The sequence below is a fragment of the Lepidochelys kempii genome, chromosome 2 (assembly GCF_965140285.1).
Source record: "Lepidochelys kempii isolate rLepKem1 chromosome 2, rLepKem1.hap1, whole genome shotgun sequence".
Taxonomy (NCBI): Eukaryota; Metazoa; Chordata; order Testudines; family Cheloniidae; genus Lepidochelys; species Lepidochelys kempii.
Window position 1 is genome coordinate 210392427 of NC_136381.1, and position 122332 is coordinate 210514758.

The following is a 122332-nucleotide window of genomic DNA, read 5'->3' on the forward strand; positions in this document are numbered from 1 at the left end:
CCAAAGTGCTTACAATCAAAGTATATAGTACTGTCAACATTTAAGACGTGTCTTCCCCAGAAATATGTTGCCAGCATGTTATTAAAGAGGGGAAATTCTGCTATCTCGTAGGTGCTCATAACCCCTACTGGCTACAGTGGGAGCAGTGTACATATATCTGTCTACAAATGGCTCTATTCGACACTATGTTAATACATGCTCTAGAAGATCTCATGAGAATGCATCTGTATGCTAGATAAGTGAGAGGGCTGTGTATTGTAACTGAGTCATTTTGACATCCATAAGATAAAAATGACAAAAAACCTAGCCCTCTCATCAGTTACTCATTACTTCCTCAGCAGCTGCTCAGAACTGAGATTGTTCCAAAGACTTTGTTTGTTTAGCATGTTGTCTGATACAGCTCTCTCTTCAGTTCTTATCACAGAACTCTGTAGAGCTCGAAATTTGTTTCTCTCACCAACAGAAATTGGTTCAACCTTGTCTCTCTCATATCCTGGGTCCACCTAGCTAGAACACCACTGCAAACAACGACTATTAGCAACAAGTGGGAAAGAAGGGAAGCCAAAATAGGGAAAGAATAGGTTAAAGAATATTTAGATTAGTTGGATGTATTCAAGTTGGCAGAACCAGTGAAATTCATCCTAGGATACTTAAGGAACTACGTGAAACAATCTCAGAACCATTAGCGATTATTTTTGAGAACTCATGAAGGATGGGTGAGATCCTAGAGGACTGGAACAGGGCAAACATAATACCAATCTTTAGAAAGGAGAAGAAAGAGGACCCAGAGAATTATAGTCCAGTCAGCCTAACTTTGATACCTGGAAAGATACTGGAACAAATTTGTAAGCAATTGGTTTCTAAGCAGCTAGAGGGTAATGTGTAAACACTAATAGGGTAATAAGTAATTGCCAACATAGATTTGTCTAGAACAAATCCTGCCAAAGAAGGAGGTTGTTTTGGCAGGGTTACTGGCCAAGAGGATAGGGGAAAGCTGAACGTTTGCTATATTGTGATTTTAGTAACGCTTTTGACACAATCCCACATGACATTCTCATAAGCAAATTAGGGAAATGTGGACTAGATTAAATTAATATAGGTAGGTGAATGACTCTTTGAGAAACTGTACTCAGAGACTAGTTATCAATGGTTCACTGTCCAACTGGGGGGACGTATCTAGTAGGCCTCTGCAGGGGTCTGTACTGGGTCCAGTACCATTCAGTCTTTTAATTAAAGATTTGGATAACAGAGTGGAGAGTATGTCTAGGAGCAGGGCCTACAGCAGAGGCAATCTGGAAGCAACATAATGAGCGCAGCTGGTCTGTAATAGGCTGCCTGATAGGCTACCCTGCCTGATTGGTTGAAAGTGTCAGCAGACTGGCTCTTAAGCCCAGCAGCAGTGGCAGTTCAATGCCTAGTTAAAGGCTTCAAATGTTTAGGTGTGATATTTAGCTCACTTGGAAGGATCATATTGAAAAAATTAGAGATAAGTGTAAAGGCAGAATCAACTATTATTTAAAAGTATTTCTAGAACTTCCTGGGGTTTGGGAATACTAACAGAAAGCTAAAAAGACTAATTATGGACTATGGGTGCCAGGCTTTTAGTTTGGCATTGAAAATGAATTTGAGAAGCTTGAATCCAAGCTCAGATGTTGCGAATTGCATGAATGCCTTCATCACAATACCTCTGTGTGTATTGCAGGTAGCTGCAGGTGAAATGCCCATTACTTTAAGAATGAAGCTTTTAAACTTAACCTTTTGGGCTAAAGTCATTGAAAACACTAAATTAATATATGATGAATGCTGGGAATTAAGTGGTTAACATATAGGGCAAAAACTCAAAATGTCTCATATGAGTAGGGTTAAAGCAATTAACAGGATTAATTACTGTTAATACATCCCCCTATTACTGTTACAGTAACAGGATGTTAACATCCTGATTCTTTTTGGTTCATACCCCTTAGCTAAAGGAATAGAATAAATGAGATTGTGAGCACAGAAAGAGGTATATTTTTAATGTGCTTTTTCGGTTTATATTGTATTACATTCATCTAGAAAATCAGCTGTGGTTATCCTTAAATGCTTCCTCACCCTATAACCTAACTGAGGATTACAACTCAAAATCCATCTATGTCCTGGTGATTCCCATTCACTAACTTCAGACTATCAGGATTATTTCTCATGATTAAACATAACCCGTTTTTTAACCTTTTCCTCATATATCAGGTTTTTCTAAAGATCACGTTTTCTAAATCTTTTATCATTTTTATTGCTCTCCTCTGAACTCTCCCATTTGTTCAAATCTTTCCTAAAATGTGGTGCCCAGCGGGGCCTCACTACTGCTGAGTAGCAGGGGACAGTTACCTCCTGTGTCTTACATACAACACTCCTGTTAATACACCTAAGAATTATATTACCCTTTTTAGTAATTATTTATTACTTTATTATTATTATTATTATTTTATTTTTAGTAATTATATTACCCTTTTTAGTAATTATTGACTCATATTTAATTTATGGTCCACTATAACCCTGAGATCTTTTTCAGAAGTACTACTGCCTAGCTAGGTGTTCCCCATTTTGTAACTGTGTATTTTATTTTTCTTTCCTACTGAAGTACTTTGCCCTTGTCTTTATTGAATTTCATCTTGTTGATTTCAGATCAGTTATCCAATTTGTCAAGGTCCTTCTGAATTCTAATCTTGTCTTCCAAAGTGCTTGCAACCCTTCCCAGTGTGGTGTCATCTGCAAATTTTATAAGCATACCATGTCAGCGACTGGTATGTGGGCAATGGTGGCTAGTGGTTAGAGTAGGAGTCAGGAATCAGAGTCAAAGGCCAGGCACCAGAGCCAAGGGTCAGAGCCAAAGTCAGGAATCAGAGCTAAGAATCAGGATTGGGTTACCCAGAGTCAGGCAAGACAGGAGCAGGGCCGGGAACAAGCAGGTAAAGGAGCTATTACAGCTATAGACGAATGCTTTGGGCAGCCACTGAACTTCTTTTTCTTCTTCTTGTGTTTTATGGTGAAGCTGACTCACATGCTGCATCTATGACCGCCAAGCACTGGACACCATTGTCAGGCACTGGACCAGCTGCTGGCCTGCTTCCTGACTAACTCTGCTGCTAGGCAACCAGTGAGGCCAGCTGCACTGGCCCTGATTGGCTGATGGTTTAGCAGCCCTTTTTATAAGCCTGACCCCCATAGCAGATCAGTGGCTGGCTGGAGGCCCTGGCCTGTGGGAGGGAGATGGAGGATTTTCTGGCCCTGAATGAAGTCACTCTGGAAACTGAAAAAGAGTCTATTAGAGAAGGAGAATGGATGGGGGGAGGGGAGAAGAGAGTAGAAGCAGAATCAGATGATGATCATATCAGCAAAAAAAGGAAAGATGAGGAAGGAAATAAACCAAAATGTTATAATTATGAAATCCCTAGCTAAAGAAATAAGATTAGGTGTTAATCCTGTGAGAGTAGCTGACTGGAATAAAAAAGTATAGAGGGAATTGTAAGAGCTGGAGGATTGTGAGATGGTGATCTTTTAGCTGAATGTAAAAACAAAGAGCAAGCTGATAAACTGCGAAAAACTAAAATAGTAGGGAAAGTTAAAATAAGTTGCCAGCTACCCAAGTATTTGACTGAAATGGAGGAGGTAATATACAGAGTGCCATTAGAGCTGGCCAATGATGAGATAACCAAAAGCATAGGAGAAGTTAAAGTGTTAGTAAGTGACTAATTAGTAAATGGGGAGGAGAAAGGAAGCCATCAGCAGCTGTAGTGATTACATTTAAGGGAAAGCTGTACCTGAGAAAGTAACAGTAGGGTTTCAGATATTCAGAACCAAGTTGTAACACCTTGGTGGAGAGGGATATATAAATGCCAACAGGTATGGGCATGTAGCAGCTGTTTGCAAAGGGAAAACAAGATCTGGTAAATGTGGGGGAGAGCATTCCTATGAAAATTGTATAGAAGGGACAGAGGTCAAATGTAGTAACTGTGATGGTAGTCACAGACAGTCTGGCTTATAGGGGTGAATTGCAGTAAGTTGACTTAAAGAGTTACAAAAGACAAACGTTAATATATTTTAGTGGAAGCTGTGAGGACATTCTCAAAGTATCAGGTGGAGAAAGAAGAGACAATCAGCACAGAAAAAGGGGAAGTGTAGACAGCCTCATTCTATAAAGAATATGAAACACTGTGGAAGGAATAGGCAATGATATACTAGTAATGAAAAAATAAAGGTTTATTGAATTTATGATAGAAATGATAAATTGTACATCACAAACTGGTGAAAAATCAGAAAAATGAAAATCATAACAAGGGCAGCAGAAAAATATGTGTATGTTAGCAACTTGTCAATGGACCATATTCATGTAATTTTGAATGAAATTAATGGTGAAATATGATTAGTATGGGGATCTCAATCTTTTGTTGGAATGGACACAGTCCGATAGCACATGGTCAAGAACTAAAAGAAAATATAGTGGAAATGAAAACTAAACTGGATGTCATATGTATCCAGGAAACATGGGGGGTTGAAAAGCTTGCTTTTAGAATTCCAGAGTAGACTGCCTTTAGGCAAGACCGAAAACTAAGTCCTGGTCTACACTTGGGGGGGAGGGGAGGAATTGATCTAAGTTATGCAAAACTTCAGCTACGTGAATAATGTAGCTGAAGTTGACGTACTTAGATCGACTTTCCATGGTGTCTTCACCACAGTGAGTCCACTGCTGCCGCTCCCCATCGACTCTGCCCGCGCCTCTCGCGGTGGTGGAGTACAGGAGTCGATGGGAGAGTGCTCTGGGGTTGATTTATTGCGTCTAGTCTAGATGCGATAAATTGATCCCCACCCGCTGATCCGGTGGGTAGTGTAGACATATCCTAAGAAGAAGAGGAAGCATTTGTATTTTCATAAGAGAAAGATTAAACTACATAGCAGCAGAGAATAAAGAATTAAGATTAAAATATAATGCTGTTGAGATCCCAATGCAGAAGAACAATATTTCTTTAATGATTTACAATATATATAACCCGTATGGGAAATTAGAAAGTTCAAAGTTACAAGAAATGGAGAAGAATGCTAAAAGACCATATATCATATGCGGTGACCTAAACAGTCATCATAATATTTGCTACTAAATTACTTTGGAAAGATCATATAAACTATGTTAAAGATACATGTAGGGCAGCAGTTCTCAATCTTTAGTAACTTGAGGACCCCCATTTTGATTTAAAATTTTGCTGTGGACTGCCAAGCCTCCCCAATCAGCCCCAGGCCCTGCCCCCACTCAACCCCTTTCCCCAAGGCCCCACCCCTGCCCTGCGTCTTCCCCGCCTCTTTGTGCCCCCTCCTCCCTCTCCCTTCCAGCACCTCCTGCATTGGGATGGGAGGAGTTGAGGGAGGGAGGGGAAGGAGTTGATTAGCAGGCCCTGCAGACCCCAGTTTGAGAAACGCTGATGTACAGGAAGGATTAACCTGCTTAAAAGTCTTGCTGGGACTAATTGGAGGGTGGAAAGAAAATACTGATGATGGTATACAGAGCCTTAATCAGACCAGTTATTGACTATGGCTGCCAAGCTTTTGGGTCAGTATCAAAATCAGATCTTAAAAAATTAGTTTTAATACAAGCCCAGGCACTATGAATTGCATGCGATGCATTTAATACAACACCTATAGGCATGCTACAGATAGTGTAAGTGGTATTTCACTAGAAGTTATGAATGAAACTACAGGACTTAACTTTATGGCCAGAGTTAATGGGAATCACAATGATGAAAGTACCAAACAAATATGAGAATTGTTGGGAATTAGATAGGCAAACTATATCACATAATATTAGAATGCCACGTCATTTGAGTTAATGTGTGGATACAGGAGTTGAAAGAGAGGGAAAAGCTGAACAAAGTCAAAACTTTTAGTCATTGGAAAATTAGTTATAGATGGAAAGTCACATATCCAAATGTCAATTTAGATTTATTTTATAAACATAATGGTAAAAAAGAGATTGGGGGTTGATTTGGCGGGTCTTCACTAGACCCACTAAATCGACCCCCCGGTGGATTGATTGCCGCAGCGTTGATCCACTGGTAAATGGAGACGAGCCCCTAATATATAGATGAAAAGTGGAGTTGGTTTTGTCAAATATATACAGATGGATCCAAACAAGAAAAAACAGGAAGAGTAGGAAAGGCATATTGTGTGCCAAAATTGGGAATTAGTACATCTAAAAGAATATCTGATTATGCAGCTGTCATAACAGCTGAACTAGTAGCAATAATGCTAGCATTAAATTGGATCTGGGATGTACGTCCAGCAGCAGCAGTCGTTTTTCCAGATTCAATCTCAGGCCTTATGGCCATCAAAAAGGGTATCTCAGTATGCAGAAGTGATTTATTCAGTGAAATTGTATTTCTAGTAACAGAGTTAGTACATGTAGCATTAGCGTGGATCCCCACACATATTGGGATAACGGAAAATGAAATGATGGACAAACCAGCAAAAGTTGTAAGAAATGAAAGGATTGACATAGAAATAACCTTGAGTAAACAGGAATTAAAAAGCCAAGTACAGAAAAATTTAAAAGGAGAATGCCAAAAGTTTGGATTAATGAAAAAAGAGGAAGAAGATTTTTTTGAATTGTGCCCTAGAGTTGAGGCTTATGATATACTTTATGGCCTGGATAGGACTAATGAAGTACTTTTGTTTTGAGTACTATATGGTCATTGGTTTCAGAGGGGTAGCCATGTTAGTCTGTATCAGCAAGAACAATGAGGAGTCCTTTTGGCACCTTGGAGACTAAGGAGATTTAGTTTGGGCTTTCATGGGCTATAACGGGCAGGCAACTCCTGTCTTTTTATGTGCTGTATGTTTATACCTGCCTACTGTATTTTTCACTCCATGCATCTGATGAAGTGGGTTATAGCCCATGAAAGCTTATGTCCAGATAAATTTGTTAGTCTCTAAGGTGCCACAAGGACTCCTCGTTGCTTTTATATGGTCATTGTGGCTTAAACAAAAATCTTTTTCAAATAAGTAGATACAGTGATGGAATATATGCACTCTGTAAAGTGGAAGAAACAACTGATCACCGTTTATGGGTATGTAAGGGCTTTGATAAAGAAAGGGAAAATGTTTTTGAGAAATTCAAACATTTTAGGATTAAAAAATTATATTGTTATTTAGTAAAAATTAATAAAAAGACACTGTTCCATTACCTGAAAGACAAGGGGCAGAGTGGGAGGGTATAAAGCACTAAATACTGAGGAATTATAGTTGGTAGTGGTTGTAGACTATTCAGTCAAGTCTGTTTTGCCATAAAAAGGAGAAAAAGAAAAGAAAGATGAGTGGCTGCTCAACACATACCATGACAGAAGCTGCGCTTGCCCTTGTTCCAGCCCCTGCTCCCCTCTGGTTTCAATCCCTGGCTCTGCCTCTGGCTTATGACTCTGGTTGACCCTTTTGTGTCTCTGGTACTAATCCCTGCCTCTGCCTCCAGCTGACTGCTCCAGTTTACCCTCCAGTTCTAGCATTTGACTTGTTTCCTGGACTCGGCCTACCCTGGACCCAGCGCTAACTAGTAGGCCAAATCTCCTTTCCACCAAGAAGCCTGACTGTCCATTGCCCAATCGGTTACAAACACAGATAATTCAAGAAAAAATGGTTACTAACCTTTCCCTAACTGTTGTTCTTCAAGATGTGTTGCACATGTCCCTTCTATTGTAGGTGTGTGCATGTCCCAACCACAGTCATCAGAAATTTTTCCCTTAGTGGTGCCTGTCGGGGTGGCTCAGGTGCCCTCTGGTGCCACGCACTTATAGCGCTGGTATAAAGGATTCAGTTGGCGACGCACCCCCTCAGTTCCTTCTTTACCGCCAGTTCTGGTGTTGAGGGGTAGCAGGGCGGCTCGTGGAATGGAGATTTGTAAAACATCTCAAAGAACAACTGTTACGGAGAGGTTAGTAACTATTTTTCTTATTAGAGTGCTTGCACACGTGCCTTCCACTGTAGGTTACTCCCAAACAGTTGAATAGGAGGTGGGATCAGAGTTTATGGGCATGCTGACTGTAAGACAGCTCGACCAAATCTTGCATTGTCCCTAGACTGCTGAGTGATGGCATAGTGAGAAGAGAACGCATGCACTGATGACCAAGTTGATCCTCTTCAAATATCCTGAATAGAGATCTGTGCTAGAAATGCTGCTGCTGATGCTTATGCTCTCGTGGAGTGAGCAGTCAGGATAGCTGGAAGTGGAGCACCTGCCTGTTGTAACATTTGTGGATACATGATGTGATCCAGCTAAATTGCATGAATGCTCCCTGAATCATACAGAGAGAGGCACCAGCCAATCAACCCAGTGTTGCACCCTAGAAATATACCATCTTACACTGTTGAAAATTCTCTTGGACAGCTTAAACTCCTTAATTAGTTCATCACTCCAACAAAAGGGCAATGGATATGCAACAGCCCTTGTTAACCCAACCTGAGATTCCCCAAGCACTTCAACCAAAACCACAATTTTTTAGGTAAAATATAAAACAGATTTATTAACTACAGAAAGATAGATTTTAAGTGATAAGTAGCAGGCATAGAGATCAAAACTGGTTACCTAAGAAATAAAAATAGATATGCAGGCAAAATCTAACTTTCATAGACTAAGCAAGATTTGAATCAAACAATCTCTCACCTTAATAGATGTTACAGGTAGCTCACAGTTCCTAATACACAGACTGAACTCCCATCCAGCCTGGACCAATCTTCCTAGTTTGGGGGTGGGCAAACTTTTTGGCTCGAGGGCCACATCTGGGTATGGAAATTGTATGATGGGCCATGAATGCTCATTAAATTGGGGGTTGGGGTGTGGGAGTGGGGAAGGACTCCAGCTGGGGGTGTGGACTCTGGGGTGATGCTGCGGATGAGGGGTTGGGGGTGCAGTAGGGTGCTGTGGGCTGGGACCAAGGGGTTCGGAGGGCGGGAGGGGGATCAGGGCTGGGGCAGGGGGTTGGAGTGTCAGAGGGGGTCAGGGGTGCAGGCTCCAGGTGGTGCTTACCTCAAGCAGCTCCCAGAAGCAGCAGCATGTCCCCACTGCGGCTCCTACATGGAGGTGCGGCCAGGCAGCTCTGTGTGCTGCCCCATCCGCAGGTGCCACCCCTGGAGCTCCCATTGGCCTTGGTTCCCAGCCAATGAGAGCTGCGGGGCCAGTGCTTGGGGTGGGGCAACAACCGCATAGCAGCAACAACTGCATAGGCAAGACTCCACAATAGGAAGCCCAGATGGAGAACCGCTTCCATTCTGAGAACCGCTTCCATTCCAAGTAGCCCTGGTGGAGGGCTTTCTTCTACCTAATAGGACTAGACAGACCTGCTCTGAGCAGCCCAGTTCTGTGGGGTTTAACCATGGAGCTTCCAGACTGTCAGGTGGAGGGAGCTGAGGTTCAGGTGGAGTAGCTGATCATGATCCTGAGAAATCAGGTCTGGGTATAGAAAGAGCAGGATCAGAGCCACTACAGAGAGGCCTAGCAGAGTGGCAAACCAGTGATGATGGGGCCAAGTTGGGGCTATTTGAATGACTTGCGCCCGGTCCCACTTGATCTTTAGCAGAACCTGGAGCATGAGTGGGATATGCAGGAAACTGTAGTACAGGTGACCTGCCCCCGAGAGCAGGAAGGCAGCCAAGGGTGATCCCAGACTGTGACCTCACAAGGAACAGAACTGGTAACACTTTCTGTCGTACTGGGTTGCAAACAGATCTACCCGGGGAGCCCTCCACTGCTGAAAAATGACCCTCATGATGTCTGGACGAAGGGATCATTCATGGTGACTGCAGAAAGACCTACTGAGGGCTGCCAGCTTGTTCTCTGCTCCCTGCAGATGGAAAGCCTCGAGGTAAATTGAGTGGCTCATGCAGAACTTCCATAGTTGAATTGCCTCTTGACGCTGGAGGGAAGAGCAAGCCTCTTGCTGCCTGTTAAGATAGAACATGGCTGCCATGTTGTCTGTAAGAACCAACATGCTCTTGCCCATAACATGAGGCAGGGACCTCTGACAAGCCAGGCAAACTGTCTGAGCTTTCTGATGTTGATGTGCAGAGAGCTTTTCTGGAGACCAAAGGCCTTGAGTCCTGAAGGGCCCCAGGTGAACTCTCCAGCCTAGCGCCAATGCATCTGAGACCAGAGATATTGATGGGGGCTGGAGCTGTGAAAATGGAACACCCATACAAACAGCAAGTGGATCCATCCACCAGTTGAGGGAGGGAAGAACTGGGGGAGGTACTGAGAGAACCAAGTCCAGATGGTGGAGGTTTGGGAAATACATTGAGGCCAGCCATGCCTGGAGGGGTCTGAGGTGTATGCACTATGGTTGCTGAACTATGTATGTACATGAGACCATGTGACCCAAAAGCCTCAGATAATTCCAGGCTGATGTAATTGAATGGCCCTTGAGGTGTACTATCAGGGATGTGATCACCTGAAACCAGTCTTTTGGGATGAAGGCTCTGGCCTGAGTAAAGTCAAGCACCACTCCAAAAAACTCTATCCCCTGCACCACAGTGCAGGTGGACTTCTGTACATTTATTATCAGGCATAAGGCCTTGAATGGTGACTGGATGAGGTGGATACTGGACTCCACCTCGGCCCTGGACTCACCCTTGACTAGCCAGTCATCCAGATACAGGTAGGCTTGTATCCCTGTCTCCTCAGGAAGGCCACCACTCCCACCATGCATTTTGTAAACACCTGCAGGTCTGCCGACAGGCTGAATGGGAAAACTGTGAATTGGTAGTGTGTGTGGTTCACAATGAACCTGAGGAACCTTTGTGGCCCTGAAGAATCGATATATGAAAGTAGATGTCTCTCAAATCAAGGGTGCTGTACCAGTCTCCAGGATCCATGGAAGGAATAATGGAAGCCTGGGAGACCATGCGGAACTTCAGTTTCTTGAGGTAGCTGTTGAGCTGGCGCAGGTCTGAGACCACCCTTGGCTTTCAGGATTAGGAAACAACAGGAGTACAACTCCTTGCCCCTTAGATTATGTGTAATCTCTTTCACAGCTCCCACCCAAAGGAGAAATTGAAACTTCTGGGCCAGAAGTTGCTCATGAGAGGGGTCCCTGAAGAGGGACAGCAAGGGAGGGTGGTAAGGAAAGGTAAAAATGAACTGGCACCAGCTTCTAATTTCCCACAAAGGTGCTCAACGCCTGCTCAGCTCCACCCCCACTCCACTCCTGCCCCCAAGGCCCCACCTCCGCCCTGCCTCTTCCTGGCCCCACTTCACCCCTACCCCGCCTCTTCCCTGCCTCTTTCCTCCCCTGAGTGTGCCCCGTCCTCACTCCTCCCCCTCTCTCCTGTGCAGGAGGCACAGGGGCTGCCGGTGGCTGGGAGTGGGAGGGAGAGAGGGGAGCTTGGCTGCTGGTGTGTGCTAAGCGCCCGCTAATTTTTCTCCATGGGTGCTCCAGGATTGGAGCACCCATGGAATCGGCACCTATGCCTACTTCCACCATGTACAGCACCCAATGGTCTGTAGTGATATGGGACCATGCATGGACGAAATGGGACAGGAGGTCTGCAATTAAAGGGGAAACAGGGTCCTGAAACCTGGGAACTGGTACGTCCTCGAGTGCCCCATCAAAAGGCCTGGTTGGAGCTTCTCAGGTGTCTGGGTGTGGCAGTCATTGATGCTGAGGTAGAAGGGGGAAGTGGTCTACACCTAAAGCTCCTGCTCCTTTTCTTCTGCATGTCTTGACAGGCCAGTGGGATGGAGTACCAGGAGGACTGCTGAGATCTGTAGTGCTTCCTTAAAGTCGCTGAAGTATACAATCCCAGGGACTTAAAGGTCACCCAGCAGTCCTTCAGTATATGAAGTTTCACATGAGTCTGATCCAAAAAGAGCAAAGCTCCCTCAAAGGGAAGGTCCTGGAGAGTTTGCTGGACTTCCTGGGGGAGGCCAGAGGACTGTAGACATGAACTCCTACACGTGGCTACTGCGGAAGCCATGGACCTGGCTGCTGAATCTGCTACATTCAGGGCAGCTTGCAGGAAAGCCCTCACTATGGATTTCCCCTCATCCACCAGCAAGGAAAACTCCAGCCTGGCCTCTTTAGGCAGCAAGTCTTTGAACTTCAACATGGGGTCCCATATGTTGAAGTCATATCTGCCCAGCAACACCTGCTGGTTAGCAATCCTGAGCTGCAAACCCCTGGTAGAGTAGACCTTTCTTCTAAACAAATCCAAGTTTTTGGAGTCCTTTGCTTTTGGTGTCGCACCTTGCAGACCCTTCCTTTCCCTTTTTTTGGCAACAGAGACCACCAGGGATCCCAGGGTGGGGGGAGGGATAGCTCAGTGGTTTGAGCATTGGTCTGCTAAACCCAGGGTTGTGAGTTCAATCCTTGAGGGGGCCATTTAGGGATCTGGGGCAAAAATTGGGGATGGGTCCTGCTTTGAGCAGGGGGTTGGACTAGATGACCTCCTGAGGTCCCTTCCAGGTATTCTATGAAGACTTAATGCAGGGTGGGGTGGAGGCGGGGGAGATGCAGGGGTGAGTGTACAAGAACTCATAACACTGGGCAGGAACAAAGTATTTTGTCTCAGCTCTCTTTGATGTGAGGGGAAGGGAAGCCGGGGGTGAGTGGGGATGTGCCACAAGGCCTTCACAGGGTCCATGATTGCCACATTTAGAGGCAGGGCTACTTTCAATGGGACCGCCATGGCCACAATGTGAACCAGACTATGGGAGGACTCTTTTACTACCTCCACCTGTATGTCCAAATATTGGGCCACCCTCTTCAGCAATTCCTGATGAGCCTTATAGTCATCTAGGGGAGGCGACATGCCCACTCCTGATACAGCATCATCAGGAGAGGAGGAGGCCAGCACCAGCTGAGGGCACTCCTTTCTTTCTGTGCCAACTGGATCCTGCAGAGCCGGTTCCTGGAACTCGGTACAGAGCGTGGTACCAGAGTCCAGAGTGGGTGCTGCCCAATGGGGTGGCAGGGCCCTTCTCTCGGAGGCCACCAAATAGGAACACTTCGAATGGGCCCCAGGATAGAGGGAAAAGGGCCATTGCATCAGCATAGGCCTCAGCTACCACTAGGCCAAGCACTCGAGGGCACTCCTGTTTCCGGATGCAGGGTAGGGATGACTGGAGAGGTGGTGGGGTCAACTCCTCGAACAAGACCCAACCCAGAGGCGGTTATGGTTTTGTGGGGCCTTAGACCAGAGCAAACCCCGGCACCCCGACCCCCCATCCCCTCCATCTCCTCCCTGCAGTGCTCCTGCTGGGGAAATGGAGTCGGGGTGCAGTGGCTTGCCCCGCTCCACCCGTGCACCTGGTGCTCCAGCCGGGGAGTGGGGTTGGGGCATGGGGCTTTGCCCATTTTTCCAGGGCCCCCAATTGGCTGGGGCCCCTGGGCACGAGCCTTGTTGGCTAAGTGGCTAATCTGCCACTGACCCAACCTCTGATTCCGAAGATGAGGTGTGTACGTCTGGTGACCATGGAGGAGTGGTTCCCACAGGTGCTGGAGACCAGTGCTGGGGCAGAGAAGGCTGTGTCGGGGTCAGCATGGTTGGTTTCCCCTTAGACTGTACCGAATGGTAACTAATGGCCATATACTGTCTCCTGCCCACTGGCATCAATGCCACTGACTCATGAGTGGCATGTGAGTCCCCCCTTTGGGGAGGATAGCCATGTGGCCCCACCCCTACTCCACATCCGCTGGGGCCCCGAGCACCCGCCCCCCTGTGCACAAGGAGCCCTGAGTCCACCGCACCCCCACCAGCCAGAGGAGTATGGGCCAAAGCGCCATGGGTCCCTGGCTGGCACCAGGGTGCTGGCCGGCCTCAATGCCAGAAGGGACCAGAAGTTATTGCATATTGGGTCATAATAATTTTCTGTATGACTGTATTGATCTAACTTATACTGGGGGCTGTGAGAAGAACAAACCAGGAAACAATTCAATAGCTTCCCAGCTAATGCTCAAGCATGTAGTAGAAATACAACAGGTAAAGCTATCAGCTTCAAGGACCTTACTCCAGCCTCCAAGGAAGACGCAAGCTTGATTTGCCTGGCTGGCAACTTGGAGAGCTAAAGGATATTAAACAGTTAAAAACCCTCTGAAAAAAAGGGGTGGGGGGTGCCACTTGTCAGAAGCTGTCAGACAGGGTGACCCAGGGAGAGAGACTCTGCAGAGGACATTTAAAGACATTGGATCCTTCCAGATGCACAGAATGGTAAGCCTTAGGGAAAAGCAAGATATGTATGCTCTGTTTTATTGTTTTTAAGATGTGCTTTCTCTGAAATGCTTTTGTTCTAAATAAATAATGCTTTGTTTTAAGTGTAATCCCTTGGGGTTTGGTTTAGAGAGCATGGCCCCTTTAAATCTTTTTTTTTTTTTTAAACTGAAAGTCACTCAGGGGTTTCTTTGCTCTGTGAAGGAGAGCCCAGGGTGTGCAGCGTAGGTGTGTGTACTTGTGTGTACTGCAAAGGCCCCATACAGGCCACCAAGTGTAACTTTAGTGCCCTCGTGGCCAAGATGGAGTTTGCTCTGCAGGCAGCTCTGGCCAAGAGATGTTGCGTGCAGGAATGCAGCAGGAAAAATTCCTTCCACCCCAGGGGCACCTGTTCCAAACCCCACTGAGTGAACACACACCCACCCACAGGAAAAGTACAATGGATATAACAAAGGAAGATATTTATTTACAGAGGGATGAGAGGAGAAAAACAACAAGGGGAAATGTAGGGGGAGCAGTAGAACAGGGGGTTGCATCCAAATCAAGGCTCCACAGGCCCAGTGGTAGCACAGTCTGAAAGGGCAGACACTGAGCAATGTGTCTGCACACAGAGTTCAGGAGGCCTGAGCAGAGTTCCAGTTCAACGGTGAGTCTTGGGTGCTTCTGGTCGTCTTCGGCGCCAGTGAACTTTGCCAACAAACCCCTGTGGTGCCCTCTTCTGCCACTCTCTGCAAAGCCACACAGAGTGACAACCTCTCCACTTAACTAACTAGCAGCCTCCCTCCTTATTCCCAATGCAGAGTCACAAGCCCCAGTACTCTCAGCCCCATGCAGCTCTGGGCAGCAGTGATACTGGGTCCAGCTCCGGCCCTTCTAGGGCGATTTCTCCCTGGCACAGTGCTCCTCCTGGCTCCTGTGCTGGGGTGTCCCCGATCAGCCGCCCTGTCCTTCCCAGGCTTCAGGGAGGTTCTCTATCCTTCACTTTGTCCAGGGCTTCCTGGCTGCAGCCCTTCTCTCCCTGGGCTCCAGAGCCACACCCGCAAGTTTCCCCCCTTTCTCTCACTGCTCCCCCTCCCCAATAGGAAAAAGATTTAAAGGGGCCATGCTCTCTAAACCCCAAGGGGTTACATAAGAAAGCCATCTGGTTGTTATTACCATGGCCATTGCTCCTGGAGGGAACAGAACTGCAGGGTGTGAGCCGAAGGCCTGATCTACACTATGAGTTTAGGTCGAATATAGCATCGTTATCTCCATTTAACCCTGCACCCATCCACACGATGAAGCCCTTTTTTTCGACTTAAAGGGATCTTAAAATTGATTTCTTTACTCCACCCCCGACGAGGGGATTAGTGCTGAAATCGGCCTTGCCGGGTTGAATTTGGGGTACTGTGGACGCAATTTGACGGTATTGGCCTCCAGGAGCTATCCCAGAGTGCTCAGTTGTGACTGCTCTGGACAGTGCTCTCAATTCAGATGCACTGGCCAGGTAGACAGGAAACTTTTGAATCTCATTTCCTGTTTGGCCAGTGTGGCGAGCTCACCTGCACAGGTCACCATGCAGAGCTCATCATCACAGGAGACCATGCAGTCCCAGAATCACCGAAGAGCTCCAGCATGGACCGAACGGGAGGTATGGGATCTGATCGCTGTATGGGGAGACGAATCCATGCTGGCAGAACTCTGTTCGAAAAGATGAAATGCCAAAATATTTTTAAAAATCTCCAATGGCATGAAGGACAGAGCCTATAACAGGGACCCGCAGCAGTGCTGCCTGAAAATTAAGAAGCTCAGGCAAGCCTACCAGAAAACCAGAGAGGCAAATGGCCGCTCCAGTTCAGAGCTCCAGACATGTTGCTTCTATGATGAGTTGCATGCCATTCTAGGGGGTGCAGCCACCACTACCCCAACCCTGTGCTTTGACTCCGTCCAAGGAGTGGGAGGCAACACAGAAGCAGGTTTTGGGGGCAAGGAAGATGATGATGATGAGGAGGTTATAGATAGCTCACAGCAAGGAAGTGGAAAAACCGGTTTCCCCAACAACCAGGATCTGATTATCACCCTGGACCTGGACCAAGTACCTCCCGAACCCACCCAAGGCGGGCTCCCGGACCCTGAAGGCGGAGAAGGGACCTCTGGTGAGTGTACCTTTGTAAGTATTATACATGGTTTAAAAGCAAGCGTGTTTAATGATTAATTTGCCCTGGCATTCACGGCTAGTACAGCTACTGGAAAAGTCTGTTAATGTGTCTGGGGATGGAGCGGAAATCCTCCAGGGACATCTCCATAAAGCTCTCCTGGATGTACTCCCAAAGCCTTTGCAAAAGGTTTCTGGGGAGGGCAGCCTTATTCCATCCTCCATGGTAGGACGCTTTACCACCCCAGGCCAGTAGCACGTAGTTGGGAATCATTGCAGAACAAAGCATTGAACTGTATGGTCCCAGTGTTTGCTAGCATTCAAACAACATCCGTTCTTTATCTCTCTGTGTTAACCTCAGGAGAGTGATATCATTCATGGTCACCTGGTAGTTTTAGTAAGCGGACATTCAGAGGTGCCCTTTCCTGCTGGGCTGGTTGCCTGTGGCTGAACAGAAATCTTCCCCGCTGTTAGCCACACAGTGTGGGGAGGAGTGAAGCCATCATCCCAGAGAATTGGGTGTGTGTGTGTGTATGGGGGTTAGTTGGGTTTCTGCTGCATGTGAACCTGGAAACCGCAGCCCCTCTTTTTAAATTGCCAACCCATTTTTAATGGCCAACCTAACGGCTACTTCATATGGGAAATGAAGGCGCTGCTGTTTGAAACCATTCCCACATGTTATGAAGGTTAAAGAAGCCAAAAGACTGTGGCTTACCATGGCTGCCTGCAAGCCGAATTCTGTTGCCCAGCCCTGCGTGAGTGATCCCTCACACCAAACCGGCATACCCTCAATAAGAGGAGAAAATGCGATCTTGTAATGAAAGCACATGTGCTATGTAATGTTAACAGCAAGGTTTACCATGAAAGAGTGTACCCATTGTTCTATAAAATGTGTCTTTTTAACTACCACTCTCCTTTTTTTTTTCCAACAGCTGCATATGTTTCTCCTTCCCAGAGGCTAGCAAAGATTAGAAGGCGAAAGAAATGCACTCGCGATGAAATGTTCTCTGACCTCATGCTGTCCTCCCACACTGACAGAGCACAGCAAAATACTTGGAGGCAGACAATCTCAGAGTGTAGGAAAACACAATATGACCGTGAGGAGAGGTGGTGGGCTGAAGATGGTAGGTGGCGTCAGCTTGTTGAAAGAAGGCAGGAGTCAATGCTCAGGCTGCTGGAGGATCAAACTCATATGTGCCAGCATGTGGTTGAGCTGCAGGAAAGGCAGCAGGAGCACAGACCACCGCTCCAGCCCCTGTGTAACCAATCGTCCTCCTCCCCAAGTTCCATAGCCTCCTCACCCAGACGCCCAAGAACGCGGTTGTGGGGGCCTCCGGCCACCCAGCCACTCCACCCCAGAGGATTGCCCAAGTAACAGAAGGCTGGCACTCAATAAGTTTTAGAGTTTTAGTTTTAAAGTTCTGTGTGGCCTTGTCCTTCCCTTCTCCATGACCCCACCCGGTGCTTCCCTCCTCCACCACCCCTCCTGGGCTACTTTGGCAGTTATCTCCCTATTTATATGATGAATAAATAAAGAATGCATGAATTTGAAGCAACAATGACTTTACTGCCTCTGTAAGCGGTGATCAAAGGGGGGGAGGGGAGGGTGCTTAGCTTACAGGAAAGTAGAGTGAATCTGGGGGCGCGGGGGATTTCCATCAAGGAGAAACAAACAGAACTTTCACACCGTAGCCTGGCCATTCCTGAAACTGGTTTTCAAAGCTTCTCTGATGTGCATCGCACCCTCCTGTACTCTTCTAACCGCCCTGGTGTCTGGCTGCGCGTAATCAGTGGCCAGGCGATTTGCCTCAACCTCCCACCCTGCCATAAACGTCTTCCCCCTTACTCTCACAGATATTGTGGAGCGCACAGCAAGCAGTAATAACAATGGGAATATTGGTTTCGCTGAGGTTTAACCGAGTCAGTAAACTGCGCCAGCGCTCTTTTAAATGCCCAAATGCACATTCTACCACCATTCTGCACTTGCTCAGCCTATAGTTGAACAGCTCCTGACTACTGTCCAGGGTGCCTGTGTATGGCTTCATGAGCCATGGCATTAAGGGGTAGGCTGGGTCCCCAAGGATAACTATAGGCATTTCAACATCGCTAATGGTTATTTTCTGGTCTGGAAAGTAAGTCCCTTTCTGCAGCTGTTCAGACAGACCAGAGTTCCTGAAGATGCGAGCGTCATGTACCTTTCCCGGCCATCCCACATTGCAGCACCATTGAAAAGTACCCCTTTCGGTTTATGTACTCCCTGCCTTGGTGCTCCAGTGCCAAGATAGGGATATGGGTTCCATCTGTCACCCCACCACAGTTAGGGAATCCCATTGCAGCAAAGCTATCCACTATGACCTGCACATTTCCCAGAGTCACTACCCTTGATATCAGCAGTTCAGTGATTGTGTTGGCTACTTGAATCACAGCAGCCCGCACAGTAGATTTGTCCACTCCAAATTTATTACCGACTGACTGGTAGCTGTCTGGAGTTGCAAGCTTCCATAGGGCTATTGCCACTCGCTTCTCAACTGTGAGGGCTGCTCTGATCTTGGTATTCTAGTGCTTCAGGGAGGGGAAAGCAAGTCACAAAGTTCCATGAAAGTGCCCTTACGCATGCAAAAGTTTTGCAGCCACTGGGAATCGTCCCAGACCTGCAACACTATGTGGTCCCACCAGTCTGTGCTTGTTTCCCCAGGCCCAGAATCGGCATTCCACACTATGAACCTGCCCAATTGACACCATGATGTGCACATTGCAGGGGCCCATACTTTGTGAGAAGTCTGTGTCCATGTCCTCATCACTCTCGTCACCGCGCTGCAGTTGCCTCCTCCTTGCCTGGTTTCGCTTTTCTTGCAGGTTATGGTTCTGCATATCCTGCTGGATAATGCATGCAGTGTTTATAGTGCTCATAATTGCTGTGGTGATCTGAGCGGGCTCCATGTTCTCAGTGCTATGGCGTCTGCGCTGAAAAAATGTGCGAAATGATTGTCTGCTGTTGCTCTGACGGAGGGAGGGGCGACTGACAATATGTCTTACAAGGTTGACTTACAGGGAATTAAAATCAACAAAGGGGGTGGCTTTGCATCAAGGAGAAACAGAATGGCCCCCTCAAGGATAGAACTCAAAACCCTGGGTTTAGCGGGCCGTTGATTTCACCGAGGGAGGGAGGGAGGAAGGGGGGAGAAAATGAATACAAAACAAATCTGGTCTATTTCTTGTTTTGATCCACTTCATCTATCTTTATACATCTTGCTGGCAGGAGACGGTGCAGTGTGACTGCTAGCCATCGTCATCTCCTCGGTGCTTGGCAGAAGACGGTGCAGTATGACTGCTGGCCATCGTTGTCTCCTGGCTGCTCATTAGAAGATGGTGCAGTACAACTGCCTGCAGGACTGAATCACCATGAGACGAAACTTAAAAAGGAAATGACCTGGCTGAGTCACTCCCATGTTTGCCCGGGTGCCCCTGACCAACCTCACCAAGGTCGGCTAAAAGAGCACCCTGGAGTACGGTGATGATGGCTACCAGTCATACTGCACTGTCTGTTGCCAAAAGGCAATGAGCTGCTGCTGTGTAGCAATGCAGTACTGCGTCTGCCAGCACCCAGGAGACATACGGTGACAGTGAGCTGAGTGGGCTCCATGCTTGCTGTGGTATGGCGTCTGTAACCCAGGAAAAAAGGCACGAAATGATTGTCTGCCGTTGCTTTCACGGAGGGAGGGAGGGAAGGGGGGGGCTGAAAATATGTACCCAGAACCACACACGACAATGTTTTTGTCCCATCAGGCATTGGGATTTCTACCCAGAATTCAAATGGGCGGTGGAGACCGCGGGAACTGTGGGATAGCTACCCACAGTGCAATGCTCCGGAAGTCGACGGGTTGCCTTGGTACTGTGGACACACTCCGCCGACTAAATGCACTTAGAGCATTTGTGAGGGGACACACACAATCGACTATATAAAAACGCTTTCTACAAAACCGACTTCTATAAATTCTACAAAACCGACTTCTAATTTCGTAGACCTGCTGAAGTACATCACAGTTGATACACAGTAGACTACATCCAAGGCCTAGTCTCAAAAGTGGGAGAATCATGTGATTCCACCTTGAGAGACAGGTGATGGCTAGAGGTCTGAGAGAGCGGTGGCTTGGAGAGACCAGGAGGGTTAGAGGTGCTGTTAGCCCAGTAACTATGACTGTACCAACCAGCAATTTTCCCCTGCTCCTGTAAAATAGTCACCTTTTTCCTTTATTCTCTTTCTCCTCACACCCCCTTACTTTTATGTGCATATATGATCCTCTCCAGTGTAGGATTTTCCATGTTACATAGGGATGCACAGTGACATGCTAGAAGTTCTTGCATTGCTGCTCCAGTTAGTTTGGTACGTCTTTCTCAGAAATAGTGCTAGTCTTTACTAAGGGCTAGTCTACACTGGAATCGCTACCCAGCGCAGCCGTACCGAATTTGCTGTGCTGCTGTAGCACTGCTGGTGCAGACAGTCTATGCTGACAGAAGAGCGCTTTCCTGTCAGTATAATTAGGGCTCCATGTCTGTCACAGAGGTGACGGAAGTCATGGATGCAGTGTGGTCAGCTGCTCAGGCAGCACCGGGGACAGCCACACTGGCCGCTGCTGGAACAGCTCCGCACCAGCTGCTGCTTGGGTGGCCCCACAGCCAGCCGCACTGGCTGCTGCTGGAGCTGCCCTGGGGCCAGGTGGCCCTGGGCAACTGGCCCCGGCAACCACCCGAGCAGCGGCTGGTGTGGCTGGCCCCAAGGACTGCCTGAGCAGCAGTCCCGGGGGCGGCGGGAACAGCCGGAGCAGCAGCGGGGGGGTGGCCCTGGGGGTGGCTGGAGCAGCTGCTGCTTGGCAGCCCCAGGCAGCTGGGGCCATTGGCCCCGCCCCCAGAACAGTGGCCCCAGCCCATCCCAAGCAGTGGCTCCCCGAGGGCCCCCCAGAGCAGTGGCTCCCCCACCCACCCTCAGCATTACTCCCCCAGAGCAATGGCTCCTCCCATAGCAGCGCCCCCCTCCAGCTAAGATTTAATCAGAGGTATTTATAGTACAAGTCATGAACATGTTACAGGCCATGAATTTTTCTTTATTGCCCGTGACCTGTCCAAGACTTTTATTAAAAATATCTATGACTAAATGCATCCGATGAAGTGAGCTGTAGTTAACGAAAGCTTATGCTCAAATAAATTTGTTAGTCTCCAAGGTGCCACAAGTACTCCTTTTCTTTTTATGACTAAATCATAGTCTTAGGCATAATTACTGCAGCTCCCCAAGCGCTGGTTGCTATGTTGGTGGGAGAAGTTCTCCCGCCAACACAGTGTTGTCCACGCCGGTGCTTAGATCAGTGTAAAGTATGTCACTAAGGGGTGGTAGTCTTTTCATACCCCTGAGCGACTTAAATTATACCAAAGTAAGTGCTAGTGTGTACAACCCATAAAAGTGTGACTTACTGAATTTCATTCTTGGAAAAGTGGAGTTGTTTGGTGAATCGTTTTGTAAAATATTTCTGTAATATTTTTATGTTTGTTTTAATAGTGTAGGTGAACAATTCATTCAAAGACCTAGGGTTTCTTTTTGCAGTGGACCACTGCTATTTTCTAAGGTAACATTTCACTGGGTCTGTATTTCATAAAAGTGCTTTGTAGCTTTATCTACCTTTGCTTTCTTTTGGAGGACATCAACGTGTGTCTCATCTATCGGATAACAGGGCACATATTCCTTCTAAGGAGCAACAGTGCTGTCCTATGGATTGGTTATACCCACAATCATCTTTCAACCAAAACTATAGGGTCATCTTTGATTCCTTCTCTTTCTTGCACATTTAGGCTGTCACCAAGTCCTATCTCTTTTTCCTCCATAAAATATAACCATGTAATCTTTCCCTTCTGTCCAGACACTCCTTGTCCAGGTCATCTCCTGCCATGATTATTATAGCCTTCTGCTGTCTAACCTCCCTGCCATACACATTGTTTCCCTCTCATTTGTCCAGAATTACCTTCCTATTTTGTCAACCAGTAGCTTCTCTCTTTGAATCCTCATTGGGTCCCCTTTGTCTTCTCTATCAACTTTTAAACTTCATGGCTTTTCCTGCACGGCCCTGCACAACTCCACTCCGGCCTACATCATTACTGCCTTCATGTTCTCCTACTCTCAGATCTGTGCTTTCTTTCAATGGGTTTCCTATACATGGAATAACTTCCCTGTCCTTGTAACTAAGCCCTACCCTCTTCTCAATGTAACTTCCCCAAAGGATTCACCTGAGGTCACTGAACCAATTCACACTCACCTGTTACTCGTTCTATTCCAATATTATAGAAAAAGGAGATTATAGGAAACAATCAAATAATTATTCTAAGTTCAAGCCTTCATCTGGGTTTCTGAATGAGTCTTCTGAATGAGTCTGGATGGTGAGCTTCTTGTACAGCGTCTGACTTTTACTTTTGTGCTTTGTACAGCAGCAGAATCTGGCCCACTGTGTCCACTACTTTTCCCCCAAAAAGGTGAATGCATAAGCTGACTTTCTGTACCAATAACTAAGATTGAGATGGTCCCTTCCTCTGTCCCCAGATCCAGGTGCTGAGAGTTCCCTCTGCATACACATTCCCCCTTCCCACTATAAGCCAGTTGTTTCCCTGGCACTACTCCCTTCCTCTTCTCCTCCTTTGGACTTCACAAGGCCCTTCCATGGGTGGGTGTGTATAGAGGGAGAGGAAGGAGAATAAGTGGATCTGGGCATAAATCCTCCCTCCACTGATCAGTGGACCCATCCATGCCTAGGGCTGTAATATCTTCTCTATGGAGCATTCATGTACAACTCTGTATTCTATAAATGAAAAGGGACATTCTATTAAAACTGCTGCCAAGATACATCCAAGATACTGCAAGAGCAAAAGAGTTAAAAGGAAAATTTATAAAACAATAGAACAATTCTTCTCTTTGGAACTTTATTTCCAGAGAGCTGGTAAGCAAACGCTTTCCAGTTATGCTCAGAATAGACAGACATATGGTTGGATCCCCCAGTTTTACTCAGAACAAACTCCAGACACTAATCTCTAAAACCCACAAAAACAGTAGGATCCTGAGTAAATACCTGAGCGAACAAATACATTCTAAGCTTCTGTTAAGAACAAACATGAAGATACATATGCATTTGCCTTCCAAAAACATGATTTTTATACCTGCAACATTTTTTCCATACAAATGTATAATATTTTAATTGCAAATAAAAGGAAAACATCCTCACTGAAATATGAAACAAATAAAATACCCCCCAAAAGCCTCCATTTATTTTCATTCATATTAGGCTTTGTACAACCGATTTCTAAAATTTCATTTATTTTGACAAAACCACAGTTTTGGACCTATACAACTTTACAGTACCACAATAATAGATAATTCTTTTGTAAAGTCAGTTTTCAGTTTTATTTTATTTTTAGACATAGTAGAAGTTTATTTCTTTATCAGCTAATAATTTTAAAAGGCCTTACTGGATGTTTGATATTTTGACTTGATACATGGAATATGGATCAATTTTTTTACACTCATTTTATCTAGTAGCTTTTGAAGGGTTTGCTGTATTTTATAGCTCCTATAGTATCTTTGAACAATGATATCCTCTTGCTTACTATAAATTTTATCACTCTCTAGTGATATTGTTATTAAGCAAGTCTGCAAAAAACATATTGATGGAAAATTGTAAAGGTGTTACTGTGTGGACAAAGAATTCTCCAGGTGTTTAAACCTGTCCCCACCAGTAGATGTCATCGTGACAATGGAAAATACAACAGGGGCTACAGATTCTAGAAATATCATTTGCCTAGCAAACAAAAAAGAATGTTCTTTCTCACAATATGCACGGCTTTTATTCAAGCAAGGTAGTTATAACAATGCTTAGCATTTATATAGAGCTTTCTATTTTCACAACACTTTAAAAACATTAACTAATTAAGGTGAATATTAAGAGGTTACAATAGACACTAGCAATGGAATTTTTGCATTATGTGAGTGCGTCTCTATAAATATGTATAATACTATTGTTATATATGTATGTGTGTGCATATAAATGCATGTGTATGTTTCCTTTGTAACCTTCTTACCTTCTCAGTTGTGCACCTTCATTCATGTGGCCTCCTATACTTTGTTTGGAACAGTCTTATGCTTTCTGTCTATAAAACACCTTCTCTCTCCTTCAAATTCGTCTTTAAAATTAATTTCAGGAAATCCTCTGACTTTTTTTTCATCACAACCCCTCTGCATCCTCCATCACTTGAACTGTTGTCATATATCTTGTTAATCTTAGAATATAAACTGTTAAAAATAAGGAAAGTGTCTTCCTCTGGTTATTAAATTCTTTGTAAATTCACAGCCCTATAAAAATGTGTAGTAATAACCTTAATGTATCAAGTGGAGAGCAATTCCTGAGCAAGTGAGAATCCCAAACTTTTTCCCCCCACTTCCAAAACTTCTGATTCGATACTTGATACTGTTATTAATAGTTAGTCTGGGGATTATCTCCTTTAATTTTCATCCAATGCCACATATATGTTCTTCATGACAGAATGAATCAAGGCAGCATACAATCAGATGGAATGTAACCTAAAGTAAGCTGTGTAAGGCAAGTAAGCTGCTGAGCTCCATGTAAGTGGCTTTTTGTAAAATCAACAGGATGTCCACTGCTATCAAATAATAAATCCATAATTTGAATGTTTTCTATTTTGTAGATTACAGCCCTGTGAATAATAAGGCTCTCTTCTTTAAAATGTCAGGCTTTGGGGGAAGGGAAAGCAGAGAAGGCAGCTGTCTTGATTAATTTAAGAATCTTCTTCTCCTTCCCATGGTGTTGGAGGCTGAAACTAATCCCTATGCTCAAAGAGATGAACTGTGTGGAAGATGGCCAAGTGATTATATCAGCTCCATGGCCTTCCTCACCAAGAGGAAAACTTAAAGGCAACTCTTTTATAAAGTATAAACAATTAAAAAATTGTTGGCTCAGGGTTTGTCCTTGACTAAATGGAAAAGAGATTCTTCTGGACTGAAAACAAGTATTTAATCAAAACAAAGCAGCCAGTGTTCCTGATAGAGGAGGAAGAGACACCTGACTATCAGAGTGCTCTGGATCAGTTAATCCATCTCAGAGCTGGACGGATTTATTCTTCTACTATAGCCACATAAGCATCTATTTAATTATATGGAGATGGAGATATGAATGGGGGTGGGTGGAAGACACTCACTTGTTACTTAGTTGAATTCTCTCAAAGTATCCAAGACCTACATAACAAGAAAAAGTGCTTCTGCATCCATGGCAATTTTAAGATGGATTACAACAGTTAATAATTTCAAGAAAATAAGACATAATGTAGTACATATCATAGGTGCGGACTCCATGGGTGCTCAGGGGCTGGAGCACCCAGGAGGAAAAATTAGTGGGTGCTCTGCACCCACCAGCAGCCAAGCTCCCCCCTCCTCACCACCTTCTCCCTGCCCCCCCAGCGCGCCGCATCCCCGCTCCTCACCTTCCCTCCCAGTGCTTCCTGCTGCCCCACCGCCTAACAGCTGTTTGGCGGTGGTTAGGACTTTCCAGGAGGGAGGGAGAGGAGCAGGGATGCTGTGCGCTCAGAGGAAGAGGCGGAGAAGAGGTGGGGCAGGGGCGGGGACTTGGGGGAAGGGGGTGGAATGGGGGCAGGAACTCTGGGAAAGGTTTGGAATCAGGGTGGGGTGAGGGCGGTGCAGGAGCAGGGCCGGGGGCGGGGGGGGGGGAGAGGGGAAGTCGGCACCTATAGTACATATCATTAGTAACATATTATAAGAGCTGGAAAAACACACTGAGTGTTTTTCAGACATTGAGCATCTTGTTTAGAGAACTGGCCTTTAAAGATACAACTCAAATATTAAAAAGGCAAGTGACATAAACTTGGTAATGATCTGCCAGAAAAGGTAACAAGATTAACTGACTGCCTCAAGTATCAATTTTACGTTTTGTTTCAAGTGTGCATATTTTAATGTTGTGCAACTATTTTCTTATAAGAAACAGCAATCCCATTTCAGAATACCTATAAACCCATTCAGATTGTTTCCATAATTATCCTAAAAGCATTCCATAATACAGTAATTTGATACTGTACGTTTGGTTTCACTTAGTCTTAAAAATATTCAAACCTTAACACATTATATGTGTTGTGAAAAAAGGTTACCATTTATTTTATGATAAAAGAACAAATGTGGCCAATCACTGTCCAGAAAAATCAACCGCTATCCGTCACAAATGACACAAACTTTATTAACAATATGAGTAAGCCCATGGTAAGGACCCCAGTAAGGACTGATGGGAGTTGCACAGAGGAGGGGGCTGTGGACCAGTGCTGGCCCCTGTATGATGGTGTCAGTGCTATTAGTGAGATTCGAGTGGCTCAGGACAGGTGGAAAGGCACCTCTGGGTGCATCTTACTGATGCTCCTTTTTGAAATAGCTTCCACTCTGATTAGAATGTGGAGCTAACTGCAGCATATATCTTAGCCACCTCGGGGCCTAGACATACGCAATTGGAGTCAAGGTGTATTAGAAAGTGCACTAGCTGGTACCTCCTCCTATTTGGAACAAATTAAGACATAGGCACTACAGGTGTCTCTAGTGTCTTGGCTCCTGGAGTCATGTCACTACAATAACTTACTTTTTTTGTGTTTAAATGGTAAGATTTTTCTAACACTTATGATTGCAAATAAAAGCTTGAAAATGTGACCCAAGTGTAACAGATGCAGAGATATCTGTCTGAGTCAGCAGATAGCCTGAAACAATAGCTCTGAGAGGTGTGAATTCCAACACTCACTAGTGTACTCTGTTAACCTTTAAAAAGAAAAGGAGTACTTGTGGCACCTTAGAGACTAACACATTTATTTGAGCATAAGCTTTCATGAGCTACAGCTCACTTCATCTGAGCTGTAGCTCACAAAAGCTTATGCTCAAATAAATGTGTTAGTCTCTAAGGTGCCACAAGTACTCCTTTTCTTTTTGCGGATACAGACAAACATGGCTGCTACTCTGAAATCTGTTAACCTTTGTTCTCCACCAAAGGGGGAGAAGAGTGCACAAGACCTGGTCCACCCATCCAATCACATAAATCCCAGATACATAGATATTAAGGTCAGAAGGGACCATTATGATAATCTAGTCTGACCCTGCACAATGCAGGCCACAGAATTTCACCCACCCACTTCTACAATAAACCTCTCACCTATGTCTGTGCTTATTGAAGTTCTCAAATCATGGTTTAAAGACTTCAAGGAGCAGAGAATCCTCCAGCAAGTGACCCCTGCCCCATGCTACAGAGGAAGGCGAAAAACCTCCAGGGCCTCTTCCAATCTTCCCTGGAGGAAAATTCCTTCCCAACCCCAAATATGGTGATCAGCTGAACCCTGAGCATATGGGCAAGATTCACCAGCCAGATACCCAGGAAAGAATTTTCTGTATTAACTCAGATCCCACCCCATCTAACATCCCATCACAGCCATTGGGCCTATTTACCATGAATATTTAAAGATTAATTAATTGCTAAAATCATGTTATCCCATCATACCATCTCCTCCACAAACATATCAAGTTTAATCTCAGAGCCAGATAGGTCATTTTCCCCCACTGCTTCCCTTGGAAGGCTATTCCAAAACTGATGGTTAGAAACCTTCGTCTAATTTGAAGTCTAAACTTCCCGATGACCAGTTTATATCCATTTGTTCTTGTGTCCACATTGGTACTAAGCTTAAATAATTCCTCTCCCCCTCTGGTATTTATCCCTCTGATATATTTATAGAGAGCAATCATATCTCCCCTCAACCTTCTTTTGGTTAGGCTAAACAAGCCAAGCTCCTTGAGTGTCCTTTCATAAGACAGGTTTTCCATTCCTCAGATCATCCTAGTAGCCCTTCTCTGTACCTGTTCCAGTTTGAATTCATCCTTCTTAAACATGGGAGACCAGAATTGTACACAGTATTCCAGGTGAGGTCACCAGTGCCTTGTATAATGGTACTAAAACCTCCTTATCTCTACTGAAAATACCTCGCCTGATGCATCCCAAGACTGCATTAGCTTTTTTCACATTGGCAGGTCATAGTCATCCTGTGATCAACCAATTCTCCAAGGTCCTTCTCCTCCTCTGTTACTTCTAATTGATGCGTCCCCAGCTTATAACTAAAATTCTTGTTATTAATCCCTAAATGCATGACCTTACACTTCTCACTATTAAATTTCATCCTATTACTATTACTCCAGTTTACAAGGTCATCCAGATCTTCCTGTATGATATCCCTGTCTCTCTCTAAATTGGCAATACCTCCCAGCTTTGTATCATCTGCAAACTTTATTAGTACACTCCCACTTTTTGTGCCGAGGTCAGTAATAAAAAGATTAAATAAGATTGGTCCCAAAACTGATCCCTGAGGAACTCCACTGGTAACCTCCCTCCCTCCAGCCTGACAGTTCACCTTTCAGTATGACCCGCTGTAGTCTCCCTGTTAACCAATTCCTTATTCACCTTTCAATTTACATATTGATCCCCATCTTTTTCAATTTAACTACTAATTCCCCATGTGGCACGGGGAATCAAACGCCTTACTGAAATCTAGGTAAATTAGATCCACTGTGTTTCCTTTGTCTAAAAAATCTGTTACTTTCTCAAAGAAGGAGATCAGTTTGGTTTGGCACGATCTACCTTTTGTAAAACCATGTTGTATTTTGTCCCATTTATCATTGACCTCAATGTCCTTAACTACTTTCTCCTTCAAAATTTTTTCCAAGACCTTGCATACTACAGATGTCAAACTAACAGGCCTGTAGTTACCTGGATCACTTTTTTTCCTTTTCTTAAAAATAGGAACTGTGTTAGCAATTCTCCAATCATATGGTACAACCCCTGAGTTTACAGATTCATTAAACATTTTGCTAATGGACTTGCAATTTCATGTGCCAATTCCCTTAATATTCTTGGATGAAGATTATTTGGGCCCACCGATTTAGTCCCATTAAGTTGTTTGAGTTTTGCTTCTACCTCAGATATGGTAATATCTACCTCCATATTCTCATTCCCATTTGTCATGCTATCATTATCCCCAACATCCTCATTAGCCTTATTAAAGACTGAGGCAAAGTATGCTGGTGTAAGTACTGCAGAGCCACCCCTGAGGAAAAGGGAGCCTCATACTACAGCCCCCACTTCCCTGGGATGGCAAGGTGCTCTCACATAGTTGCCAAGTTTTGTGCAGCTCCATGGATGACATTTAATGAGGTAAGTTGCATATTTGAAATTAATTGGCACATAACCATAAACTTCACCCTAAAAATGTGTGGACATAGGACGAGTGAAGTTGTTATCCTGTTTGTCATCCCTACTAAATGAAGTCCTCTGTTTTTCTACACTCAGCAGAGAGACAAGCTTCATGTAATGGGAGCCCAAGTATCCTTGAGGTTTTGGGACCTGGCACAGCTTCCCTTTTTTTCCTTGCCCCAAATCAGCTTTTTCCATTCTTCAATCATGTCTTCTCTGCTCCCCATCCAGCCCCCACCTCTCTCTGCTTGCTGTTGTTCTGCTGCTGCCACACCCCATAACAATAGAGTCCATCAGGAGGAACTGCAGCCCCTGCTACAGTTTAGCTGGATGCGTGAAATTTCGACTAAGGCAGGCATGACAGGGCTGACAAATGCAGGCGTGTTACACAATGCATGATAGCTCTGCTCTTGGTGCCCCAAATGGTGGGCAGAGCCATAGTGCAGGGAAGGGAATCACAAGGGGCCCTGTGTCATGGTATTCTAGGGCCCCAGATTGCCTTAATCCAGCCTTACTCTGTGGTGCACTTGAGTGCTATACATTCTGTCCCATTGCTGCGTAGACACACTAAATTGGAAGAGATATCTTTATACATTCCTGTCCACCACTTGACCCCCAGTGCATCTGTTCATCACAGGACAAGATTCAGGCCTCTATACATCCAATTGCATGGTAGATGCTACTCACAAACCATTTACTTTGTGGACCTATCCCTGCAAAAGTAAGAATTCATTTTTAACCTCATGGTGGCTCTATTACCCATCCTAACCACAACCCAATGTGTTCTCTAAAAAGTCTGAGAAAGAGGCAGCAAAGGACTTTCTAGCCCTTTTAAGGTAAGAACATATTATTCTTGGTTTGCATTTGTTATGATTTGGTTGCTGCATTTTTTTTTATCTTGTCATACAGTATAATAGGAGTAACATTTGTGGCAGTGGAATTAATAGCTTTCTGATGTTATCAGATACCTTGCAGACACTTCCCTGCAGTATTTAATCAAAATCGGAGTTATTGCTTCCTGTTCTTCAAGGTTATGAACATTATCCGTTAATCATATTTATGTGAGACTCTGGCACTGAGCATCTTGTTTAGAGAACTGGCCTTTAAAGATATACCATCAGCTCAAATTTGACCCTAAATCTGGGTTTTGTGAAAATTAGTATTTGAAAACCTAAGCCCAGCAGAAAAGCTTCCATTATTTTGTTTTAAATTCTATTGGAGTGTTTTTTTTAAATACAGTAAGTACATATTCCTCTGAAGGAATTTGCAACTAAGATATTGCAGCATTATAAAAGCACATGAGACCTGGAAAGAGAAACTGAGTAGAGACAAATGCAAAATAGATTTGTGTATTTCCATTGTCCAAGTCCAGTGCAAGTGAACTGCGCAAAGAAGACAAGAAACATGTGTTAAAAATAAAATTACGTTGTTTGAAAAATTATTTCAGATTTGATAATATAACATATTATCTGTTATAAAGTTAAGGAAATCATTTTTAAAATTGCTGTACCAATATATAATTTTAAAGCTGACCATGTTCCTTTAAGAGGACCATAAGTACAGTCAGTTGATCAATAAAACTTTTGTAACTCTTTTTGTTGTTCTGCTTTTGTAATTTAAAATGTTTTATGAGACTATAAAAAAATAGAACTAATATTCTATGATCTTTGATCTTTGAGTTTGCTAGCCAAGCAACTACTATAAAGATATAGTCTCCATCTTTCTGGCAAAGGTGGTTGAACATTTTCCAGAACAGTATTCAGTCAGAAAATGCTGATTCGGTGACATTGAAATGTTTTGTGGGACTATATTGATTTTATCAAAAAATGTGATGGGAAATGATCAAATAATTTAATTCATTGTTAAAATATTGATATTAATTAATTATATTAATTATATTAAATTTCAAAATGATAAGGCTGAAACAAAATGTTTTGAGCTGATCTAAATGTTTTGTTTTGATAATTTGGTTTCAGTGTTCCCCAAATGAAATATTTAGGAATATTCATTTGGTGGGGAATTTTGACTTTTGGTTCCAATTCAGGACAAAAGGAAATTCTGAAATGTCAGAATTTTCTGTGAAATGGAAATCCTGTTTCCCAACAAGCTCTGCTTTCTGGTGGCTTTTTTCTGACAAGGTCTCAGTTTTTGTTGTTGAGTTTATTCCTTATGAAAGATGTCAGACAGATAGTCCTGAAGACTGAAGTCTTCTATATAGCTACAAGGCAGTACATCATGGGTAGGGGAATTCCAAGCTTTCACACAATCTTCCACTACCACGCCTCACCCTATTCTAGAAGGACAAATTTGAGGGTCAGAGTATAGTTCATTCTGGCATAGCCTGGCAGACTTTTAGGGTCTCAATCCAAAACAAAGTTAATTGAATTCAATGGAAGTCAGGCTATTGACTTCAGTGGTCCTTCAGTCAACTGCTTTGTATGAAAGTAACTTAACACGTGAATAGTTCTATTTAATGGAACTACTTACAGGTTTAAGTGTCTGCATGATTGGGACCTCAGTCTTTGATCTCTTTGAGATTGCTAACCAAGGTTCCAATGAGTGTCCACCTCGAATCTGGTTCTGAGATGTGGATGAGTTTCTGCTGGGAACTGAAGAATGACTACTCCATTCACACAGGCCACCAATGGTCATCAGATGATAATGACTTCCAGCTGCAATTGATCTGACCTAAATTTGAACTGTGACCCAGGAACAAGAAGTCTTAAGAGTCCCAATTTCAGTACCTCTCTCTAAACAGTGTCCTCTATAATGTCTCATATGCTATAGATTTGATATAAGATAATATAACCAGAAGTAACTTCAGATTTTTCATAGCAAAGGCTCAGATTTGTTACTTTAATAATGTGTTACTAGCTGAATTGAGCTCTGGGTACCTAATCATATGACCCCAGATTACAGTTAAGTATTAGTTATCAAGGATTTCTGCTTTTTAAAGAAGCTTACAAATGCATAGTAGTTTGCAATCTAAATATATGAAATTAAAATTAAAACTTTAGTGCAGAATGAACTGCTAAGAAAACAAGTGAAGTTGAGGGTTAGAAATTATTTTCCTGGGGAACAAAAATATTTTCTGAAACCTACAATGAAACAACTTTCTGGAACGCTTATTTTAAAGGCAGCACTGAGTATCACCAATTGTCAGTGGAAGCGCAACTAGGGTGACCAGATGTCCCGATTTTATAGGGACAGTCCTGATATTTGGGCCTTTTTCTTATATAGGCTCCTATAACCCCCCATCCTCTATCCTGATTTTTCACACTTGTATCTGGTTACCTGAAGTGCAACTGAAGTTTTTATTCTTTGTAGTCCTTATCAGCCTGAAAGGAACACTTGATGGGTAATTTGAAATAGCCCTTTGCTAGCGATAAGAGAGCTGCAATGAATAAAAGAAAAAAAGGTCATAAATTTGGGTCATGTGCACACAACAATAAAAATATGATTACTGAAATAAGAATCCACATACTCCTGGGAAAGTATGTGGACCATTAATAACAGTACAAAGCCACTATAGCTAGAAAAGCCATTTAAAATGCTTGAAGCACCAAAATAGTTTAAACAGTATTAAAACCTGTTGAGATAATACAAGGAAAACTAATTTATTTTGATAACATGACCTAAAATCTCAGTATTGTCAGTGTGAGAATATCCTATCACTTTATGGGATTCATAACACCATTACTTGTGTTAACTATTACAATCATAACTCTTCAGTGACAATAAAACTCATAATTGATTAGCTGCATTTAGGATTATGATCATGCTATACCAGTTTTGCAATTAATAGGTGCAATCAGGATGGTTGCTGCTTCTAAGTCACTTTCAAGCTATAGAATTAAAAATAAATCAAAATTCTCTCTCTTACCTCACTGTATGCAGGTGAAGTACCCACCATGCTCCTAGCCCAGTACACATACTGCAGCTGAATCTCCTCTCACTTACATATGTCTAAATTAGAAGACTCAAGCCCTGTTGGAGTTATTCAAATTTATCCTCTTCCTAAGATTAGTCTTTATTTTTAGCTTTACTGAACATAAACAACCACTTGGTTGTTCCAAAAACGATTCTCTCTAACAGTCCCCATTCCTCTTTACCATGGACTGTTGGGGTTGATAAGACCCACCTCTTCCGGCCAGCCTGAGTAAGGAAAATCACTGTATTTTTATCCCATGTCACAAAAACTACCACCCTATTAAATTAAGACTTTTCAGCGGTAACACACTAGGAGTGTGGCAGAGATGAATAACTGAGCAATGGAGGCATACGTAATTATAAATGAACAGGTCTTTAAAAGTAATCATAGATTTGATTGGAAACAAAATAATCTGATATACACATTGGATTATATGCTTCTACATGTATCTATGTCAAAACATCCAAGTATACATCCAGTTCAGCAAGTAAGATATGAATAGGTAAATACAGAGACCTGGCTAAGGCCCCAATTCTGCAACAAGATCCACACATCACACAGACATATGTTGAAGTTAGGGTGACCAGATGTCCCGATTTTTGGGTCTTTTTCTTATATAGGCTCCTATTACTCCCTACCCCCTGTCCTGATTTTTCACACTCGCTGTCTGGTCACCCTAGTTGAAGTCAACAGAGTTTTGTGTGAGCATAGGTATCTACTAGTGCAGGACCATAGGGTGTACTTCACCTCTTAATATTGTCCATATGATATATAAGGGCAGGGCTTTGAAATGAATAATTGTTTGAGAAAACAGTATTATAGAGTAAGTGTCAAAGGGCCCAATCCTGAATTCCAGTGCTGGGTCTGACACTGATTATCATTTAACTTTTGGCAAGTCAAAAATCTCTATGCCTTAGTTTTACCATGTGTAAAATTGCACTAACAACAGTGACTCATTTAATCCTTATAAATCCTTGAAATTACTGTGTAGATATATTTTCATGATTAATACATAATCTTTATAGCACTTTTACAAATGATAAAGTGCCTTCAATTTTATTTTAAATTAATTCTTCATGATCATCCAAATGGTTACTCATAAAAATAAATGACTGAGAAAAAAATTAATTTTGTCTTGTTCCTCACCACCGTAACAGCACTTAATTTTTCCTTTTTAAAAGTGAAGTATCTTTTCTTTTTACAGTGTAGGTTTTGGAATTACAGAGTGTCTGTGATAGAAGAAAGACTTATTTATGATTGATGCAAAGTTGAAATCATCCATCACAGTTGTTTCATTTCCAGGGGGTTGGTAAGAAGACACTACATATGCATATAAAAAAGTTGACAGCGCTGATCAACATTTAACATTTATTCTTTATAAATGGAAGAGATTAAAGGCGAGATGTTCTCATTAAGGCTTCTGAATGCACCACATAAGGGTCTGTCAGCATTTCCATTATAAGCATCTATTTGTCAGGGCTGTATAACTCATACTTCAGATCACTTTAGGTAATAATTTGCTTACATTGTCAACCCTATTATTATTTCTGAACAATTATCAAAATTGGTTGAGATATAGAGAACAGTAAAACAAGTATATGTGGCTGTTCATGCTACCCCACCAATGTGCCTGAACACTGACTTAAAGTTTAAATTGACACATTTCAGGCCTATTGGTCCTTAGTGGGGTTTTTAATTCATGAAAATTTTCCATCCTTTTTGAGCTCCAAATCTGAGACAATTTTTTTTAATCTTGAGTTAAGATTTCGTTTTTGCCAAGTTGTATCCTAAAATGAAAGCATCAGTCCTTAAAGTGGATCAAGCTCTTTCAGTGTACTAATTTCTTCCTAAAATTTCATTACGATAATATTTTGTCTGAGTAAGAAATGTTTCCTGAACCTGTGGTGAATGAAATCAGGGAGCGTAGAGCTAATTGGTTATTATTAATAATTTATGTTACAATTTAAATGTACATGGTTCACATTATTTGGTAGCTAGTGTACTTGCCCTGATTTAAATGCACAACGAAAAGTAAGAGAACTAGGCAAAACAGAACATATAGGAATGGGTGTGTGACCACTACAGTTGCTATACTACATAGATTTCAGAGTAGCAGCCGTGTTTGTCTGTATTTGCAAAAAGAAAAGGAGTACTTGTGGCACCTTAGAGACTAACCAGTTTATTTGAGCATAAGCTTTCGTGAGAAGTGAGCTGTAGCAAGTCCTCCTTCATACTACATAGACTAGCTAGCTTTAAGAAGGGTTATTAAAGGAGGAGCTGGTATGTATTATACAGATAGAGCCTTGTAGTTCAGGGCAGGATCCCCAGTGGTTTGGGCCTATCTCTGTTTAAGAGTGAGGCTAAGGTAATGGATTTGCTTCCATTAGTTTCTCTGTAATCCACCCCATAATGTTGTCACGGCCTCTAATGTTTATGGGCTCCATCGTGTGAAGTGCTGAACCACTGCTGCAAGATGCTGAGCCCCTCCACTCCCTCCTCTGTAACAGCCATCCAGGCTCAGCATCTCACAGGATCACGTTCCCGTGTCACTATCAAGGCACCCGGGCCCCGTGTCCTGAGAGAACAGAGCAGCTGCACCCGCAGGGGGACGGCAAGGACACTCTCACCGCCCCTGACCCCAGAACCCTGGGGGCTGAATGGACCCTCTGCTATCAATCAGATGTCGAAAGAAGTCTGGAAACCACGCCCACAGCCTGTCCCGCCCACACACTCCGCCTCCTCCCTCTTCTCCCCCCACCCGCTCGAACAGGACAGCTCCAACCAGTGGAAAAAGGAGGGAGGAGCCCGTTCTAAATCCCACCCTCTGAGCCATCCCATAGGCTAGCGTGACTGCTCGCCGCCTCAGGATTGGCTGACGCCGCAGCCAGGCAGGGACAGGCTAGGCGGGGTTGGCCCCTTACTTTCCCCCGTCGGCGCCAGGCAGCCCCCGAGGCTAGTAAGTCAGTGAGCGGAGGAGCGGTGGCGTCTCGGGACGAGGGAGCGGCGGACCCCGGAGCCGCTGGGCGGGCGGGAGGGGTGAGTCTGACTAACGGGCGTTCGGGCTGAGGGAACTTTTCTTGGCGGGGCTGGGAGACTTTGGCCGTTGGGACTGTCGGAACCGCCGGGTAACGGCAGCGTGGGGAGCTACCGGCGGCCTCCCGGCTCCCTCCAGTCCCGCGTCCGAGAGCTGTCAGGCGCTCCCTGCAGCGGAGTTCCCCTCTCTTCCCCGCCGCCGCGCCTGGGGCTGAGCTGCCACTGCCCGACGGGCTTCAGGGTGCGGATGCCTGGTGCTGCCGCTGCCCCGGCCTGGCGCCCTGGGCTGGCCGTGCTGGGGCGCCCTGACCCGAGGCGGCGGGGACGGTCCCCCCGGCTCGAAGCCGGTTTGCGGAGCCTGCCGACCCCGCCTGGCCTGGGTCATCACAGCGGCGAGGACTGACCTGATCGCTCGTGCCGGGCTTGGGGCCGCGTGTTCCCGGCGCCCTGGCAGCGGGAAGCGAGAGGGTCTCTGCCCCAAGGCGTTTGCTGGGGCGCGCCCGGGCAGCGCCTGGGGCTGGCGGGGCTGGGAGCGCTGCCCCCGCTATGTGCCCGCACAGCGCCCCGACAGGCAGCTAGGGACCCCTCCCGGACAGATGGGAAAGCGGAGGCACAGGCAGCCTAAGCCACTTGCCCATCGTCTCACAACCGAGGAGTCTGGCGCAGCGGCCTGCGCGTGTTTCGCTTTAGGAGAGGGCTTGTGGAGTGTGTGTGTGTGTGTATGTTGCCTTGTGGCACTTTGATTATCAGCACTGGTGACTCTCTGATCTCTTGTTCACATCTTCACAGGTTGAGAGTCCCCGAGTCTCTTGGTCTCCTTTCACACAGAGATGGGGTCATGGGGAAGAGCTGGAGAGATAAGGGGATGGTCTTGCTGAGACTGCTTATTCATAAATAGCTGTACATATCCATCTTGCTTCACAAAACGTAGAAAAGACAGCTTGTGCCTTGGAGTGCTTGCAGTCTGCTACAGACAAGACAAAGACGGCTGCTGCTATTTATCTCTTCTGTTACACTAGGATGAGTGTTTCAGATGTCACTTGTGATGTGCTGTTACTTGTAGAATTTCTGCTTCTTATGCTCAGTTATTAGTCTCTACTTCCTCTGTCACTTCTGTTTGTGTTTTTGTTTAAGCATCTGTAATTATAACTTTTTATGGAAAGATTTAAAAGCGAATTTAGTGCTGTGCTGGTTACATTAGTGAAAATTAATCTGCTTTCATTAATCTCTCCACTGCTTTTCCTTTTCTGCATTGATTTCAATCCACTCAGGCACGGGATGTGAAGGTAGCAGAAAGAGCTGTAGTTGTTAGGTAGTAGGTGGCTGGGTTTGCCGCTATGCAGATTTCCTTATCCAGTTCTTGCATATTAAATTCAGGTAACTTAAATTTTGTGCTGTGTACTTAACATTTTTTGAAAGGCAGAGATCAAAAAAGTTTTAAAAAAAAGTCTCTAACCCTGGAAACCACTGAACTTATCCCTCTTCTCATCTAATTGTATCTCTGCCTTGAAAAGCCTTTGGAAGGATTTTCCATTCAGAAGTGTCAGATGGCTGATTGCTATATTTTTACATATTTGGAGGGTTTGTGTGACTTCTCTGATTTGATACTAACTTTGGCAATTTAGATTGTTCACAGTGAAATGTTTTGGAAGTTAGTTCTTTGAGAAGAAGGAAATGGATGAGTAAAAGATGCAGGTGTCTGTGTAATGGCTACTTCTGAGTAGTCTTGATGACTGCAAGTTCAGACTTCAAAATAGGAACAAATAAATGATTTATTAAAGAATATTTGTGAAGCAGACTGTGATGTAATATTGGTAGTTATTTTAGTGAGATTTTACAAACATTGCTATTATAAAATAGGATGGTGGAAACTGACCCCTTTTGAAGGTTTTTCTTTTTACAGATTAGTGGTCTATTTTTGGGGTACAAGCTGATTTTAACAAATGAATACATACATTTGGAATATGCTTTAGTCCAGTGGTTCTCAATCTATTTACCATTGTGGGCTGCATATGCAGCTCTTTGTGTTATGTGCGTCACATCCATACAATGTATATACTACCTGTGTGGAGTTGAGGGTGTCACATGGGCCAGAGCTGTGTGCCGACTGGGCTGCCAGTGGGCTGTGGGTTGAGAAGCAGTGCTTTAGTCTGCTCTTCATAGAATATCTTTCCTCTAACATATCAGGTTTAGTTCTCTGTTGTTTTGCAAGTGAAATCTTTCTTCAATTTTGTTGCTTTGGCAATAGGGAATACCACTATAATGCTTTGGTTTAATTTCCAGAGTGTTTTAATTCCTAAGATGAAATTTTATTAAGAGTAAAATACTTTAAGTGTAATTTGAGGGACACAATTTCTTTGTCTTAATTTCTTTGGCATACTTTCCTTCATTGTAAGAAAACACAGCATAAATCTTTCTTCCAAAATGAAGATTTTATTTTTGTGTTGTACCAAATTAAGATTTTATTTTGTGTGTGATACCAAAAATACAAGTCACAAGATAACAAGTTTTTAACAAAGCTTATGGCAATCTTGAACTATAGTGTTTTGTTGGCTGTATTTCTAAGTGTAGTAGTTCTTTTGATTTCAGTATTGAGGTGCATTTTAATAGATAAAACTGTTAAAGGAATATCTTTTTTTCCTGTATTACGCTTTCACTGGTGGTAGTGATATATTTTTGGTCTGCCTGTTGGCTCCCCTCCCCCATTTCATTTTGTTTCTATCAAGAGATTGTGCCACAGGAAGATTGACAAATAAGCAGGAACAGCTGGATACTTACTTCCTTAAGCCCCAATCTTGTAAAGACTTTTAAACAAATGCTTAACTTTACTAACAGTGTATAAAGTTAAGCAGCGCATGTGCTTAAGTTGTTGTAAGATCAGGGACTTATGCCAACGTCTTGTTTGAACTGTGCTTAGCACAATGGGACTGGCCAGAACCCATGACTGGGGTGGCCCCCCATGGTACTGCAATACAAATTATTAATAATAGAACTGTTTTCTTTGTGTACAAAATTGAACGGTATTGTTGTGATATGTGCATGCCTTGGACATGTTCCTTTCAGGCAGGTGGTAACAGATGCTTATGTCTCTGTCTGGTCATTTTTGTGTTGTCTGCCTCACAACGAAAGGTTATTTGGATACTGAGCCAGGTGCCAGTCAAAAGGTTGCAAAATCTGCAAGAGAATCTACAGGAAGAAACAAAACAATAGAGAGGTGGGGAGTGACAGCCTGCTTATGAATGAAGTCAAAGGATGGGATTTGTATATATTGGGAGATAAGCTAACAGCATGCCTGCCTTGTGAAAGGAGAATCACAGCCTAGCATGTCTGTAAAATGCTGCAGGACCTTTGGGTGAGCATTACTCTACTCTACAAGACACCAAAGTATCTAGTTAATTAAGTCTAGGTCCTAGAATGTGTGTTAGGACTTTGTTTTATATGTAAACATTTGTTTTCAATGCTACTACTTGCTATTACTTGAATCTCTATGCTTTGTTAAATAAACTTATACTTGATTTCAATATAAATATATCTAAGTTCAGTGTGTTAAGTGGAGAGAGAATCTGAGGTGGAACTGGTAAATTGGGGCGCCCTGTTTCTTTAGAAGCAGCGAATTGGTTAATGCTGTGGGTATAATAACATAGGTCTTCCCCATGTTCAGTGGAACAGAGGCTGGACACTGAGCCCTTCGAGCATCTCCTTTGAGGGTTGGAGTGTGCATATTGCTAACCTGTAGAGTAACAGTGGAGCTGGTGAGGCCTAGAGAGAAGTGCTTGTGTTGCCTGTGGCCATTGGATTTGGGGATATGACCCACGGAAGGCACAAAGCTTCCTCATGCTAAGGTTATGTGGTAGTGAGGTGCCTCACAATCATGGGTACCCTGGGAAGCATTTTTACAATGTTGGCTAATGGGTTAGGAGAGAGCTTAGTGTTTCCCTTGATCTGCTAGCACATGTTAAAATTTTAGCTGTGTTGTACACACTATTAGAGAGAGGAGATGGGGGCAAAAAACATAACTGGTTTCAAGACTGACCTTGATAAGTTTAAGGGGGGGATCGTATGACTAGACTCCCTACAATAGCATGTAACTGATCTGCAACTGCTAGTAGCAAATATCTCCAGTGGCCAGTGATGGAACAATAAATAGAGAGGGATTTGAGTTACTACAGACAGTTTTCCCCAGGTGTCTGGCTGCTGGGTCTTGCTCATGAGCTCACTGTGTAACTGATCACCGTATTTGGGCTTGGGAAGGCATTTCCCCTGAGTCAGATTACATAGGTAAGAACGGCCATACTGGATCAGACCAAAGGTCTATCTAGCCCAGTACCCTGTCTTCTGACACTGGCCAATGCTAGGCGCCCCAGATGGAATGAACAGAACAAGTAATCATCAAGTGATCCATCCCCTGTTGCCCATTCCCAGCTTCTGGCAAACAGAGGCTAGGGACACCATCACTGCCCATTCTGGCTAATAGCCATTGATGGACCTATCCTCCATGAATTTATCTAGTTCTTTTTGGAACCCTGTTATAGTCTTGTTATAGTTTGGCAGAGACCCTGGGAGTTTTTCACTTTCCTCTGCAGCCAGGGTCACTTGCAGGTTTAAACTAGTGTAACTTGAAGTCTTTAAATCATGATTTGAGGATTTGAATAACTCAGCCAGAAGTTATTGGTCTATTACAGGAGTGGGTGGATGGGATTCTGTGGCCTGCAATGTGCAGGGGCTCGGAGTGGATGATCATGATGGTCTCTTCTGGCCTTAAAGTCCTATGATTCTCACCAACAGAAGTTGGTCCAATAAAAGATGTTACCTCATCCATCTTGTTGTCTCTCTAATATCCTGGGACCGACATGGCTACAACAACATTGTCTGCACAATGATTTTACTTTTTGTACTAGGCCTGATCTACACCTAAAACTTAGGTGAATTCTTCCATCAACCTAGCTACTGCCTCTCAGAGAGATGGATTACCTACGTGAACGGGAAAAACACCATAAATTGTAGGAAGCATCTACATTAGAGTACTGTAGCTATGCAGCTGTAGTATAGACATGGTGGTTAACCCATTAAAAATGCACCTTTTTTCCTAGTTAAGATGAGGCCTAAATGTATAGAATATATTTACTAATTATGCCTCCCATAATAGCAGATGCATAGTTTTGAGGAATTCGCATGAATTATAACAGGGAAAAACAATTTTAAAGCAGAGTTTTTCTTTAAAAGTTAAGGTATTGGGAGCACACTTGATACTTGAGCTTTTAAAATGAAATCTACATTTTTAATTGAAACTTGAATGTTAAAATTGCTGGATGTATTAAGTACACTAGAACTCGGGCACCTATCAGAATTACACTAGACACTCTCGAAAAATATGCTCTTGAAAAGACACTGCTCTTGTTCTGGACAATTTAAATTAATTGATCAGCTGACAATCATTAATGGATTGATCCCAAAGTCTTTATAGAAGGTAACACCCACTGGAGTCAATGTGGAATTTTGTCAATCTCGGGACCACAAGATTGTGCCCAAAATATGTTGTTTATGCAGGTAATGTGTGAATCACTGTGCTCTGGAGGGAGTATAATTCAAAGATTGGCATTAGTTGTCAAGCATTCTATCTTCCAGAAGTAATATGCATAAAGTTTAAACAAGATACTCTCAAATTGTATCGATATGAAGTACCATGATGTAATCATATAATTATACTTTATACTACTTTAAACAAGATGAAGTACAATTATACTACTTTATTTATAATTTTATAAATTTATTTATTTATAAAGTACAATTATACTACTTTAAACAAGATAAAGACAATTATACTTTATACTACTTTAAACAAGATACTCTCAAACTGTATTGATATGAAGTACCATGATATAATCATATAATTATACTTTATACTAATCTTTATACTGTACATGCTGCTTCTAACATTTTATTGGAATCTAGCAGGCAGGGTCCAAATTGTAGTTTCTTCTGTTTTTTCCCCTTAAATTTGGAAAACTGGCTCAACCAATGAGTATAAAGTAATTTACAATGGTGTAAGTGATATTATATAAAAGACTGTTTCCAATGCATGATGAGGATGTGGGTGAAAAGCAGATCTGACTTGATTCTCCTGGTGCTGTGTATTGGAAAATTATTTCTTAGAGATAGTATCAGATTACAATATGCTAACTGCTCAGCTAAATTGTGGGTTTTGACTTAATGCCATTGCACTTATTTATTATTAGTATTATAGAGGTGTCCAGAGGCCATAATTAAAATCAGGGCTCCCTCATGCTCAGTGATGTACAATCATATGTAAAAGACTATGAACTGTTTTAAGCAGGGACTGCCAAAATAATCAAGATGTAACTGGTGACTCTAGACCAGCATTGTAGAAATGACAATAATGGGGTAGTCATCTGTTTTTTAAACCTCATAATCCACTGTTTCTGCCTTAATTTATATAATATCAGAAAGATTCTTTTTAAAGCTTACATCCTTTTTTTCCCTAGGCAAGGATGTGGAGATGTGTAAAGCCATTTTTAAGACTTCAGTAAAGGGTAACAGGTATGCACTGGCTGTTTGTGGGGAAACTAACTTAAATGTTTATCAGTATAATGAATTAGTCTGGACTTCAGTGACATTAAAATTTAAGCTCTGTATTTTACCTGCTTTTTTTTTTGTCTTCCAAGATCTTTGTATGGGATTTTCTTTGAATACAACTTTGTTTTTGTATAGTATGTGTGCATGCGTAGTGTCCTCTTGTACGGATGATTGGAGTCTGTCTTTTCCTTGGTGGCCTGTAAAGGATGTTTCTAAACTGATTTAGTGAAATTGGCACAACTTTTGTGTGTAGACTGTTTTACTTTAAGAAGAAAAGGAGTACTTGTGGCACCTTAGAGACTAACAAATTTATTTGAGCACAAGCTTTCATGAGCTACAGCTCACTTCATCGGACCCCGCTCCATGGTGGGAGTTTGAGGGCCGGATTAAAATGTCTGAAGGACTGGATGTGGCTCCTGAGCCATAGATTGCCCACCCCTGGCTTAAAGGAAGGCACTTGGGCCTTGAGAGAAGAAGATTAGAACATCAGAGTTGTCTGAGACCTGGAAAGTTGGGGTCAAGTATGTGAGGTGCAGGAGAGAGCTGCCTGAGACTCTGACGGGAAGCAGCAAGAAAGGTGTTCCCTAAGACTGAACTTCAGGAGACCCAGTAGAGGGAACTAGCATAAATTGGTTAGTCTCTAAGGTGCCGCAAGTACTCCTTTTCTTTTTGCGAATACAGACTAACACAGCTGTTACTCTGAAACCTGTTTTACTTTAGAAATATTAGGGCTGTCATCTCTGGTCTTTCCCGGTTTTGCTGGAGTGAGAGCCCCTCTGCGAAAGGCACTTATGGAAGTTTATTTTGAGCTGTCACCTGAATTGAAGGAGTAGAATGCTGATTCATTTAAAAAACAAAAACAAACCTCCTTTCAACAGGTATTAGGTATTGGAACTAAAGAGACATTGACAAATTATCCCCATATAGCATTTTTTTAACTGTCTCATTAACAATTCCTTGCTTCTCAAGTGCTTCAATTTCTTGTGATTTCGTTATTTGGCTAATGCTCCAGTTGACCATAGCCTTACAATCTGAACAAGATTTAAATTTCTTATTAAAAATGAAAGTAAGCGGAGGAGCATCCTCCCCCACCTCTTTAGGCTTTCTTTATACATAATAAACAAGTGAGAGGGCATAAGATCAATTTTTCCCATTTGATGGTGACTTTATTAAATGTGATCAATTTATTGGTGACTTTATTAAATGGGACTTATTTATGGAAGTTAGTCTTCATTGTGTAGGTACTTGTAAAGGTACTGTAAGCAACTTTATGGGTTTCTCTTACATTATTCCATTTGATGTCTTTGTTGACAAGTCAAGATATGATTAAAAATTGCAGAATATAAACACACAAGGGCAAATCTTTAACTGGTATCAAGTGTCATAGCTTCATTGATGTCAGTAGAACTATGACAACATACTCCAGCTGAGGCTCTGCCCCATCTGATGGAGTTTCACTAGTATCAAGCTAGAACTAGCTGCTGGCTGATACCTTGTCACAAGGTGACACTAGCTCTTTAAGAGGGAAGAGACCTGTGTACTTGTGACTGGTCAGAGGACCCCTTGTTAGGCTTAAAGTAGGGGTGGGCTAACTTTTTGGCCCAAGGGCCACATCTGGGTATGGAAATTGTATGGCGGGCCATGAATGCTCACAAAATTGGGGGTTGGGATGTGGGGGGGAGGGCTCTGGGGTGGGGCCAGAAATGAGGAGTTCAGAGTGTGGGAGGGGGCTCCGGACTGGGGCAGGGGGTTGGGGTGTGTGTGTGTGAGGGCTCCATGTGGGCTATGGCATGGGGCTGGGGATGAGGGGTTAGGGGTGCAAAAGGGTGCTCTGGGCTGAGACCGAGGGGCTCGGAGGGCAGGAGGGGGATCAGGGCTAGGGCAGGGGGTTGGGGCACAGGAGGGGGGTCAGGGGCGCAGGCTCTGGGTGGTGCTTACTTCAAGCAGCTCCCAGACGCAGAGGCATGTCCCCCCTCCAGCTTGTATGCGGAGGCATGGCCAGGCAACTCTGCGCTGCCCCGTCTGCAGGTGCTGCCCTTGCAGCTCCTGTTGGCTGCGGTTCCCAGCCAATGGGAACTGCGGGTGCAGCATTTGGGGCTGGGGCAGCATGCAGAGCTCCCTGGTTGCCCCTACGCTTAGGAGCCGGAGCGGGGACATGCCCCTGCTTTCCGGAGCTGAGTGGGGCAAGCCTTGGACCCCGCTCCCTGGTGGGAGTTTGAGGGCCAGATTAAAACATCTGAAGGACTGGATGTGGCCCCTGAGCCATAGATTGCCCACCCCTGGCTTAAAGGAAGGCACTTGGGCCTTGAGAGAAGAAGATTAGAACGTCAGAGTTGTCTGAGACCTGGAAAGTTGGGGTCAAGTATGTGAGGTGCAGGAGAGAGCTGCCTGAGACTCGGACAGGAAGCAGCAAGAAAGGTGTTCCCTAAGACTGAACTTCAGGAGACCCAGTAGAAGGAACTAGCACAAAGTTTTTGATGGGAACTGATCAAAGCTGGGGATGCTTGATGAGCAGAAGGCTTGGGCAGTGGGCCCTAGGAAAAAGGGGTCTATCCAGCTTGGACAGGGGAAAGCAACCAGAATGAAAATTTATTGTGTAAGAGTGGATCTTTGCTGCAGAAATTGCAGCTTTTCCATCACTTTCTACCAATTTGGCAAGATTTCTGAATAGTAAGTTCTCTTTGTTTGACAGCATTAAATATTGTTTTCCCAATACCAGATAGGGATGACAGTTGCATTCTGTTAATGCACATACAGCTGGAAGCATTTTGCAGAAATCAGGTGGCATGTCTGAGGTGACACTTGTCAGTTAAGCTGGGAATGGTGCCTGTTTCAATCTACATGTTATCTGTGTGTTCCATTTTTGGAAAGTAGTGAACAGCCAGGACCAAAACGTGTACCAGGTGATCTAACTATTATGGCTTCTTTGATAGCAAGAGGCCCAAAAGCATATTGGCATAGATAGCATGCAGAAGCTTCTTTGCGTCTGCTTCCTCCTCAGTATTGTACAAGCCTTAAGCTTCTTCAAAACCTCTACTGGTAATGGACTTTGCTATTTCGACACAAGAAAAGCCTCCAACAAGTGAATTATACAAGTAAGTGCTTGTTAGATGCTACCTTTAGCAACATTTGCTATGGAGACACAGGCACTGGTGTTCACCAATCACTTGGCATATCTTACATTCAGCCTTAGAGCTGCCTGGCGCTGTCTTGCAGTTTTCAGAGTTTGACAGATATGACAACAATAAAACTTTTGATTATGGAATTAGCTTTGTCAAATCCTTTAAGGACCTGCCTCAAGTACTCAGCAGCCAACTCCTCAAATGTGAGGAATTAAGTCTCCAGTCATCATTTGTATGACTGCCATGGCATCTCTGATGTACACTGTGGTTTCTTTGTTGCATACTGGTAGCTCATGGATTATTTTGGCTTGAGCTTCCAGTTAATACCCTAATTCAGCCTTGTCTATTCTTATTAATCCATCAGCATGGAAGAGGGACATAGGCACAAGCCCTATTGGGTAACTAAGAATAGTTGCCTTTGAAGCATCTGTTCTGCATCTTGCAATTTCTGGACTGATAGCTTCTGGTGGTTGTCTTCTGTGAAATCGTCTTGGCTGTGTCAGCAGATGTTTTGATGCCAGATTTCTTGATGACTGAGGAAGCTGTGTCCCCCATCAGAATCAAGTGCACCTCTCTCAAATCTCTCCATTTTGTTTTTTACCAACATCTGCTATTTTCAGTTGAGACTCTTGTAGATCTGATGTCACATGCAGTCCAGTAAATACGTTGATAAGAACCTCTGGATGTGACTCAGGGTGAGATGAATTTGTCATATTGTTGTTGTGGTTGGTAAGAGCAGTAACCTGCACTTCATCCCTCTTCTGTGCAGAGGCAAGGACTTGTTTGTGGACTTTGTCTTCATTACTTCTTGGGACATTTCTTTCTTTCATAGCTTTTGAATATTCATAATATGAAGCTGTGTAGTGTCATCTTTGACACTAATATTGACCTGTGCATAAGAGTCACTGAATTAAAAACCTAATTTTAGAATATTTCAAAGACTAGTACTGCAGACATAGGCAATTACAAATTAAAATGTTCTACCGGGCAGACTAGATGCTACATTTGTATGTACAACAACTTATTAATGGAAGAGCATTACATTAAGAATTCATATACATTTGTAACTACCCATTATGCAGAACAATCTATGGGCACGCAGTGTTCTACTACTGTTGCACAACCTTCAGCATGAGACTAATCTGGTCAGCAAATTTCAACTGAATATATAGAAAATTATTATAGTCTTATGAGATACTTTTGACAATTAAGAATATGTGATGTGAAAACACTTCATATTAGTGTATCACAAAAATTGCCATTTTTGCCATGTGATAACCACCTTGATCATTTCTGGAAAAAATACTTGCCCATGCAAAACCAATAAAAATCTTAACACATTGTAGTTTTGGTAGCTTTGACCAATAAATGACACATTAAGGTGTTGAAATTAACTTAAACTGTAAGAATTGTAATCATAGCCATGTTGCAGTATTTCTGGAACTGTGCAAAAAAAAAAAGACACTTTCTCATTTTGGGTACCATTGTTTCACCTCACCTACAGGCTTATAGCACCACTTGACAGCTCCACATCCAACCTGATCAAAATGTATATAAAATAAACTCTCAAATGATATGATGTGGGTGTGTGTTAGGGTGTGCACATTACGCCCCAGAAATATCTCCCTTTTTGGAGAATTGCCTCATGCCTAATCGGGCTGGTTGTGTGTGACTTAAAAAAAACAACAAAAAACTACTGCATCTACTGCACAACATTAAAAACCAGTGAAATATTCTGGGTGTACTCTGTCAATTATGGTAAACTTTCGGTTCATGTCATGTTAATGTCCTGGATGCTGCTCTACTAGAACTGAATTTTTTCTTGCATTTTTTAAATCTACTGTGCAGTATCTGCCCTAATTGGAATTTCAGTCAGAACCAAAGACATAAAAAGTAGTAGGCAGGCTTAAAGTCTGGTAAAGTTGCTGTGTTTAGTTTTGGTCTTTGACAGGCATTTCTTTGCATTCATCACCATGTTAACTAGTGAGCACTTGATTGCCTGAGGCATTACAACTGGAAAGAGTGACCAAAAATATAGTGTGTCTTGGATTGCAAATGAATATTACAAGGAAGCAAGTGTTAACATCTGGGACACAGCCTATTGTAGTCATCATAGTAGTGGCAAGGAATAGGTGATGGGTTCTGTTTCAGTGACTTTCTGTGCAGGTATTTTTGTGATTTTAAGATTACTGGGAGTAGAATTGGGTTGTTTGTCAAGTTAGTGACCTATCCATGACTTTTACTATATAGCCCTAACTAAAACTCTAGGTGGGGGGGCCATGGGTGCTCGGGGGCGCTGGTGCTGGGGGGTGGGCAGGTGGGAAGGGCTGGCAGGCTCCCTACTCACCTCTGTGTGTCCCTGCATCTTCTAGGCAGCAGAGGTGCCGGGGGCTCTGTGTGCTACTCCCACCGCAAGTGCTGGCTACGCAGCTCCCATTGGCCAGGAACCACAGCACATGGAGCCCCCTGGCCCCTCTGCCTCAGAGTTGCAGGGAGATGCCAGTGGGAGCTGGGGAGCCCCCCACCTCGAGGTAAGCATCATCCTAGCCCTGAGCCCAGCACTGGCTGCTGCAGAAGTCAGAGGTCAGGGACAGTCACGGAATCTGTGACCTCCATGACAGACTTGCAGCCTTACTCATAGTAACAGTCTATCAAAGGTGGAGCCACCAAGATAGCATGTGAAAAGTAGACAATCTCTTAATCCTATTACATTTTATGGATTGAGACGGTGAGTGGAGGCTCAAATAGGTACTACAGAAAGAGGAAACTAAATGGCCACTGTTGTGGAGGATATGACCTAGCGAGAGGAAGATTGAAAGTTGGTTATCTCTCAAGAAGACATTTTCCTCCCTATTTGACCCCCTGAAAAAATACTGCATGGAAAGCATGGCAGAGAAATTAAAATAAAAGTAATATGGCTAAACAGCTACGCTAGTGAAGGCATTTTTATATATGCTTATTAGCTTCCTTTGTTTTTTGTGGATGTACATTCATTCTGTATAAGAGGTAAGTTGGCTTTTTTTTCTTTAAAGTTAGAAGTTAACCTTTCAATTAAAACAGCACAGTATGGTTTGAAGCACTGCACAAATACTAATTAATTCACTTCAATGCTAAAACCATGCTGTCTCTTATGGCTTCCTGTTGTTTGCACTGGATAAATGTTTGTGCTTCACCAAGGCATTAACTTCATCCTGATGATGGATTGTGTATAAAAAACAGCTTCACCTTGTAAAAAATTAATAGAGGCACTTAAGATTATTACACGAAACAGGAAGCCTTTAGGGAATCTTACTAAAAGTCCCATTTTAACACAAAATCACTTAATTGCTTTTCTTTTATTTCAAAATACGGTAAATCGAAATTATAATTTCCCTACTGGAGAATTTCACTTACAGCAATAGTGTAAAATCCCTTAAACCTAACAAGTATATTCTGGAATTAATTTATGTAATTTGCACTATTAAAATAACTTAAAGCCATTTTGAGTAACACACACAGTATAGAATTAAATGAAACTCTAACTCCGATGTCAGAGTAATACAAAAAAACCCCCACTTTCCTCATTTTGACTTTTTCTGTTTTCAGTTTCAAAAGAGTACTTGTAGAGTATTATTTGGCATTCAAAACTTTAAAAGTTAGCTTAGCTTTTTAGTTTTAAACTGACCTAATAAAACATGGTTTTGAAATATTTCCAATATAAGGAAACTGTTAGAGCATTTCAGATTTTAATTCTATTTTAATATGCAAATTATCTCTTCTGGACATGTGGAGAGGAAAGGAGATTTGAATTATTGAAGAGCTACAGATATTTTCAAACATCAGTGAATCTCAGAAGGCACAATGGTTATGCTCTATTAATATAGACCTTGGGATGTGGAAGTGTCTCTTGATAAAGTAGTTTTTGTTTTGTTGGGTTTTTTTTATACAAACGAGAACTTTTCTAGTAACTACTTCTTAGAAACACTTCCTTCTTAGTGGTAATTTAACAGAAAGCCACAATACAGTCGACATCAAGGGAGAAAATGGGTCATATGATTAGGTTGCAACATCAATCATTCTGAGCTGGGATTAGGGATTTGAGAGGTGTGGAGTGGGAGAGAGGATGTGAGGTCGAGAAATAGATAATGGGTCATCCTTCCGCTCTTAGTACTTAAGCACAAGACTGAAAGTTAGGCACTTCACCAGTCCTTGCAGTAGTTTGGGAGTACGCAGTAGTTTGGGAGTACACACTAGTGATGAGATAATTTAGAATCTGCCCTACCATTTAGGTGTAGCAGCTCATTTTTGGCTGAGTAATTTCCTCTGATAATAGCAAAGGTCATTATAAGATATGCCACCTGCTATCTTCTTGGAGTAGTCATTTACGTACAGATAACATACCTTACAGACTGTATAAGTCTGAGAAGGAATTTTATTCCTAAAATGTCCTTTCAGTGGCATTGTAAATACAATTAACTCTTTATTTATTTATTTATTTATTTATTTACCAAATTATTTTAATAATATTGTGGAACATAGCTTGCACTGTCTGAAGTACAGAGAAATTTTTGGTGACTCATGTTTCTTTGTGGCCTATACAAAAAAGGAAACAACTATCTTGTAAAAATATTGCCAATGTTCTTTTAATATGGGAACACTACTGCTATATCCAGTGCCCTTCAAAGGTTAAGACAACTTTAAAAAACTGAAAAGATTTTTGTGTGCCAAGGTCCGAGTTCAAGGTGCTGTTTCTTCTGTTTGCAACAGATAAAAGTACCACTTAAAGGGGGAGCAGCATTTATCAACTATTCAGGGACTGTTGTTTTCCTGCAACTTAGTTCTCCTATGTCAATAAAGTATTTTCTTTTAAAATATGTTTAACTCAAGCCTACTAATGTATTCATACATAAACATTTTTTATACAGCACTAACAGTATTTATAAATCAAAGATGGTCTAGAGCTTATCTTGTATTTACAGAGGTTTGGACAGTATTCAGTCATCTGTGTTCATGAAGCTATGTCCAAGGAAGTTAAGTAGAGAAATTTATGCTTGTCTCCCCTTCACTTAATTGAACCATTGTAGTTCCTCCTGAATGTGGTAACAAAAATGGTGTATGAACTTAGAAGCAGCACAGGATTCAGATATCTTTTGTTTTCATATGAAGAAGGAACCACAGAAGGTAAAATGGAGTGCATATTTAACCTTTTTTTAGTGGTACAGTGAAATAAATTTGTAAATGTTAAATTCAGACATGGGGGGCGGGGAGGGAGTATTGAAATGAAACTAGATCAATTCTTATTGCTATCTTGCTTTTTCCCTTAGCCTGCATCTGAAGTAGAGGTAGAATTTAGCTTCTACCTCACAAAAGTATGAACACTAGCTATTTTTATACCCTTTGGTTGGAATTTTATTTCTGCTCTTAGAAACCAATAATTTCTATTGTCTATCTTTAGCAGTCAAGCTAGCCTCTGAATCAAACTGGGGAATATGAACAAGATGTTAATTAGGTGATAACACTAGTAAGTACCAGATTTTGCCACTCTTAACTCTTTTTAAGGAGTTGCACTGAAATCAGTATGATTGAGTAAGGTCCTATTCAGTGTGAGTAAGGCCCTGTCTACTCTAGTGAATTGGAATACAGTAAGGCCCTGTCTACGCTAGTGAATACACTAGTGAACTACCCTGTCCTGATGCAGCTGTGCCACTGTAAGATCGCTCATGTAGCCACTCTATGCCGGCGAGAAAGAGCTCTTCCCATACAGCAATCAGATCCAGTGTCCCATTTGCTCCATGCTGGAGCTTGTTTGCGATTCTGGGACTGCATGGTCACCTGTTCTGCTGAGCTCACCACGCTGACCAAACAGGAAACGAAATTCAAAGTTCCTGGGGCTTTTCCTGTGTACCTGGCTAGTGCATCGGAATTGAAAGTGCTGTCCAGAGTGGTCACATTGGAGCACTCTGGGATAGCTCCCGGAGGCCAATGCCATCAAATTTCACAGTGCTGCATCTACAATACCCCAACTTCGACCCAGGAAGGTCAATTTTTAGTGCTACTTCCCTCGTCAGGGAGGAGTACGGCAATCAATTTTAAGAGCCCTTTAGGTCGGCGGAACGGGATTGGTTGTGTAGATTCATTCCTTATAAAATCGACCTAACACAGCTAAATTCAACCTAACTTTGTAGTGTAGACCAGGCCTCAGTCTCTAAACTTGTGAAATAGCTGTTAGAAAGGCACCATGAAAGCAATAAGGGGGTTGTTTAACCATTTTTTTTGAGGAAAATCTGTCATTATTTATGAACCAGTAGGCAGCGTGGCAGTGCTTATCTCCTCCTCTCCCCCTTCACTTTGAGAGGCTAATGGTAAGTTCTGTCAACTTAGTGCAAAGAACAAAAGGAAATACTGTGAAATTTAAGGATTCCCCAACCGAATGTTTTTTAATATAGCTGTCCCCCTATGTTGACAAAGCTTATCTCTGTCTAATGTAGAAGTTTACTTTGGTATGTCATTTTACTGGGCTACCAAAACACAGGCTGTGTGGAAGATCACATCAAAACTTTCTCACAATTCTAGATCAGAAAAAGTGGTAGAATACTCGTATTGGGAACATCTCCATTATCCCTGCCCTCTTCACATATGCTTTGGGAGAAGTTCTGGAATGGAAAGACTGCATTGCTCATGTATAAAATTATTCAAGGAGAACAATTCTGTGAATAAGTGGACGACATTTGGTGATATGGAGTTGGCAGAATGTTCATTTTATAAATATGAAATATGGCTCTGGCAAAAGGGTCAAAATGAAAATCATTGCCAAAAATTGATTTGGAAAAGGACTAATGTGTCTGAGTTCTAGGGGGAAAAGTGAGCCTAGGCAAAACAGTAATGACTTATCTGACAAGAGCTAATTAGAGTAATTTGGATTCACATGTAATCTAATGTGTCTTCTCTTTTCCTTGATCATTCTCAGTCTCCTCCCCTCCATTTTATTAATCCAGAAATACAACTTTTCCCACTAGTTCTAAAACTGGATCCACTGCTTGTATTTATGCAGTACTACCAGTGTTAATTGCTGCTTGATATTTATTTTTGCAGCATACAAATTATAGTGGCATCCTGACTATAGTGACTAAGGCCTGGTCTACACTAGAAAAATCCACACTCCAGAGCAGCATAGTTAAGATGAACAAAGTCCCCCCTCCCCGTAGACAGCTCTGGGCTGACAGAACTGAAGAATTCTTCCATTGACCTAGCTACCACAAAATCTACTAAACTCCCCTCCCAAAAAACAGAGTCCAGAGTAGCAAAGGATGGATTCTCCAAGAAAACCTGAAAGTTTAAAAAGATCTCACTAAGAAGAATGTTTCTGGCTGACAGCATGGAGAACCCTCTCTCTCCAAGTGAACACATGGCAGACAAATGAGGCAGAAATGCCAGAGCTGAAGATCATCAAATGTCTACCAAAGACTACAGTCTGCAGATCTCTGAGTTTATTAAGGCCATTAGAGATGATCTGACAATCAAGCTTCTTGAGGTAAAGAAAGAAGTTGCTAACTTGAGAGAGAGAGTGTCCATGTATGCCTACACATGAGTTAGATGTCTGCAGCTGACCTGTGCCCACTGACTCAGCCTGAGCCCCACAAGCCTAAGGGGCTGTTTAATTGTGGTGTAGATGTTCGAGCTTGCAATGCAGCCTGACGTCTGAAGCTCTCCCACCTTGCAGGGTCCTAGAGCCTGGGCTCCAGCCTGAGCCTGAACATCTGCATTACAGCCTTTAGCCTGAGTCCCTTAGCCTGAGCTAGCTGGCATGGGTCAGCTGTGAGTTTTTACTTTCAGTGTGGACATACCCAGTGCTAGAGACTAAGAACAAAAGAACGGACATACTGGGTCAGACCAAAGGTCCATCTAGCCCAGTATCCTGTCTTCCGAAAGTAGCCAGTGCCAGGTTCCCCAGAGGGAATGAACAGGTAATCATCAAGTGATCCATCCCCTGTTGCCCATTTTCCAGCTTCTGGCAAACAGATGCTAGGGGCACCATCCCTGCCCATCCTGGCTAATAGCCATTGATGGACCTATCCTCCATGAATTTTATCTAGTTCTTTTTGGAACCCTGTTATAGTCTTGGCCTTCACAACATCCTCTGGCAAAGAGTTCCACTGGTTGACTGTGCGTTGTGTGAAAAAAATATTTCCTTTTGTTTGTTTTAAACCTGCTGACTTAAAAGAAGCAGGTGAGAGAGAAACAGAGCTTCATTTAGTGATGAAGCAAAGAGAAAAAGATGCAGCTTCAATTGGATGATATAGAAAACCAATCAACAAGGAACATCATCAAAATTAAGGGACTGCCTGAAAAAGTGTAATGAGGAAACATAATCTAGTATGTAAAAACTTTTAATTGTGGGAGATATTACATCTTAGCTCTCTGGAAGAGGTAAAAGTGGAAAGAGGACGTGGAGCGCTACTTGCCTGATCTGGGCTTCGTCATAATAACTAATCCCAGATGGCTAATTGTGAAACATCATGATTATCAGCAGAAAAATTTAATTATGAAAAAAGGCACAGCGCATTCAGCGCTCATCACAAGTTGCAAATTTGAGTGCCTTTTTTTCATGACCTCTCTGCCCTAACTTAAAAAAAAAAAAAAAAAAAGAGAGAGTGAGCACTGGGGGAAATAGAGCAGCACTCAGAAGGACAGCTATCTGCTACAGATTGCTATTTAAATTGTCATTCAAAATCAGTGTAATACAATAAGAGATTGTAAACAAGGAAAAATACACTCTAGTCAGTTTGGATAGAAATCCAAATTTCAGATGTACAAGACGACTTTCCAGAGGTAGTAACTTTAGATAAGCTACTAAACATTCTTAGAAAATGGTGAAACACAGGAAAAAGCAGACAGAAAAAGAAAAGACAAAAGACTCTGGAGACCATATTGGCAATGGAAGTGAAGTTGAACAAGAGAACTCAGATATCTGAGTAGTAATCGAAAACCCTAATCTGAAGGGACTTCTTGGGAGTCACCAGGAATGAACAGCCAAACAGTAGCTCAGTTAATGTTATAAAGAAAATAGTACAAAGTTCACTTTAATTGGGGTGGTCAGTAATAGCTGTGTGTTTTGAATTTTAAAATGTAGAGGAAATAAAGGACAATAAGAAGGGAATGGGGAAGGGATTTCAAGGTTGGAGAAGATTGGGGGGGAATAAAAAAGAGAAGGGACGGGAAGGAGCCATTAGGGGTTTTGTTTGAATCCTCCACATAACTCAAATGTCAGATGGTAATCTATTCCTATGGGTGAGGTCAAGGTCCCACATATGGAGAATGTACCTCCTTTGGATTGCAAGAGGAGCAGCCCAATTGCTGATGGGGAAAGTACAGGGGTTCCAGGTTCAGCAAAGCAGTTTTTTGAGGACTGTTTTATGTGTTGATATTTTGTTTGTGGATTTAGAGTAAGGGGAATGCAAAAAAGGAGAGGGAACAGGGAAGGCAAGGGGGAATTTAATACAAAACATGGATATGGAAGTTTCCAAACAGAAACTAAGCCATATTCAGGCATGCAATAGTGAATGCAACTTAGCCCTGGTCTACACTACAAGTTTAGGTTGAATTTAGCAGCATTAGATCAATTTAACCCTGCACCCGTCCACTCAAAGCCATTTTTGTCAACTTAAAGGGCTCTTAAAATTGATTTCTGTACTCCTCCCCGACGAGGGGATTAGCACTGAAATAGACATCGCCGGGTCGAATTTGGGGTAGTGTGGATGCCATTTGATGGTATTGGCCTCCGGGAGCTATCCCAGAGTGCTCCATTGTGACTGCTCTGGATAGCACTTTCAACTCAGATGCACTAGCCAGGTACACAGGAAAAGCACCAGGAACTTTTGAATTTCATTTCCTGTTCGGCCAGTGTGGCGTGACCATGCAGAGCTCATCAGCAGAGGTGACCATTCAGTCCCAGAATCACAAAAGAGCTCCAGCATGGACTAAATGGGAGGTACTGGATCTGATCGTTGTATGGGGAGACTAATCCGTGCTATCAGAACTCCGTTCCAAAGACAAAATGCCAAAATATTTGAAAAAATCTCCAAGGGTATGAAGGACAGAGACTCACAGCAGTGCCATGTGAAAATTAAGGAGCTCAAGCAAGCCTGCCAAAAAAACGAAACAGGCAAACAGCCGCTCCAGGTCAGAACCCCAGAAATGCCGCTTCTATGATGAGCTCCATGCAATTCTAGGTGGTGCCCTTACCACTACCCCACCCCTGTACATAGATTCCTGCAAGGGGGGAGTCTCATGCAACAGAGATGAGGATTTTGGGGATGAGGAAGATAAACAGTTCCTGACTGTCGGGGAGAACGGTCATCACTCTGGAGCCAATACCCTCCCACGGCGGGCTCCCGGACCTTGAAGGTGGAGAAGGCACCTCTGGTGAGTGTACCTTTTGTAAATATAATACATGGTTTAAAACCAAGCATGTTTAATGATTAATTTTCCCTGAAGACTTGGGATGCTACTGGAAAAGTCTGTTAACGTGTCTGGGGATGGAGCGGAAATCCTCCAGGGACATCTCAATGAAGCTCTCTTGGAGGTACTCCCAAAGCCTTTGCAAAAGGTTTCTGGGGAGGGCGACCTTATTCCGTCCTCCATGGTAGGACGCTTTATGATTCCAGGCCAGTAGCACATAGTCTGGAATCATTGCATAACAAAGCGTGGCAGCATGTGGTCCCGGTGTTTGCTGACATTCAAGCAACATCTGTTCTTTATCTCTCTGTGTTATCCTCAGGGGAATGATATCATTCTTGGTCACCTGGTTGAAATAGGGGAATTTTATTAAGGGGACATTCAGAGGTGGCCATTCCTGCTGGGATGTTTGCCTGTGGTTGAAAAGAAATCACCCCTGCTTTTAGCAACGTGGTAGAGGGGGGCCCGTTCACTCTGAGCTGTTTGCGTTTGGCTGGCAGGGATCTTCCCGATACTAGTCACGCAGTGGGAGGAGGGGTGAAGTGATCATCCCAGAGAACTTTAGTTGGGTTTGTGCTGCACTTTAACCCGAAAACCGCAGCCCCTCCTTTTAAATGGCCAACCCAATGGGTGCTTGGTATGGGAAAGGAGGGCGCTGCTGTTTGAAACCATTCACCGTAAATGAGTCTACCCATTGTTCTCTAAAATGCCCTTTTCAATACTGCTCTCCCTTTTTTCCCCTCCCACAGCTGCAAATGTTTCAACCCTCCCCCTATCATCTCCGTCCCAGCTAGCGCAGATAAGGAGGCGAAAAAAACGCACTCGCGATGAAATGCTCTCTGAGCTCATGTAGTCCTCCCGCACTAAAAGAGCTCAGCAGAATGCATGGAGGCAGACAATTACAGAGTCCAGGAAAGCAGAGAATGAACACGAGGAGAGGTGTCAGGAGCAAGATAATAGGTGGCGGCAGCATGATGAGAGGAGGCAATGCTGAGGCTACTGGAGGATCAAACTGATGTGCTCTGGCATATGGTTGAGCTGCAGGAAAGGCAGCATGAGCACAGACCACTGCTGAAGCCTCTGTGTAACCGCCCACTCTCCTCCCCAAGTTCCATAGCCTCCTCACCCAGATGCCTAAGAATGCGGGGGTGGTGGTGCACGGGCAGCTCTGGGCACCCAACCACTCCACCCCAGAGGACTGCCCAAGCAACAGAAGGCTGGCATTCAATAAGTTTTGAAGTGCAGTGTGGCCTTGTCCTTCCCTCCTCTCCCACCTCTCCTGGGCTACCTTGGCAGTTATCTCCCTATTTGTGTGACGAATTAATAAATGCATGAATTTGAAACAACAGTGACTTTATTGCCTCTGCAAGTGGTGATCGAACGGGAGAAGGGAGGGTGGTTGGCTTACAGGGAAGTAGAGTGAACCAAGGGGGTGGGTTTTCATCAAGGAGAAACAAAGAGAACTGTCACACCGTAGCCTGGCCAGTCATGAAACTAGTTTTCAAAGCTTCTCTGATGTGCAGCGCACCCTGCTGTGCTCCTCTAACTGTCTGTCTGGCTGCGTGTAATCAGCGGCCAGGCGATTTGCCTCAACCTCCCACCCTGCCATAAACGTCTTCCCCCTTACTCTCACAGATATTGTGTAGCACACAGCAAGCAGTAATAACAATGGGAATAGTGGTTTCGCCTAGGTCTGAGTCAGTAAACTGCGCCAGCGCGCTTTTAAATGCCCAAATGCATATTCTACCACCGTTCTGCACTTGCTCAGCCTATAGTTGAACAGCTCCTGACTACTGTCCAGGGTGCCTGTGTATGGCTTCATGAGCCATGGCATTAAGGGGTAGGCTGGGTCCCCAAGGATAACTATAGGCATTTCAACATCCTCAACAGTTATTTTCTGGTCTGGAAAGTAAGTCCCTTTCTGCAGCTGTTCATACAGACCAGAGTTCCTGAAGATGCGAGCATCATGTACCTTTCCTGGCCATCCCACGTTGATGTTGGTGAAACGTCCCTTGTAATCCACCAGTGCTTGCAACACCATTGAAAAGTACCCCATTTGGTTTATGTACTGGCTGCCAAGGTGGTCCAGTCCCAAGATAGGGATATGTGTTCCGTCTGTCGCCCCACCACAGTTAGGGAACCCCATTGCAGCAAAGCCATCCACTATGACCTGCACATTTCCCAGAGTCACTACCCTTGATAGCAGCAGCTCAGTGATTGTGTTGGCTACTTGGATCACAGCACCCCCCACAGTAGATTTGCCACTCCAGATTTGATTCCCAACTGACCAGTAGCTGTCTGGTGTTGCAAGCTTCCAGAGGGCTATCGCCACTTGCTTGTGAACTGTGAGGGCTGCTCTCATCTTGGTATTCTTGCACATCAGGGCAGGGGAAAGCAAGTCACAAATTTCCATGAAAGTGCCCTTATGCATGCAAAAGTTTCGTAGCCACTAAGAATTGTCCCAGACCCACAACACTATGCGGTCCCACCAGTCTGTGCTTGTTTCCCTGAGCCCAGAATCGGCATTCCATGCTATGAACCTGCTCCATTGCCACCAGGATGTCCAAATTGCCGGGGCCTGTACTTTGAGAGAAGTCTGTGTCCATGTCCTCATCAGTCTCGTCACCACGCTGCCTCCGCCTCCTCGCCTGGTTTTGCAGGTTCTGGTTCTGAACATACCGCATGATAATGCGCAAGGTGTTTACAGTGCTCATAACTGCTGCGGTGATCTGAGTGGGCTCCATGCTTGCCATGGTATGGCGTCTGCAAGAGAGCAGAGTTGCAGCAGAAGCGGTGGATGATGATGGTTAGCAGGCCTACTGCACAGTCTGCTGCCAGCAGCACAAAGGACACAACAGCGGCGGTGTCGGTGAGCTGAGCTGAGCAGGCTGCACGCTTGCTGTGGTATGGCTTCTGTAGGAGAGCAGGAAAGCAGAGCTGCAGCGGAAGCGGTGACTGACGACCTGCGAGGTGGATTCAGGAGAGCAGAATTGAAGTGGGAGCCTATGACAGCCAACATGGAGAAATTTGCTATCTAGACAAGAGCAGGAGAGCAGAGTTGCAGCAGAAGTGGTTTGATGACTATGGTTAGCAGTCCTACTGCACAGTCTGCTGAAAGCAGTATGGCGTCCGCATGGAAAAAAAGTGCAAAACAATTGTTTGCCGTTGCTTTCATGGAGGGAGGGGTGGCTGATGACATGTACCCAAAACCACCTGTGACGATGTTTTTGCCCCATCAGGCATTGTAGCTTAACTCAGAATTCCAATGGGCAGCAGGAACTGTGGGATAGCTACCCACAGTGCACCGCTCCATAAGTCGATGCTAGCCACAGTACTGTGGACGCACTTGGCCGACTTAATGTGCTTAGTGGGGACACACACAATCGACTGTATAAAATCGCTTCCTAAAAAATAGACTTCTATAAATTTGACCTAATTTCGTAGTGTAGACATACCCTTATAATTAAAAACAAAAGAGACTTTGGCAACAGAAAGATTCATGTCATTACGCAGTTTTTAAAAAAAATCACAATTTCAAATTTTTCAGTAAGATAAATAATTACTCTCAATGTCTCTTCCTTTTAAAGTAGCATTTATGTCAAAAGGCTAAATAATGTCATTAAAAGGAAAAAAGTTCTAACAGAACTTAAAAAAAACCCCTACTCACATTATTCTATTTCAAGAAACTCCTTTTCAGGAGGGGCAAATTATGGATATGAAAGGTAACTGATTTCGACAGACATATTTTGCTTTCTAAAGAAGAGAAGAGTGAATATAGTATTTGCTAAACATGTACCTTTTCAGATTACAGATCAATTTAAGGATAAGGTGGAATGATTTATACTCTTGAAGGTCACAATCACTGAGTTATTAATAACAATATCAATACATGCTCCCAACCCAAAGCAAAACACCTTTTTTTTTTTTTTTTTAAAAAGGTCTTCTTTAAACAGTGCAACGTTTTGGGAAAGGGGAAATTATCCTTGGAGGAGACTTCAGTTGTACACCTATTCTATACTGGGACAGATCTGTTAAAAAAGACTTGGGGTGTAGGGAATCAAGTACAGTACTGATGTCTCTGTGCCAGGTCTTTCAGATTGTGAGAGAATTGTACACAGTTGAAAGAAATTGTGTTTTTTTTTTTGCACCTTCATCAGTTATATATTAAAATAGATTTAATGTTAATGACTATATCCTTAGTGAAGCAGACAAGATCTGCAGAAATTGGCAACGTTATGGTCAGATCATGAACCAATGGCAGTAATATTTGATAAGTGGGTTGGGTCCCAAAGACAACTATATTGGAAAGTGAACTGCTTGATTCTCCAAAGATTGGTTTGCAGCAATTAAAGAGGACATTATTCAATACTTCTAAATAAATGATATGGACAATATAAAACAAGTCTTTCCCTGGGAGGCAGGTAAAACAGTATTTAGGGTGTCAGTTGATAAGCAGAGCCTCTCAATTTTAAAATGAAAACTCAAGAAAAAATATAACTATAACCGGAGATGCATTACAAGACATTCATAAAAACACAGGTTCATAAAAAAACAATTAACTAATATTAGGGGAAAGTTGAATATGTTGATGACAGCTGCCACTGAAAAAGCTAATAGGTATATGAAGCAGACGTTTTATGATAAAGGAACTAATAGTGATAATGTATTGGCTCAAAAACTTAAAGGGATTCAAGAGCAGCGTATTATTCCTCCAGTTAAGAACAATCAGCAAAAGATTGTTACACACCCTAATGAAATATGTGCTACTTTTGCTGCTTATTATAAGAATCTTGGTACCTCAGATACTCCAAGCTCTGAAGTTACTCAATAATACCAAAGTAGCAGGCTTGCCAAAGAGAAGCAAAATTGATGATGAAACTTTAGATAAAGAAATAACAGACGAAATGCTAGAGGCAATAGCAAATATGAAAAGTGGTAAAACTCCAGGACCTGATGGCTTTCCAGCTGAATTTTACAAGGCATTTAAGGAGGTATTAGGGAGTTCCTTGAGAGGTACCTCGAGTATCAGTCTGTTACAGGAGGAACTTACACAACCTATGAAAGAAGCTACAGTGGTTCTTTCTCTAAAGATGGAAAGGATTTTATCTCATGTTGTTCCTATAGGCTTATATCGCTGTCGAATTATGGCATAAAGATTTTAGCAAAAATACTAACTAGTATAATGCTAGCAAAAGTACAGTCTGTGCTCTCATCTTCTATTAATCCAGATCAAACTGGATTCATTAGGGATAGACAAATGTCAGACAATATTCTGAGTATTTGGAATCATCCATAATACCAGATGGAAAAAAGTTCTATTTCTCTTATCACTAGACTCAGAGAAAGCCTTCTGGAATAGAATGGAATAGAATGGAACTTTCTGTTTCAAGTCCTGTCCCATATGGAGTTTGTCTACCAGTTCCTTAAATGGATAAGGACACCAGTCCAAAAGCAGCTGTGCATTAGTGGGGTTAAATCCCCCCCTTTGTGAATTACACAGAGGGATTAGGTCGGGATGACCATTGTACCCTTGACTTTTTGCACTGGCTGTGGAGCCTTTTGCACAGAGGATGGATAAGGAACAATAGATCCATCACAGGAATAAAACTTGCAGGAACACATCAGAAAATAGCATCATCTGCATATGATGTAATATTTTTATCTAAACCAAGTATTTCCCTAAAATTAATTTCTAAAGTAATCCAGGACTTGGGGAAAGTGTCTGGATTTAAAATAAATTATGCCAGATCTAAAATGTTAGCTACAAACTTGACAGACTCTCAAAAACTGCTCCTCCAGAAAACATTTGGGTACAAATGGGCAACAAATTCCGTAAAATCTCAAACAACTTAGAAGAGCTCTGTGATTTAAATGTCAAAACCACTACTTCAGCAGAAATTTTTTTTTTTTTTTAAAAAAACCTTGAATGTTGAGGGAAGTCTGCAATTTCTTTATTGGGAAGAATAGCCACAGTGAAAATGAATATTCTGCCAAGGATATCTTTCTTATTTCAAAATCTTTCTGTGACCATCCCAGATAAAACCATAGCAGAAATAGAGAAGATATTTGTTAGAATTTATATGGAATAAGAAAAGACCAAAAGTGAGATCAGATACTTTGTAGAGAGCCATTAAACATGGTGGACTAGCCGTTCCAAATATTCTGTGGTACTGTCAAGCCAGCCAGCTTAAAGCGTAGTGGATTCAGAATGCTCTAACCCAGCCAAACACTGGGTCTTTCTTGAACACAAAAATTGTGGCAATGTAAACCTTGTTCAGCTAGTATGGATTAATTAAAAAAAAAACTCAGTAGAAATTTATGCACATCTTTTAGCAAGGCTGCTCTATGAGTTTGGGATAGATCTAGAGATAAGTTCAGTTCTTTTCCCTCACCAATGACTGCCATTGCAAATAATCCAGATTTTAACCCAAATCACAAACCAGAGAGCTTCAAAGATTGGGGGAGCCATGGAATACACATGGTTGGTGAACTATTCAGTAAAGAAACTTTTCTAACTTATTTAGAGATCAAAACAAACCTTAACTGGCCCAGTCTCCCCTGATACCAATACTTTCAAGTCAGGCACTGTTTCTCAACTTTCTAGAAAACCTATTTTATACAGAAAGCTAACTTTTTTAAATAAAAGCAATGGCATCTGGTCAATTAAGAAACAAAATTATAACTTACTAAACTATGTATATCAATCTTTATAGACAGCTTTCCTAACAAAAAAGTGTCCATCTGTGACATGCTGGGAAAAGGATGTGGGTAGACAGTTATCCCAGAGGAGTGGGGTTTGATCTGGAAAAGAGGACCAGCAATGTCAGTCTGGAGCACAATAAAAGAAAATTTCTTTAAGATACTGTTTCAATGGTATCTCTCACACCAGTCAGGTTAATATATAATTATCATTAGAGAATATTGGGATGCAATTCATAACCAAATATCACAAACTGTTGGATATTTATTACCAAATAATCCTTTGATAATCCTGGGGCTTCCTACTGGGAATGGTCCCACAAAAGGAAATGAAGAATTAATCTCTCATCTGCTAGTAGCTGCTCAGCGATTGATAGCCCATGATTGGAAAAAAGAAAAATAGCCTAGCTGTTGAAGAATGGTTAAAAAAGAATTGGAGGTTGTGGTTATGGAAAAATTCACACCGGTTATGTACCCAGCAAAATAGAGGACAGATAACCAAATATCCAAGTGTCTACCTTTTATTTAGTACTCAGAATACATTCACCTGTTCAAAAAGCAAACAAAAAACCCAGCACACCTGACCAGTTGTTCGAATATGAACATTTGGTAGACATTCCTGATCTGTTAAATGTGTGTATAGTTATTTAATTCAATTTTATAACATCAGTAGAAATGACTGGTGGTATTCTCATGCCCATCTTGTTAAATAGAAAGATCTGATGACTTTATTCCTTTATAATGTCTCTTTAAACAAAAGTTAACTGTTCTAATGATTTTGTTTCTGATATTTACATGGCAAGGATTAGTAAACTTGTTAACACTTCTTAAATCATTTAAAAAATAAATAGAAAGATGTTACATGCACTCTGGTCCAATGTGTGTTGTCTGAGGGGCCAGATGATCTGCAGAGCAGTCAGGGTCTCAAATCCCTTTTCAGTTCCAGGGGATGGTCTGAGTTCTCCTCACACTGGGGGAAGGAGCTTAGATATAAGCTTTCTGCTTTTCCTGCTGGCTGAGGTCATTATCAATGATCAGGCTGTAGTCTGAGGTAGCCAGCTGAACCGTTCAACTGGGGAGTCACTTCCTTTACGATGATATGGTAGGTTCCCATAGGGGCTAACTTGACTGAGTTTCCTAACTGAGACTTGAAAAATTGGAAAAAAAACCCCTGTCACTGTGCCTTAGAGCTTGATGCTCTCTGGCTCTCTCTGCTGCATGCTTCCCTCCCACCCACCCCCACTTTCAGCTGTTACCTAGGAGGGAGCTACCACCCCTGACTCTTTCTCAAGTATAGAGACCAGCTGAGTGAAGTAATATCTTTTTTTTTGGACCAACTGCTTTTGGTGAAAGACACACTTTTGAGCTACACAGAGCTCTTCTTCAGGTCCTTTCTCAACTGTCACTCTAAAGGGAGGAGTACTTGTGGCACCTTAGAGACTAACCAATTTATTTGAGCATGAGCTTTCGTGAGCTATAGCTCACTTCATCAGAGCATCCGATGAAGTGAGCTGTAGCTCACGAAAGCTCATGCTCAAATAAATTGGTTAGTCTCTAAGGTGCCACAAGTACTCCTTTTCTTTTTGCAAATACAGACTAACACGGCTGTTACTCTGAAACCTCTAAAGGGAGGAACTACCTCCCTTCTCCCAGGCATCTGGTCTCTGGGTAAAGAACTAATCCGAGCTCTCCTTTTTGGGACATCTGGGGCTGCTGCTTTAGTTCCCGCCCTCTAGCCTCCTCTCTGCACAAGGGAGGGTTGCCTGGCAAGGGGGCAGCAATGCTCCTAGAGTGCAGTCTTTGGCCCTTGCTGGGCTCTGGTAAGATTCACAGCCCCCTTTATGGTAATGGGGGTAGGGGTTACACTTAGAAGGCTCAAGGAGTAGAATGGGCAGAATTGCTTCAGAAGCAATAGTTCATATTTGCAGATGTACAAAAACTTGTCACTATCTGATGCCTTTAATGTGCATCTCCAGTTAGTGAGTTTTTTTAAACTGTATTTGGGAGTGAAGGGTGGCATTTTTAAATACATTGTCCTTGATATCAATAATTGTGTTCAATAAATTACATAAAAATATTTAATATGTGTTTCTGAGAAGTCTTTGTGTGTGTGTGTGTGTGTGGCTGGCTAGAAAATATTTCTGGTAGGACACTTAAGTGACCTATTGTCTAGGGATGGGAATTGAAGTGGCAACAAATTCTACAGGATTCAGTAAGTGGCAGAGGATTGGTCGTCGCAGGCTCTGAAGGAGGATACAGCTCTTCCGTTTGACTATATAACTTTTGTCATTCAGTAATGATAGTGGCCCCAAATGCCTTTTCTGCTAGCTTTATCCTTGTCGGCTGTGCTGCTTTACATATGAAGTAAGAAGTGAGATGATTAGAATGGCAGTAGAAATCTGCAGTCTGAGATTTGAAATCTTGTCATTTTGGCTTTGTGGGAGATTCTGGTTTTTTGGCTGCACTGTGGTATCCTTAAAGTCTTACCAGCAGAACTGTTTGGGTCGTGGACAGGCTAGTTAAACCATACTGTCTGTGTTTGGTTAGTTGAGTGTTTTTCTTACTGCAAGAGTTTTGTTACTGAGCTGACTATTTACATGGGATCAAGTCTCCTGAGCAATAAACATTTATATTTCTACTCAACATTTTGGAATAAACCTCCTAGCCCAGGTCGACAGACTCGAGCTAGCGGGGTTTGCACTAGTGTACTAAAAATAGAAGATGGGTAGGCATCTAGGCTTCAGAGCCTGAGCTTCAGTGCAAGATGCATCTTCAAAGCGCTGTCTATATGGCTATTGTTAGAGCACTAGTGTGAACCTCGCTAGCCTGAGTCGATTGACCTGGGCTGGGAGGCACATTCCAAAATGCTGTATAGATGTACCCAAAGAAACGGCCTCTCAGTGTTTTAGCCAGTGTTGCTTACTGAGGTGATGGGATGTGTTGAGACCTCTGACATGCATCCTTGGTTGGTGAAGGTCAGTGGAGAAATACTGTCTGTTCCACTGTATTGCCTCCCCTTTCAGGAGAGCGTCAGCTGATCTTGAAGCTATTGTGAAGCCTCTGCTTAAGAAACACTCTTGACATTGCTGACTTTGCCACTTACTGATCTATTTACACATTTGTTTTTTTGGGATAGGTCGTTGAAGGTTGTGGCAGGCCAAATCTGGTGATAAGACGATTATTAAATTTCTTTGACTGTTGTCAAACTAATTCAATCAAACAGGAGAACCTGTCTTTAAAATTAGCCTTACCGCAGGTGAGACTGAACTCACTAACAATTAGGTTAAATAACAAGTTTCTGTCTGAACAGCGCTTGGTAATTCTACCTTTTCAGTGGTATTGAGAAGCTGGGGAAGGCACTATGAAGAACTAGAGTTCATAGTACGACAGCAAAAGTACTAGTTTTTGCTCTTAAAAGGGCCTTCAATTGGTAATTCAAGCTTTTTACAGCCTGGGTTTCAAAGTAGTTCTTGTGTAGAACAGTATCCTTTCTCTCACCTTATTTATTCATACTTACACTCATACAAGTTTAGAATTCATTTGAATTTGGTTTGGCTTTGGGTGGAACTCCGTGATCACATTACCAAATACCGTACCTTTGGTGCCAAGAGGAATTACAGAATATGATAACGAATATAAATTCCTTAAAGTATCTCAAAGCATAGAAATATGCTTGAAACCAAACGGGCTCCAGATTGCTAAACTTCTGCAGATCCAGTGGTACAAGTTCCCTTATATGAAAAAAGGGTTAAGAGTACTTTTAGATGAGTCACATGGGGATGTGGTTGGCAGCTCTAGACAGATCTCAGTCAAGAGGAGAGCTAGTACATGCAAAATGGACACAGTTTTTAACCACGGCTCTCATAAGAGCACTGGTTCATAAGAGCAGCTTTATGGAACAAGTTACTTTGAGTCCACGTGCCTTGGAATGAAAGTCAAAGAGGCAGAGACCAGAGAAGTGTCCTTTCAGTTGGCAACTTCAGCACTGTGAGTAGCCATCTCTTAATGTTAAAAATAAAGTGTTTATCTAGAGGTTTGTTATTTACTTCTGGCATTTATTTACATCATTTCTTAAAAGGACTAGCCAACATACATAGCTTTGATCAATATTTGTAAAGAGATTAGTCGTTCACTCCCCCGCCCTTTCTTTTTTTTTTAAGTTTGAAGGAACAACAAGCATAAAGAATTTTTTTTTTTTTGTTAAGTTGGTGTGTGTATATATAGAGTGAAGCATACGGAAGCTAATGAACCACAAAAAACAAACAATGTTTGAAGCATTAAAATAGCTGTTTCCTCTTATAGCCTGGTATGTGCAATACTCAAACATTTTCACTGCATTGTACATCTTAAAAACTATAAGACTTATTGCAGCTGGAATGGCTCAGCACATTTGGAATGGAGTAAGGCCTCTGAGATAGAGGCTGTTGATCTGTGGGATATGATCAGGCTAAGTGGAATTGTAGGTAGCCAGCTCTAACTGAGCTTGTAGCCACATACAGAACAAGAAAAAGCAGCAAAGACAGGGTGACAAAAGGTAAAGTGAGACTATATTTACAAATGGATTGTGAGGGCAAATACTGAGTTATCATTCAAAACTATTATTGTAATACCTTTACTCCCACTGGGGCCTTGAGAGCCAGATTCTCCCTGCTTTAGGGCAGTCTTGTGCTGCTTTAACAATGCAAGACTGGTTTACTAGCCAAACAAATATGACTAGGAGTCCTCAAATGGTGGAGAAGCCACGATATGGGTCTGTTGCTTTCCCTGTTGTGACGGATTGGGTCACAGAGACCCCCTTGGGACTGCCACCTGATGTGCTGAGACTACCTCTGAGCCAGTTTTCCCTGGCAGTGTGGGACTTCAGAACCCTGCCTTGTTGAGCCAGATACACCAGTCTGCTCCAACACAGACCCAGAGTCTGAACCAAAAACTGCAGACTTAACTGAAAATGGCTTAGAAAGTGCTCCTGTCTCTAGCACCCAGATACCCAGTTCCCAATGGGATCCAAATCCCAAATAAATCCGTTTTACTCTGTATAAAGTTTATACAGGGTAAACTCATAAATTGTCCGCCCTCTAAAACACTGATAGAGAGAGATGCACAGCTGTCTGCGCCCCCAGGAATTAATTACTTACCCTGGGTCAATTAATTCGCAAAAGTGATTTTATTAAATATAAAAAGTAGGATTTAAGTGGTTCCAAGTAATAACAGACATAACAAAGTAAGTTTTTAATAGATTCATAGATATCCAGGTCAGAAGGGACCATCATGATCATCTAGTCTGACCTCCTGTACAATGCAGGCCACAGAATCTCACGCACCCCCCCCCCAGCAATAAACCTCTTACCAAGTTACCAAGCAAAATAAAACAAAACACGCAAGTCTAAGCCTAATACAGTAGGAAACTGAATACAGATAAAATTTCACCCTCAGAGATGTTCCAATAAGCTGCTTTCACAGACTGGACTTCTTCCTAGTCTGGGCCCAATCCTTTTCCCCGGTACAGTTCTTGTTAGCTCAGATGGTAGCTAGGGGATTTCTCGTGACTGCTGCCCCCTTTGTTCTGTTCCACCCCCTTTTATAGCTTTGGCACAAGGCGGTAATCTTTAGTCTCTCTGGGTCCCTACCCCTCCTTCTAAATGGAAAAGCACCAGGTGACATGGTCACATGTCCTATGAGACCCCAAGCCTTCATTCTTCCCAGCCTGACTCACAGAAAGGCTTGCAAGTAAACAGAGCCAACTACAGTCAATTGTCCTGGTTAATGGGAGCCATCAAGATTCAAAACCACCATTAATGGCTGACGCTTTGCATAATTACAATAGGACCTCAGAGTTATATTTCATATTTCTAGTTTCAGATACAAGAATGATACATTTATACAAATAGGATGACCACACTCAGTAGCTTTGTAATGATACCTTACAAGAGACCTTTTGCATGAAGCTGTGGAAGTAGATACAGGGAATTTGGATGCAGGCCTCTGAAATGAGCAGGAGTCAGGCTAACTCTAGCTTTAATAACGCGAGATTTGTAGAAGAGGGGATTGTGCAAAACAAGTGGGAAAAGAACTGTGAGAGAGTCTGTTGTGACCTTGTATTAGATAAGAATAGAATGTAGACTATAAGAGAAATTGGTGAGGAAAAATAAGATATCATGAAGGAATATCTATAAACAATATGCAGCTGTTGCTCATTATTGTCTGTAATAAAGGTATAAATGCTTGCTCTAATTGTTTATTTTTAGAGAGACCTGCCCAGGTGGGGGAAAACCCTGTGTCTTAGTGCACTCTCTCCCTCTGTGCAATTGCTTGAGAAAATGAAGTGTATCTGACTTGCTGCACCCAACCTGAAGAGTGAGAACTGTGTTTTTCTCTGACAAAGCATATTCCAGTTACATTATATTCACACTCATTAGCATGTTTTCATAAAATCATATGGAGTGCAACACCCGTCCTTGCAAGTGCCATAACTGGGTTGGTCCATTGGGATTATTGACAGCAACCAAAAGTTAGAACAGTCTGGGGACTGGTACAGAGTGACCCCAGGATTGAGGGTGTGCAAGGCTGGCTGAAAGCTCCTCCTCATCTGTGAAAATGTGCTTCTTGATGGGAGCCAAGGATCAGGATGAAAAATTTAAGAATTACTACTACATATAATATTAAAAATCTCAAAGAGTTTTGAAGAGTTGGTGTAGTTCTTGCTTTTCTCCTAGTAAACTTAAACAGTAAACAGACCCTGCCAGAACAATAGATGCAAAACCTGCCAACATATACTACAATCAGAGGCAGATTAATATTTATTGGGGCTGTGGGCACAAAGAACATTTTGGTTCTGGGGGTCTAGGCACACCAGAGCAGAGGGTGGGGGCAGCATGACTGCCCACTTTTTAACATGGGCGTGGGAGCCTCAGGCAGGTGTGTAACGGTGGCAGCATGGGCATAGTTTGTGGGAGAGGCAAGGGCATTGCCTCCCCCCACAAACTGCAAGCTTCTGGCCAGAGGTGACGGGAGGAGCAGTGCCACACGGGATTGCTGCCTCAGGCACAAAGCCTAGGCAGCAGTGGGGGCAGTCTGTCACTGGGAGCAGGAGGGACTTGGCGGGGGCAGCCTAGCAACAATGAGACCCAGTGGGGGGAGCCTGGCAGCAGGAACTGGGCTCAGGATCTGGGCGAGCCCGAGCAGTGTGATGGGTGCTGAGTCTGGGCCAGTAGCAACTGGAGCTTTGCCGGAGAAGCCCTTCTGCCTGGCTCCTCACTGCCTGTGACCTTCCCGGGGTTCCCCACTGGCTCTCAGCCAGGGCAGGGCCTTTTCTCCCTGAAGAGTGTGTCTGCAGGCCCTGGGGAGGGGGCATGAGGCTGGACCAGAGCCCCTGCCCCTGGGTCCCACTGGCAATGGCCTGTACCGCAGGGTGGGGACACGGGCTGGGGGCTCCTCTTGGGCACCCTGGACCCTGCCTAACACTTCCTGGGTGGCTCTTACCATTGTCCAGCTCCAGCTTCTGGCCTGGCTAGGGGGCAAGGCCCTGGGAGGAAGAAGAGGAGCCAGGGGTAGGACCACAGTTCTGGCACTGGTGGCCCCTCCCACTTCTACTCAGGGTCTGGTGGTCCTGAGGGGGCCCCAAAGTTGGCATGGGCCCCTTGGGCCTGTGCATCAATCCACCCCTAACTACAATGACCAACATCCCCCTCAACACACCTTTCAAGATCCAAGGGTTCTACACATACCTATCACAGCATGTGGTGTACCTCATCCTGTGTACTAAATGCCCCAATAGCAGCTACGTGGGTGAAACCAGATAGTCACTACGCTCATGAATTAACTTACACAGAAAAATGATGAGACAAAAACACCACATCACCTGTGCGTGAACACTTTTCACAAAGTTATCACTCTGTATCTGACTTATCAGTCCTCATCCTCAAACGAAACCTACTCAACACTTTCAAAAGACAAGGATGAGAAATTTAAATTCATAACTTTGCTAGACACTGAAAATCATGGACTGAGTAGAGACACTGGATTTGTGGCTTATTACAACAATCTATAACCCACTAACAACCTCCTTCCCCAGCTGCTTCCCCCCACTCTTTTTCTCCTATGGCTGGAGGGGTATTAAAAGGTCACTTCAGCTTGAATGAGCCCTTGAAATGTGTTAACTACTTATGCCAAACAATCTGTTCCACCTTGTATTTAGCTGTGACATTCTGAGGTAAGTTTCCCAGACCTGAAGAAGAGTTCTGTGTAAGCTCAAAAGTGTGTCTCTGTCACCAAGCTGGTCCAATAAAAGATATTACCTCACCCACCTTATCTCTTTAACTAAAATAGATCTGGCACAAAGAAATGCCTCTCCTCCCTAACCCCCACCCCCACGCACTCTCCTTGAAAGGATTCTAATCAAAGTGAGGTTTGACTTCTGAAGCATTAATTGAGCAGAGCACATAGCTTATATTCAATTCTCAAGACAGTTCTCAAACTTCTTTCTCTTGGAAGGCTATGTTAATAAGTTACAGGACTTCCAAACTCCTATAGCTCCTGAATATTGATAACAAGGAGCATGCTGAACTTGAAATCATCCTTTTCTTCTGGAATGCTTTCTAGTGCTCTGCCATATTACTCAAAATATACATACAGTTCTGAGTAATTGCTTTTAAACCAACTTTCATAGCTAAGAATTTGCTCAGTTTGATAAATTACTCTTAATGTAGTACATAATTTCTTATCCACTTAATATTTCACTTGCTTATAAGGCATTTAGAACTTCATATATTTACTATAGCTCATATCCTGCAGTTGTATCCATGTGGTTGTAGCCACAGAGGAAATAGACATGTAAATTTACCAGAACCATAAATGACTTTCAATAAACATATTAAAGGAACATTGTAATTTAGTCCCAAGCTTTGTTATTTTATGTTAGCTAGTGAAGTTTATACATCAAACAGAGAGCTTTGTAAGAGGAAATTCTCATTCTATATCTCCTGGAAACTTCAGATGAATTGGCCTGTTAATAACTAGAACCTGTTGATCTTCCCTTCAGGGCAACGTGAGAAACCTGTGTGCTGGATCTGTGCACCCATCAGTGAGGCCAGCCTTAGCTTACCACTCTACCACATTCTGTCAGCTATCTTTAGTAGCACAGCAGACTGTTAGCCTCCCTGTGCCAGCAGACACTCCACATAGCTAGCATCTGTAGGGGAAAAGGTTTTCTGCTCTCAATTGTTTCATGTGGGCCAGAGCAGCCCTCTGTCTCCTCAAAGAGTAGCTGTAGGAAGTTTACTAACACTCTGCTCCTTCAAAGCCTTAGAAATCCTGAGGTAATGCCCTTGCAGAATGTTGTAACCTGAAGTGGACCTAGAAGATGATTGCTGTCATAACCTAACAGCCTCTTCCTCTGAGTCAGGGAAAATTGGATTCTCTCTCAAACTCATCGTGCCACCCTTAATGGGAGTCAGAAATCTTCTCCTAAGGGAAATTGCCCTGCAATTAATGGGAAACATTGTCTATTCATATGTCATTTTGCACATCACTTCCTATAGTGTTGTCCAAGGTGATATAACGTTGATTGCCCTCTTTCTCCATCTGGGCTTTTACATTTACTTTTCTTTAATTGGATGCCCTTCTGATGACTGTCTTCTAAAAATATTTCTCTTTCTATAGAGTCCAGTAACTGCATCAGCACTTTATTAATTTACTGAACAAATCCTTGGTATTGTCCATCTTGGAGCTCATTTTGAGATAGAACAATGGGAGAATTACCAGATTATGTAATTCCTAAAATTCTAGTTTTAATCCTTTTTTCTCTCTCTCAGGTGGTCTCCTTCAAATATTTATTGTCCACACTACTCTATTGGTGGTATGCATATATTGATCTAATGAGACATGTAGCACTCCATAGCTCTTCATCCTGAACAATTGGTGATAACTTGAGATTCTTAAGACTCCAAAGCAGTCAGTAATGCCATTGAAACACTGCTTCACAAAACTCTCCAAATGGTTGAATTCAATGCGTCTTGTATTGAACAATGATAGTGACATGTGGACAACAAAATGTACATAAACTACCAGGGAGTGACAAAGAACATGAATATGAGCAACGAGGCCTTCAGAATCTTTTCATCATGGAGAAGTAGGACTTGTCTATCAGGGGGAAAAATGTACTGAGTTCAAGGCATAAATCAGCTGGTTCAGTTGTCATGTGCATGCAGCAGACAAATGGGATGATCATCTGTCCACCAGATGACTTCCTTTCATTTAATTTATAATTTAGAACTGGAAGGTAAAAGTATTTCACTCTTAACAATAGCATCTCTGACTGTGGAAGACAGATCACTGTACTAATGTGTGATTATTTAGTTTCCTCTATTTTCTAAAATAGTTCAGAAAATAAGACTAGACAGAACATCTGTAATGCTTTCATGCCATATAGGCTTCACAGACAACTATTTTCTAGGATTAAAAACGGTAGACTGCAAGGCCTGGAGGTTCAACAATCTGCATTATTCCTGATGACTTTTAGTCACAGATTGGGTTTATAGCCTGAAACTAGAGTCTGAACCTGCAACAACATGAATGCTCTTAGAAATTCAGCTAATTCCTATCTGTCTTATGTACTCTGATTATGATGGTTTCTAAGGTTTTAGAAAACTTGTTCACACTGTTATGCAGGCCTTTGTCAAAATTGGCTTCAAATGTCTATCAAATCTTCATTTTCTCATGGGTGGCCTTCATGAGGATCAAGTCTTAGTTACCTAAAGATAATGGTTTTCTGTCCTTTGGGTTATTAATTTAAGAGATCTGGCACCAGCCTTCTCACATCTGTTTATTTGCATATAATTGTGTAAATAGAATTTAATTCTACAGATCTTTGCAAAACCTTTTTTGTTTTCTCACCCCAGATCCTGTAGAAAGAGCCTCGCTGAATAAATTTTCTTTGTGTAGTAATTATTATCTTGAAGAGTAAATTACTTTGGACCTCTGTCAACCAGGCAACCTTGAAAAGATTGTTCTTAGTGTAGGTCCTGACTTTGAACAAATCCAAAACAAGAATAATATACAAATTTAAACCAATCTCTTCTTTTTTTTTTCTGTAAACTAAATGTTATTAGGAAAACCGTTTTATACTTTAAAATTTTTAAATTCTCATTTCATATCTCTTTACACTGGTCCAAAGAATGGAGTATATAATCTTCAAGCAATAAATATCTGATTTAAATCCAAAATCCATTTTTAAAATTATTTTTATTGACCATGGTCATTATTCAGTAAACTTCCTGTCTCAGTGCATAATCTTTTGGAATCTAGTAAACTGCTGCTGGTGAATATTCCCATTTTGTTTTCAGCAGCTGGCATCCGTGAGGCAAAGTAAAAAAATTTGGAGCTGATGTTGATGTATGATAGGTTAGTGAGCTAAAAAAGCAAGATAATAGATTAACATTTATATAATTATGGTGGCTGAGTAAATGCTCTATACTGCAATAACTTCTTAATGATATATGCTATGCATAAATTGTCACTTTTTAACAAATGTGTCTCTTCTTCAGGTATTTAAGGTTGAAGGTTTCAGATCAGATGTGGGAAGATGTTGGCTGTGGACACAGGAGTTGTGGAGGAGTGGTTATCAGAGTTCAAGGTAATATATTGTGTGATCATTAGAAATAAACTTAGTTTTTAAGCATTATATTATTCAGTAGCAGTAGTAGTACCTGATCAGCTCTTGCTTGTTGCTGAGATGGGTGCTATAGAAAACCCCAAGATAAATTTAAGACAGTTGAATTTCAGTCTGAGAGATGAAAAGATGAAATACATTGTCAAGTATATGACTTGAATTTCCTTTCTTGCCATATTCAGGACTGTATGCTATGTTTGGCTCGTGACAGCCCAATGAAATTCATGCTTGGAAAAAGGAATAAACTTTCAATGCAGTAAGATAAAATAGAATAGATAAAATCTGATTTAAAAACAAATCCTTTAAATGTTAGTGTACCAACTAAATACTCTTAGCTGAAGAGCTCTAGGCTTTCATGTTACACCAAAATGGTATTTTTTTAAATCAGGTTCTTACCATACCTGGCATTTTATTTTCATTTACCCTTCTTCTTGAATGTAGCAACAGCACTTACTGTTTGGAATGTAAAGTAACTCCCAAAGATTGACTTGAAGTTTTATCTGTAGATTTTAATGCTGTGTGTTAGCAAGATAACCTTACTTACTTAACAAGTATTATCTTACTTCTCAAATTTGTGGTCTTATTCTGGGGTGACCTTCAGGATTTTTTTGTTCAAATCAGTGATTTAGAGGCAGCTGCTAACTTCTCTCCATCTCTTTGCTGTTTCCTGCTCTACCTGTTGGCACATTGCGGTGTCCTGTGTCAGACCCAGTGCTGTATTTGAGGGGAGCAGCAATTTCCTCTTGTGCTGTTTTTCTGAAAGTTTCTTCCTTACACATATTTTCACTTTCTCCACCTGACCTTACGATGGAGAATATGCCTTTGAAGGGAACAAAGGTGCAGTCATGGGATTCCCTTAAAGCCAACTATTTCCTCATCAGCTTTGCCTCCAGCCATCGTAAAAGCAGCTTCAATGGCTAACCAGAGAGCTGCCATTTTACCACTCCTATCTGAGAGCACCACATGCAGACCGTTGTTCAGCCGATACTCCAGCAAAAATGGGTAAGCTGTGTGCGCACATCAGGGAAGACATCAGAATTCCTGTAGTCAGAACTTCAGGGCAAACCCCTTATAGCATGCCACCGGGCTGTACAGTGTTGCTGTTAAGTTTCTATATAGACACACTGAACACATGATAAATTGAAAGTAGTAAATGAGTCCAATTATTCTGATGAGGTGGTGCACCATGACCAATGTCACAATTACCACAAAAGTTGCAGCTTCAGTGGGGTAACTGAATGGCATCGCCATGCTAAGAGGTACTCTGAGCCTTGCTCTGAGGACCCTAGCCTCGTGGAGAGCCCAAAGAAAGGAGGATCAGGAAATAGTTGTTGAAATTTTTATGGTGGCCTTTGTTATACAAATCTATCAAAACCAAAACCTACAGTTGGCAACTACCTATCTTTTCAGACTAGACCAGATCTGGTCTTCTGGTGTGGGTGAAGTCATGGCCTGGAGAATCTCTCTTCCAGATGTAGTCCAGAAAATTCACAACTATTCCCACCATCTTCCATGACACTATGTATATATTATGTATCATGGAGAAAATGCAAGTCCCTCAGTTGTCCTGAATATATGCATATTACTAGTGTGGAGTTCAACCCTGTTATGTACTGTTCAGAAATGTCATGTTTTACTCCACTATGGAGCAACATAAGAGTAGTATTCTGGCCTCATTTTGTTGAGATTTTGTATTCAACAAATCCAAGGTAGTAAATACACAACATCCTTGATTGTTAAATGCTACTTTCTAGTAATTCCTAGAAAAATGCCTCAAACCAAGATTGTTGTTGCAATTTTTCATTGAAAGGAGAAGTGGAGGGAAGAAACCAGGTTTGCAGACTTATTTTTATGGGTGGTGCGGTGGACACACCACTTCTGGAAAATGGGTAACCTGTACATAAATGAAATATCTTGCTTTAATCTTCTCAACAGTCCATATATTGTATAATTTGTAATAGTCCAACTACAAGATCTTCAAGAATCTAAAGCTAGTCTCCTAAAAGCCAAATTTAGGCACCTAAATAAGTGGCTTTATTTTTGAAAAGTACTGAGCATCAAATGTAAGATTCTGGATGCTCCATTGCATTTGGAAAATCATGCCATTCATTTAGGTACCTAAATATGGTTCTTAAAGACCAGCTTTAGACTCCTATTTTCAAAAATCTTGGGTTTTCTGTATTTTTCTGGACACAGTTTCAGATATAGAGATTAGTAATTTTGGTCTCATTTGTGATGTCTCTCTTTCTATAACAACACTCCTTATTTTGGAGTATAGAGAGGCAGTGTTGCCTAGTGGGCAGAGAAATAGACTAGGACTTGGTAGATTTGGGTTCTATTTCTTGTTCTTTCAGTTGCCTGCTAGGTAACCTTGGACAAATCACATCATTTCTGTGCCTGTTTCCGCATCTGTAAAATGAGGATTATGATTGCATCCTTTGTGAAGCACTTTGAGCTTTGTTGATGAAAAGCACTATGAGAGCTAGGAATGATGAGTTTAAGTGTAACAGCTCTATCTGAAACATATCGTAAACTGTTGAAAATCTAATAGTGACCTCTGTAAACATTGCCAGTCAGAACTCTGATTGGTGCTGGAAAGGGGGTGAAATGCATGCTCAAATGAACCATATTTGATGCCCCATGTATGTATGTAGCAAGAACCCTGTAGCTTCCATATGGCTGTAGACATTCAGATCATCTGGAACAGAGGACCGATAGCTGCTTGCAGACAAAAAAACAAAAACAAAAAAGCGCGCCTGATTGTATGCTTTTCCCAATCTCAAAGTTGCAGTTCCTGTTGCTCTTTTAAACTTATTATTCTTTTTACACATTGTTCAGGATGGGTAAACGCATGGTGAAATTGTTGCCCTTTAGCTGTATTTTCCACCCAATTTAATTAAATTCTGTACAAAACTCTGGAATGGTAAAACGTAAGTTTTAATAACTTGCCTTCCAGCAGTTTGTCTTAAATACTGAGATTTTATTAAACTGTAAAGATGATTAGAAATGTTGTTTCTCTACATGGAACATATTGTCTCCTAGAGTAAATACCAGTGAATGGATACCAGTGAATGGATTGCGGTTGAAAGGATGTTGTAAAAATAGAAAAGCCAGCTGACACAATAAAATGGCCTTCTTTCAATGCACAGACAATAAGATATTGCAGTAATGACATAAAAGGAAAAATATTTTTGTTTGATTTCAGACCCTTCCAGAAGCTTCTATCTCTAACTATGCTACAAATTTGAAAGACAAGAGTTCTCTGGTTTCATCTTTATACAAAGTTATCCGGGAGCCACAGAGTGAGGTAGGTGCACATATCTCTAAGGTTTTAGTTTGGTGTGGCAGCAGACCATGAATGCATGGATGAACAAAAAAAAAAAAAAAAAGGCCACATTTGTAATTCAAATACTATTTATGATACAAATAGTTATGATTAGACTCTGAGTAGGACTCTGTTCTCTCATAACAAAATGTTAAGATATGGGTATGATCCATTCTTTGGCAGTGATATAATATCATGCAATTAGTTTTTCAGTCTCACTACTCACAAACCATATATAATCTTATAGTTCACATTCCTGTGCTTCAGGACTCAGGCATAGGATTAAAAAGTGAATTGGCAAATTGTATAATCTCAGAGTCTGACATTATGATTCAAGCCCAATTGAATATTGAAGACTGTGTCTGGTTGTGGTGTTTCCATGAGAGGAGACCCTGATCAGTGTTTCCTCTTGCAGTTTTTGCTATAAATGTTTTATTACTTTGCTTATAGTTTTTAATTTAGGTGAGAACATCAGTGATTGACTTATACACATTTTTATTTTTTGTTTTGGAAGTGTTTGGAAAAGAAACAAAATGTTTGTTTACATTCAGGATTGTGTAGCTTCCTTCTGGTTGATTTACTTTTTTAACTATGACCTTAAGTTTCAATTACCAAAGTTTTTGAATGTTGAGCTTGACATATATCTAACTGCCATGCACTTAAGTGCATGGCAATCTCTAAAATTATAGTTTATCATGTTACTATAAAAGTCAATTAATATGTGGTACTCAGTAGGTGTGGAGCAAAAGGAAAGGACTCTCCAATAGGAGTGAAAATCTCAAGCAGCTTGTAATTCAAATGGAAGCTCCTCATTGGACTTCTGGAAAGAAACTAATGGCCTGAGGGCATTAGGAGTCCTAAAAAGTAACATGCTTGTAGCTGATAGTGGCACAAGCAAAGACAAAGTCACAGACACCTCCCTGGGAGTTGGAGGTGTCTTTAGCCATGTCCCTGGATATAATTTGAAAGAATGAGGGATCAACTCGCTTGGACCCTTTTTTTCTGGTTGTTGAACTTGCATTTTAGTCCAGCTTGCAACTGGTATCTTTAGGGCTGCTCTAATGCAAGGCAGTTCCTTGAGGCAAGAGAGTCTGTGCTTCCGTGTGTTTAGGTGTACATGGGCTTCCATGCAACTTGCATACCAATATGTCAGTATCTTGGGTCTGTGCTATGAGACACAAACATCTTTGTGGTTCATGTAACATTAAAATTTTAGCACTCTGTGGTGCTTTGAGCCAGTCAAACATTTCTGCATACCATCATGCTATCCCTCCCGAGGGCATAAAGAGTGAAGCATCCTCAGCTGTCACTGAGTTCCTTCTTACTGCCTGTGCCTACTCAGTGTTTTCTTAGATACTGTATTGTCTCTTGGTTGTTAAGTAATTGTTCAGTAGTTCTAGGATGCCTGTCATTGTTTATATGAGCTCCTAGCTTCCACCTCCTGGAGGAGTTAATTGCTTGGTAATCACCAAGATGGGATCCATGTGTACAGATACTCAGAGAACTGTTACTTACATTGCAATAACTGTGCTTCTTCTTTGTTCTGTATAGATGGATTCCATATCCACTATGTTTTCCTGCAGCTCTTGAATCTTATTGGGATTCTGGGCAGCAAAGGAAATGACTTACAGGTTTTTTGGGTGGGGACAGTGTTTATTGGGGGACAGTGGGGGACACAGCATGGCAGGGGGACCCCACAGGGGGACCCCAGCTTTCCCCTCAGGCCTGGATGCTCCCCCCTGGCGCTCAGGGCCAGGTAGTAGACGAGGAGCCTGATGGTGGCGGCCAGCATCTCCGTGGAGACCCAGGGTCTGCTCCAGGTGCCCTGGTGATCCATGCTGACTGTGAACAGGGCTCAGATCGCCGATACGTCCTCGTTGTTGTGCTGGGCCTTGCGCAGGGCGCTGTACGACTCCTCGTCGAAGAACTTCACTTTGTAGGTGCCCGACTGGGCATTCCTGTGCTCCATGAGACCTGGTAGTACCCCACGTCCTGCCCCCGGGTGACAGGGAACTGTTTGCCATTGACGTCAGCATACAGGGCCACATTCTGCGCCCCATTGTGGCAGGTGAGCGCGATCTCTACCACGAAGATGCTCTCGGAGGAGATGACGGCGTTGGCCATGGTGTAATAGGATGGGACGATGGTGGGCTCCTGGTCTTGGGAGGGGTAGCATGAGGTCATGCAGGGAGAATACTAACAGATACTGCTGGCTAAATAAACTCCGATCTCCTGTGCATGGGGTGAATGTGCACAGAGTGGGATCCAGGTGTTACAGAACATCTTGAACCACAGTTACTGTAAGATAAGTTCTTTTCCCCTCCATTATTCACCTAACACAATTGGGTTTACCAAGGACTAATGTGCTGGTGAGGAAGACCAGGTTTCCAGGAGCTTCAGATAAATATTCTGCTTCCAAATTGTTTGGAAATTTGGCCTCATTTTCTAGTATCTGATGGTGCTCACCCTACTCTAGATTCTGACAGATCATCTGTACCAGAGGTGATTTGTATTCCTTGTCCAGTGGTGTCATCTCCTTCCTTGGTTATAGCTAAATTGGGGAGAAATACTTCCTGGTTCCTCAACAGTCTCTTCTACAAGCACACTCCCTTATAACTGAAGTTATCAATTTGGAAGATCACATGGGAATTAAGTGGTGCAGTCAGAAATAATTTTCAATTGACTGTACATAGTTTATACATCATAATTACAGTTACAGTAAACCTGAATCTCTATCACAGTATTTGAGGGAGTTAAAAAATGTTCAATAATACTTTGTCTCATCATAAGTCAGCTCCTTGAATTTATAAGACTTACTTTGTGGGTAATGCAGTGGTGACTTTACTGCTGAATTTACTTTCTCAATAGAAATTTAGTACCACCCTCTCTCATACCCAGCATTATTTTGGTCCCATCATTTTCTAGGATTATAACTTTTGGATTTTGTGTGTGAAAAATGCCAGCAAAGCTGCAGTAGTGGCCAAATATGGTATAGAATCAGAAGTTAGATGACTTGGAATCCATTTCTGAGAGTCTGTCAGATGAACATTTTCAGTTTTGAGTTGGGTGCAACAATATTAATAGAAGGTCTCTGTCACGCTGTCTGGAGTGATTCACAACGTCGAGAGCCAACCTCAGAACAGATTGTCAAAAAGCAGGGCAGACACCCCAAACTGGTGGTACTGAGTTGGTGAAATCTAATTGTAGAACGTAACAAACATGAACTCCTGAAGCACCCTGACCATTTTACCATGGAGTCACAGTCAGTCCAGTCTATATTGCAACCCAGGCAATCTGGACTTGGTGATAAACGGTTGCTGTGCTCCCCAAATCACAAAATATTCAGGTTGCTTCCAGTCCAAAGAGACCAGTCACTTACCCCCAGGTCAATTTGTACTTCAGATCTCACACCAAAGACAGTGCTTGTAGCCAATCCTATAGTAAACTAAGGATTTATTAACTAGGAAGAAGAAACGAGAGAGTTATTTACAGGTTAAAGCAGGCAACATATATACACAAATGAGTTGCAGTTTATGGTTCCAAAAGGTGATGGAGCAAGAGTCCAGCATATTAGTCATCGTTTCAGAATATTATATGGCCTAGTTACCTGGTTGTTATCAGCAGTGGGATTGCTTGGTTCCAATAGAAATCCCAATAAACTTCCATTTTTGTGCATTGGAGTTAATCAGTCAAACTATTATGGGTGATGAGGTTTTCAAAATCACCCACGGGAATTAGGTACTTAGCTTCTATTGACTTTCAGTGGGAATTGGAGGCCTAACTTCCTTAAGCTTTTGGAAATCTCATCCTGTAAAACAAAACTGCGGTATGTTGCAATTTTTTTGCATTGCATGGTTTGAGTAAATTCATTCTTTCATCATCAGTAGTTGTTTTGTGCTCTGCAGTGAGTCTCTCTTTAAAAATAGAGGATTGGAAGTTCTGTGCCACTAAAGGAATTGATCCTGCCGTGAAGCTTGCATACTGTGTTATGTATTTACTAAAAAATGAAACCTGCAATAATTGCCAGCTTCTGGATATGGAAACATATCTTTGATTTAAATGCTGAGGATTGCAGAAGTGGTGCTTGATGTGGCTAACAGTTTCAACACTGAATGGAATAGTGGTATAGGAAACATGCAACTAACTAACACTCGCTACTTTTGTTCTGGTCTTAGCCCATGGAAGTAACTGAGAAAAAAATCTCCTTTCTGTGGGAGATAACCTTTCCACATGAGACCACATTCTGAAGATAGAACGTGGAACAGTATCATATGCAGTAAAAAGTTGTCAAATAACTTAACAGACAGAATTTACATCACCGGGCAAGGAGGACTAGAACATGTAACAACTTGAGCTCTACTCTTCCCTAACACACGGCTGTCTAAATCCTATACTGTTGGATTGTGCATGTGTAGTGTAGTTTTATATACAATATAGAATTGTGCATTCTGTTGCAGTAAGATACATCAAAGGCAAGGTCCGATGAGACCGGGAAAACACTAATCCTCCAAGTGTGTGGGTGCTCAGTAACTCAGCAGTATTTGCTCAGGAGTTGTTCTGTCCTACAAGAGTTCAGGAATGTGTAACTTGCTAAAATGTGATCATGGCAATTGTCATGGTTTAGTTATAAGTACTAACTGGAATTGGTTAAAATAAGTTATAAATTGCATGGAGAATCTCAGTAGTGCAAAGCCTGTTAATTTTGGTGCATCAAGGACCTATTTTCTAATCAGTTTCCTTAGGATGGACATACATCTTTATTTTATAGCCAGGATAAGAGCCTCTCCTCTCATTACTTGTAGATAAGAGATTCAGAATCTTGTACTTTTTGTGTGTAGGACTCAGCCCTCTTAAAATTTAGTCCCTGCCTGTTTCATACGGTGCTAACTTTATTCATTTTGGGGTAGGGAAGGAAGTTCTTTGTAGTCTTTTTCCGTAGATTGTGCAGTAAAGCTGTATATGCTGACTCAGTGAGAATACTGTACTGTATTCATACTTAGGTTTCTATTGTTTTACCTGTTGTGCTGCTACTACTACTACTCACTTATGAATAGGAAATATTCACCAAGATCCTCCTTCATCCAGCCTCTTTATGGGATTAGAGAGGGACAAAGGAGGAAGGAAAGGAGCCGTGGGAATTCTTCTGCAGGTAAAAGTGTAATCTTCTGTCCTATCCACTGGGCCAGACTGGAGGGTGAAGGTGGGTATAGGGGAGATTCAGCCAGCCTCTCTGTCACTTCATAACACATGAAATTAATGTATAATTTGTTAATTTTCAAAGCAGAAGTAACCGAACTTTTAACATTTTGGCCTCCATATTTATTGAGCAGAAGGAGACAATATCCTGTGATCAGGTTTTATTCCATTGACAGTCACATCTTATATTATTCCAGCTGCTAGAGCCAGTTTGCCACCAACTTTTTGAGTTCTATCGCAGTGGAGAGGAACGACTACTACGATTCACCCTGCAGTTTCTGCCAGAATTGATGTGGTGTTACCTGGCAGTCTCAGCCAGCAGAGATCTGCAGAGCAGTGGCTGCATAGAGGCTCTTCTCCTAGGAGTTTACAACTTGGTTTGTATATGTACATAATTATTCAAATACCTAAAATGTTAGTGGGCTTTTTTTGGTAGCAGATAAACTCTCGTATTGGAGTGGAGAGTAAACAATCTAAGGTTTCTTTCAAGACAAAAATGAAGAGTTTGTGTGTTTCTATTCTAGGAATCTTATATATGTTGCTTATATGCAGCTGAAAATGCAACTTTATATATTATCAGCAAGTCCAGTCCTATAATTATAAAAGCTGCACTCTCTCCATTTGGCATCGTAGGGCAAAGGCTGCCTGGCTGAAATCCATGCTGAAGATGCCTTCTTTAATCTGCTCCATATCAACTCTCCTTTTGTCATAACATTGTTGTCTTCAGTTTTCTGTCTCCCTCTCTCTTTTTTGGAAAGCTCTGTCTTGGAATTGCCAGCAGTCTCCTCTTCACACTTTAAACTATCATTGTTGGGATAAGCTAAAAGAACCAATTTTCTCACGTTCAGATAAAGAACATGTTTAGCCAAATCTTCTTAGCAGGGAGTATTTCAGAGGCACTGCATTTGAGACAGTTTTTTGTTTCTAAGGATTGTCTGATTACTTTGGGGAGATGTGCTTTTGCTCTTAAAAATAAAGGACCAGGAACTTGTTAAATTGTTGAGACTTGGGGACTTAAATTGATCTCCTTTCATGCTGTAAAATTTTCCATGGAGATCTTATTCATATCTAATATGAGAATAGTAACTTATTTTTCATTGAACAGTTCCCATCTCTATCTAATGGATTTTTGTTTTGTTTTGTTCATTTGCTTGCATCACACCCAAAACTTGGAGCACAGGCACTGGTTGCTTCCCCATCCTGTTATTTCCAGTCTTTCTCTGCCTTGTACCGAGTGTGTAGTCTAAAAGCATAGTGTTTTCTCTTTCAGGATTTTCTCTAATTTAATTCCTTGTACTTTCTAGGAGAGAGACCAGGGCAATGAGGGAGAGGACAACTTTGTGAAAGGCGGCTTGTTTAAAATTCTGAGAAATTAGGAGGGGTGAAAAGGAAGAGTAGATGTGCCCATTTTGTGGCAAAGTAGTGAAACAAGTTCAGCTCAAGAATTTTTTCATGCAAACTTCAAAACAGTTTTGTGCAACTTTCTCTCTAATAGGCTAAATGCATACCTTCAACCATGCATGCATGCTTCTCCACAGACTTAACTGCAGCTGAAAAGACGATAGCATTCCTAGACAATCTCCTGCACAGACAGGACCGTTGACTCTTGCACTGGGTTTATGCCTGGAATTGTGATTCATTTTGAACTAGCATTCCCTAATAACACAGGTATCCAGGGTGGTCAGAGTATAGCTGGATAACCCCTTGTGTATTCCTGCTAGGATAAAGTCACTCACTTGCATTTCAGAAAGAAAAACCTGAAGCTGTACCCACAACCTTCTCCCTTTAGAATAGTCAGTTAAGAGAGGTTTCTCAATTATTAATACAGCTTTGTCTGCTGTTTCCATCTGTCTTCCAGCTTCTTGGTGCAATAAGGATTTGGTTAAGGTAGACTTACATCTCCAAGAGAGTCTCTGCCTAATATTTTTCCAAGACATTCTGAAATAACACTAACCTACTAATGCTGAGTTTTTATTCCTCCTTCTCACACACAGTTACTCATGTAGCCATAAGTACTGTGTAGTGTTTTAAAAACAAACAGGATATTTCTCTGCATTCTGTGGTCCAAAAGATAATTGAAATGAGCTGTTAGACACTTGATTTGTCCTTTCAGCTAATTTTTTTAAGCTCTCAAAAAATGCCAGCAAAAAAGATATGTAGGCTAATGCAAACAGTGATGATCCCTATATATTGAATGCTCTGGTTTCTTGGGGTAGGGGGAATGAGCCTCTTGAAAACACTTGAAAATTTCCTCACCAAAGGAGTAGTGATTTCAGTCCCCTCAGATGAGCCATTCTTATTGGTTTCCAACTTAGTTTTATATTTAATTTACAGAATTATCTGTAATACAGGGAATCAATTTCATTAAAATTCATATAACTGGACCAATTGGTTACCTGTAACCAAAACGTAGAGACCTAACAGCTAGGTGAATGCATGGCAGAATGTCAGATGAAAGTGTTGACAAATGAAAGGTAATGCATGCTGGAAGGAATTACTTGAATTACTCATACATGTTGTTGGGTTCTAAACTGGCTGCAACTAACTACTCAAGAATGAGACGTTGACATCGATGTGGTCATTTAAATGGAAACATCCACTCATGCATATAGTGATAGTCCAAAAAAACCTTATTTTTAACATGTGCAAAGGATAGGATAGAAAATACTGAAACTATCATCCCTTATAGAGGTCACCTGACCTCTATCTCAAATAAAGCAGAAATGAAAGGGATCTATTGATGACAAAAATGAGTTATAAAAAGACTTCCATGTGGCTCAGACTAGAAAAAACTGGGACTGTTTTAATTGAGTGAAGACATGAAGGTATGATAAATGGTATAAAGTAGAGAGAAATCCATTCACTCCTTTTATGATAAAGAAAAGTAGTCTTTTAGTGAAATTGAAAGGCAACAAACGTAAGATTCTAGAAAGGGAGGCATTCATTTTTACATAATGCATAATGAACCTGTGGAACTTATTGCCACAAGATATCATTGAGACAAAAACTCGGGAGGTGTTGAAAGATTTTATGTTTATGTGGATGAGGACATCTGTTTATGTCTAGATAAAATAAACTGGGGGATAATCCCTCATGCTTTAGAGCATGAACCCACCACTGGCTGATGGGGCAGGGAGTAGGATGAATTTTCCCATATGGAAATGTTACTCTGTAATTGTCCAGGGTTTCATATACCTTCCTCCAAAGTGCCTGATACTAGCCTCTGTCACGCAAGACCCTGGGCAACATATTACAATTCCTATTGTCTGAGAGAACAAAATAGGTGTTGACTGTTGAACACTCTGCAGACAAATGTCTTAAACTGAGGGTTATATGTGAGAGAGAACAAATTCTTCAAAATGTTTCTCTATCCCAAATCACCTCAGTCTTTCCAAGGTTAGCTTAATCTAGCTGCTCCTCATTCAGGGGCTGATCTCACCCAAGCCTTTTGACAGCTTGGTGCTGTTTGCTTCTGAATTACAGGTGGGTAAGATCTGCATTTTGCAGACATTTTAGACCAAGCTGTTTCACAATCCCTCCTCAAGGCTTCATATAGATGGACTGGGATGTGCGGAGATGATGGATCCCTGTGGGACTTCTACAGATAAGGGTTTTGGTTGTGTAGGTGCAAGTGCACCATCTGTTACACTGAACAGTGGTTTAACTCCCGGCCAACTGCTTGCATGCCTTAGAAGTTGAGAGAAAGTAATTTCTGCCCTAAAGGAGCTAGTGCACTTAACTCATTTTGTTAAGACGTGCATAGATCAGAGTTTTAGTTCATTGTTCAGTTTTCCTGCTGTGCTTCTGGGCCTATTTCTGGTGTGAATGGGCCCAATTCAGATAGGGAAATTGTTGGCCAGGCCTACGTCTGTATGGTGCTTGGTATCCTGAAATATTGTCTTAAATGTAGTTGACTTTAGTTGAGAAATAAACTGATAGCATCTCACATTGAGAAGAACTAGGTACTGGAGGTATTCATGGTCATGAATAGTTCAGTGGTGTCTGATTTAGCAGCTGCTACTGTGGAAGGCTCATACGAATTCTTTGCTGCTCCCACAGTCAAACTGCATCTATTCATGGTTACTCCTTTCTGGCTTTGTCTATCAGTTCTAGATCTCTGGAGCAACAAGGAGGGAATGAATGCTTCAGTGGAGTATCTCAGTGGCTCTGGTAACTTTTTCTCAGACTGGAAGTGTCAGTCTAGAAGTGGACAATTGGATAATCATGTCTACCAGCACTCATGGAAACGGCTCAATAGAACAGTTTTAGCACCCAAAGGCTCCCGTAATCATAAGCAGGCATTGCACCACAGTCGGAATTCTGCTTTTCGCATAAGCAGTTTGGTCTTGTAATGCTCTACAGGCAGAGAGAGAACAGTAAAGTACTAGGCATTCCCCCAAAGAGTCTGTTCTTCTTTTGTATGTTCTCTTTTCTTATCTCTTTCCCAGACAGGCCTAAGTAGGGTACTTGGAAAAGACCATTCTGGTGACGCCTGTCTGGCAGGAGGTGCTTTACTTATTCTGGCCACAGAGACTTCCTCCCCCTCTCCATCTTTGGGCCAGTTTGACTATGGGAGCCGTAATCAACTGCCTCTTTCTGGAGATTATGGGTTCATTGGAAGCTTGTGGAGACCAGACTTCTAGTCAATTACTCTTGCCTCCTGGCTAGGGAACGAGGGAATGCCAACAGCTGAAGGATCCATGGTGACATGGAGAATGATGGGGGCTTGTAGTTATATTCTGGCCAAAGAACAGTGTACCTGTGAGATTTCATCTGCTCCAATCTAACCATCTGTCCTGCTTTGCCACTCCCTCACTCCACCTTAATACCTTTGGCTTTCCAACATAGTGATGATATTGTCATAGAGTCCATCTTAAAATCCAATTCTCCTTAAACTTTTTCTCTGCTCCTATCTTTGGAGATATAAATTCTGATGCTGAAGGGTTCAGTTACCTAGAAAATGTTCCATGCTTTAGATAACAAATATTTATAGTACACAGCCTTCGGTATCCTGAATTTCATGTTATTGACTGAATCCATAGAGATAAAGCTAAAAGATGGGGTAAATTATTCATAACTGAAATTTTTTTTCTAAGTATACCATCTATGCAAAATTTTAACTCCTGGATGTTAGGACCTTAACATGAGACTGAAATCCCCTAGCTCCTAGATGTGTTTGACCCTTGAGGAGAGCAGTATTTGGGGTAGAATGTAAGCCAGGCCTGCCTCTGACTGACAGTCCCAGATGACTGCTTGCTGAGTATACATGTTATATCCTGAATGTCTTGGGTCCTTCGTGATCATATTGGCTGTGCTACATTCTCTGTTGCTCCCTCTTTCCTGTGGATTTCAACAGCACAATTGGGTATCATTTGTTGATTCTGCCCCAACTCTTCCAGTCAGGTTTGATTCAAAGTTTCCCATTTCTGAAGCCTTTGCTTTGAAACGCTGTGGACCAGTGCTCTTCTGTGGTATTGTTAGCACATCTTTGCTCGTTCTATTAATCATGCACTAAGATGCAGGGATAAAATGCCCGTTACTCTGAAGGTCTCATCTTGCAGGAAAGTAATTCCCTTTCTTTGAACCCTTGCATCCAGGAATATAGTTTCTTTAGGGTCCTCCCCCCTCACCCATGTGTAGATATGTACTAATAAACTTTGGGTTTCTTGTGCAAATGTTCTGAGATATAATTTAGTGTTAGATCTTAGTGTTAGGCTGGAGTTGGATTTAAAACTTTTAATTAAAAGTGTTGTGGTTTTTGTTTGTTTGTTTTTGTTTTTTTTTAAAATATCCAGTTAGCCATTATTATGCTATTGAGAAGCAGGTTTTCTTACCAGGTTTAGACACCTTCAGCCTTTACTCCTCAGTAGTAGTAAAGAATAGGTACAATATAGCTTTTAAAAATAATGGATAATACTGTTAAATCAAAGAATTATATATCTATTTCAAGACAAATATTTTGCAACAGACTCTATAGAAATGTATATTTCTTTTGTACACTATTAACAATGTCCAGTATGTATCAATTAACAAATACCAACAAATGTCTTTATTTTAAGTGAATTCAAAAATAGCCAACAACACTTAGTTTCGGGGAAAGTATCAAGGCTATGTTAAGCTTCTAGCTGACTATTTGCATTCTAGAGCAGATAATGATATTTAACTAATTCAGAATTTTCCCCTAGAATATAAAATTTCTTGCATGTTAACTGAGCTCTTCTGATTTTCACAATAAAAATTTTAATATCGTAACCTTTGATGTCTTTTGTGTTTTACAGGAAATAGTTGACAAACAGGGGCATAGTAAAATGCTGAGTTTCACAATTCCATCCTTGTCCAAACCTTCAGTGTATCATGAAGTGAGTGAAATTACTTAAATGCATGGTTGTTACCAGATAGACTGTGTAACTTCCTTTTATCCTGAGGCCAGTTAAAGAAGGCAATGTGTTATACCTGATGATGTAATGACACACTTGACTTTTCAAACAATACCTTTTGTGGCTATTGTCTTCTAATGAGGCCATTTAAGCTTGACTTGTTTTTAAAACAATTTTTAGTGCCAACTTTTTCATAGCTTTGTTTCCTAACTTTTTCTCCTAATCTCAGGGCAGTTGCTATATTACATAACATAAGAAAGCAGCCAGATAGATTTATGTAGGTTCAAAATGTATGCACAGGTACAACTTTTCCATCTTTTTTGTCGTTTTTTTACTCCACTTTGTAATGAGACTTTATGAGGACAAATGTTTGGAATCCATTATTCAAATACCTGTTTACTTTAGCCTTCTAGCATTGGTTCCATGGCTCTTACAGAGGGAGCTTTATCCCAACATGGTTTGTCCAGGGTGGTGTACAGTGGACCTCATCCTCAAAGAGAGATGTTAACAGCACAAAACAGGTAAAACTGTAGTAAGATCTTGCATGAAAATCCATAAAAATGGTTAAAGCAGCTTCATTATTTTTTGTTGTGTGTTATCCTGCCATCTTTTTCATCTAATATTTTCTAAGTTTACAGTTGTACGTAGGTATCTTGATAATTTAGAATCTTAGGAATTAGTTGCTAGACATGTGTGTTTAAAAATACTTTCATGAGGCATATTTTTAAAATTACATCTTAATCTAGATTTGCAAATAACTACTTGTGTTGTATTTCACTACATGAAGAGAACGTTGACTTGCAGATTTAAACCATTTAACTGCTTCTGTCTACAGCTTTAATGATATATGTTGCTAAGTCACTATGTGAGAAAATCAAAAAGAGTAAGGCACAAAATGAGTTACACCTAGCAAGGAACACAAAAGGTAATAGAAAGAGATTCTTTAAATACTTTAGGAGAAAGATGAAGTAAAGTTTAGCTCTCCTACTTAGTGGGAAGGAGAGCTAATAACTGATCACATCAAGAAGGCTGAGATATTTATTTTGGTTCCGTCTTCACTAAAAAGGTTAATGGTGACCAGATAGTCAAAACTTAATATTAACAAGGAGGAAGGAACGCAAACAAAATAGGGAAAGAACGTGTTAAAGAATATTTAGATGAATTAGAAGTATTCAAGTTGGCAGGGCCTGATGAAATTCATCCTAGGGTACTTAAGAAACTAGCTGAAGCAATCTTGGAATTGTTAAGAATTACTTTGCAAATTCATGGAGGACAGGTGAGGTTCCAGAGGTCTAGAGAAGGGCAAACATAGTACCTATCTTCTAAAAGGGGAGTAAAGAGGACTTAGGGAATTATAGGCCAGTCACCCTGATTTTGATACCTGGAAAGATACTGGAACAAATTATTAAGAAATCAGTTAGTAACCACCTAGAGAAATAATAGCATTATAAAGAATCAGCATGGATTTGTCATGAACAAGTCATGCCAAACCAATCTAATTTCCTTCTTTAACAGGGTTCCTGGCCTAATGGATGGGGGGAAGCAGTAAATGTGATATATTTTGATTTTTAGTAAGGCTTTTGACAGTCCCACATGACATTCTCATAAGAAAACTAGAGCAATGTGGTCTAGATTAAATTATCATAGGTAGGTGCATAAATGGTTGAAAGACTGTACTCAGAGTAGTTATCAATGGTTTGCTTTCAAACTGGAAGAATGTATCTAGTGAGGTTCTTCAGGGTCAGTCCTGGGTCTGGTACTACCCAATATTTTTGTTAATAACTTGAATATTGGAGGGGTGAGTAGGTTTCTAAAACTCGTAGATGATGCCAAGCAAGGAGGGGTTGCAAACACTTGGAGAACAGGATTCAGAAAGACCTTGACAAATTGGAGAATTACAGTAGAACCTCAAAGAACGAACACCAGAGTTATGGACTGACTGGTCGACTGGACACCATGTGAAACCAGAAGTAACCAAACAGGCAGCAGGAGGGGGAACAAATACTGTATTGTGTCTGTGTGGCATCTTAAAGATAAGCACATCTGGGCTGCCTGTCCCCGCCCCACACCCACCCCCATGTGCGGGGCAGCCACTTACTGCAAGACATGGGCTGCCAGCCAAATGCAGCCGGAGCCAGCAAAGCAGGAGCAGCACTGGGGTCTGCGCCATTTTCACCCTTTCCCCTTCCCCCAGCTGGGAGGGGGATGTGCTGTTTTTACCTCCCTCCCCTGGCTGGAAGCCGGATGCACTGTTTTCACACAGGTATGGGTGAGGAGAGGGTCAAGCTTGCAAACTCCTGTCGGCACTGAGTAGGGAGCTCAGCTGCTGCTGAAGCCGGGCCTGGAGTGTCAGCTGCTGGATCTGGAGCCCGAACTGCGCTTTGTTCAGAGTTACAAACATTTCAGAGTTACGGACAAGCTCCATTCCCAAGGTGTCTGTAACTCTGAGATTCTACTGTAGTCTGAATTCAACAAGATGAAATTCAGTTAATAGAAGTGCAAAGTACTGCACTTAAAGAAAAATCAAATGCACATCTACAAAATGGGGAATAACTGGCTAGCTGATAGTACTGCTGAGAAGGATTTGGGGGTTATAGTAGGTCCCAAATTCAGTGAATCAACGATATGTTGTAGTTGTGAAAAAGGCTAATATTCTGAGGTGTATTAACAGGAGTGTTGTATGTAAGAAACAGGAGGCACTGGTGAGGCCTCAGCTGGAATATAGTGTCCAATTCTGGGTGCCACCCTTTGGGAAAAATATGGGCAAACTGGAGAGAGTCCGGAGGAGAGCAACAAAAATTATAAAATATTTAGAAAACCTGACCTATGAGGAAAGGTTAAAAAAAAACAAAACTGGTCATGTTTAGTCTTGAGAATAGAAGATGGATGCAGGACCTGATAAGTCTTTAAATATATTTAGGGCTGGTATAAAGAGGACAGTGATCAATTGTTCTCCATGTCCACTGAAGATAGGATAAGTAGTAATGGAAACTGCAGCAAGGAAGTTTCTAATTAGATATTAGGAAAAACTGTCAAACTATAAGGATAGTGAGGCTCTGGAATAGGCTTCCAAGGGAGGCTGTGCAATCCTCATCACTGGAGGTTTTTAATAACAGGTTGGACAAACACCTGTCAGGATTGCGCTATGTTTACTTGATTCTGCCTTAGCACAGGGGGCTATACTAGATGACTTCTTGATGTCCCTTCTAATCCTACGTTTCTGTGATTCTACGATGCTGTAAATTTGTGTTACTTATAGTAGAATCTCTTTTATATGGTTCCTGTGCATGGCATAATTTGTTAACTTATTCTCTATAGTCACTTTTAAAAAGGGAAAAGTACTAAAAATATGTTGATATTTTAAACTTACATTTTTGATCATTTTGAAAAAATTTTTCTTTAGGTTTGAAGTGCTGACATTCCTCCTGCTGTGTTATAATGCTGCCTTAAGCTACATGCCTGCAGTTTCTCTTCAATCATTGTGTCAAATTTGCTCAAGGTAAACTTTCTTTAGGCTGACTATATTAAAGGGACACAGGCAACATGAAGTCCAGGCAGTTTTAAACTAGAGGTTAAAACAGTAATGTAGTATACCTGAAAATACTACCATTATGTAGAACACCTGTAGTCCCTGAAACATCCTGTAAATTGTTTTGGTTTACAGTCACATTGTCTACACTTTAAAATGGCTTTTCTTTCCTTTCTTACTGCATGAGACTCATCAGTAGGGGAAACAATGAAACAATCTAGAATTTTTTTTTTCTAATCTTAGTTATAGTAGTAACTTTTTGTTGAAGCACTGAGTAAAAATTGTCAGTATCCTTTAATACTAGTATCTCATTGCAAAGTTTGTTAAACAGAGTTTTGATGCTTTACAGTTTTGTTGCTATACAACTGGGAACTTGACTGACTTAATATTTTACTAAGATTTGAGAAGTCTAAAGAACTTACAATTGTCATGATATTGAAAGTGGAAATACATGTGACAAATGTGTATCAGTCCTTTGAAATTTTTTATTTCTTGTTTCTCATTTTATAAATGTTTGTAGTATATCTTACTTTTAAGCTTAAGGATAACCTGTTTCATATATTTGTTACCCTTATATTTACCTTAAATCAGTCATTCACCTGAAAACTCAGACATATTTGCTCAAGTGTAAGAAATGCCCTGCATTTTTTTCCACAAGAAATATACAACCCAGTAAAGAAGATGCAGTGAAGAACATGACTCTCTTAAAATCCAAACATCCTGTCACAAATCCTGCAAATGTGTCTTGTGGCTAACTTTGAAGTGAGGTGGTGTTAAGGATGGGGTGACACTCTTATGCAGATAAATACAAGAACTAGAATCCTGAAATTCCATAAACAATAACACACAACAGTTTTCCACTAGTCACTAACTCAAAGATCTCAAGCACCATCACACAAGCTTCAAAAGAGCAGCTATTGCTGTCAGGTTTGGGTTTGTGTGTGTTTTTTGTTTTGTTTTTTATCCTGAGGGAATAAGATTAGTAGGATGCTTTTTCTTTTTTGTAAGTACCGTAAAGAATCATAGAATCATAGAATATCAGGGTTGGAAGGGACCCCAGAAGGTCATCTTGTCCAACCCCCTGCTCGAAGCAGGACCAATTCCCAGTTAAATCATCCCAGCCAGGGCTTTGTCAAGCCTGACCTTAAAAACCTCTAAGGAAGGAGATTCTACCACCTCCCTAGGTAACGCATTCCAGTGTTTCACCACCCTCTTAGTGAAAAAGTTTTTCCTAATATCCAATCTAAACCTCCCCCACTGCAACTTGAGACCATTACTCCTCGTTCTGTCATCTGCTACCATTGAGAACAGTCTAGAGCCATCCTCTTTGGAACCCCCTTTCAGGTAGTTGAAAGCAGCTATCAAATCCCCCCTCATTCTTCTCTTCTGCAGGCTAAACAATCCCAGCTCCCTCAGCCTCTCCTCATAACTCATGTGTTCCAGTCCCCTAATCATTTTTGTTGCCCTTCGCTGGACTCTCTCCAATTTATCCACATCCTTCTTGAAGTGTGGGGCCCAAAAGTGGACACAGTACTCCAGATGAGGCCTCACCAATGTCGAATAGAGGGGAACGATCACGTCCCTCGATCTGCTCGCTATGCCCCTACTTATACATCCCAAAATGCCATTGGCCTTCTTGGCAACAAGGGCACACTGCTGACTCATATCCAGCTTCTCGTCCACTGTCACCCCTAGGTCCTTTTCCGCAGAACTGCTGCCTAGCCATTCGGTCCCTAGTCTGTAGCTGTGCATTGGGTTCTTCCGTCCCAAGTGCAGGACCCTGCACTTATCCTTATTGAACCTCATCAGATTTCTTTTGGCCCAATCCTCCAATTTGTCTAGGTCTTTCTGTATCCTATCCCTCCCCTCCAGCGTATCTACCACTCCTCCCAGTTTAGTATCATCCGCAAATTTGCTGAGAGTGCAATCCACACCATCCTCCAGATCCTTTTATACGTGGAGAAGCGTACCTGACATCTTGTTAGATAGTAATGGTATCTTGGAGACCTGAGGAGGAGGTTTCAGAAATGTGTAGCAGTTAAGGGTTGCATAGGAAAGTGAGGCATTGATTATCCTGCTTCATTAAGTTGTGATAGTTATCTTGAGGTTAACCAAATAGAGTGGCTGCAGATGCGAGGTGCAAACCAAAGTTCATTCCTGAGTAAACACTATGAGTTTGGGTACTGAATCATGGTCCATTTTGATGCTTATAAAACTATAAACATGAACTTCGTAATAGCAGGACTTAAATTCCCTCAGTCCCTCATACAGTCTGCCTTCCAAGTCTGTAAGTCTTTCCAAAGATCTCCTGGCTGAAAGCAATTTAGGGAACCAGGGGAATGGAAGAGGTTTGCACAAGAGGTCCAGGATATGTTTCAGTGTGTTTAAGTGTTCAGTGTGTTTAAGTTATGATTTAACTGGGAATTGGTCCTGCTTTGAGCAGGGGGTTGGACTAGATGACCTTCTGGGGTCCCTTCCAACCCTGATATTCTATGATTCTATGATTCTAAGTCTGTAGATGTGGATCTGCTGATGAGCTAAGTCTGAGGAGGATCTGTGGAACAGGTAGTGGGATTCCCTTTTTAAAGAATTTTCCCTTTCTCCTCATTTTAAGTGAATCAGCAGGATATCTTAGGTGTTTCCGGTTCATATGGTTCTGCTGAAGGATCTGCCCAAATAAAGGTAAAAGTCTGAGTTACACTGAACAGCCTTTCTAGAAAGGTTAATTATTTTTATCAGAGATTTGGAAATGTAACGCTGTTGCTATTCATCATGACAAACCTTTACAATATCAGTTTACAAAGGTCAAACTCAAGATTAGAGATAACATTGGCAGCACATCAATTATGTGAATTTACCTAATCTTTGATTTTATTATATATACAGAATTCTCTGTTTAGGTTTTTCTGTTTAGATACCTTTAGTAATACTGGCGGAATGCCTCTGTTTTTATTGTCTTTATCTTACTTTGATGCGGTGTAGCAGAGGAATGCTGCTCCCCTCTCTCCATTTTAGCTCTTTTTTTTTTTTTGTGGAAAATAACTTGGCCTAGGGTACCTATTTAGAGTTCTGAGTGGTATTGGCATCAGATGGATGGCTAGATTGGGAAGCCTTTCATGATTTTAGCAATTACAATACATCACAGATTTCTATTTTCAATCTAATACACCTTTTAAAAAAAATAAGTGTAGCTGAAAATCAGAACAAATTTCTGGTTATTTTCTGGTTATAAGCAGGGCCTTATGCTTACTTATGTATTACCGGTAATCATTCCATAAAATAGATGTATCCATACTAAGGAAGCCGTGCCCATTAAAGCATATAAGTAGTTGATGTTGGAATAAAGCTAACGATCCCAATCATTGTAGCCAAATGCCTCTGCTTTTAACCATAGTTGGTTAGCTTTCTATATGCCTAGACTCACACTGCTACTAGACTTACCAAGCAGCCATCTGCTATTGAGTGGTAAACAAGCATATTGTTCACTGAAGCTTATTTCATAATCTCTACTCCCTGTCTCAGATGCAGGTTCCAGTAGGAGTACATGAGTCTCAGCATGACTCTTTTTTTGTCTTTTGCTCTGATGATCCAAAGATAAAATCTTTTGGGTTTCTTTCTTGTTGGATGCATCCTGAAATCAACATGCAAAGTGTCAGGCAGAGTGAAAGTGATAACCATTGCAGTTATTGTACATTTATATTTGTCTCCAAAATATGCCTTTTTTAGATCCAGAAAAATGTGAAAGATGAATGGTGACAATACAGACTTTCCCGCAATAACCTGCTAATGAACCTCAATCCTATAGGTTTGCTTCAGAACAGGAGATTGTTTCCATCTTTGTCCTCTCCACGGATATCAGTCTTGTCTGTGGTTTTCTCACCATCTATCCACTAAAAGATTAGGTATGGGTATGCTACAGAATATATACTGAGGCTACTGTGGTGCTTAGAGGCCCCTATGGGATTATGACCCCATTTTGTCTGCTGTGTAAATAAAATTGGATGTGTTTCCTGCCCTAAAGAGGGTATGATCTAATTTCACAGCCCTGGACCCTAGTCACATGTGCCCTAAAACCATTTATTGGACAATATGGGTTTTAGTTGAATGCTAAAGTGTGTCTTAAGTCCCTAGGCCTTGATCTAGGAAAAGCACTGAAGGAAAGCAAACAAGCGTAAGTTTCCAGATCAGATAGAGTATAAGTCTTGTGACATAATCTTTATATATAGGGGACTTGCTGGATCTCAACTCTATCTCTTTAAGTGGACTATCAGAGAGGGTCCTGAGCAAAGATGAAATAGGTCTTGGGCCTCAGAGTGTTGGTGGCATCTCTTGAAATCCCAGCCTGTGGACTCATGATCTCATGTGCGACTGTCTAGCCTCTCCAGGTATATCACAGGGCTGACACCTGCAAGAGCTCCAGGCCAGTATTTGCCCCTGCAACCAGTGTTTAATGCAGCCAAATATTAAAGGACTCTGCTACCTGAACTATAAAGGGAGGAACAGGTGCCAATGTATTTTGATGGAAAAGAGGGATTGTGGGGGAGAAAAAAGTCCACCACCAAAAGATTGTACCTTCAGATAAGGAGACTGATTGAGTAAAGCAATCAATCAGCCATATTTCTCTTGCTCCTACATAGTGCCCATAATGCATACAGCCTGATGTAAAGGCATTGCCTTTCCCTACACATTACCTTCAAATGGGACCTCTGCAGCAGCAAGAAGCACCAGCACCACTCCAGCCGTTATGCATGTCCCTGCAGAAAAGCACCATCAGGGACCCTAAAATACCACTCTGGCGCTATCCTGTGTAGTCACTGGGCCACTGTATCCTCCTCAGAAGTAAGAACTGATCATAAGGACTAGTGGTTCTTCAGTACTCACTCACATGTGCTAGCCCAGTCCCTGCACCAACATACAGAAGACATGGAGTTGAGCAGTTAGTGGGTCATGGTGAAAAATTAGTACTTGCCAGTGTCCTGATATGTTTTGACAGAGATGCAAGATTATGGGAAGATCACAAAGAAATGAAGCTATCATGCCTCAGAAGCTTTGGCAACACTGAAAGTCTCCTAGCACAGAAAAACTGAGACTTTTTTTCTCTCTGAAATGAATGTTAGTCTTTGGGGCTTTTTCTGCCGGCTTCATTTGGGAGCCAGAGATTAGTTTGGTTTCTGCAGCAACAGAAACAAGTAGTTTGAGCAAGATCTTAGCCAAATCTGTCTTGTTCATCTGCCTCTTCTGTGATACCATGTAAAATACTACCAATATGTCTTAATGTTCTATAGCCTCATTAGCCTCTGCTAGAAGGAGAGGGTGTGAATTAAGCATGGAGATGCTATAATGATGAGCAGGGTATCAGTGAAGGGGAGGGGAAAGGTAGGTGTGTCCACTGTTCCTCCCTACCAACTAAATCAAAATTCCACAGAACTGTCCTTCAAAACCAAGCTGTCAGCTCTCTCATTTCAAGAAAATATATTTGGCCTTTAAAAAGTTTGTCACTGATTAAAAAGATCCTCCTCATGGGTGAGACATTCAATATATCTCAAATTCCAATACATAGGAACATCCAAAAATACTAGAGCTTGTTGACAAGGCAGAGATACCAAAATTGGAGCTCAACAGAAGAAGCAGACTTGACTGGAGTAACTCTTTTTGTTCAAAGGAAGGTTGACATGAAGATCCAGACCATTCACAGAATGCAGTCAGAAGCAGTACATTTAAAACTATTTTATGCATGAGCCTCTATAGCAATAGACCACTCTGGGTTGTATGCTGTGGCAGTCAAGTATCTGATGGAGGATTTCATTTTTAACTAACTTTATTTGTTGCACTGTCCAAACCTTTTCAACAGTGAAACCATTGTGGGCTTAGATAAAGGGGCAGCAATAAATAACTTCTGTGAATTACTGACAGATTGGATAGCAGGAAGCATCAAAAGTACAGTGGTTTGATTAAAGTATCTTGCTGGTGAGCCTGGGGAAATGTGAAATCTTGTGGTAGACAAGGAGATATGCAGAAAATGAGACAAACTTTGACTGTGTATGGACCTCCAAAACAAACACAAAAGCAAGGAGGTAGTTCAGGAAAGTTTAAGAAGTCTGGGGCAAACAGATGACTCGATATGGGTTTTTTCTAGGCAGTCTAGCAGAACTTTGCCATGTTTGCATGGAAGTTAATCCTCCTAGCTCCAGACTGATCTAAGGCCATTGTGCCCATATCTAATAAAGCTGTCCATGATTAAACCATGGACTGAACAGACGGTGAGTCAGAGGATTTCCTCAGAGTCCCTCTTGCTTTAGGCTTTTCTCTGGGCATGAGGCAATCAAACTTTAAGAAAGAGGGAGCTGTCAGATTGTGGGTACTCTCCTGAAAACAACCTACCTCTCTAACCTACTAAGGGATTTAGAGATCTTATTCTTCTTTATGCAAGAGAGTGAAAATAGACCTCTCTCAATCTAGAGTTCCAGACATTCTGGAATTCCTGGCTTTGGGTTTGAGTGCTAGTTTAATTAAAGCACATTCCACAGCTTTTGCAGTGCTCTGTGGTACAGTTATTTTTTAACCCATCACCAGGATCTGGTTTTCTGGGAACTAATTTTTATATAAGTTGAACAAACAAGAGCTGACAGCTCAAGGCTACTTTAATCAGATTCTTAATTAGAGGGGGAGCACCACCCCCAGGTGGTGTCTAACTTTTTCTGTCATAAATGGTTGCATCATTTGTTTGAGAAGCTCAAATACCACTGTTTGCTGCAAGCCTTTGAAATTGGGCAGGGATAAACCAAGACCAGGGAAGTGCTTCTGCTTTGTCCCATTTAATTCCTTTCAGGTTTAGCCAAGACAAACTTTTGAAAATCATTTCCCCCTTCTGTCACTTGTTGTGGTTAAGTTATTTTGGCATAGTGCCAAAATTTTGTAACAGGTTCTCATCTAAGGGAAGGCCCATGTCTCTCCTGCAGCTGCAAAACACACTGCATATGAAACTCCAGGAGCAGGAGAGGAGAGAAGCTGGGTAAGGCTCTTCTAACAAACCCCTCTTCCAGGCCCAGCGTATGATCTCAGTAGCCCATCTTCCCAAGTATTCACCATTCTTTGCAGGCTTTGGCAGGCGTGCAGTAAGAAGGAGACTGGCCATTGACTGGATGATGGTAAAAATGTTGAACAGCTGCTTCATTCCCTGTGCACTGAACGAAGCAGGATCATGTAATTAGACTGTTTTTAATTTATACACATGAGGGACCAAATTAAAGTTTCAGGGCAGCCTAAATTCAGCCATTTCCTAACTTCTGAGTGCTTGACTTTGCAACCTTAAAAGAACATGGAAAGCCAGAGTGAGTGATGTGAGGAAGTGCCTGATGCAGAATAGAGCAAGCATGGTTACCAAGGAAACTCAAAAAGAAAAGGAGGACTTGTGGCACCTTAAGAGACTAACAAATTTATTTGAGCATAAGCTTTCGTGAGCTACAGCTCACTTCACAAGTCCTCCTTTTCTTTTTGCGGATTCAGACTAACACAGCTGCTACTCTGAAACCAAGAAAACTCAGTTTCTGGAAAAAAAGAGGAGATGGAAAAATGGATCCAGAAGAAATGACAAATGTCTATGCTGTAGTGACTGAAAGCACTAATGTGGAAACTCTAGCTAGCATACTCATATAACTTAGTCCACAAAACAACTCCATAATCCTTTTCTCCAATCCCCGATTATCTTATAGCCGACAAACTCTTCTATTTCATAAACTATAGAGACTCGGAAAACACCCTTAAATATACAAGAAAAGTTCAGTTTTCCTAATTTCACATCTCTTATCCTTATTGCCATCTATCTAGACATTCAGTATCAGAGGCAAGACTTTCTTGGTTAAGAAAACTTTTTTGTTACCAGAAAAATACTCTAGTTTATGCCCTGCAAAGATGAAAATAGAAAGGACTATAAAAGTGGGATTTTTTTTTGGAATCCATTAACACATTTTAACAACATTTGTATTACTGCCTGTTGGAATTTTTCTAGTCAGCATTTGTCCAAAAGTAGAATGTGTAAGATCAAACTGCATAGCTAAACCTGGCACTGTTTTTCACCATGGCTGAGCACTTTAAGGAAAAATATTTGTGTTTTTTTTTTCTATTTGCTAAATCACCTGGAATCTAAAGGCTAAGTTGCGTGCTTTGCTACTTAGCATCATCACCAGTAAGGTTGACCCAACATATGTGTATTACAGTGTACTAGTTTAACTGTAATTGGATTATAGACCTTGGTTGGGTCAAGTTTACTAGTGATGAAGACATGCAGAAAAACACAGCCAGTTGGATCTAATGTTCTCTAAAATACCCTTCAGATGAGAAGACTCTGTTATTTTGTGAAGCATGAAATAAAACTCATGAATGGTTGATGAACTCAGAAATGCAGTTTATTTTATGGGTTCATATTCTGAATGTTTCCCTTCATTGACTATCTGTTAAATCACATAAAATCCAAATATAAACTCTGTGGATCCAGATGCTGCTCAGATCACTTATACATCAAAATGAATGCTCGTAATCACCACTGTCAAGACAGACTTGGGGCATGAGACCACATACTTAAGGATAACTAAATGTAAAATTAGCTTCATTCCCCAACAAGACCATCAAAAATCCTCTTCAGACATGTAGGAGGCCTATAAAAATTCATGCAGCATGCCATCACTCTTACCACATAATCAGAGCCCCGCAAATCTGTGGATATCCACGGACCATGTTTGTGGATCGTGGATGAATGTGGACCCAAATTTTATATCGAGAGTCCTGCAAATCTGTCAATATCTGCAGATAAAGCAGATATCCATGGACCGTGTTTGGGAGCCTGGTGTTAGAATTATTTTTATTTAAACATGGAATAAATTATAACAGGAGGAAAATATTGATGTCTGAGGAATAGAGATTTGTAAAGAAGGGATGGCATTACAAGAATAAGATAGAAATTGTGGAGGTGTAGTAAAAAGATTCAAAGGATTGAGAGGAAACATTCAGTCAAAAGTTGTACGACAGTAGTGCCTCGAAACCCAATCACATACAGAGAGAGAAGTTCTTCATCTAAAGAATTTACAATTTTAAATAGGTATGACAAAGACTGGGTGGCAGAATGAGGCACAGAGAGATGAAGTGATATGTCCAAAAATGCCCAGCAAGTCAATGGCAGAACCAGGATTAAAACATAGGACCTCCTAACTATGAAGAACTATTGGCACCTGAAGGCACTGTTCAGTAGAAGATCTTTGGACTCAGTCTCAGAGTCATTTCTTATGTTTATGGCAGAAAAAGTCAGATGCATGTACTAGTTACTGTAAACTGCAAACAGAAACCAGGGGAGTGTTACAAGGATAAAGTATCTGCTAAGAGAGTATTTCATTATAACAGTTCAAAATTAAAGGATCCGATGAAGTGAGCTGTAGCTCACGAAAGCTTATGCTCAAATAAATTGGTTAGTCTCTAAGGTGCCACAAGTACTCCTTTTCTTTTTGCGAATACAGACTAACACGGCTGTTACTCTGAAACCAGTTCAAAATTAGTTTCTGATCTTTAATATCTTCCAGTCTCCACCTTGAGGAAGACGACATAACAAAACTTGATTAAAATACTGCAATTAAATTACATTATGTTCTTTTAGTTTTTGAAAAAAGTCTATTCATGTATATTCCGTGATTTACTATGTGTGTCAAGTTTGTCATTTTTGATCTACAAAAGCCACATATGTTACAATCTGTGATGGAATCTAATTGAAAACTTGCATCAAAGCAGAACAGATTTTTACCATTTTTAGATTAATTTTGTAAATGTAGAGCATGTAATATGCTGTAATACTGGCAAAGATAATTTTCATTTTATGAGGAGCAACATATGGTAGATTCACTAGTGTGTGCGTGTTTGAGAAGTATAGTACAATGAGTAATCTGATACTTCTGTATTTCGTTGCTATATGCTTGTAGGATGAGTGACTTACATTTCTTTTGTGTGTAAATGAAGTATGAAGGACTCATACTCCACCAGTAGAGGGCATTTTGAACACTTATTTGACACACATTTTTCAAAATGGATACATAAGTGTGATCTGGTTCAGAAAAATTGATTGCTGGATGGGTTCGCTTTGTGGTTTCCACTTCTAGCTGTGGCATATAGTAAACTCTTCTTAGCTTTGTAATATTTTAGATAAGGAGTCATCTAAATTAACAGCTGTACTAATGCCAAATGCATGGTTTCTCTAGAATCTGTGTCTGTGGATATCCTCGGCAACAAGTAAGAAAATACAAAGGAGTAAATAGCAGGATTCCAGTTTCTTCTGAATTCATGGTGCAAATGCTAACTGGGATTTACTATGCCTTGTAAGTTTACCATATACATAGGACAGCTTAACTTGTGTATTCTCTCTAGCACAGATGTTCTTTTGTACCTGTTAATTCATGATTGGCAGAATTATGTTTAGGATTATGTTCTCCTAATATTCTCCTAATGGGATAATTCTGTAAGCTGCAAGGAAGCATGCAATTTGAGAAGGAAAATTCCACTTGGTAAATTTAACTAATATCAGAATATTTTTAATAACCATTTGCAACTAGTGTATCTATTCATCCCATATCCATTCTTACTCACATATGTGTTCATGCTTAGAAATGACACATGTGGTTCCAGTTTTGGAAAATTTATTTCAATCTTAAATTTTTCTTGCCACATCCACATTATTGCTTCTCTTGTCTTCAACACTCTTATCATCCACTAATGTTCCAAGGTAAAACTAACTAAATTTTGATGTTGTTGTATTAACTGAAATAACTGATCTCATAGACTTGTTCACAACATTAGTAAATATTCAAAATGTGGAACAGCAGACAGCATACTAGCTATGCAACTTCTATTGAAATTCCATGACTAAAATGCAATAAATTGTTGAACGTTTACCTAAAATTAAACCACTCAGGAGTGTAAGTTATTGATTATAAACAAACTGCTTTTAAACTTGCATTTCTTTTTCTTTAATTAAAAAGTAAAAACTATCTGTTTATAAGAGAATTGTCTCCCTGTACGTTTTGTTCTTATTAATAGTAAGTTTAATGACTCACCTGAACTGATTTCTGAATAAGGTTATTGTTAATGTTTGAAGGTAATGTGACCAAGGAGAGACACTCGGCTTTTACTTAAGATAAAAATGAGGGTGCAGTTTATAAAACTTGGTAATCATACTAAATTATAATTTTTCTAGTTATAATGGAGAATGGGATCTAGCTCGTAAAGCAATGGATGACATTTTATATAGAGCTCAGCTGGAGTTGTATCCAGAACCACTGCTGGTAGGTATTATGTTGGGATTTTTTATACAAATCTAGATACAAAGTAACTAAACTGTAAATCATGCTGGTGATGCAGCATTATAATGAACCAATGAACCATAGGCCCACAAGGAATCATCTGTGTCCTACCTATGCTAAAGATGTTTGGAAGCATGCATTTTTAATACTCCTTCACCCCCATCCCCCCCCCCCCCAAAAAAAGTTGTTTATTTTATGCACTCAAACAATGGAAAAGTAGAATTTAAAGCCTTGGGGGAGGCACAAAAGCACGATGAAGCATGTGGTAAGTAGTCATTGTTTTAAATGGGGACTACCATCAAAGCAGCTGTTTAAAGCATTGTGCTGGTTGCTTGATTTAAGACTCCAAACCAACAGGAAATAAAGGCATAATTGCTAACAGATTTTAGTCTAATCTTTGATAATTACTTTGAATCATATAATCATAGCTGATCTCAGATTGCATGTGGTATTATATTTTTTCCAGAGTTGTAAAAATATTCTAATTACTGTAAATAATACTTCTGTTAGAATTCAAATCTTGATAAGAACTTCACCCACATTTTTCCTCCCTAGGTTGCTAATGCAATAAAGGCATCACTGCCTCAAGGTGCCATGAAATCTAGTAAAGAAGGTACAAGATGTATTCAGGTTGAAATTACGCCCACTTCATCTAGAATATCAAGAAATGCTGTGACTAGCATGTCTATTCGGGGGCACAGATGGAAGAGACATGGTAAGAAACACACTGCACACATCAAATGTTATGCTTTTGTTATTAGAGCTATTTTTTTTTAAAAGTTGAAATTCTTAGAGTAATGCACACATTTTCTATTTAATTTTAATCTTAACCAAAATGTCTCTGGTTAGTGAGTGAAAGCTGCTATATACTAGTCTCTCTTTAAAAATCCAATATATTGGATCTTTCTCTGAAGAGTACGAACAGAGCAGTCTTAGCAGCTCACTTGGTTCTGTATTGAGTATTGCCCAGTTGGATGTTTGAGCCATTGTGCTATTGAGTTAGCTTATGTCTAGCTATTATATACTGAGACATAATTGCCAGTAACAGATTCCTTTTTTCTAACTGGGAAATACAGATTTCCTTGCTGTAGCTCTGAGTGAACATTTTCTGTTTCTCTCCTCAGCTATTCAGTTCTTCAAAATTTTTGGTTTTATTTTAAAATGTAGGACTGTACAAAATTCTTGAATCTGTAGCTAAAGAAGTTACACATACCATTTATTTAACTTGAAGCATTAGTATATCAAATATCTGTTAGTGTATCCCACATTTGTGTCCAGAATGAAGCAATTATTAGTTGTAATAACCAAACTAATTTAAAGCAGGTAATGTTCTCCCTATAGAACCTTCATGCAAAATGTTCAAAGAAAGCTGGGCAGGGTGTAGAGTGGGAGAAGATGGTCATGTTACAATGGTATTAATAATTATTATCATTATGCATGAATAGAAGCTTAAAAAATAACTTAATCAGAGGTCTTTAATCATGCCCAGTCTGGGCTGGCAGAAAACAGCACGTTAAGGCTTCTGTTTTTGCGGTAGTCCATTATCTGCACTCTACTTTTCCAGTCTGAGAAGGAAGAGCAAATCCAGCACAGATCAGTGCTCATGTTCGCTTGCTGTGCCTAAGGCCTTGTAACTACCACCTTGGGTTGAAAGCCGGTGAAGATCATTAATATTGGCTCTTATATAATATGGTCATTCTTTATCTTTAATTGATGTTTTGACTGTTTTGGGATGGGCTCAGTGTTGGTATTACTATGATAGGCATCATTATTATATAGGCAGTATAATAACTAAATTACTACAAGACTGTTTAAAAAATGGTATATGACCTAGTGATCTTGGATAAGTGCTGATTTTTTAAAAAATTATAACATCCAAATTTGTAGGTAATCTACAAAACTCTCGCTTATTTACCTTGACGTACAATAATGCCCACTGTGGTAGTATTTACATCAATCTCTTCATGAAAAATTTAAAAGTATCAGTGAAAACGGGCTGAGTGCAGTGGTCCTAAGGGATGGCTGTTTATGGGTCAGAGCCAGTGCTGGAGAATACAAGTGCTTAGATAAATTCCAATAGTTATTACTAACTGAAATCATAGGAGTACAAGGAAGTATATCAACCTACAGTGTGTGAAATGGCTACTGGCCCTTTCTAATTAGCGGAAGAAAGTAAGGCAGGATCTGCTGCTGCCTCAGACTTGTCAGAATCTCCTTGAAATCAGTAAGGGGCCAGCAACTCTCAAGCAAATGGCAGCACAGCGTTTTAATCAAGAAACCATCTCTGAACATGATTTAGCCAGTTGTCAGTCTGTCTTTAATCTTGCTCCTCTGTGTGGCTTTGGTGTTGGTAATTCAAACTCATTGATACAGGGAAGCATAGAGCGAAGACAGTGGATCTGTTGTTGCTTCTTTCTGAGAGAAATTGAAGGCAAATTTAACTCTCTCCTGGTGTCTTCTACTTATTGCTTTTGATAATACAGAATAAAAACATGGATTATAATGGGCCAATACTAACAAGTCTTATTTCATGCATTTTAAAGATGCTGACTATCCAGCAAAGATAAAGGTCTTGCAGTCTTTACAAAAATCATGCTTTGATATTGCCTTCTTGCAGGGATCATGCTTCATACAGATGGCGAAGTTCAAGAGACATTGGGTGGGACAAGTATTTGCTGCAGCAGATAACAGTAAGGCAAGAGGTTTGATAGTGTTAGTAGAGACACAAACTCCCATGAAACATAGAAAAAGCTATTCACTTATGAAGAGAGATGGTGTGACCGTTAATAGAGAAAAGCATAATATTAATCTCATTCTAAGCAACTAGTGTGACCCAAGCAAGGAATGATGGTAACCTCTGGGAAAAAAATAAGGGCTCTTTTACAAAAAAATAAGTTCTTGCCAAGATTCCATTTGATTCAGGGAGGGAACTACAATCTAAGACTTTGGATGGTGGCACCAAATGGTTTAACGGGAAAAATTGCACTCCTGGAATAAACTTGTGTAGCCAAAACTTTTCAGCCAAAAATGATTGGGTGTCCCTAATATCCTGTCACTAGACATTTCCAGTATGCCAAAAGTGAATCTGCAATATCTGTTCAATGACTGACAAGGCTTTTGGGGGGTTATAGATGGAAAAGGCTCTGTGTATTATACCAGTTTCAGTCTACCTCATTTCCAAAATGTTGTTTATAAAAATTCTAGCAAAAACCCTGACTATTGGACAGCAGGAATTTCTTCCTGAATCATAAATCCAGGCCGGACAGGCTTTCTTAACAGGCCATTAAATGTAATATATAGACTGGGGGGGAAAAAACCCTCAAACGTTACAGCTGCTCCTTTTTCTAAGGGGTCAGGGTGTACTTTTCTGGGTGGAGGAAAGACTTGCTTGAACCATTCTCCAAATTTGATGTAGACAAACTCATTATAAAGATCAAAATACTGTGAAGTAACTCTTGTGTTGCAGTGGGAACTGACTTATTAATTCCCGATGAATTTCTTCTGAGGAGCTGGATAAGATTTGGGTTTTGGACATAAATCTTGAACCAACAGCTCCTGCAGTGATTAGACACTCATAGACCAGAGAATCCTGAAAAAGATATTGCCATCATACTTGGAATAGTGGGGCTCCAAGGGCTGCCTCACTTTTTCCTGGCCTGTGGGTAGAAGGTAAGAACAAGAACAGCAGCCAGGGATTGGATGTGATATATCTCCTACCTTGCTACCTCTTATCCTTTACTATCATGAAGTCTCTCTCTCTTGTGGTGCGGCGGGGTGGGGATGGATAGCAGCTGCTTTGAAACTGCGTATCCATCTGTCTACCAGCTTCCTCTCACTCTGCCAACTGCCCCTGGACTATTTAGCCATGGAAGCAACATGTGAGGAGGCAGCCACCTGCCCCACCCATGGGAGTAGCAGGCGGTGGTTGCTGTTTTATGAACTACTTGCAGATGTGGTAAGTCAGCAGAGACACTGAAGGTGGGAATGACAAGATGTGGTAAGTCAGCAGAGACACTGAAGGCGGGGAGAGAAAATTGGAATGCCCTTTAGGGACGTGTGTTGTGGAGAGAGGATAGTCTGAACGAGGGTGAACATCCAAGTTGGTGGCAAGAAGGGGGAGGGCTTGTGAAGGCTACTCTACTGACTATATTGTTAGAATTCATCATCTCTTGTTTAATTAGTCTGGGGGCTCTTACTAGGATATGCAGAGAATCCCTGTTCATGACATGAATACAAAGTTAGTCTCAGCTGAAACTTGATATCAGTTTTTAAAAACTAAAGGAGTTTTGAGATTAGTTTATTGTTTAGTAGAAACACTGACAAGCTAGATGTCTTGGTGCAGAAAATAGGAATTTAGATGGACTGCACAGTATAAAAATATTTGGAATACAAATCACACACTCTTACAAGCTGCTATCTCAAGAAAATTCTTTCTTTGCTACAGACCATTTATGGGCTGGGTGTGTGGACTAAGTTAATCAAAATGTGCTATTTACCCCAAATCTTGTTATTGCTGGTGGCTGTAACATATAGATTCTGATAAATAGTTCTAAGAGCTTCAGTGAAATACTTTTATATTTGTTTGAGGAAAATGGCTTTGACTATCCAGTAAAATTTCCTCTATGCAGAAATCCAAGAGGATGGGGATTTCCTGATGTTTACAGCTATTAGCTGCTGATGTCAAATGCATTACACAATGAACACTTTACACTGAAAAGCACAGGCTTTGATTCTGTGAAAATGGAGTGACTTCTGACATCTCAAACTTCCTAATACCAATAGTTAGGTACCTGGAGATAGAACACCCTCTTATGAAAACTTTCAACATATAAGCTGAAAAGAAAATGCAATTAAAATCTGAAAGATCTGTTCTCTGGAGACATTTTGGAATAATTTGAACTCTTAGAATGGAAGTACAGTATTATGATGTCTTCTAGTACAGACTAACCTTCACTAACTTCTGGGAGCATCCAAGTACAGTAGTTTAGTTGGAGAAGTGTGGACTTATGACAAAAAACAAAATAGACGGTTGATTTTTTTTAATGTAATGACTTATTGGAATAAGTAGCCCACGAAAGCTTATGCTCCCAATGCATTTGTTAGCCTCTAAGGTGCCACAAGTACTCCTGTTCTTTTTGCGGATACAGACTAACACGGCTGCTACTCTGAAACCTGGAATTAGACACAACTGCAAAACTAAGATGAGAAAAACAGTGGAGAAAAATGTGTTAAACCACTTAATCCCAAAAACTGGGAAATCCATATGGAGATATACAAGGGCATCTGAAAAGCTGTGTAGTTTAAAATAATTATGCTACATAACTCAGTTGGCTCAGGATGAAATTTCAAAAATGTTCTTATTTAATTTTAGAAAGTATTTGCAATTGGAGAAGTTGTTGACAGCATAAAGCCTATTCAGCATTAAAATCTGTGGACTGGCTGAGGGTTAGATATGCTCCCTATGGATCTGGTGATACTGCTGTGTAAATTCTGATTTCATGACATAAAGGACTGGAAAGTACTTTCGCTAATTCTGACAACAGCTAGTTACTGCCTTTTATGAGGCTGATGTACTGATCTCACATGGAATGCTTAAATTTGAGCCACCAACCTGAGTATTGAAATTTGACTTATTTCCTAATACTGTGACGTGTATGCCCACCCATCGTCCCCTCCTCGTCATCATACACACACAAAATGGAAGACTGTAAAGCAGGAGCATGGGAGGAGGAGTTGAGTGACACATCCTGGAGCAGTGGCTGTAGATTTAATAGAAAAATGCATTCAAACACAAAATAATATACTGTTTATTACTAATGTTTCAGCAGAGTTTTTTTAAATGATTAAAAAATAGTTTTTCCAATTCTTGAAGAAAATAAGCATATGTAAATGGCAGTTGTATAGAGTATAGATAGAAAGGATAAGGACTTATTTAATATTAGATTTTTATCATATCTCAATGGTCTGGACTCTTACAATTTATAATCTTTTAGTCTAATTTTAAAATTTGCTTTTCAGGAGTAATCAATCTCTTGATAAAATGCATTGTTACCTAATGTGGAAAATTTGCATTGAAGTAAGCCTGTCCACACCAAGTTCACTATAAAATATAACTTACTGCTGTGCTATAAATAAAATCTGTCTTTTGAGAAAGATCTGCATATTGTTTAACAGGCTTAGAAATATTACCCCAGTCTCTCTATTGACACTGAAAATCTAGCGAATAGTCTTCATTATAATGGTCACATTTATATGTAACTTCTACTGAAGAAAAATATCATTGTTCTTAGCTGTCTTTCCTGAACAGCACATGCCCTTTAATACCTGTAGTCCAGTCATGACGACTATTCCACTGTTTCCATTATTCCTATAATATGTGGTCTCACTTCCTGTATCAGTAGTTCTAGTTCCTCCATTTCCTTGCAGTGGTGTACAGCCATCTCAGTTGTTCCTTTTTGCCTTCACCCAGATTCCTCACCTGATTAGTCTGTCATTTTACTGCCACTGTTGCCTGTCTGACTGTTACTGTCAGTGGTATTGACACGATCTTTCTTCTTGTTATCCATTCTTCCACCCTCTGTTCTTTTTTTCATTGTTGTTCATTGTCTTTTACATGATTTTCCTTTAGCTCAATATTAGAATGAGGCATGGAGATTATATCTCCCAACCATCTTCCCTGAATACCTAGCTTAAAGCTCTCTTAATCAGTCTGTCCTGTGGGAGACAGATATCTTGATCTGAGCTGTAGCTCACGAAAGCTTATGCTCTAATAAATTGGTTAGTCTCTAAGGTGCCACAAGTCCTCCTTTTCTTTTTGAGTCCACCATCTATTCATCAAATTGTGGCTGGCTTTTTATTATTGTTGCTATTGACTTGGTTTTCCTGTAAATAATCTGCCTAAAGGCAAAATAATTTCTTGCATTATCAGTCCTTATAGTTCTATTTAAAAATAGGTATGTAGGGGCTGTTCTGTCTCCAACCATAAATAGAAAAATATGTAGGAAAATTGAATGTCTTGTATAAGGTTAAAAGTTGTATTATTTAAGGAAGAAAGAAAAAGAAAATTGAAAGCAAATGGGATAAAAGCTCTGGCAGCACTTGTCTAGTGCATCTTAAAGTCTTAGATGCAGACTAACAAATCTATAGTAGCTTTAAGTACATTTTTGTTCAGTTTTGTTTTTATAACGTTTTTGTTTTGTCTTCACTGCTGAAATTTTGACAACAGGCAAGCATATATATCTATATAGATACTGAAAAATATAAACCCCACACACACCTTTCATCCTCAAGAATTCCAAAACACTTCAAAAATATTAATTGCTATCTAGCATGCCAAAAACTACAGTGACCCTTCAGGGTTAGGTGTTTTTTTGTTTTGTTTTGTTTTTTTCTGTCTCATCCCATGTTCTTGGCAGTTAGATGTATTAATTCCTTTGGCATCAAATGAGTAGACCTAAATAGTGTCATTTGAACCAAAACTGTAAAAATTGGCTTTTGGGGGCAGGGTGGGAGAGAGGAAACAAGTTGTTAAATTACAGCTGAAATCTGAAAAATGTGAGGCTATAAATGAAAATACCAATCAATGAATTCTAACTATGTGTTTAAATGTAACTTAGTAACACTTTTGAGATTGGCGTTTCCAGTGCATTGTCATAATGGCTACACACTTAGGCATGCGCATGCAGACAATTTTAAACAGAATTTTAAGATTCCTTATGTCCATTAGAGACAGTTAAAGGTGTTTTTTAGCTATAAAAGATGGGATGTGGAAGAGCTTTGTGGCCAAAATAGGTATTGCCACTGCAAAAAACTGACTTCTCTGCTGCTTTACATAAGTACAGAGCTGTGTAGCCATGTTGAAATGCAGTTGGTTCACCTTATTAGTACCAGGTGGTGTTCATTTGTTACCTTTCTTCCCTACTGTTGTTATTACTCGCTCTAATCAAAAAAGTTCCTGTTAACTGAAATAGACACAATACAAATAGACACCCTTTGGAGGTAACCTTTGTGCCTCCACTCAGACTCCTAAAAAACCTAACAGTAAGTTTTCCTACTTAATCCCTTCCACAAGTGTTGAAATCAGACTTATCTTCACTGCTGAAATTTTGACAACAGGCATGCATATATATCTATATAGATACTAAAAAATATAAACCGCACACACTTTCATCCTTGAGAATTCCAAAACACTTCACAAACGACAGTACTGTGCTAAAGCCACTTCACTTAGAGAGTGGCAGCCTGCCAGCTGATAAAAATCGTGCTAAGCGGTATGGGAAAAGTTTTTGTTTTGGCCATTGACATACAGGCAAACCCCTAACCTAAACCATTAGAAAGGGTCTTCGGATGTTTGCTCATGCAATGCATGGGGGGGCCTTTTGCCATTAAGTTGTTCTTGAAAACATTTCACAAACATTTCACCATTATAGTAAATTGTCAGGTATTTAACTTACTTTCAAATCATTCTGTCCAGCAGATAGCATGACTCTGGTGGTCAAATAGACTGTGTAGTAGCTGAATGTTTGCGAGGTTTCATGCCCCTGCGACTTCAGTGTTTACTCAGATATTTATCCTAAATTAGTGTTCCTTCAATATTCATATGTAAGCTTCATATCAACAAGTTTGAAAGTAACCTTACAGCCCAGACAGTTGTTGTCTGCAGTTCTAAAAACTCAAATACTCTTAATCTTGATATTCTTTACTTAGTCCTGAGGATTTTGAAAGAACTGTTTCACTAATAAATTACAGGTTTCAGAGGAACAGCCGTGTTAGTCTGTATTCGCAAAAAGAAAAGGAGTACTTGTGGCACCTTAGAGACTAACCAATTTATTTGAGCATGAGCTTTCGTGAGCTACAGCTCACTTCATCAGATGTTTACCGTGGAAACTGCAGCAGACTTTATATACACACAGAAATCATGAAACAATACCTCCTCCCACCCCACTGTCCTGCTGGTAATAGCTTATCTAAAGTGATCAACAGGTGGGCCATTTCCAGCACAAATCCAGGTTTTCTCACCCTCCACCCCCCCACACAAATTCACTCTCCTGCTGGTGTTAGCCCATCCAAAGTGACAACTCTTTACATAATCAAGTCGGGCTATTTCCTGCATAGATCAAGGTTTTCTCACATCCCCCCCACCCCCATACACACACAAACTCACTCTCCTGCTGGTAATAGCTCATCTAAACTGACCATTCTCCAGGTTTAAATCCAAGTTAAACCAGAACATCTGGGGGGGGGGGGGTAGGAAAAAACAAGAGGAAACAGGCTACCTTGCATAATGACTTAGCCACTCCCAGTCTCTATTTAAGCCTAAATTAATAGTATCCAATTTGCAAATGAATTCCAATTCAGCAGTTTCTCGCTGGAGTCTGGATTTGAAGTTTTTTTGTTTTAAGATAGCGACCTTCATGTCTGTGATTGCGTGACCAGAGAGATTGAAGTGTTCTCCGACTGGTTTATGAATGTTATAATTCTTGACATCTGATTTGTGTCCATTTATTCTTTTACGTAGAGACTGTCCAGTTTGACCAATGTACATGGCAGAGGGGCATTGCTGGCACATGATGGCATAGATCACATTGGTGGATGTGCAGGTGAACGAGCCTCTGATAGTGTGGCTGATGTTATTAGGCCCTGTGATGGTGTCCCCTGAATAGATATGTGGGCACAATTGGCAACGGGCTTTGTTGCAAGGATAAGTTCCTGGGTTAGTGGTTCTGTTGTGTGGTATGTGGTTGTTGGTGAGTATTTGCTTCAGGTTGCGGGGCTGTCTGTAGGCAAGGACTGCCAGGCCAGTCCTTGCCTACAGACAGCCCCGCAACCTGAAGCAAATACTCACCAACAACCACATACCACACAACAGAACCACTAACCCAGGAACTTATCCTTGCAACAAAGCCCGTTGCCAATTGTGCCCACATATCTATTCAGGGGACACCATCACAGGGCCTAATAACATCAGCCACACTATCAGAGGCTCGTTCACCTGCACATCCACCAATGTGATCTATGCCATCATGTGCCAGCAATGCCCCTCTGCCATGTACATTGGTCAAACTGGACAGTCTCTACGTAAAAGAATAAATGGACACAAATCAGATGTCAAGAATTATAACATTCATAAACCAGTCGGAGAACACTTCAATCTCTCTGGTCACGCAATCACAGACATGAAGGTCGCTATCTTAAAACAAAAAAACTTCAAATCCAGACTCCAGCGAGAAACTGCTGAATTGGAATTCATTTGCAAATTGGATACTATTAATTTAGGCTTAAATAGAGACTGGGAGTGGCTAAGTCATTATGCAAGGTAGCCTGTTTCCTCTTGTTTTTTCCTACCCCCCCCCCCCCAGATGTTCTGGTTTAACTTGGATTTAAACCTGGAGAATGGTCAGTTTAGATGAGCTATTACCAGCAGGAGAGTGAGTTTGTGTGTGTATGGGGGCGGGGGGGATGTGAGAAAACCTTGATCTATGCAGGAAATAGCCCGACTTGATTATGTAAAGAGTTGTCACTTTGGATGGGCTAACACCAGCAGGAGAGTGAATTTGTGTGGGGGGGTGGAGGGTGAGAAAACCTGGATTTGTGCTGGAAATGGCCCACCTGTTGATCACTTTAGATAAGCTATTACCAGCAGGACAGTGGGGTGGGAGGAGGTATTGTTTCATGATTTCTGTGTGTATATAAAGTCTGCTGCAGTTTCCACGGTAAACATCTGATGAAGTGAGCTGTAGCTCACGAAAGCTCATGCTCAAATAAATTGGTTAGTCTCTAAGGTGCCACAAGTACTCCTTTTCTTTTTACTAATAAATTAAGCACTTCAGAGTAAGGATGAGCTATCATTTCTGGCTATTGCTATGCTTTCATTGGATTTTTTTCATTCTTGTCAAGTTTGTTACTATATGCTCTCAATGTACATAAATAGTATTCTTCTGTGTGATTCTTCTCTCTTCCTGTGCTTGCTTTTGTATGGTATAAATGTGATGATATCAACTTTCATGATGGATACCCAATGACTGCTTACACTTGGTAGCTTCCCCCATCACAAAATCCAGTTCATAGTAGATCTAGTGATGAAAAGCCATTTGACTCCTGAATGTTTTTATTGTCTTAAAGTTTGGAAATCTGTGGTCTAATTCTTTAAAGGTTTTTATAATGCTGGTAGGTTGCTTGGAGTGTAGTTTGTCACATTATATATTGTAAAGTTTGAAAGTTTATTTTTTTCTCTTCCTCCTTCCCCCTCCTCCCCATTCACATTTCTCTCCCTTTCTACCCTTAACCTCTCTTGACGGGTCTTTGTTTATCGGAATCTAACTTTAGATAGTAAACTCTTCAGGGAAGGAATTTGTCTGTAAAGTGCCTTGTGCATCGGGGTGGTGGGAAATAGTTTTTCCATTCTGCAAAAATGTTCATATTTGCAAAATATTTTCATTCAGGTGAAGCCAATACCTTTCAAAATTTTGTACAAGAAACTGGAAGAGTGAGCCTGTTTAGGACACTCACCTTGAATGTGAAAGATGAAAGTTCAGGTCTCTGCTCTGAATTAGGCAGGGACTGTCCTCATCCTAGGTGAGTTCCCTAACCACAGGGCTATTGGCTATTCTAGGGAGGGTTTCTTTCTCTCCCCTCCTCCCAAGCCCCCTAAAAATTTCATCCTGGACCCAAGAAACCTTTGCTGATGAATGGACATAGAAAGTGATGAGTTCCCCTGAAAAATGTAGGTTTTAACAAATTGGCATTTTCTGATGAAAAATTGTTTTGTCAAAATTCTTGACCAGCTCTACTTATGCACCATTGCACTTTAGGTTCTGAAGATCTTCCTGTCCCTTTTTACTATAGAAAAATACCACTTTTCCAGTTCAATGGTACTATTTTTATTCATGTGTATGGTATCAAGAACTGCAGCAATCACTGATTTTTGCCACCATTACTGTAAATATCCAGGAATGTCAAAGTATGCTCATACTACTTTTTAAATGATGGCCCACTCTTCTTTTGCTGTGGGTTTAGTATTGTTTGCTCTCTTCCCCTCCTCATCCATCAGTCAAGTTATAGTACTTTGAAGCTAAGATCATCACTTGTGCCTCAACTTGTTTCCATCATTCTCCAGCATTGCAACAAACTGTTTCTCCCTTATAGCCCATCTTCTCCTGTTTGATGCTGCAGTGAGGTAATTGGCTAGTACTTGAGATCAGTCTGACATGGAAGTGATAAGGATATTATAAACCAAGCTTCACTGTAAGCTCAAATAAGAGCAGAAAATGGGCTGAGGTCAACATGTTTATTGCGCTACTGGGAAGTGCGCAGATGCTATGGAGATGGATGTGATACAGAAATTTCTATAGAATAAATATTCCGTGTTACACCTGCATAGCTTTTGGCAGGTGTTACTTGCAGATTTTATATAAAGGTTAAGTGAATTTTAAGTTGCTGTACTTGAAAGTTTCCTAAGTATGCAGACCTGTTCCAGTTGAAAATAATTTTAAAAAGAGCACAGAGATCAGGTACAATTAGATTGCCACTTTAGCTGATCTGGCTCTCCAGATGTAGGAGTTTCAGTTCAACCACATTCAAGAGATAGTGCTATATCAGTGCATACTGAAGGTATAATCTCTGCTCCTATGTGGTAGTACTTCAAGTTAACATAGAGATAATTGTAAAGATGATTTTAAAAACAAAGTTTTTCTTTACATCTTAGTACAGCTGATACAATATTGTCATAGGGCTTGTCTTCCTGGAGAGCTTTCCTGTTGACATAGTGCTATCTACACAGGGGCTGGGGGTTAAGTTGGTATAACCATGTCACTCAAGAGTGTGGATTTTTCTCACCTCTGAGTGATGTAGTTATACCAATATTGGTCTGTACTGTAGATCTGGCCATAGAAGTGAATTGAGGGGAAAAAAGTTAAACTCAATTTTGATGTCTAAAATAACATTAAATTTTTGAATTTTCAAGAACACATGTTTCAAGAGCATTTTTCAGGTCTTTAACACTGAAAGAAAAAGGATATTGGAGGGGAGCATAGCACAGCATGGGAGAAATTCTATCCCATCCTCACTAATACTGTTCATTAACAAAAAGTTAATATGCAAACATCTGGCTTAATTCATAACGCTTCAGCCATCCAATTCTGTGTTTTGTTGTTTCATGATTTTGTTTCAGACATCTTTTTTTTTTTCCTTCTTTCTTATCCATCTTCATTTCTAGAACAACCAGAGAATGGTAATGATGCTCCTGAATTGGGAAACTTTGTCATACCTGAGATTAGTGTCACAAATGTGGCTGGAGAGAGAACCGGGAATGGGGAAAAAAGCAGAGCACTAACAGAGAATGATTCTCAGCATATACAGGGTGTGCAGGAAACAGCTACAGATCCTAGAACTGACAGCAAAGGCATGCCAGAAATCAGGAGGCAAAAATCTGTAAGAAAAATGATGGAGGATGGAATAAACTCATCTGGCAGAGTGCAGTTTTAGCAGAGCACTTTGTAGCTGCCCTCTAAGGTACCATTGATGGAAAGGGTCACTGCTGCATGTTTGGAGAGTTGCAGTATGCAGTTATCGTGTTTGCATGTTGTCATTTAATAAAAACACAAATGCATGCACTGCACACACAATTTCTTGTTGTGTCTGTGCCACATACAATGATGAAATAACTTGGGGAAACCACACTGTGAAACTCAACACTGACAGAAAATACTTTCCTATTCTTCACTTTGAGCTTATTTTGCATATTTGTTGGATTTACAAATTAAGTTATCAAGGAAACAAAGTGGACTATTTCAAACTTATGCAAAAAGCATTTCAGTACGCTTTACGGTCTCCCCTGCCCCCCCATTATACTATTTGAAACACCTTCATGATGTTGAGACATTCATACTCCAGTGTTAAATTTCTAACCTAGTTATACTGGTAAACAGATAATGCAGAAGGTGACCTTTTAGTCATAAAACTGAAACATTGTTGGGTTTTCTAAACTTTCAGGAGCCATAATGGGTATTTTGTGGCATTGATCTACCTTCATGATTAATTTGCTTTGCAAATAGTATATAGAAGCATTTGCACATAATAGGATTTATACCGTGTGGTATCTTTCTGATCTGTTCCTAATCTTTTGCATGAATAATAGTGCTTTTTTTTCAAAATCACTACAAAATGAGATTATGCAGGCATGCCTTGTGGTTTAGTAAACGCAACTTGATGAAATTTTAAATCATAATGAATCATTTTCTAAAATTTAATGTAATAGGTAAGTGTTTTATGTTTTTCTACTTTGCTCCATACTCTATTGCTTTATTGCTTCGTGTTTGAAAATGACAAAGTCTAACTGTATATATTTGAATTAATCACAATATGAATAACACTTTTTAATTAACACTTTTCTTGTTCCTTTGCATAGATAATACTGATCTAGCAATTCCAGAAGAACTGATAGAAGTATCTGAGGTTGACGAAGGGTTTTACTCTAGAGCAACTTCTACCACAAGCCAATCTGCCTTATCAAACAGCAACAACACCAGCAACAAGATCCTTTTAGGGAAGAGCCAACGAAGGTCTGGAGGAAACAAAGCTGGGGGGAAAGAAAAAGAAGCTTCTGGGGAATCCTGCAAAGAAGACATTTCTCGAAAACAAACTCAAAGAGCCCTGAGTGAGAATTTAGATCTTCTGTCTTTAAAGAGACTGACATTAACTACTAGCCAATCCCTGCCTAAACCTGGCAGTCATAGTTTGGCTAGAACTACCACTACTGTTTTTAGTAAATCCTTTGAGCAGGTCAGCGGTATCACAGTTCCAAATAACCGTAGTGGTGGAAATGGTACTGAAGCAAATAGGTTTTCAGCATGTAGTCTTCAAGAGGAAAAATTGATATATGGAGCAGAAAGAATAGATCTTCCCATTTCAAACAAACAGTCAAATCAGCAACGACCTCCTAGCATCAGCATAACACTGTCAACAGATTGATGTTTGACAAATTACGTAGTATGAACAAGGAATCTGGAGATTCCGTTGATAGTGTTGTACATTGTGCTCCCCATCTTCCCCTTTTAAAATCTAACCCTCCAAATTCTTGATATCGTTAGAGCTTGGCTTGCATTTGACAGTGTGTTTAGATTAAAATTTTAAACTATTTTGCATTGTTTCAAATGTTATTAATAGCCTACAGCATTTTTTTTTTACACTTGCACTTCCTATTATTTACGTCCCCCAGTTGTTAACAAACATTGGCAGCCTCTGTTTAGCCATGCTGGCATAGAGTGTCTGTGTGTTGTAAAATATAGACTGCAGAGCAAAGGGATCCTCTTTCTCAGGATGTAGCTGTTCAGTCACTGATGCAATGTAGTTACTTAAGTTTTCTGTTAACAGGGGTTTGTGACTCAGGAATGAAATTTGGGATGACATTTGAATAGGTCCATACAATAAAATCAAGCATCGCAGACCAGGCCAGAGAAAATGTGCTAATGTGAGAGATGTACTTTGTTATATGCCTACAGCTAGAAGCACCAGTTCAGTGTTCCATATTAAATGGAAACTTTCATAACAGTGGGCCAGATCTTTGCATGTGCCTGACTTAATTCACAAACTCCAATGTGTTTGCACACCACTTGAGTTGCATATTCCTGTAAGTATATGGGTATATGCAAACTGAGTTTTTTGTACGATACATCTCTGTAAACAATTGGTTGAAAACTTTACTCCAAAAGTCATACAATGGCAGATCAAACTTCTGCTGGGGACAGGAGTTTTCTGTGATGAAAATGCCATAATACTCAGAAAAGTGACTAAAAATGGCACTGGGTGGGTTCCATGTTTGATTCTGAGTTACCAAATGTGCTCAGTTCAAAAGCGCCAAAAATAAAATAAACGAAATAAATAAAATTCCACCAGTCCTGTTAACTTAAAGTGGAGTCTAGGAGGGAAGGGTTTTTTTATTATTTCTGGCTCAAAGTTTCACTGGCAACAAATATTATTCAACTGGAACTCTGTGATCAATTCTGATGAGTGAGCTAAAAGAGCTTCCTGCTGTTTCCCCTAGCTGCATTGACTGCAATACCAGTCTGTTTAGTCACATTTTTTACCCGTAACCATGTTTGAAGATCCAGGATAGTCATCCTGCTGGGAAAGACTGTAAACAGTTTTTTCTTTCCATTTCTTCTGCGGTGTGGTGGGATGTAGAATTACAAAGGAGCAAGTCCTCCTCCCAAACTTCCCTCCTGCCCACTCTGAGCCACTATGTTCTGTCAGAACATGCAGTGACTTTGGTTTCTTATCTAAATCATCAGGAGTAGGCACAAAGCTACTAATTAGAAAGTCATGATCAGCATTTTTCATCACTCTGTGGAAAATGTTCATAATTACAATATCAGTACGTTTATGCTGATTTTGACACTTGTTGCATTGAATCAAGCACATAATTTTAATGGAATAATGTGTTTAAAGAGCAGGCTTGTTCTTGAATGAGATTAGGACAATATTACAAAAGGACATATACAAATTAAGAATCTTGCAAGCACAAAGGGAAATGATACTGTAATTATTTTATACCTAATTTCATTTATGTTGTAACTTAATGTTGTTGTAACTTTCATTTATGTTGTAACATGTAACTCATGTCACCATTATTTTGCCAGTTTGAAACTACAAAATATCAACATTCTTTAAGGTTACTATAGTAGTGTTTTAAAAAAATCTTATTAGCTGAGATTATAGCTTTACAATGCTTATTGATTGCAAGCTACACACAAATGGGGAGAAGAGAAGCTGGCAATAACCACTCCTCGAAAAGTGAGGGAGTGTTTTACATTGTATAACTATGTGGTCTTTTCTCAGGGGAAGTGGAGAAAGTAAAAGGGAGGTCTAATGTATATCCATTCATGAGTATTCAGATCTCTTTGGTGAGGTTCCTTTATAGGCCAAAAATGTCAAAGGGCATCATGACACAGAGCAAGGACTAAAGCTTTTTTAGACTTCCCCTAGTTGAGTGTTGCCCTGAGATCCATTCTTGATTTGACTGAAAACTAAAGCACAAATACATTTAAATAAGCTCTCATTGTAGACTGTCTGCAGCCTCTTAAGCACCTTTTAGAGTGGGGTGACGATGCTGTGTTAAATTTTGTTAATTTCCAGCCGTTGCCTATTTATAGCATCCAAACCACAGGCAGTGGAAGAGTATTGGGGAGCTGGTAAGAGGTATTACTAGGTAATGTCTACATAATAGACATTCTGCATTTAAGATAACTTGAAATTCCTCCTGGGAGACCAAGAAGGGATGTCCACTAGAGTTTTGCACAAGATCCTTTCCTAGCTCTCACTAAGCAGAAAGCACAGCCTTCCTCTGATTTCCTAGCTGTAGGGTAATACAATTTTAAAATTTAACTTGAACTGTACCTTTAAGTTGACTTATAACTTATTGCT

At 41.3% G+C, this 122332-nt stretch overlaps 1 protein-coding gene across 11 annotated transcripts; it reads left to right on the forward strand.

Moving 5' to 3' along the window:
- Positions 1-36542: 36542 nt before the first annotated feature.
- On the forward strand, positions 36543-121645 carry HYCC1 (hyccin PI4KA lipid kinase complex subunit 1). Of its 11 annotated transcripts, none has more exons than XM_073333730.2 (13): positions 42610-43195; positions 51788-51853; positions 56598-56754; positions 75027-75115; positions 78357-78458; positions 83870-84049; positions 89951-90031; positions 90455-90570; positions 93453-93548; positions 103817-103933; positions 104809-104896; positions 105470-105629; positions 119319-121645. In XM_073333730.2, the coding sequence occupies exons 4-13, from the start codon at positions 75065-75067 to the stop codon at positions 119879-119881; spliced, it is 1554 nt and encodes a 517-aa protein (XP_073189831.1). In that variant the 5' UTR covers positions 42610-43195; positions 51788-51853; positions 56598-56754; positions 75027-75064; the 3' UTR covers positions 119882-121645. The 11 variants fall into 11 exon arrangements, with proteins under 11 accessions (XP_078707897.1, XP_073189836.1, XP_073189831.1 ...); XM_073333738.2 differs by lacking the exon at positions 42610-43195 and adding an exon at positions 118128-118423 and having other exon boundaries at positions 48706-51853; positions 119319-119394; XM_073333729.2 differs by lacking the exon at positions 42610-43195 and adding an exon at positions 48712-51513.
- Positions 121646-122332: the final 687 nt, after the last annotated feature.

Coding starts and splice junctions, on each gene's coding strand:
- HYCC1 (XM_078851771.1), top strand. CDS start 75,065: ATGTTGGCTGTGGACACAGGAGTTGTGGAGGAGTGGTTATCAGAGTTC. Junction 84,050..89,950: donor TCCTAGGAGTTTACAACTTG/GTTTGTATATGT, acceptor TGTGTTTTACAG/GAAATAGTTGACAAACAGGG. Junction 104,897..105,469: donor TGTATCCAGAACCACTGCTG/GTAGGTATTATG, acceptor TTTCCTCCCTAG/GTTGCTAATGCAATAAAGGC.